Genomic DNA, 144,179 nt, shown 5'->3' with positions numbered 1-144,179 from the left:
AGGCCTGCGTACATAAGCTGCTTTGCCTGATTGCCTTGCTTTGCTGCTTCAATAAAAAAATAAAAGAACAAAGAAGGCCGACCCAATTTCCAACTGATGGCAACCCAGTTCGAAATTTTGTCTTTATTCTATTATTTTTATTACGTCAGAAATGAAGCAGGTAAGCAAGGCAATCAGGCAAAGCAGCTTATGTACGCAGGCCTTAAGTCCGAAGTCACACGTACACATTTTTCGGTAAAATAAAATGTATTTTTTAAATTTTTTTTATAAAATAAAAGCATTTGTTTATTCTCCTTTATGCGGGGCATACACTATACTGCCAAACTGCACTGCCAAATGAACCCTTGTGTACGTGTGTGATTGAATAGTGTGTGGCATTCCTTCAATCCATATTCCAAAAATGATGAATTTTCCTCCAAAACTCGATGTTGGGTTGAAGTTTTCCAATTTTTTTAATTTCCTCACAAATAATATTTGTTGTTTTCAAAAATTATTTGTTGGTTACTTGGAAAATAAACAAAATTCATCGGATTGATAGGGGTTCATTTACAAAATCAAAACTATTTTGATTTCAATCCTGCCAAAACGACTCCCAAATACATTGACAAAAACTTCAAAATTTACTAATACTATTACAAATGTTGTCGTGCATGCCCATAGTGTATGCCCCGCATTAGAGCTCTGTGAACTGCTTTTGCATAATTTCAAGAAAATAATTGACATTTCCGCCATTTTTATCTCCAAATTAATGGCGATGACAACTTAACGATAATATCGATAGCAATCGATATTTTAAAACATTATATCGAAAATATCTAATGTTGGGAATATCGATGGTTTGCCAGCTCTATGTGTCCCATCTGTCCATTACCCTGCGTTTACACATGACAGGACAGTTGAGTACATCCCAGCAAACAAGTTTGGAAGTAGTGCAATGCAGAGTTATGATTTCAATACATCTTTCGATGCACGGAGTTATGAAAAGTTATTTTAGAAGCACTAGCTTATAGATCCCTAGCCAAGCAAGTCAATTTTTTGATCCCTACAGTCGCAGTCTTTTTTTCTGAACACAAGAGTGTCTAAAATTATAAGAATTTGTTTAACACAAATAAAGAAACACAAACTAAAGATACGAACATTGCTGTAATTCACGAGACGCAAATTATTTTTGAAGTGGAGTTAGAGTTTTTTTGGAAATTTGAACTGGAGTTGGAGGAAAAATTAAAAACCTTTTGGATGATGAAGCAATATCAGTTGCGGTGTCACAAAAAGCAGAGCAGAGGAAGTAAACTCAGTTGTGATAAAATTTCATGGAGAGTTTTTATAATTTGTATTAGTGTAATAAAGTTAATATTCTTGTTTACACGAATAAGCAATGTATTTTATTTATTTTGGGATCTTTGCAATGGCTTGCATTTTATAGCATCTTTAGACTGCATTTAAATTCAATACAAAACACTACATCAAAGGCTGTGATTTGGATCGAAAATAGAGTGCATCCTAGCTGTGTGCCGTGGAAGCAAAATGGAGTGCATCCTAGATGCGCGCTCTCTTGTAAAATTCATAGGTGAATTCATAGGAAAAGATGTACTCCAGCGGCAATTGTTCTAGTGATTTAACTTCATCCGCGGATGCAAACTTTTTGCTGGGTAATTGACATTTAAAACCCAGTGGGTTTGTTAAATCCGGTTACATATATACGCACTATTATATAGAAATCAGTTCCGATTTGGATATAGCCCCCATATATATTTTCGACCGATTTGAGGTATTTGATGCACGAAACACGCTATATATGTCCGATTTCAATAAAATTTGAAATGTGTGACGGTGGTTAGTTTAGAAATAATTGTGCCAAATCATATCGAAATCGGTTCAGATTTGGATATAGCTCCCATATATATTTTCGACCGATTTGAGGTATTTGATGCACGAAACATGCTACATATGTCCAATGTTGATGAAATTCGGACTATGTGACGGAATTTGGTCTACAATAAATGTGAAAAATTATATCGAAATCTGTTCTAATTTGGATTTAGCTCCCATATATATTTTACATATTCACAGTGGTGTAGGGTATTATATAGTCGGCCCCGCCCGACTGATCCTTTTCTTACTGGTATGGAATATGATCTAGAAACGCATAATTTCGTGAAATTTTAATGAAATTCACGCAAGTGAGGACCAGATGCTCAATTCTGTTTCTATGAGAATGTGAAATGAAACATTTTATAAAGGAAATAAATGTCAAATGAAAAAAATTATAATGAACATATTTTTCATTTCGAATTTGCATATAACAAGAATCCAGCAGCAGGACTTGTGCTAGGTTTATATTTACGCAATCCACTCAATTTCAACTGAAAATGCCATTGCTTAAAATTCAAATGAAATCCAATTGATTCCAGATGAGATTCATTTGACGCATGCACAAAGGAACTGACAGTTGAAATCCATTCGATTTCGTATATGTAAACTTACTATTAAAGTTGAAACAGAATCAATCGTCGCATGCTTCCCAAATGTCAAATTATAAAGGATGTTACAAAACCCTGTAGGCGGCACTAAATGGGACCTTCCGGCTTGCTCTGCGGTCTCTGGGTCAGGTTCTCAACCGTCCACCATTTAGCCCATCTTCTTTACTTCTCTGTCGAAGTTTCATTATCCTTTCAAGTTTTTTTGGATTATGGTGTCTTTTTGGGACTACAATCTCTTCTGTTCCTTCTTCGTTATGGCATTTCATGTCTATACTATTATCTCCATCGCCAAATATCCTTTTCTTGACAATATCATAATTTACTTCTCTGATCTGTAATGGAAGATAGTGACGTATGGACGAGTAGTTGGTGTTGTCTACTTTTGTTGTGGTTGATTTGACATGGCGGGTGTGTTCATCGAACAAGACCTCCCCGCCGAAATCATGTTCCTTTTCGAGTTTCCCGAGTGGCACTTTGGACACAAGGGTGCCGTTGTATTTGGATATCCACATCGGTAACAAAATAGATTACGCTGTGTAGACAGACAGTCGATAAATCGATGGCCAGGCTTACGACAATTCCAACAAATTTGGGCTGCGTTGATCTCTGATACATCATTTATCGGGTCTATCTCTTGGTGATTTCCCTCATAAATTCCATCGTCTATCTCATGCACTCTCATATTATAGTTTTGGGGTTGTGGCATGTTTCTGGTGTCCCTTTTGGCACACGTCTTTTCCGCCATAATACATTCTATTCGTAATTCCTCCATAGAAGAGATCATCATCGGATAAATCATCCGGAACATTTCTCCTTTGAGGTTTCTCTTCACTATGTGTATGAGCTCTCTATCTGATATAGGCTGTGAAAGCTTAGACCTTAATACATTGATGCACTGAAAGTAGCTATCAATACTTTCCCCGGGTTTAAATTTGCGGTCTACTATCTCACTCATTACGTCATAGTTTGAACGAGTTGTGCTATACCTAAGATACAATGCGTCTCTCAGCGATGTCCAATCCTTAACCACTCCAGTCTTAATTTGGAGCCAAAACCATTCATAGGCCCCGCCTGCGAGTAATGTTTGGAACTCCGCGTATACTTCTTCCCATGATACATTATATTGCGTCTTCAGATATTCCAGCCTGAAAACAAAATCTTCCACTGACATGCCAGACACGCTACCATCAAACTTTAATTTGAACTTTTCTATTTTACTTGGTCTGTCACCATTGACACACGGTGTATTAGTCATTATATTTGGTGGTGGTGTATTGAAATTAAATGGGACATTGTTTTGTGCCGAACTTGTCGGATTTGTTGGGGGATTGCTAACTGATAGATTTTTCACTAGATTACCTAATTGGCCTATGGCTTCGTAAACCATCCTCATTTCTTCACTAATACATTCTTTTACCAGAGGCCTCAAATCTACTCGAACGTTCCCATTATTTTGATTTTGTGTGGTGGCGGTAATTGACTTGATTGTTGGTTGTTAGCCATAACATTTGGAAGGGAGTTACCATTTCCATTTATGGAGTGTGACATATCAATGATGGCAGGGTCCATCGCTGCGGGTGGGTTGACCATTCTCCCCTTTCCAGTTTTCTTCCGGTATTTAGGCAGACTTTGGACTGATATTCTACTTGCATCAAATGATACAGTGCGATTTCTCTTGCTTCTGCGTATATTTTCAGAGCAATTCTCTTCTGACATGGGCCTATTCTTTTGCCAAGTGAAATTAGCAATATCGATTTAGAAGCAATTCCAATCAAATTTACGTATGTATGTTAAAAAAATAGATTTTTACAACCAATATCGTTGAACTTCAAATTACGTAGACAATACTAAACATAAATTTCAAGACTTCACAAACAATTTTATAACGAGGTCTTCCTTTAGGTGGGTATATTGAGGTGTGTGTTTTTCTTTTAATTAATTTCATTATTATTATTATTTTTTGAAAAATGCCCTTTCGGTTATCATAGTCGGTATGAACGGAACACTAACACAAAAAAATTTGACATTAAACCTGAATTTTCGATTTTTGCTCTGTGGCAATTTTTCTTCGAACGTAAAAAAAATAGATCTCACAGATAAGGATATGCAACTAGCACCAGACTAACACAAACAGTGATGAATATTGCACTTTCCCTGACATCGAAAATATAACTATTGCAGGTACTTTAATTTTACACAAAACACATAAAGACTGGTCATTCACAATACATACTTTGTTACACACTAGACGAACAAGCTATTGTGAAATGACTATCCTAAATACCTAATCCTATCCTAAACTAATATTGCACGCAAACATGTTTTCAAAAGAAAACACGGACCAATATCAGTCAGGTTGAAAGGTATTGCGATAACATTTTATTTCTATTTTTTTCCTATGGTCTATGTTACTAAGTGCCTAGCTTTTATTGCACTTAAATTTTGGTTTTTCTTTAGTTTTATTATTTTCTTTGGGCGCCATTCTGTTACAAAACCCTGTAGGCGGCACTAAATGGGACCTTCCGGCTTGCTCTGCGGTCTCTGGGTCAGGTTCTCAACCGTCCACCATTTAGCCCATCAGGGCGAACACAAATTTGAACTCTATCACAACACTAAACATTCTACCAACACAACAAGTACCGACTTAGATAAAGGAGTATTGATGGTATTACTCCTGCACTTGCCCACCCTTCCATGGTTTCCTAGGTTCCTCTAGAATTTCGTAGAAAACCCCACATACACACAACTCACCTCTTCACCTGTTAGGAAGCCCCTCGTTTACCAACAATTAAAACATATTAAATTTCAATTTTCACAAAATCAACACATAATTACATTTATTGATAATTTTTAAAAGTAAAAAAAAGTTAAAGGTAAAATATATTCTTGGTCTTTTATCAAATTAAATTGGAGTATCTAACACCAGAATATGTAATTTAAAATATGATAATAAAAAAAAAAATCAAATTTCTCTTAAGAGAATCCTAGAGTTGTAGGCTTTCTAAATTCAAAGGCAAATTCCTATTATAAACACCTACTATAAAGGAGCTCGCTTATATAGGTTTAAATAGCCACAAAAGGGGCGTTACACTTCACTATATCTCACTCTAGCTTTTCCTTAGGAAATAGAAAAATTTAATCAAAAGAATTTACTGGCGTTAAAATTCCCTTACAATATCAATTTTATGGACAAATACAGACAACACAAAACATATAATATATAATTTGTCTTATTTTGTTTAATTTATAGTTTTCTTTTCTTGTTTAGAGGTTACTTATTTTCGGTCACAAGACCTACAGTCGCATCTTTATGACACGTAGATCAATTTATATTAATTTTAGTTTTAGTTGATAATTTCTTTTTTTGCTTCAAAATCAAATAATAATCTTTTTCTTTTTGCTTTTTTCCAGTTACCGCTTGGACTTTTTTCGAGGCAAATAAAATTCAATACATCTACAGGTTACCTTGCTGGGTTTATTTTATTGGGAGGCAAATGTGTGGCCACTTCTTGGCGTCATTACCAATCTGGATGCCATCCGCATATACCAACGTTTTAAAAGTAGCACGGAATGTTCCACGTCTTCCCACGGATCAAATTTTGCACACCCAAAACCACAACAAAATCTGCACTTATGATGGCTATAACCAAATAGATGCCACTCAACACAAAGGAATCCTGCTGACTGTGAATTATAAAGACTGGTGTCATCCAAAAAATATACTGGCCCCCTCAACTCTTCTGGAGGCCAGGAATGGTCGATAATTTGTGGAAACCCTAATATTAAAACATTTCATTAGACACCACTTTTGTTATTCACCAAAAACTTTACACTCACTTATTGTTTATGTTTCCTCCAATAAAGAAAACAACCAAAAGACGTTACACACTGTTATTTTATTTTCACAGTATTTTGGTATAAAGGAAAATAGCCTCTTTCGCCAAGGCGGTAATTGAACGACTATCATTCAGAAATTTCCCGTTTTCGTCTTTTATACCACTGGCAATTTCCCCCATTTTCCTAAATATTTCCAATATTTGCAAAAAAAAAAATCATTCAATGGCGCTGTGGTAATCATCAAATGGCCGTTCGCCCAGTGTTGATGTTTTTGGTAACTCTACACTCGCTAACCAACTCTACAATTTCCTACCAGGTGGCAAAGCTACCCGTTTCCTTCTGCTCAGTCTAAAAAAGATTCGCACGATGCGCTGTTACATCCAATTAATTCTATTCAAAAGGAATTAACAAAAAATATTTCGTTGGTTGGCGGTAACTACTTTTCCTTGTGTAGTTACAAGAAAAATGGTAAGTTTTGTTTCTCATACGGAATTGTAATCTCTGTGACAAAAATATAATTGATAAAACATTGCAGGTAGCAAGCCGCCATACCATTTAATAAAACCGCCGCCTACATTCATCTTGTTCTCTTAACCCACGCAACAAGGAATGCCTCTTTAAAATTCCGCCCGCGTTCCCCATATAATTTGACATTTAAAAGCAAGCAAAGCAAGCAACGAGCTGATTCTGTCACGGCCTTTAAGGGGTGTTTACACTTGGTTTGTTCCTTTACTTTTGAAAATGGTAAAACCTGCAAAAGTAGCAAAAGTTATAAATTGCTCCAATATGATTTGTATTGTGTCTGAAGTAAAAGAACGCTTTTCGAGTAAAAAGTGGTAAAACTTGAAGATTCTTGAACGTAAAGGAACAGAGCTACTATCTACCAATGTCTTAAGTGGGGTTCAGACGATCAGTTTTGACTGACAGCTTTTGGTCAAATATCGATTGCTTCAGTTTTGTTGTGCTGTTCGTAGGTCCCAATTTACATTAGGCGAGTTTACTTGCGGCAATTGTCAGTTTGATGGAGAGAGAGGTGTGGCATATGGTAACCCTTTGCCTCTCAGCCCCCTCTCTCACCTACAAACTGACAATTGCCGCAAGTAAACTCGCCTAATGTAAATTGGGACTAGCGGCCAAACAGTCATTCAAGTTGGATGACAAACCAACAGTCAAGTTGAAAAATTACTGTGTTCACATAGCTATAAAATCATATAAATAACAACTTTTATTAATAAATATGGATGACAAAAAGATTGGATGTGCATTTTTGATCATTTCGCTTTTAGAGGAAGAAAATAAAGTAACAAGAAAAAGGAAATGGGTAAAAAATGGATAGCCTCCCGAAAACAATATTCACATGTGAATATTTTAAAAGAACAAACGCTGTCCACTCCAGCTCCAGAAGATTCAGATTGCTTTATTTTTTCAATTCCCTTCTGTACGAAGAGCGGATTACGTTTATTTTCTTCTTGACGTCGTCAATAGAACAATCCTTCTTCATAACATTTAGTAGTTCTCCATATGCTTTTGTTTAAATGTCGCGCATCATATATTCTGGACTGGTTATGTCCTAGAGGCATCTTTGCATTTCGTAAAAATTCATTTTCGTTGTCCATGTTTGTCGTTTTGTTTGCAATTTTTTGCTTGGCCGATATTAAAATGAAGGAAAAGATTTTTGTCTGCTATTTTTATCTCTTACTTGCAATAATAATCAATCAACTTAATAAAAACACACGACTTTTTTAACTTTTATTTGATATTTACTCTGCTAATTTATTCCTTGACTGACGTTGTTTCGTTCACACGGTCAAACAAACAAACAAACAACAGCTGACTGTCCAACATCCACAAAAAATTTTGTGGTTGCCTGATGACTGACAAAAATGAACGACCACACTGGCAAGCAACCGATTATTTGAGCAAAGCTGTCAGTCAAAACTGATCGTCTGAACCCCACTTTATGAGATGTCAAATTTGCCACCTGTGGATGTTGTACACATATGCTATGTTTACATTTACGAAATCCACTCGATTTCATCTGTCAAATCCATAGGTTAAACGTCAAATGAAATCCAATGGATTTCAGATGAGATTTCATTTGACGTTTGAGCTATGGAATTGTGGCAGATGAAATCGAGTGGATTTCGTAAATGTGAACTTAGCAATAGTGTGACCGCTATTGGTCTGTTCCTTTACTTTTTAAAATGGTAAAACCGGCAAAAGTGGTAAAAGTTGTAAACTGCTCCCATATGAATTGTGTGGTGTCTGAAGTAAAGGAACGCTTTTCGAGTAAAAAGTGGTAAAACTTGAAGATTCTTGCACGTAAAGGAACAGAGCTTACAAAACAACAAACAAACAAACAAATAGTGTGGGAACTCATATGTAAAATGTTCATTTAGGGTGCGCTCTATTCGGCTATGTATTTTCGTATGCAGTTGAGAAATAAACTGTTGGAAGAAAACAATTTTATTAAAAACTTAAGAAAATAGACAAAGAAAACGAAAATGTGAGTGCGATTAAGGGTTTTAACAAAAAAATAAATTTTGTTTGTTGCGTGATTTATATTTTGTGGTCATACGAAATTGCATGCTAGTGTGAACGCAAAAACTAAAAGTGATATGTTATTTGACAAACATAAAGGATGTCCAATGGATTAAAGAAGTAACAGTTCATATGACATTGATAGATAGTGTAAACACCCCTTTAGATCGAATTCCTCATAACAGTAATGTCATGATTTTACTTTACTATGGAACTCGATCTAGAAACGCATAATTTCATGAATTCTTTCAATGAAATCACTCTAGTATGGATCAGGACCCCCACAAAAACCAAAAACTTCGGCTGATGTTGGTGTGGATGCGGATGGTACCCTCAGCCTTCACTTCTACAGAAAAGACAGAAAATACTATCGTTTTGCGATATCGTATTGCAAACGATTTGTCAATAAAGACCCCAAAGACATCACCGAAATGGAATTAAAATTAATTCGGAAGAACCTAAAGTTTGTGAGTAGGTTCGAAAGAAAATATCCTCACTTAACAATTAAGGATTTTCCAATTAATGAAATTCCCACGGAGGTGATGACAGAATGGCCCCCTGCTTTACCCGCTGCTGACCTGGCTAAACCACAGCCCGTGAAGAAGCCAAAAAGGTGAAGAAGCCAAAAGGTCAAAAACGAGGCACAAAAAACCAGATGCCTCCCCAAACCCTTGTGTTGCCCCTCCTTCAAAGCCTCTAAACAAGGTGATGGAGGTGGGTCAGCTGATGGGCAGAGGGAAGCAAGTCAAACGAGATGATGGGTCTGTGGCAGTGTCGGCATCTTCAAAGGCTGGCGGTTCCTCAGCGGCTAAATCAACTGCACCTACAGTGGTGAAGAGGATGAGGTCTTCTGAGGAGCAACCTCCAGCTGCGAAGAAATCAACGCTGTCACAACCGATCAACTCATCTATCTCTGCTGTAATGGCTAACGAGGTTAGTGCAGAAAATAGCAACTCTGGAACCAAGATCTCCACAGCAGCTGTCACTTCGCAGATAGCTTGCGAATCGGTGGGGATCAAGGATAGTGTGAATGACAACACAGGGAAGAACAATATTCCACAGTTGTTGTAGCTTCACAAAAACCTTGTGAACCAGATAGCAAGTCTCCTGACAAACCCTGCACATCCAGGCAAGGTTACAACGCTGTGCGACAGACAGTTCCGGATGACCTGAGAGTGGATATCATTGATAAGGCTGACCCCAATGGGCGGATCAGATGTGATGAGCATTTGCATCGCATCCAAGGATGATGTGGCCTATGCTCCCCATTTCGTTCATCAGAGTGCTTACGATGCCACCGGGTGGGTCGGGGTTTTCACAAGGCATGTAAACAGAGGCCGTTATAAATGGTTTCCTATGTCCTCTGTCCATCCTTATGGTGGTGATGTCTCCCCTGCTGAAATTGGAGAGAGGCATTAGTTTTAGGTTCTTTTTTGCAACTACACATGTTCTCACCTTGCCTCCGTTCGAGGCAGCGAGGACAGTGTAGTTGTTGTATTGCTCTGTCCAGCAACCTTATTATTGTATAAATAAGGCTCCTGAACCAGAGCAATATCAATGTTGGAAGTCGAGAGAGTTAAGGTAGAAACACAATGACTTTTGTTGCTTGCTTCTCGCTCAATTTCATGTAAATGAATAAAGGCCAGGCACTACCTAATTCAAATGCGATTTTGGATTTCTTTATTCTTTTACACAAATTCAGGCTTGGATAAGCATGAATTTCTCAATGTGTTCTAACCTTTAAGGTGTGAACAGAATGAAATACGCCGGTTTTTTCACGCTCAGTTTCATGTAAAAGATTAAAGGCCAGAACAGAATCAATCGTCGCTTGCTTTGCTTGCTTCCCAAATGTCAAATTATAAAGGAATGCCAGAGCCTCCTAAAGCAGAACGCAGGCGGATTTGCAAAGAGGCTCTGGCATTCTTTTATAATTTGACATTTGAGGAAGCAAGCGACGATTGATTCTGTTCTGGGCATTAGTCTTTTATATGAAACCGAGCGTGAAAAAGCGGCGTATTTCATTGTGTTTCTACTTTTAGAAGGAGTTCGGCGGCAGCAGCTCTATAATGATGCAGATTTATCTGCACCACACTGAGCTGCTGCCGCCTACCTCCTACTGGTGCTTTGGTGGAATTTTGAAGCATAACCTTCCTAATCCGAAGTTAAGCACCCCCTCTCGACTGCGCAGGTAGGATTCCCCGCTTACATCCATTGCGAAACGAATGACAAGACCGCCGTTCTTCGGATAGGAACCAAGAATTCTCCAGTTTTCCATCTGAAGACTGACGTTCTGCTTATCGACTAGCTTCAGTATTTTGTCCAGCTCCATGGATGGAGGAGGGACCCATACTGAAGTAATCATCCCACACGGAATCTCAGAATCTGTGGATTTAAAGAAATCGACAGACTCCTTATTCTCACAGTTGATAACCTTGACCCCCTTTTAGAGGGCCGACTGACCGAGTCTAACCTTGCCGCGATCCACCTCGTCTGAGATGAGGACGTCTCTAAGATGACCCTCGATTTGCAACCAGTGACTTGTGCTGATTCTTCCATTGGGATCAGCTTTGTCAATGATGGCCACTCTCAGTTCATCCGGAACTGTCCGTCGCAATGCACTGTCACCCTGCCTGTATGTGCAAGGTTTATCTTGAGGCTCGCTTGCTGGTTCACAAGGTTTTTGTGAAGGTACAGCGACTGGGGAAGTGTTGCTCTTCCATGTGTTGTCCTTCACACTATCCTTGATCACCCTTGGCTCACAAGGTTTCTGCAAGGATGCGGTAGCTGTGGAGTTCATAGCTCCACATTTACTAGCTTCTGCACTGGCAGCTGGTTTTCTGGACCTGGTTTTTGACCTTTTTGGCTTCTTCACAGCCTGAGGGTAGAGCAGGACCTCCTCACAGACTTTAGGTTCTTCCGAATTAATTTAAATTCTCTTTCGGTGATTGTACTGGGGTCTTTGTTGGCATAACGCCTGCAAAACGATAGTCTTTTCTGTCTATTGCCCCTTTATTTGCGCTTCTTGAGGTTGAAGGTTTTTGTGACTCATCCATGTCGTACATGATTGTGTCACACTCTCCGACAACTTCGTCCACCGCAGTTTGCCTAAGAAGCAATGGTAGTTTTTCTCCACCTGAACAGTTTGTAGGTGCGAATTTGTCAGGCAGAAGTGGCGACTCAGCTTGACCGGTGGAGGGAATAATGGTGGTTTCCGTTATTCCTTCCTCATTGGTTAATGTAGAGTCGTTCAAATCGTCGACCAGTTCGCCATCCAAATTTGCTAGTGGGAGAAAGTTTTCCTCAATTTTAGACAAAAGGGCCCTACATTGTCTGTTTAGACTATCGTTTATGATGTCTAAACTCGGGCTGTCGACCTCGCCCCTAGTTTGGGCACCATGCGAAATCGTCAACGAGAGGGAGGTATTTGCACTTGTGGAAGTGAAGACTGAGGGTGCCAAGGCATCCACACTATCAGTCGGAGTTTTTGGTTTTTGTTTTTTGGGGGTTTTTTTAACAGTTCATCCATATGTTACTTAGTTACTGGAAGGTCAGGAGGTCAACCGTGGCATTGCCTCCTTACCACGGCAAGGGCTTGAAAGAAAAACAAGTTCGTTACCCGTTGATTCGCCCATGTGTCAACGAGGCTCCGTTCAAATACAGTTTATAGGTACCCCACTGCAAACCTTGAGAACACCGATAGGCACGAGTATTACGCATAACACCCCGGTGTTGAGGGATCGCTAATGGGTAGGAGATCACTACCTGTATAACCTTTGGTCAGTCGCACTTTCCCGTTCTCAAAAGTCATGTAGAACGGAGCTCTGCTAGTCCGTTCAGGATAACATGTCGAATATCGAGAAATTGCGACCTAAGCCCCTGTATCGCGTCAAGATTTTTACCCCAGTATTGGCAAGACAATAGCAAAAATGCAAACCTTTTTCACAAATACATTTATAAATTTTTAAATATGTATAGAGAAAAGTATGAATGTATTGTGGTTTGTTCCTTTACTCTTGAAAATGGTAAAACCGGCAAAAGTATTAAAAGTTGTAAACTGCTCCCATATGAATTGTTTGGTGTCTGAAGTAAATGAACGCTTTTCGAGTAAAAAGTAGTAAAACTTGAAGATTCCTGCATGTAAAGGAACAGAGCTTTGGTGAAAATGGTTTGTAACTTTGCTATTGTCTTGCCAATACTGTCTGTGTGTAAAATCCTAGTAAACATGACACAATTACCAAGGTAGTGGTGTCACACCAGCTGTTCGAATATGAAATGTCAAATCCCTTTATAAAAAATTATTTTTGTTTTAATTTCCCCAACAACATAAAGAAAAATTTGACAAAACATATTCAAAATTTTACGATACCACTACCTGGGTAATTGTGCCATGATACTAAAGTAATTTTATCAAATTGCTGTAGTGCGGAACTCGATATAAGAACGGCAAATTTTATAAAATTATTTCATTAAAATCACTCTAGTGTGGCCCGGACCATGGTACAATCATTACAAGGTAGGACACAGCAAACATATGATTACAATTTTTTCCTGAGGTCCTCCTATTGTGTCAAAACTGTTTTGACAAATGACAAAATAAATTGATTGAAAATAAAATAATAAAATCAAAATATGTATGTATAAATAAAAACAAAAGACAATAATACATTATTCGAAAACAAATTATCGAGGAATGCTTTTAAGGAATTGTTCAATTCAGTGGAATATGTTGTGGCTATCTGTGGTGATTGCAATTTACCACATCTTTATTAATGGTGCCCTTATGAAAGTGAAGACACTTTAATCTGGTCTGCTGTTACCGTGTATTTTTTAGATGCGAAGTCTATCTTCCTCATCCTTAGTCAGATGTCATATGCACGATGCCGATCATTTGTTTTTGTTTTTGAGCACTCGTAGAATGTATCGCTGGTATGTTCTTCAATGTATTCGGTGGGAGCTTTCAAACTTCAAATAAAATTGATTTTGGAAAACAGCATCTATCCAATTGCAGCAAGTCTTTATTCGGGGTGAAGCTGGATACCAGATGTTTTAACCTCCGACCAGCTACAAACGACGGAACTCATGCTCTGTGTCATTGCACATAATACAGTGCGTCTCATCGGGTGTTTTTGTAACGCCTTTCCCTATCCATTTTATTTCCTGTATGCAGTAATATTGGCATCGTTCTTTATAAACAGTATATAAGGTCCACCTTCTCTATGAAGAGTCCAGAAATTCTGGTACAGATTCGCTAATCTTGCTCCCTAAAACGTTTCCGGGAGTAATAAACAGTTCATGTCGATTGTTTTTTCATAGTATGATGTTTTTATAGGGGTGGGTTAGTAGCCCAACGGCCAACCCAAGTGTTTATAGATGTTATGAATGAGATTGCGGCGGATGGGGGTATCAGGGTCCACTTGAGATAGAAGAGGCAGCATGATATGTCATGGGCATTATCATGTTAAAGCCGGTCAGAACCGTTGCTTTTTTTCTTTTGCTCTACGTCACCCTCTCCATAAAGAAGTAAACTAACGTTAAATTCGCCCGGGCCGAACTTTTAATAAGCTCCCCCATGACGTTGTTCACTACAACACATTTGACCAACATTTTATCAGTCACTTCAATCCGTTCGGACACTAGATTGATCTCTACAGGCAGACGGACGGATATGGCTATATATGTTTGTCTTAAATGATTATTTCATATGGATGCGTTAATAAATGAAAAAAAAAATAAATTGTATTTAAAATCAAATGTAAACAAAACAAACACTGACAATATTTCAAATAGAATACTTGTTGCTTTTGTTATTAGTAATTTTGAAGTTATAAGCAAACTGGCTTCAGAGTTGCTTTATTAAAATTTCATGAACCTGACCAACCTTCTAATAATTGAACCATGGCCCGGACTAAGTACGAATAAATTAACGCAATTTGTTTCACGAAACCACTCTAGTGTGACCTTCGACTTAGTCCCGGTCCACACTAGAGTGGATTTCATTAAACAATTTCATGAAATTAGGCGTTCTTAAATCGAATTCCCCACTACAACAATTTTATGATTTTACTCTACTATGGAAGTCTATCTAGAGACGCATAATTTCATGCAATTTTTTAATGAAATCACTCTAGTGTGGACCGGGAGTTATGAGAATTTATTTTGACGTATACGCATTAGAATTGGCAATAGCTTTGTTCCTTTACTTGTTTTATAGTAAAAGTAGCAAAAGAGAGAAATGTCAAAATTGCTCTCACGTAAAAAGTTTTGCACAAAAAAAGGAACGGAAAAATAGCAGACCTGCAGCAATGGAAAAACATGGCTGCCTAAAACAAACAAAACAAATTTCACTATTTGTTATTTTTTATTTCACTGCCTGGTTTAATAAGAAAGGTTAGCTAAAGCTTACTGTCACTTTAAATTTTTTCTTTCGACTGTTGCTAAAACGTCAAAACAATATACACAATAGCTTTGTTCCTTTACTTTTTTAATGGTAAGAGTGGTAAAAGAGAAAAGTGTCAAAATTGTTCAAAATTGCTCTCTCATGAACATTTTTACCAGAAAACTAAAGGAACGGAAAAACGAAAGCCATTTTCGCTATCTCTCCCCTCTCACTCTCTTAAAAATTGCTTTCAGTTTTGCCACTTTTCGGGGTTAAGGAACGCTTTGCAAGTTAAAAATGGTAACAAATGGTTAAAATGGTAACCTCAAGGCATATTTATATAAGGTAGAAGTGACAATCAGCTGTATTCTTACTTTTTTTGTAAATTTAGTTTTCAAAATGTAATAGGGTCTACTCATGAAATTTGAAATTTCGAAATTTGCTACCATAAAATACAAACGTGTAATAAAAATGCCCTACGACAGTTCTGAATGCTTTATATTAACATTTTGATTCAAATTTGTTCTATTTTAGAGGATTCTCAAAATGTATTTGTTTTTCCTGAGAAAATTTTTGGAACGACTCTATTATTCAATATTTTCATTGACAATTAATTTTCAATAACAACAATGTTGTTTTTGTAAATTTGTTAGTTGTTGTAATTCATGCATATACCTTATATGAATTTGCCTTGGGTAACCTCAGGTAAGTAAAGGAACACAGCTACTATTTGTATGTGTGTGTGTGCTGTTTGAATAATATGCCAAACAATTTTAAAAGCAATCGAATTCAATGGTTTTTAGAAAATTTGTATGGAAGAAATTTTCAGCTTTTCATTGAAACAAACGTTTTAACATATCCACAGCTCGATTACGTGGAGAAACCTTGGCCCTTCATTCATTTTTCGTGTTTTTTTATAAGTAATTAGTAAGTAAGTAAGTAATATTTTATTCGAGTCTTCTTCTTTTTCGTTGGTATAGATATACAAAGTAAGATGTTGACAATTTTTAATTCTTAGAACTATTGTTGTCTTGCTCTAATAACAATGAATGTAGATTATATGCTACATGCGAATTTTGTGAGAAAGCAAAATGAAAATAAAAACCAATGAAATGTCAATAAGGTATGCTCGAGGCCTAAGCTATGACGAACAGAGCTGCGTGTCTGAATATAATAAATAATAACATTTTAAAACTAAGTAACAACAAAGAGAGCTGTTTGCGATATGAAAAACAGCGAATATGTGTATAGATCACAGTTGGTAAGTAAATGTAAAAGTATAAACGAGCGCTCTTAAAATACTAGAGCTGTATAAATATACAAACAATTGTAAAGTAATATGCTTAAAAAGCAACATAGTATAACTAATATTTTTTTTTTTTTTTTTATATCACAGATTGTAGACTATTTATCCTCTATGGGAACCTGGAAGTGAGGTGGCGAAGAAAGGTGGCGTTGTATATTCATCATTATCGTCCTCTGGATTCTCATTCAGGATTCCTACCGATGAAAGATAAGGCAAGTCATTCCAGGAGGTATCTTTTTCCAAGTCATATATTGAGTTTAGTAGGGAGTTTTCATGTTCAGCCAGCGTTTCTATGAACCTTCTATGATGACGAATTGCGTACTTACAGAAAGGAACAATTCCGGCGGAATTGTATATGTAAGTATTTGAATATTTTTAATGTGGGGTTTCAAAATTTTTATCCACGCATTTTCTTAGAACTTTTCTCTCCAGTATTTCCAACTCTTTGGCCACTATTGGAGAAATAGAGAACCAGATTGGAAAACCATAAATAAGGATGGACCGTATCGCCACCTTATATAGCAAAAGCTTGGTATTTTGCGGTAAATATTTGCTATTAAGGATAAATGAAAATCTCCCTAACATTTTCTTTGTTTTTTCCATAATTGAGCGTACATGGACGTTGAATTTCAGCAAGTTATTGAATGTTATGCCTAAGTACTTCATGGATGTCTTGAAAGGAATATCTACGCCATCCAGTGAGAGCCTAAGCGTCTTACTTTCTGGCACCACATACCTGGGGCACTTCCCCGATGCATTACGAATGCAGATTGCGACAGACTTTTCAGCATTGATTCTTATACCCCAGCGCTTGTAAAAATCGTTGATTATGTTCAGGTGAGTAGACGCGAAGTTCAATGCACATGATGGAGACCTATCATGTGCGTATATTAGACAGTCATCTGCATATAGTATGGCTTTCGAATGCTGAGAGACATGTGGAAAATCGTGCAGAAAAATGTTGAACAAATATGGCGCTAAAATGCTGCCCTGAGGGACACCACTTTTCACATCACCGAGAGAGGAAACTGCGTCTTTAATTTGCACCATGAATTTGCGCGATGTGAAAAAACTCTGCATGATTTTGACAATGAATGGATCAACACCAAGTTCAATAAGCTTATATAAAACTCCAAGGTGACATACGGAATCAAAGGCTTTTTGTATATCCAGTGAAATGGCAACCGTACAATTTTGATCATTTAAGTTTGACGTGATGTCGTTATGGAATTTAAGCAGGGCATGTTGAGTAGAGTGGCCTCGCTTAAACCCAAATTGAAAATTAGGAATTGGGTCAAATGTAAATTCTTTTTCCAATTTCTCTTTCAGGACCAATTCAAACAATTTCCCAATATTTGACAGCAGAGAGATGGGGCGGAAATTATCTATACTGTCGGTGGTGGCTTTCTTTTTAATGGGAATTACTTTGGCGATTTTCCACTGCGAGGGGAAGTATCCGTTGTTTATGCAATTATTAAAGATACAGGTAAGTAAATTTATTGTGGAGTCAGGAAATCTTCTGATGATATAATTAGAGACTCCATCTGGGCCACAGGATCTTTTTGTATTTACATTCCCAATAATGCATCTTATCTTTTCAGGAGAAACGAAATGATATGAATCGGCATTTTCAAGTGCATTAAAAGATTCATCAAATGAATAAATGTGCGAAGATGTTGAATTTACACATGACCACACTCTATTATTAAGATCATCAACAGGAATTACAGGAACAGTTTCTTCAAAAATTGATGAATAAAAATTTTTGAAATTATGTGCAATATCAGATGAGTTTGTTATGATATTATCACCAAGCTTGATTTTATTACAGAATGGGGCCTTGAATTTTCCTGTGATCTTGGCAATTTCTTTAAATGCAGATGGACTTGGTTTGATTTTCTTCAATCTATTGTTGAATGTTTCTGATGTTTCAATATTTATGAGCTCCTTAATAATAGTTTTTAGTAGCTGGATTTGATTTGATAGAATGGAATACTCACGGCTGGTTCTGTTTCCATAGCGATGGAAGATTTTTTTAAGGTTTCTCTGCCACTGATGTTTTATTTTAAGGAAGTGTTTCACTCTGTCTGAAAGCGGTAATTTCCCCTCCTTCAATTCAATTTTTTGCGAGTGTATGTCATGAACTTGAGAAAAACCAACATTAAAGTTATTGATGACGCTATCAATTTCACCATTCTCTAGGTTTCTGTTGAATGACGGCATATATTGGCGTGACATTGTGTCCAAATCCTGACGGAATTCCTCCCAATTTGTTCTTTTGTAGGATGTAAAAAATTGAGGAGGATTTAAGGCGATATTAGCATATTCAAGTTTCAACTCCAACTTTACAGGAAAATGATCCGAAAACGTCGGTATGGTGGAAATGGCATAGTTTTGATTTATAGTATCAATTAAATGGGAACTGATTAAGAAATGGTCCAGGAAAGAAGAACCATTTGGGTAAGATGGATTCGAATCACATATCCTGATGACTTCCATCGAATTATCATCAAGCCAAGAAGACAGCAGTCTACCGTTTAGGTTTTCGTAGGTATCACCCCAGTATGGGCTTTTGGAGTTTAAGTCACCACCAATCACAAAACCATCGAAATTATTGGAGAGTTGCAATAGTTTGTTCAGATCCGATTCGAGCCTTTGTGTGGGAAAATTACATGGAATATAAGCTGATCCAACCAAATATTTCTTTGTTTGACTACTGGAACTCATTTCCAGTTGGACGAACGAGGTATTTATACTCATATCTTCAGTGGATACCCGTTGAAATTGAATAGACTTTTTTATGCATACTGCAACACCAAGAGGAGAATTGTCATATATAAAATTGTACCCATTAATCTTGATGAATTTGTTTCTCCTTAAATGACATTCTTGAATGAATGCGACATCTATATTGTTATGGTGAAGCATGTTGGCAAGTTCAACTTGTCGGCTTTTGTCCACAAGGGATCTAACGTTGAACGTCAGGAACTTAATAGATCTATGGTCCATAATTAGATCTAACCTTTGATAGAAGCAGCATAAATTGCTTTTTCGCTTCTTCCTTTGACATTTGTTTATACTTAGATAAGAACAATTGGATTTCCTCTTCTAAGGTAAGTTTTTCTGGTTCCATGAAAAACTTTGCAAGCTCCAGGAACTGTTCAATGATTTGTGGTTTTTTATTTGTTTCTTGAACAATACTATTGTCGGTTCTGAACATACTAGCAAATGATTTACCAGGGGAATACTTAGCCGGGTTGAGTATTTTAGATACATTTCTTTGAGCAGTTGCTTTATCTTCCTGTGCTTTAGCTATCTTATTTTTTCTGGATGCAACATATTTTTTGTAAAATGGACAGCCTCTAAAATTTGCGGGGTGCCCATGTTTCTCACAATTGATACAATATGGTTCTGTTGTATCAGAACTCGTCCTTTGGCATTCACCAGGAAGATGAATTTGGTTACACTTTACGCAATTGTACGATGAGTTACAATTACGTGAAACGTGTCCCCACTTTTGACATCTAAAGCATTGGAGATCGCCACTTTTCTTTTTTGGTTTCTCCCAGTAAATTTTTTGACTATAGATTTCGTCAATATGTGTAACTTCACCGAATTTCTTCCCCGGGTGAAGTGAAACCAATATGAGACCCGTGTCTCTATTATTTTTAACGGACGAAGGTGTTTTATATTTTGTTACCTTGTCCACTGTGTGTGGAATCAGTATATCCAGTTCTTGCTTAACTTGTTCGGGTGAAGCGTGATTATAAAGACCACGAAGTATTAAAGAAGTCTGTTTTAACTCCTTCGGCGTAAAAGAATAAGATTGCACATTTTTGTCTTTTAAAATGGCCATCATTGATGCATGAATTTTTGGATCATTGAAGTAAATTTTGCTTTTGTTTTTATTAACATTCTTGATTTGGAATGAAGACTCAGGAATTGATGATCTTAATGTCTCTATTAGTGCGTTAATATTGACATTAAACACGAAAATGGGCGGACACCAAGAAGTCTTGGGTTTAGTGTTCACATCCTTGGCTTTGGCTGGTATTGGGTTGCTGACAGGGGTTGGAACCTCAATGTCAATGTCGGCCAAAGCTCCTAGAATACCATATTTATTCTGATCTTGTGGGATAAAGTTCTTTATCCTTTCATTAAGATCAGAAATGTCAACATTGACGGGTGACAATGCACCTTCAATCCGTTGTCTTTTGCGTTCATTTTGTTTTATACATTTTGTTTGTGTTTTTAGCGCATTTGCTAGCGCCGGTACAGGAATATTTGATGTTGATGCAATTACTTCCGCGCAATCCAAATCCATGTCTGGAGGTATGGAATCAGGCTCCTCCATTGCAAATCAATGCAATAAGGAAGCCTTCGCTTTATTGTTGTTTGAAAACTCAATATATATTGGAAATAATTTGTGATTAAAAACAATACGTCTTGTATGTTCGAATGTTGCCACCTTTTTTTTCGTGTTTTTTTATAAAATGCTCAACATTGGTATTGTAAACAAACCACTTGTTGCATTGGTGTTTACTAATTTTGATGTTTTAGGTGCTCTGCTCCTTTACGTGCCTGAGGTTACCATTTCTTACCATTTTTAACCTGTAAAGTGTTCCCTTACTTTTAATAGCATACAATTTATATGATAGCAGTTTACCACTTTTACCATTTTCTGCCACTGTTACCATTTTTAAAAGTAAAGGAACAGACCAAGGAATTCAGGAAAAACAAGGGTTCTATAGATTTTTTCCATTTAAATCTACCTCTTTACTTATACCATGATTTCACTGTTTATTTATTTTATTTCTATTTATTTTGCTTTGACAGTTTGAGTTTCTTTCTTTTTTTCCTTAACTGTCAAATAAATGTCAAATCAACAGTGTGACAGATTTTCCACTTTTTACACCACGAAATTTGTCGAGCAAAAGTAGTAAAACAGAAAACCATTTTGGCATACTCTCTTACATTGTGATTCAAGTTTTACTACATTTTGGGGTTAAGCATCTACCTTCATTATTGTGCGATAATTCTCATTTGATTTTCGATTATCGATTTTTATATTGCTTCAATTTTTTCATTCTAAACACTTTTTGCGCAATATAACGGTATTGGTTGTAAATTTAATTTTCAAGTGGAAACAAACAACAAGAATTTATCACCACACGAAAAATTAAAGAAATCATTTCTTAAATAATGGATCAAGCAGGAGGAGAAGACCAAATGAACATTATGCGGAATCTGTGCGAAAAAGAATTACAGAAGTTGCTCGTAAATATGGAACGATTTATGGTTAACAGTGAACAAACCCAGAAGCTGCTCCTGACAAACGGAATGAATTTCGCTGGTGGTGTTAAGGGAAATATGTTTGCATATTTAGCCTTCGACAGATATATGGCACAGTTAACAACGGTTCTCAACTTAGCACGAAAATTCAACATGCACTTTCAATTTAACGATTTGCCGGAGTCTGTATTATTGGGAGAATTTGAAACAGCTCACGGTGGTGTCGGCTGCTGTACTAGAACACGAATATTTCAAGATTTCCTTCAATGGTCAAATCTGGGGCGGAAATATGGAGAAGAGAAAGCAGACGAGGCGGGATCTTTCGTTGCAGGTGGTCAAAAGGCTATAGAATCTAAAGCGAAAGATGGTGGTTTTGTTCTACATACAAGTCAGGTAACAGAATTGGACGATGATTCAAAGTTTTCTAGTGTAGATGAATATTTGCACACCTTTCTGCCCAAAAAGAGCCTAGAACATTTCAAAGATGGTTCCATTTTCACTGCATCTGTAACCCATATCAAGGAACGTAAAGAATTTATCTTTTACGTTTGCGAATCAATGGATTGTAAGACTTTGTTTGATATAAGCTGCAGTTCAGACTTGCAACCGATTCAAAACTTGTGTGGATTAAAAAAGTTATTCCTTGTATCACAAAAAATAGAGTGTGGGGAAATCAATAAGAAATGTTTATGGCGAGCTGCACGTTTGCCGCTTAAATTCTGTGAGGATCCCAATTCCGCTCTTCTCATAGATTTTGGAGAAATTATAATATTAACCGATGAATATCAATTGTTTGCCATACCTTCAAAGTTTGCAGAAATACCACCACTGGCAATTAAATGTATTTTGAACGGAGTCTATGACGTGGCTGAAGGATTAATTATAAAAGATCATGCCAAATGCAAAGAAGCACTGATAGCTAGTGAATACAAAATGGTAAATTTGAAAGTTGTTTCACAAAATGCATCAATACTGGAAGTTACTTTAATTCCTTCAAATAATATTGGTAATAATGACAAAGAGTACAAAATGAGTACTGAGCCGATTGAAACAACATCAACATCTTTAAAAAATAATTGTGGCATTATTCCTCAGGAGTCGCCATCAACATCTATGGAAAATAATGTTGGCACTAAACCAAAGGAAACATCATCAACATATTTGGAAAATAATTGTGGCAGTATTTCACAGGAGTACCCGCCATTAACAGAAAATGATTGCGACACTAACCCAAAGCAATCACCATCAACCTCCATGGAAAATAATGTTGGCACTGATCCAGAGGAATCAACATCAATGGGAAAAAATTGTGGCAGAAACCCGTTTCTTGATTCCATATTATTTGAAGACTATTTGGATGAAACGGAAAGCAATGGACCATGTCCTCTCCCAAAATCTGTTGTATGTAGCGGAATGAGCGCACACTCGAAGATAACGAATGGTTTGCAAATAGGCAATAATGCGAGAATAGCAGTAACACATGTTATGAGCCCCATACATTTTTATGGTGTTGTCGAGGATGCGTCAAGTAATGATAATAATAATGATGTTTTCTTTTGGAATGATATAGAAATTACCCCAGATCAAAGAAAAATCACCATTGAAATGCAACTGAATGATATTATTCTAGCACGTTATACCAAAGACAACCATTGGTATCGCGCAAAAATTATTGAAATCATCAAGTTTAAAGACCAAGAAGATCTCTATAAGGTATTATATATTGACTTTGGTAATACTGAAATTATATCATCTCAATTTATTGCAATCTGTGATTCTCAACAAAAGAAGAGTCCACCACAAGCACTGCTTTTTCGTTTAGCTGGTATTAGTTTGGTACATACAGCAGAACAGTATTTTAACAACAGTAGTATTGTTGAAGGCGAGTACACAAACAAAAGATTAAATCAAGCTCTGGAAACCGTTGTTGTTATTCTCTTGAATCAAACTATAAATGTTAAAATCGTCGATGAAAAAATTCGACAGTCAGATTGTGAAATAATTGTCGATCTTCCTGATGAACCATATTCGAAAATTCCAGCAATTCTTATGGATTTAGGCGTTGTCAAGGAAATTTAAGTTCTTGTTTTTAATGTATGTATTATGTCAGTATTTGCGTACCTTTCATCATCTTTACTTCTTTTTTTTGTATTATAACTATATAGACTAGAAGATAAGTTATTATCAATCTAATTACATCTCTTCTTTACAATTCAGTTTCATATACCTCTATGTATCATGCATTTTTATAACAACAAGAACCACATGCGTCTTGGCTGTTGTCTTCGCTACATAGTTTGAATTCAGCATTGTATTTCGTCTTTTATAAATTGAATATAAACACAGCAAACAGCCGCTGTTTTCAAACATCCTCAAAACAAAATCATTCCGGCTTTATGATGACTAATGATAATTGCTTTCCGTTTCCGATGATATTTCAAACTACTCTTAATACAATTTAGGTTTTGTTTTTTAAGTCTATAATATAATTCAATTAGCTTCTGACATAAAACGATGCCATATGTTTAATAACTGATTAAATTTTTAATATAACATAAATTGAATCATATCTTCTAAATTGTATTTCTCCTATATATAACAACTTCAATAAATTAATCATATTGAAAAACAATAAAAATCAAAGTCTACAAAATTAATTTGTTTTCACTGTAGTTGCAGCATAATGATAATTGCTTTCCGTTTCCGATGATATTACAAACTACTCTTAATACCATTTAGGTTTTGTTTTTTAAGTCTATAATATAATTCAATTAGCTTCTGACATAAAACTATGCCATATATTTAATAACTGTCTAAATTTTTAATTTAACATAAATTCAATCATATCTTCTAAATTGTATTTCTCTTATATAACAACTTTAATTTACCAACTACATTTGTATCTTTAGTTTTCATTGTAGTTGTATTGTATTTTTTTTTACTATAGGAACAACAATATAGCCCGGAATGTCTACTCCTAGCTATTTTTTAATTTATTTTCAATTCTCCTATGCCCAGTCTTTCGACCTTAAGGCTGTACACTACAATATACTGCCATTATAATTTAAAATTAAGTAATTTAAGGGAGGGATAACAATACTACTCGAAAACTCAATTACTATGTATAAAAATATATGTAGTAATTATAATTAATCTATATTGATCATAAAACATTTTGATTGATTGAATTATTATACTCCAGGAAATGAAAGGGATGAAAATTAGTAGATTCTTGCAGTTCTGGAACAGACCAGGTAATTACAATTCATATATCATATGCGGTAATTCGCTCTCTATTTGTTGCTCGAACCCAAATTACGATACAATTACTTTATTTCCAATACAAAGTTTTGAGAACGAACAATGATTTGTATACATTGTCCAATTTAAATTACTCTCAGAACGACGATAAAATGTGTCCCATCTCTAACAAATGAGAGAATTTATCGAAATAAATTAATTATAACAGGAAAACTAAAAAATTAAAAATGTATTCAAAATCCAAACCTTTTTAGCAAAACTGCAAAATATGAATGAAAAGTAAACGGTTTAACGACTAGTATATATTCAAATCATAGCAAATTTTGTATTCTCTTTCATCGCAGTTACATTTCTTGTCCATCGTTTCAAATTCGCGTACAAATTTAGAAACAAAAATGCCTGCCGGAAAGTCTGTATACCGAAAAGTTATTTTGGCAGGTCTCTCTCTCTCGTTAATTTTTAAAATAGAACAAGTTGAAAATATACTGAAAACACCAAATTTTTGAGAAAAAATAGAAAACATGAATGAAAATAATGTAATTTAATATTGAATAGATATCTGTAAGAAGGACAAATATTTTTTCAGTTCATATCAATTAATTTTACTCGTCTTTTGGCTAAAACTTTCTTTAGAATCAGTAAAAAAACCTATGAAAATATGAATCATGTTGCTATGTCGTATGAACGGGATAATTCGTGTACGTAATTATGTGAACGGACGGCGTGATTCAAATGCTGGTATGAACATGGCATTAGACATTAAAACTAGCAGGTGCATGCTAAAAATAATAGATACACCTTGTACATTTTTCCTGAAAGTTCAATAGAACGGTTATATTTGTTTAAAGAAAGTAACAATATGAGTTTTCTTATACCTCAATTTCAAAAAAATATAGAATTTAACATCCAGCATAATAGCCCGTTTCCACGGTACGTCGTTCGTTCTCTATTCGTTGTTCGACCCATAACTACGAATAAATTACTTATTTCTCCATACAAAATTCTGTGAGCGAACTACGTTTTCTACGTTGTTTGAGTAGAAATACTCCGAAAGACGAATAAATATGTCCCATCCCTAACAACTATGTTCAAACATATGTACGCACGACACAAAACACCTTTTCAACTGCCCAGCCAAACCTACTCATCTAACTCCAGTGGATCTGTGGTTACATCCCATCGACGCAGCCACTTTCCCAGAACTGGAGATAGACGCAGAGCCAGATTGAACAGAAGAACGAACATACAAACAAATGCTTTGTTCCAGACAAGAAGCTACTACTTTTTAATACGATAACATAAATTATGACATGTTTAAATTAAAAAATTTATTGAAAACAAAAAGTTTTCAGAAAAAAAGAAAAATATGAATGAAAAGTAATGAACTAAAACTGTTATATACATAGATGCAGAAGGAAGAAAAGGTGGTTTTATTCTTAATCCCACGCACATTTCTTGTCCATTAGTTCAAAATCGAGTAAAAAATTAAAAACAAAAACGAAACCAATAGCTGTATACACAAACATTATGCCAGTTCCAGAACCTGCAAAAAGCTACTATTTTTTACTACGATTACAATTTTTCCTTTATGATATCGGAAAAAATAGTAGTAGTAGTTAGTAGTTTCGTGCAGTACTGGGGTGGGAGAAATTCCAAATGGGGTTGATTGTGTACGCATAGTAGATCAAACCCCCAAAAGTATTATGGGTTGTCAGGCCGATCTTCTTTTAGAGCCTCTTATTTACAGTGCTGCTCAAAACATTTGCAACTGAGATTCATATTTAACATTTATTATTTGTTCTGTTCCAGAATCTATCTAAAAATGTTTGCTACGATAACAATCATGGTTTAATAAGAAAGGTTAGCCAAAGCTTTATGTCAATTTAAATTTTTTCATTCGAGTATTCCTAAAACTTCAAAACAATATACACAAACTGTGTATGTGTGTGTGGTCTTTAAATAATATGTCAAACAATTTTAAAAACAATCGAATTCAATGATTTTTAAAATTATTTTTGGAACATTTGTATGGAAATAATTCGTCAGGTTATCATTGAAACAAACATTTTATCATATCCACAACTTGATTATGCGGAGAAACATTGGTCCTTCATTAATTTTTCGCGATTTTTATTAAATGCTCAAAATTGCTGTTGTAAACAAACCCACTTGTTGCTTAATTTTGAAGTTTTAGGAATTCAGGCAAAACAAGGTTTCTATAGATTTTTTTCATTTAACAGCCTGTTCATGTATGTCGACCGAAAGGTTTCTTGCGCTTCGGAAGTGGAAAAAAATCATTTTCTGTTCATGTAAACACATTCGAAACGAAAATCTATGCGACCGACAAGCCATACGAAATAACACGTAAACGTACACTTTTCCATTAAACTTGGGTTTATGTATTTCGAAAGGACTGTCTCTTATAGAAAGAGAATGTCAAAATCACTCACTTGCTTTGTAGCTGCCGTTTAGAACGTAAACTCGCGAAAAACACCGAAAATCTTAAAACTAATTTATGCAACACATTCTTGAAACAAAATAAGAATTTTACAGACACGTTTCAATGGCGATTTTATTCATTATTTTGAAGAAATCAATTATACAATTATTACAATAATTCAAAATACCGACACATTTTATTTTTCAAACAAAACAAATCACACATATTCCAATACTTGTATGTATATGTATGTGGATTTTGTTTTCATTTCTCTTTTGGCTCTCATTTATGGAACATAGTTGTACAAATGTACATTCAAATTAGTAGTATTTCGCATAGGATACGTAACAGCAGTCGCACGATAGTTTGCGAAATACATGAACGCATTTTTAGACGGAAGCGAGTGACTGCTTTCCTTTCGTACAGGTTTCCGTGCGACATACATGAACAGGCGGTAAATCTACCTCTTTACTTATACCATGATAACAATTTTTCCTTTATTATATCAAAAAAATAGTGAAAATTTGTAGATTCTTGCAGGTTATGAAACAGGCATACATTATAAAATGGTTCACAGGACGATATTCACCGTCAACGCATATTCGCTCTTAGATCTTTCTAATAATTTTTCTCTCAAACACACCAAAGACTGCCTAACCTGCTTGGGCAAGTTCCTATGCTTCGGAACCATACATTAGCACAGTAGTAGTATCAGTGCTTTGTAAAGTTTTGTTTTTGTTTGACGAGATGGGACTTTGTTTTTAAACTGCTTACTTAAGCCATATTAGCTTCTGTTGGCCAATACGATTCTTCTTATATCACAACTGATGTTGCTTGTTGAGTTTATGACGGTGTCGAGGTAGACGAAGTTTCTAACTACCTAAAAATTGTAGGTATCAACTCAACAGTTTGTCCGAGATCTATGGACGCGTTGCTTGTCGACACCATTGACTTGGTCTTGTTGCCGTTTACTGCCAGACCCACTTTAGCAAATATTCCTCTTAAAGGCATCAGTTACTTATGTATTTTACTGATCAACCCATAAGCTAGTAACATGTGGCTGTTAGTGTATATCGTGACATTTGTTTTGACGTTTTCATCTCGTATAACCTCTTCCAGCAGGATGTTGAGGAGATCCCAGAAAGTATGTCGCTTTGTTGAAACCTCTTTTTGTACCGAACTGTTCGCAGAGGTTCTTTCCTATTCCGACTGAGGCGTATGGAGCTGTCGAATGCTGCTTTATAATCGACAGAAATATTATAAGTGTCCATCTGTGTCTTTTCCAGGATTTTCCGCATTGTAAATATCTGGTCAATGGTTTTTTAGTAGTTCACTCAATGTCCCTGACACTACATTATAAGTAATAGGGAGCAGACTAATAATTAGAGCACACCGTCTTATCACCCTTCTTATGGACGGGACTCAGGTTCCAATCGTCGGGTACGCGATCTTCTGCCAGATGGTGCTAAGTACCTGATGCATAACAGCCTTATTATTCTTCAGCCCAAGATCTTTTTACCAGGGGTGGGTTCTTGTTCTATGTGAAATGAAAAAAACAAAAAAAATTCTTTGTAATTTTTTTCGTTTGAAATTTATTTCCTTTATAAACTATTTCATTTCACATTTTCATATAAAGAGAATTGAGCCCCTGCACAGTGGTCCCACTTGTATGGAAAAGAGTGCCAAAAATAGTTCTAATCCAGCTACCGCCTCCAAATTTTAAACATAGGTTTACAACAAGCCAGAAAGATAGAAAACCATTTTTAGTGGATGTAGGTCCACATTTGGGTATAGCTCCCATAGAAAGGTACCGCCCGATTTGTGGTATTTTGACGATTCTGGCCAAATTAACCAACCGATTTGGATGTTATTTTGCATTTTGAGTTCTGAGAGAATAAACTACAACTCTGCAAAATATATTCAATGCAGGTCCACGTTTAGGTATAGCCGCCATATAAATGTACCCTCAGATTTTCGGTATTTTGAAAATTTTAGCGAAAATTTCCAACTGATTTAGCATTTTGAGTTATGAGTGAACCAAATACCTCTATGCAAAAAATGGTCAATATCGGTCTACGTTTAGGTATAACCTCCCGATTTTCGGAATTTTGACGATTTTACGGGCGTGGTATAAGAGGTTTAACATAGCGGGTGGCAGATGGGGGCAGCTGGACTTTTTTTAGTCGTAAACTAGAGACTTTTCCCTGCATTCTAAAAAAAATTTCGAAACTCACAAATGCTCACAACATTAGTAAAACTCAACCTAAATTAATAGTAATTATATTAAAAATAACAGAAAAAGTCATTTATTAAGAATTTATTTTTAATGAAGTTAGAAAACGAATTATGAATTTGTTTTTTCGTAAAAATATTGCCAATGCCATCGCCTATAAGTGTCATTTTGAAAATTGCACATTTACCTCTCCAATTTTTTATAATTTTACTCATAACCTACGAATGCTTTGCGGATGTATTTTTCGTTTTTAAGGGCTCACATACAAATCACAACTTCTTCGACTTAACTTGGCGTATAACCGCTGTTAGTTTACAAAAATAAGGCTGGATGTTAAAAATTTGATATGTTTAGAGAATATTTATTTCAATCGCAATAAAATTTGTCGCCATCACTTTTTCGATTTTTGTCCACGGGCGGAACCACTGTGCCCTGTAGTGGGATTCTCTACCGCATTTTTAGGTTACCGGCAAAAATCAGTCAAATTGAAATGCTTATAATTTCGGTAACTAACGAAAATTGTCGGTAAGTTAACAACCAAAATAAAGTTGTCGCTAAGCCCTACCGATAGCAATAGTGTTGACAACTTTTGTGGCTGTTTGTATGCAAAACACAAAAAAAAACTTTTCTATATTTCTACTTATACTTACATATAAGAGTAAAGGTAGAGTTACATTAGGCAAATATTTGCTCCAGCGTAATTCAATGTATTATTAACACTCACTTGATCTCAGTAAGCGCACAATGCCGGTCGCTGGAGCAAATATTTGCCTAATGTGACCTTACCTTGTTTGTGGAGTAGCTATGAAGTATTTGTAATTAAGTATGATTTGGCCATTGATTTAAAATATGTGGTCTATTTCAGTACTGCAATGGATTCAATTGCAAAGTAATAAAATAAATAAATAAGATAAGTCCTGGACTTTGTCATGTTAAATTCGGACAGGGCCGTTGCTTGGTATCTTTATATTTTATCCTCTACTAAATCCAGATGAGGTTTTATGCATAGATTAAATCAGCTATAATGTTTTGTTTACATTTACGAAATCCACTCGATTTCAACTGTCAATCCCTTTGCATATATGTCAAATGAAAACTCATCGGAAATCTATTGGATTTCATTTGACGTTTAAAGTACAGTACACATTGTCAGTTTTGAATGATGACTTTTTGCAATTATCGATAACCGTCCAGCAACCACAAAATATTTTGTGGTTGCATGATGAATGACAAAAATGAACGGCCACACTAGCAAGCAACAACAAAGCTGTCATTCAAAACTGACAATGTGTACCCAGCTTAAGCAACGATATTGACAGTTGAAATCGGGTGGATTTCGTAAATGTAAAATTACTATAAGTTTCTTTACTAAAATCCCCGAACCCAAGGGTGTGTGATGACTTGGTTCGTTTACTGCAAATTTATTCATTAATTTTAAAAATGAAACCGTCGTCCATTTTTTATTAGAGATGGCAAACAGATAGATAACAAGTGAATCGATTTTTCCGATAATGATAGAAATAGAGTTATCGATTTTTGTATTGGGTCGATATTTCTTGTTTGAACTTTTTGATCAGTACAAATTGTTACGTTTAACGGTATAGTTGGTGGATTTTGCGGACGGGAAATCGTGTAGATAAAATTTTCGTTACGGTATATAAACGAATGCGTTTTTCTTCAGTGCTAGCGGTTAATATCATTACGTGTACACACGGCTTTGTGGAAGAATAAAAGAAAGCAAAAGATTACTGAAAATTGCTTGTTAGCAACATTAGTAACTTGTTCGACGTATTGTCTGCGATAACCGGCTGTTAATTTAACGTCAAGCAATCAGTCCTTTTGTTAAGGTGTGTAGTGTTGTGTTTGTTTGTGTGCAATGAATTAACAAATTTGTTTTTGTTTCGTGGCCTATTTTTTCGGTCATCACGTTTTTAAGTCGTTTCGTTCGTATGATTTATTTATGTATACATAGTATGTGTGAATATTTATGTATATGTAAATCATTACAACAGAGTTTAGCGTAATTATGATGTCTCCTATCTTTCGTAATAACACGCTGAATAAGCATATGGTGGTATTCAAAAGAATAGAAAGAATGTCATTATGTTGTTTACATTCCATAATAATGATTGTAGAATGTAAACATTTTCAATTTCTCTTTTCGCACAGTGTACAACAACAATTACTAAATAGAATAGAACAGATAATAAATGTTGTGTGAAAACAGAAATAAAACAAAAATATTGACTTATTAAAGAAAAAGCTAAAAATTTGGAAAATTAAAAATAAATCGTATTTTTTTTAAAGTGCTGTTTGTGTGCCGACTAACGCAAACGAAGAAGAAGGGTCCAAATTTCATTCGTTCTGTTTGTTACGTGTTGTTTTATGCGCTGCCAATGTTATTCTCGTCAAAATATGTAATTGCGTGCATTTGTTCACCCCTATTATCATTTCCTATGTTGTTTTCGTTATAGACCAGACCAAAAACAGAAACAGCAATAATACAATCGTCAATTAGTGAGCGTTCAAAAGATCAATACCTTAAAGGAATACAAATTCTAACGGAAATACAAGGTAATATGAAGTTAACGTTTAATCATATGAATTCTGTTCTAAATCTTTCGCATTGAAATGAGTTTAACGGTTTCCATTACACCCACTAGGTATAACGAAAGCCTTAAAACTTTAAATACTATTGCCAATTTTTAAAAGGAGTTGTAAATCGGCCAACAATTATGTATACACGGCTTCAATCTGATCAATCCGACAAGAAGACGGCTACTTTTTTATCATTCACATTAGCTTCGTTCCAGAACTAAAAAGTTTTTACACATTTGACACATTTTGAACATTTTTCCCCAAATGCGTTCCCGTACACCAAAAAAGTTGCAAAATGTTTACTTCTCTTTGAACAAAAATGGCGCTGAATGGCTTTCTCTTTAGAAACTTTTTACACGACAAATTTGAGAGAGCAAAAATGTGCAACATGTTTGCCGGCTTCCGATTCGCTGACACGCCGACTTTGACATTTGTTCCAGATTTTTTCACGTTTCTGCCATTTTTCCGTTCCCGTACATTTTGGAAAAATGTGTGCGTTGAACTCATTTTTGACAGTTTTCTCTTTTGAACATTTTACCATTAAAAAAGTACTGGAACGAAGCTATTGTGTCTATGAACACAACATTAGGTTGATTTAAGGGCTGTTTACACCATCTATCAATGTCATATGAGCTGTCATTTCTTTCACCCATTCGACATTCTCTATGTTTGTCAAAATTGACGTCATCCATACAACTTTCAATTTGTGCGTTCATACCTGCAAGTGTTATTTTCGTATGACATAACCTATAAATATAAAAACAGCTGTTTTTGTCATTGTTTACATTTATTGTTGAGTTGCAAATTTGCGCAAATTTTAATTTTGGTTAAAGGAAAATGAATATCTAGCATGTTTGTTGTGGTAGAATAGGTTTTTGGGGTTATAGAGGCATTTATGTTTTTGCCACAAAGCAATCATTTCCAAGACTGCTTCTTTCGACCAATCGATCTGAAAATTAAATTATGAACGCCATTTATTTACTTTACTGAATATTTTAATATACATAACTTTCCATTTTCTTTTTTAAAAGATTTTGTTTTTCATTTTTTGTTTGAGAATGACAGAAAACAGCTGATAAATTTATGTTACATACGAGAATGCCGTATCAAATAGAGCGCTCCCTAAATGAAAAATTTACATATGAGTTGCCAAATCATTTTGATAGATGAAAATTTTCATAGTGGTCACACTATGTGTACAACATTCGCAGGTAGAAAATTTGACATCTCACACGACATTGATAGATGGTGTAAACAACCCTTTAAGGATGTGCAGCCAGTGAGATATTGACCTTAGAGCCATTACATCCAATAATAAAATTGTATGTACAGTGACACAGAAATGTATACATACACCCTACAAAAATGCAGTTTAGGCTAAATCGTTGGGTTTTTACAGCAACAACTGCACTGTGTGGCTCCTTGGTGATAAAATAACCATAATTACACAAATTTATTTGAATCTAATACGTATATTTAATACGATTAAAGAAATTCAATTTTCACAACACAGAAAAGTATACATACACCCCAAGGAAATACGAGTATTATTGCAAAATTTATGGAATTAGTAGCAACATTTATAATTTTTTTAGCTTTGGCGAATGTCTCTGGGTGTCTGAGATATATTTTAGAGAAAACAAATAATTTTTGTGGGTTTAATGCCGTTATTTAAGGTCGGACTTCTTGTATAGCTCATTAAATCCGACCCTTGCTTAATTCTTTGCGTTTTTTGGTATTGAACTTTATAAAAAGCACAAAATTAGTTTCAGATTGCAAATCTTGAGATCCTAGAAAGCTTTGGAGTTGTTACTGAGCAAAATATTCCTTCCTGGTAGTCGATTAATACACGTTTTTCCTTAAAATTTCTCAGGAAGTTAATATATTCCGCGAAATTCCTGGCCCAAATTACATGCAAAAGCCATTGAATTGCCTTGTAATATGGTCCGATACAATCCTTGGGCATCAATTGACTCATAAATGTACAATTATATGAAACGTTTCGCCCTATAGTGAGGGTAATGATCATAATACGAAAGCGACGTTGTTAACAGTACAAATTTCATGTTTTTTTGTTAGTGCTTATATTTTGTTGCTTTGGAAGATTTGGATACAGGGTTGTAACAAAATATTTCACATTTCTGATTCAATTAATGCCCAAGGATAGTATCGGACCATATTACAAGGCAATCCAATGCCTTTTGTATGCAATTTGCGCCAGGAATTCCGCGGAATATATTAACTTCCTGAGACATTTGAAGAAAAACGTGTATTAATCGACGTCCAGGAAGGAATGTTTTGCTCAATAACAACTCCAAAGGTTTTTAGGATCTCAAGATTTGCAATCTGAAACTAATTTTGTGCCTTTTATAAAGTACAATACCTAAAAACGCAAAGAATTAAGCAAGGGTCAGATTTAATGAGCTATACAAGAAGTCCGACCATAAATAACGGCATTAAACCCCCAAAAATTATTTGTTTTCTCTAAAATATATCTTAGACACCCAGAGACATTCGCCAAAGCTAAAAAATGTATAAATTTTGCTACTAATTCCATAAATTTTGCAATAATACTCGTATTTCCTCGGGGTGTATGTATACTTTTCTGTGTTGTGAAAATTGAATTTCATTAATCGTATTAAATATACGTATTAGACTCAAATAAATTTGTGTAGTTATGGTTATTTTATCACCAAGGAGCCACACAGTGCAGATGTTGCTATACAAAACCCAACGATTTAGCCTAAACTGCATTTTTGTAGGGTGTATGTATACTTTTCTGCGTCACTGTAGGTACATCAACCCAAGTTTGGCATAAGTTGAATATACGGACTGGATTCGCATCGATGATAAAAAAATTTAGATTTAAAGGAAAAATTTGTTCGCGTTAGCCGAGATTTGTTCCTGTCCATAGGAGAAAGTTCTAAATCCCCGGCCGAAGGCCGGCTATATATGAAAAATTTCGATTTAAACTAAACTTATCGTCAAAACCAAGGGAATTTTTGAACTTTCGGAGCCTATATCTCGGGAAGTATGGACTTCCTGCCCATGATATATACATTGGCGTGATCAGGACCGCAAGCCCTACCTGTGATAAAAATCAGATCGATCCGAATCCAGTCCAAACATTCATCCTGGTCCCCAAGTTTTTCTAAATTCAATACATGTCCGTCCGTTCGCAATGTACAGGTCGCACTTATTGTCTGATTTAGCTGAAAATTAGGGAATATCATTTTTAGCCGTAGGAAGAACGCTATTGCTTTTGGTGAAAATCGGTTCAGATTTGGATATAGGTCTCATATATATTTTCGGCCGATTTCACGTATTTATAGCACCACACACGATATATTCACGCGATATTGATGAAATTTGGAATGTGTGACTTAATTCGGTCTAGAAATAAATGTGCCAAGTTCTATTGAAATCGGTTTAGATTTGGATATAGACCCCATATATATTTTCGGACGATTTCACGTATTTGCTGCACCAAACACGCTATATATGTCCGATTTCGATGAAATTTGGAATGTGTGACTGAATTCGGTGGGATTGTGTGAAACGTTGCAATTTTTTTCGAAATTGGTTCAGATTTGGATAGTGCTCCCATATAGGTACATATATTTTACATATTCACAGTGTGGTGTAGGGTATCATATAGTCGGCCCCGCCCGACTTTGATCCTTTCCTTACTGATTATTATAAGGTACAAATTTGTACAATCTTTTACAAAATAATAACAAACTTGTTCAGTAAAAGAGAAATGAGAAGTACTTGCAAGTAGTTGGAAGAACATGCAAATACTTTTTACTTGCGAAGTTATCGAACAGGCCTATTATGTTTGTATGTTCGTTCTTCTGTTCAATCTGGCTATGGGTCTATCTCCAGTTCCAGGAAAGTAGCTTCTTCGATGGGATGTAGCCACAGAAAGGTTCTTTGTGTCGTGCGGGGCCATGCCGCATACTGGGCAGATGTCTTGCACGGCGCGATCAATTTCCGCCCAATAAGAATTTAGGCGACTGCAATATCCCTAGCGTAGTTGAGCCAAACAATTTTTAACAAAACTATATAAAGGGCCCATCGAAACTTTGAGACCCCAGTGACACGTTTTAACATATTCCGATTGGCAATCTTAATTTTTAATAAAACTAAACATTTTAGGAGGGTGCCGCATAAGAAAAATCCGACAAAAGCGTAATCGGCCTGTACGATTCACATTTGCTGGCATCCTTGCCTGACTAAAGGTGGCTAGCGACAGGTTGAGAACTTTAGTGAGATACTCCAATCCCGGCTCATCCAGCTGTTTCAACATTACCATGGAAATTCCGTCAGGCCCCAACGCTTTGAATGATTTAGCGTTCCTGATGGCATTCGCAACATCATCCATTGTAAACTGTGGTGGTTCATCCTCGGTTCTTTATACAATCGGAAAATTTGTATAGGCACTGCGAACAAATATCGAAAGGAAGACGCTCTTGATATGTTGTTTGAAATATGTACAGCAGCAAAAATAAATGTTAATAGAGTTATTGCCATTGGTAGTGTAAACGCTACAGAACATTTTTAAAAAATGTCGTAAAACTCGGCCAATGCATTTCCAGGCATTTGGCCTAAAAAGCAGACACTTTTTTGTTGTAATTTTCGGTTTTGTACGAAAAACTTGAATATATGATATAAATTTTATCATAAATGTTACATCCACATATTAATTTCTCATTGGAGTTGAGCTGAATGATCGAAGATTTTGTGCAAATGAAAAAGGAAAGACCGGTTTCGCTGTTAGTTATGCAGCTCATCAAACATATCGGTTGTGGAAGTGGTTTCTCTGGCAATGCTTCGAAACTCATACTTATACCAAGTTATTGTACTACTGCAATTGAGAGACTAACTTTGATTTTTCAAGTGCAATGTGTTTTTTTTTTTTGCAGCGATGAGTTTTTTTCCCATTCCAACTGCATGGCTTCAACGACAAAATGCTTTTTAGCGCCGACTTCGGAAGTTATGAGTTTGGCTTTGAACGCTAACACGATGTGATAACATTTTTCTGAAGAGCTGCGTAACTAACAGCGAAACAGGTCAGCTAATTTCATGGTTGTGTGGGTTCGAATTTTCGGCTTTCCCTTTTTCACTTGCAAACAATTTTTAATCATTCAGCTCAACTCCAACAAGAAATTAATAGAAAATGAAAAAAATATTTGTAAATGCCCGTTTTCGATGCCCAGGAAAACAAACAGTTTTCAACACTGACAAAAAGCTTTTAAGCTTTGGCTTACACTTCCTGAGTATTTTAAGCCTTCCCTACAATGGTGTTGTTATACACGCCGGTGTATGTTCTCATAGATATTTGGAAAGTCTCCCATTTATCCACATTAGTAGATGGTTGCGGGAAATAGTTTCTTTTAATGTAGTGTAAATGTATTTTGTAGCTTAACGAATAGGCTACAAGCATTATATAAAATAATTGAAATTAAAATGTGAAAAAGTTCCGCATGACTTTACCAATTTACATGTTTAGCATTAGAATAGTAATAACAAATTTAAAGCGTGTCAGCAGGTACTGGTGTGCGATAATGAAAATGCAATAAAACCATATTGTTTTGAAAACTTCGAAAGAATGAAATCTATCCAGTTATTTGTTTTGCTTAACTGTTAATACGTACGTACATACATATTGCACTTTAAATATTTTTAGAATGCATGTTTTTTGACACAAGTTATAAGAATTGTTGTTAAGGGTAATGTATGATTAAAAGAAATAAACATGGGTAAATAATAATCTGGTAGATTATGAAAAATATTGAATAGATGTATACCTACATATATGTACTTATACGAGTATTTGTATCTTTTCTGTTTTTTGATTCCCTGTATACCGATACCTGATTTAAACTGGTTCTGGTAATACGTCACTAAATGATGTCTTATACTTCTCAATAATTCAATGAGATTGACACCTAAAATGCTGTGTTTTACAAAAACCGTTTAAAATCAATCCGTATTGATTCAAAGTACTTGTATATGTAACTAGCGTTGCTTGAACTATGAATAGGGAAACAATTACAATTTGTTATAATTGTTTTATAGAACGATTCCAGACGTTAGTTTTTTGACACTGACTGACTGGGTCGTTTCGGATTTTATACTTGAATGTTGAAAATGATACATGATTTTAAAAACTCTGTCTGTAATTCTAGGTACATAATGAACTGGTGATTGTTACTTACAAAGTTAACATTTTGTTCGGTGACCCACTATAATGACTCCAGAATTCATTTCTGGCAACTATGAGTTATTCACGCTTATTACGGTTGTCGTAGTCGTTCAAGTGACGTAGACGTTGTCGTAGGCGTAGACGTTAGTTACTTTTTTATGTGATGAAAAATAATATACAACGACAATTTTTGACTTTTATAGCATGTTATATCCTTAACATATGGAAAGAAACACATTCGTAATTTCCAGAACGGATTTCTCATTTTTAAATATAACATTTATTTTTTTTTTTTTGATACGACAAATCTGTATTTCGTATGGCGTAATACGACAAATGGGTATTACGTATCGCGTTAAAATACGAGGAAAGAGTCCTGACCGATTTTATAAACGATAGCATATAAAAATAGAAAAAAATCAATATCAAAAGATTTTTTGGCAATGATTATTAAAAAAAAAAAATTGAAAAATAACTATAATAAATACAATCTTTTCTACTTTTATTCATTTGCATAAGATAAATTTCGTGTTTTTATCAGATGACAAACTTTCTATTGAAAATCTGTTAGAGTCCTCATATAACGATTCATGCAATGCAAATTTCTTAGTTTTTGTTCAAGAGATGATTTCAAACGAATTGTTTTACAATTAAAAAAAATAGGTAAAAAAACTTTTTAAGTTAAACGGTTTTATGTTAAACATACATTGCAATGTTTAAGATAAATGTACTAAAAACCAAAAAATAATAAAATAGATACAGTCGTGGGAATTATAAACATATGCATAGACTAAACTAAAATAAAACCGTGGGGCACGTCAATTGTCTACAATCGTTGATTAAAATGTTTGTTTTGTAATGTTACACTATAATTAGGCAGTTGTTCAACCGACAACGATGGACGTGTGATAAGTAGGGCTAGAATGTGGAAACAAGCTAGCAAGCTCGATTATAAGCGAGTTTCAGGGTTTCATAGTGGTGAGCGAGTAGTACTTTGTCGATTAAAGACAAACTACGAGCAGTGAAACGCTTCCTCGCCAGGCAGCAGTGTGAATGTCCAACGATAAACTAGTTGAAACATCTCTTTTATTTACATGGAGTGTATAACTATTGGAATTTCCATGAGCAAGAAATAGTAAGTAATTTCCTCACCGTCTGCGGGCCAACTGCCTAACGACGAATTAAACGATTCTTCTATCGCACATTAAGTCGATAATTTGTAGACAATTGACGTGCCCCACGGTTTTATTTTAGTCTAGTCTATGCATATGTTTATAATTCCCACGACTGTATCTATTTTATTATTTTTTGGTTTTTAGTACATTTATCTTAAACATTGCAATGTATGTTTAACATAAAACCGTTTAACTTAAAAAGTTTTTTTACCTATTTTTATTTTCTAGTTTTTAGTTTTTATTTCGCATTCTGTTTAATTCGTTTAGTGCTTCATTACTGCAAGGTTTCTTGCCCGTTAGTTTATTGCAGTCCAACTCCTCGATACGTAGTCCCTGCAAAGATCTTACTCTACTAAGAGCCACGTAGGCTTGACCTTCTTCAAACAGTTTCGCACCTAAGTATATGACTGCGTGATCCACAGTGCTGCCCTGCATTTTATGTATAGTAGAAGCCCATGATAGTATTAAAGGCAACATTCTTCTTTCAGCCGTCCCGTAATTGTACTTAGCTGGAAACTGTATGGCTTTCGGGTGTATAAGATGTACTGTATAGTGCACTGTATTCTTCTTGTCAAGCCCTTTTATTTGATACCCATATTGGTGGGATTGATAAAAAATTGTTATCAGCCATTTGGTAGCGGCGGCCATCTTAGATTTCAATTTTGCATAGTAAATTGTATTCTACTTGTTGAGACCTTTCATTTGATACCCATTTTGAGGGGGTTGATAAAACCTACGTTATCCGCCATTTTGTAGCGGCCGCTATCTTGGATTTCAATTTTTTATAGTATATTGTATTCTGCTTGTTGAGCCCTTTCATTTGATACCCATATTGATGGGATTGCTAAAAACTACGTTATCCGCCATTTTGTAGCGGCCGCCATCTTGGATTTAAATTTTTATAGTATATTGTATTCTGCTTGTTGAGCCCTTTCATTTGATACCCATATTGATGGGATTGATAAAACCTACGTTATCCGCCATCTTGGATTTCAATTTTTTATAGTATATTGTGTTCTGCTTGTTGAGCCCTTTCATTTGATACCCATATTGATGGGATTGATAAAACCTACGTTATCCGCCATCTTGGATTTCAATTTTTTATAGTATATTGTATTCTGCTTGTTGAGCCCTTTCATTTGATACCCATATTGATGGGATTGATAAAACCTACGTTATCCGCCATTTTGTAGCGGCCGCCATCTTGGATTTCAATTTTTTATAGTATATTGTATTCTGCTTGTTGAGCCCTTTCATTTGATACCCATATTGATGGGATTGATAAAACCTACGTTATCCGCCATTTTGTAGCGGCCGCCATCTTGAATTTATAATGATAATGAATAAATATAATTGTATTGTCACCAAAATCCAAAGTGTATACAAAATTTCAGATTAATCGGTTGACAGGAAGAGGGTGAAATTTGAATTACTAAATTTGACACAAGAATAAATAATAAATAAAAAAAAAACAAACGGGGTGAGCTAAATAAAACCATTTAAAAATATATATATTTTTTAATTTTGTATGAGAAAAAATTGTCGTTGTCGTAAATGTTACGTGGTACCAAAAAATATCCCTACGACAACGACTACGCCAACGACCACAAAAACGTCTACGCCGAACACTTATTTTGATTGTAAAAACTGTAGGGTTAGTTGTTCTTCTGAATTAATAATTTAAAAATGATCTACTAATAATTCTATTAATATTTGTTGTTAAAAGAATTCTTTAAAAATTTAAATTTTTGCTTTTTCGTACAAATATATGCATAATACCAATTAGACGTTACGACACGTCAGTTTGCAATTTTGGATACGACAACGCCAACCGTAATAAGGGTGATTATAAATGTACAAAGTTTGTGTCATATTAAATAAAAAAATGTAGATATAAGCAAAAGGTGAAATGTGCAGCGATATGCAACACATAACAATTTTTATTGAATATGTTAGGATTGCATTAATTTTTTTAAAACCGTACAAAAAATATTGGTATTGGCATACTAAATAACACAATAGCATACGTGGTAAAAATCGTACTCGGCAATGAAATTTATATTTGTCCATATGAAACCAGAATCGAGAATGGATTGACATTGTCTCTACATGCATCTAAGCGAAGAATAATACGTTAGTTCAAAGGTTAAATTTCGTGACATGTGTCTTAGCCCAATAATATTATTTTCCATTAACAATCACTGTATTGATACTTACAAAAACATATTCAGAATTTATGTCCAAAAATATTTATAACCTATTTTCATCAGATTGACAAAGGTTAGTGTATTATTTCTTTCGAAGTTCTGCCGGAGATAAGAATGAAGCAATAAGTTATAAAATGTGGCCTGATGCTGTTATTGAACTCGAAGTTGGACAATGACATTCAATGATTTTTTTTTATAGATAAAGTCTAGTGTGCCTATATACCTATATGTACATATATGTATACATAACATACCCATTGCTTTGATAAAGAAAGTCAATTAAAACTGTGGGCTATTAAACAAAAAATGACATGAGTTTATAAAATTTTTTTAATTAAATAATTGACTAGCAATAAATACAAAATTGTAAAATGTCTGTGAAAATAAATTCGTAAACAACTCCAGCGTCTCTGCCCATTTTGATTTAGACGCTTACCAACACTGAAAATATTTTTACGGTAAAAAACACGAATTTAAGTATAAAATCACATTAAATTATAATAAAAATTAAACAAATTTAATGCAAAAATGTTTAATTAATAATATTACATAAAATATGCCAACATTTTATTAATATTTAAGCAGATATTTGAGTGTGAATTATTATTCCGCCTCAAGTATCCACGTGCCATATAGCAACATACACCATACGATAGGTAATAAAAATACCTATCCGACAGTACCCGATATATATCCCAAAACGTTTTGGGACCCGAGATATCGGCTATTTTATATGTACCGAGGGCCCGTTTGGTAAATGGTCTATTTCTCCGGAACGGTTCCTACTGACCTATCCGACAGTACCCGATATATATCCCAAAACGTTTTGGAACCCGATATATCGGCCATTTTATATATATGCCTAAGGGCCCCATATAGTCAATGGCCTGTTTCTCAGGAACGGCTCCGCGTGCCATATAGCGACATATACCATACGATACAGACATAATTGTAAAGATATTGATTTTCAGTCAACTTATGACGATTTTTTGTATATTTAGCAAAATTGTTTTATGCACAAACTGACACTTTTATTTAATGAACCCCTAAAAGTATTTGTCAAAATATATTGTTCCAAATACATACATATGTGCAATTCTTCATTTTGTTACTTTTACATAATTGTTTTATTTGCTAAATATATGTATTTCTTGTTGTTTGTTTCCATTGTACATACATACATTCACTCATTGTTTGGTTTACATGCAATTGATACATTTATTGCCGTCCCTCGTGTTTTGTGTGGTATTGACTTCCATACTTGCATTAATTAAAGAACTACACTAAGACGGACTTTGTTCGTTTCGTTGTATTGGACTTTGCATTATCGGGAATTCACGTTGGAATTGAATTGTACAAATGTAAAAAATATTCAATTAAAGACAATGACAATAGGTTGATTGATACGTACCCACAAATGTATAACCTTTTTGTTTTCTCCTTGTTGTTGGCGTTTACAAGATAATATTACAATAATTATATTGGCATCTTTAATTGATATTAATAATAGCAGCTAGTAGTGTTAGAAATTGAGGTAGGTCAGTAAAAATTAGAAATTAAACCATTATTGTTGAAAGAGAAGTATGGGTAGACTTCACTGCACTGCTACAATAGTCCATAGGTTAGAATTCCAGGGCACTATCATATTCACTTTAGGATTGGGGAGCAAAATTGGCAAAAGGCTCGGAGATGTTCTTTCCTATTTTAAATACTGATGTCTTGTCAGTTAAAGTTAGCCTGCATAATCGTATAAATTTGGCAGGAATGCCAAACTCAGACATAGCTTGACACACCTGTGATCTTATTGGGCTGTCGAAAGCACCACATAGTCGACAAATAAGTGAAATATATCGATTTGTTTTTCTTGGGTCTTTTCTAGGATTCACCTGACATCAGGATAAGATCTGGTCTGTGGTGGAATTGTCAGGCGTAAAACCACATTTTTTGTTTAGCCGCTCACACAATACCCTCTACAGTACATTGTAGATGTGAAAGGAAGGATACTTATTCCTCTCTGGTTGCCAAATCTTTTCTTGCTCACAGGATTTAACAGACTGGGGTTCCAATCTCTGCGAATACTTTATGATTTTAGCATTAAAATCATCTAGAACAATCTTAATGCCATGGCCAGGACACCTGTTATACATACATTTGTTCTCTCTAAATCACCCTGCTCAAAACGGTGTAATTTTTAACCTTCAATTCTCTTTCGGTTTTTTGTTGAAACAGAAATAAGTGACTAAAGTCATATTCTTGTGATTCCTGCAAGGCGTTAATATTAGTGTTAAACTTTTCTAGTACATTCACCAGTGCGCGAACTGCAGCTTCTATATTTAGAGTCCTTAAAACGTTTGCGTTGGGATGTTAAAATTAGGGGGGTTCGTTTTTAATTTCATTCATTTTTCACATTTCGCAAATGTGTTCGTTCGTGTATTATTTCAGGTTCCGGTTCCTCCGTACCCATACTCAAAAATTCCGCAACGTGGACTGATTGCGTCCATAAAAAATCTGATGAGTCGTGTGGTCCCAATCTAAAGGGTGTTTTTTTTAAGCCCGATAGAACTTGAAATTTTAAAAATAACACAAAAAATTAAATTGTAATCAAATTTTTTTTATTCGAAAGATCAATACGTTACATTTACATTTGAAAATGATTTCGGGCATATGGGCACCGCGGCGAAGTGCATTCTGGACGTCCAATTTTTGGCCACTTTTTCGAGCACTGCTGGCCGTATGTCACGAATAACACGAACAATGCTGGCCTGCAAGGCATCAATTGTTGCTGGTTTATCAGCATAAACCAGTGACTTCACGTAGCCCCACAGGAAATAGTCGAGAGGGGTCAAATCGCACGACCTTGGAGGCCAATTGACAGGTCCACTTCTCGAAATCAACTTATCGCCAAATTTTGACTTCAATATGTCGATGGTTGCGTTCGCCGTGTGGCACGTAGCGCCATTTTCAAACAAAAAATCATTGATCATGGTGCGGTAACGATCTCCATTGACCGTAACGCAAGCTCCGGCCTCATTTTTGAAGAAATAAGGTCCGATGATGCCACCAGCGTGAAAACGCACCATACGGTGCATTTTTCTGGATGTAATGGAGTCTGTAGGGTCTCTTGTGGATTGGTCTCACTCCATATGCGGCAATTTTGCTTATTAACAAACCCGTTAAGCCAAAAATGCGCCTCATCGCTGAACGCCATACAAATGACGAAGTCGTCTATAAGTTGCGCGAATCGACGACTGATTTTCAAAGTAAATTTGGATAATTTCGTAGCGTTGTTCAAGCGTGAGTCTATTCATGATGATTTGTCAGAGTATACTGAAACAAATAAAGAAAGTTTCATCAAAATTTAATTTTTTGTGTTACTTTTTACAATTTAAAGTTCTATCTAGCTTAAAAAAAACACCCTTTACATGTGTTGGATATTGTAGCATCGGGTCCAATACTAATTGAGGCGACTGCATCGTCCGGATTTTAACTGGGCTAAAACCACTTGTGTTTGTCTTGGCAGCTGGCGTTCTTCTGCTGCGATGGATCCAAAGTACGGCATCACATTATATCCCTGTTCTGTCTGCGCGACTGCATCCGTGTGAATGCTATCCACACCTGCCTGATAGGCTAATTTATACCTTTGGACCTCTCTCTAGATCATGAAGATCTCTCCTGACCATTTATACCTTTGGACCTCTCTGAATCATGAAGTTCTCTCCTAACGTACCTGGTTGGGGGAAGCCCGTCCATTAAATCGTGACAGAGATGCTCACGGCGATAACACCCAGTAAGTCCTTCGTCTCCTCATGAAGATGGTCCACTAGTGTCATGAGAAGGCACCCTGTTCCAGTCCTCAAGGCGGCATTCTGTCCTCAAGGCGGCACTGGCGTCGCATAGCTTACCACAGATCGGCTTATTGCTTTGTAAGAGGTCAACAAGGTTTCTTTGTCACCACCCCAAGTGCTGCCGCCAGCGACTTGAGGACCGTGCAAGCCACAGTTATTTGCGACAAGATCAGAAGTAGGAACAATTCTGAAACATGCTATCGAACGTTACTCCCAATATTTTGGGTAGTTAGTGGGCGGAATCAGTAAACCATCGACCAATATGTTCTGTGGGAACCTCATTTCAGCCGTCCAAGTTATGAACAGTGTGGCAGTGGATTTAGCGGGATATTTCTATATACCTCAAATATTATGTGTTTGTATTCGTGTATGACTCATAACGATCTCATGAGTGATATCTGTAAAAATTGATTTAACTTAAAGATTAAAAATGTTTTATAAAATTAATTGACGCACAATAAAAACATTTATCAAAACATCAATATAGAATAGTTGAATTCAAAAATGCTATAAACAGCAAATGTAGTTTTTTTTATTACGAACCCAACAAATACAGTTTGAGTAAATTTTATAGTATTTGGAAATAAAATTGTCTTATCAGTCAAGATTTTAATTTGTAGTGTTTGAAACAAAGCCTTCAAATAACTGTAATAAGAATTTATTATCCAAATAGTATCACTAAATTTTATAATCAAACACGAAAATTAAATAAGCACAGATAAATATAGACGAAGGTGTGGCGAAAATATTTTGACAAAGGCAATTTTACAAGTAATTTTACAACTTTGCACTTTATGATGCAGAGTAATCAGTCGATGGTAATGGACAAGTACATGGTACATACACTATCCGAAGCCGGTGCGCTTCGCTACCACGCAGAACATTTACTTGTAGGCCAATTTCCGTCACACATTGCAAATTTCATTAAAATCGTGTATATATAGCGTTTTTGGCGCATCAAATCTTGAAATCGGACGGAAATATATATGGGAGCTATAACCAAATCTGAACCGTTTTCGATATATTTTGGTACATTTAGTTATAGGCCAAATTCCGTCACACATTTCAAATTTCATTGAAATCGGATATACAAGGTGGCGCAAAAGTAATCTTCCGAAGTTTTTTGGCTGTAATTAAAAAAAATGAAAAACTTTGATTTTTCTTTTGGATTATTTTTATTTGGTCTTTTAAGTTTTTTACATCAAGTCGAGAATATGATATCAGATAAATGGCCGCCACAGTTTATTGTCATTTGAGCCCTTTTTATGGCATTTTCCATCACTTTGGGCAAAACTTCCGGCGATATGTCCTCACATTCTTGACGGATATTGTCTTTAAGAGCTGAAAGAGTTTGAGGCTTGTTGACATAAACCCGCGACTTCAAAAAGCCCCACAAAAAGAAGTCTGGAGCGGTCAAATCAGGCGATCTTCATGAAATTCACGTTGTGCCAAAGTCACCGACCGAATATTGACCAAATAAATACATAGTCACCAATATTCCGCGTTCTGGAGCAGTGTAGCATAACATTGTTTATTAACGTGTATTTTACATGTGTTTACTACAAAAATGTCAAAACAGAGTGACATTAGGGGCCAATCGCAAAAATTATAGCATTTTCTGATAGGAAGATTACTTTTGCGCCACCTTGTATATAGGGAGTTTGGTACATCAAATACTTTAAATCGAACGAAGATATATATACCTTTATATGTAAGCCAAATACCGCCACACATGCTAAATTTGGAGACTGTATCTGTAATCGCTCATAGATATTTGCATACAAAGTTTACATTTTTTGGAGGTACCTCCGATTCTGATGCTATATCACCGGATCAGAGTGGAATTTCAAAACTTTTTATAGCCTATGTTACTTTTAGGCTATGTAGTAATATACCCTGAAAATTTCAGCAAGATCGGTTAATAAATTTCAAACAAACAAACAAACATTTTCCTCTTTTATAGATATTATTTTTTTAGGAATGTAGAACAAGTATTCCTCGCCTTACTCCATCGAACCTTTTAAGTACATGTACATAATAATTATAATGTTTAATGCATTTCATATCTTTCTTTCAGATGAGGGAATACCAAGACTTTGGTCAGTTTCATTTCCACTGGGCTGATTATGTTGTGTTCGTATTGATGATTGTTTTGTCGACTGGAACAGGTGTTTACTACGGATACTTCAGGTGGGTTCAATAATTGAAATTAATGAACATTCATGTAAACATTTATGAATTTATTCACAGAAAAGAAAAGACTGGCAAAAAGATACCACACATTGATGTGGAAGCAACTAAAGCAAAGAGAGCAACCGATTTTGGTTCTTCCAAGATGAATGAATATTTACTGGGATCACGAAAACTAAAAATATTTCCCGTTGCCATGAGTTTGGTTGGTAGGTAAGTTAAGAGCTATCACCTTTTCCATTTCATTCCAAGATTAATTTATGTTTCTAATTTGAGTTGTATAGTTATGTGTCAGGTGTTACCATACTTGGTACCGTATCGGAAATCTATAATTTTGGTACACAATATTGGCTAATTATTGTGTCAATTATATTTATGGCCATTGCTGTGTCAAAAGTATATTTGCCTGTATTTGCTGCCCTACGGGTTGGGTCCTCCTATGAGGTAAGTGTGATTTGTTTTTATTTTTATTTGATTTAATATCTTATCATAAATAGCACCTATTCAAGCAACAGGCTTTTTTGTTATTGTTACTCGTGGCTATGAATTGACTTTTTAACAATGAAAATTGGATGTCAACTCATATCGTAGTGACGTTCACACAATAATTTGCTAATCATTTGTTTAGTATAGACTTTGGGATTTGGGAGTTTTGTCTAGGGTAGCCAATTATCGATAAAAGTTGAAACAAAAAGTCACAAAAGATCGATGTTATTTAGAGATTTTATTAAAAATGTTTGTAGATTATCAGAAATGACGAAGCAATGGAGCTAATTGTGGGCTATCTAACTAGTAAGCCCAATAAAAGCAAAACTTTCTATTATCAAGGAAGTACGGAAACTTTTAATTTTCAGTATTTAAGGCTGCGAATTGTCAGATCTTTAACGATGTATACGTGACAGAAAAAGAAATATCTAATAAAAACACATTTAAAATATTTTTGAATGGCCAGTTTCTAAAATTCGAAAGCAAATTCGTTCGAATAACTACCAAATTTCTGTTTTTGGTCTGTTCCAGAACTGCAAGAATCCACTAATTTTTACTATTTTTTCGTTAACATAAAGAAATACTATCGTAGTATAAATTATTAGCTTCTTGCAGTTTCTGGAACTGTGCATTTGTAAATATTTGGTTTATTTTGTTTTCAAGCAAACAAAATTTCGTTTCGAATCGTCTTAGAGGCCTTAAGAACTACCGTTATGCCTTTTGTAAATCCATTTTACAATAGTTCAAATGATTTTCAAGTCTATTGAGTCTACGCATTAAAACAAGACAATTTGGCAACAATGACTGCTTATGGGAGGGAATATCTGTATATCGCACTCAAATAATCTACAATTGGACTTTGTTCTGTGAAAGTTTAAGATAGGGTATAACCATTATTCTAACCACTTAAAATAGTTTGCTTGTCTGTACAAAATGTTTAATTGAATATTTTTGTTTATCGTTTTGATGTTGATACAATTCATTTGCACTCACATGTCTCAAATTATTATGACTTGTTTCGTCGTTGTTGTTGTAGTGTGGAGAAAATGATCAATTAACAAAAATAGTAATGAAGAATTCATTAAATTTGGAACACATCGTAGTGTTGTTTTCTAAAAAAATATTATTTCTTCAACATGATATTGACATATTAAAAAACACGTGCACCCACAATAAAATGTTATGCTCGTACTTTTGAGAGTCGATGTTGTTAACAGATAACAAAGTACTGTTAAAAGATTTTTATATTTTTTTAAACCAAAATTGTTAAAATGTGCGTTGAAAATTGTCATGAAATTTTATTGAGTTTATGGGTAAAAAGTAAAAAAGTATCAGTCGACATATGCGTACAGAGATATACCCTCAGCATATGTGAATTGAAACTTTAATCTACGGAAAGATCGAATGTATTTAGGGTATTTTTAGAATTTTGTGGCCCTTTTTGGACATTTTAACTTGCCGAGGAGGTACTTACATTACAGCCTTTTGCAGGGTTAACCTTTTTAATGAGGATTTATTTGACGTAAACGCAAAGGAATTGGCATTCTAAATCCAGTGGGTATGTTAAATCCGGTTATATATAAACGTACTATTAGACGCAAATGTTGAACTTCTGTGGGGGAGGTACCCTAAGGAAAAGATCAATATCGGCCATTTAGAAATTAAACTAAATTTGAACAAAATATTAGGAGATCCAAAGTTTGGACCAAATTGGTTGACCCGTTCAAGAGATATCGTGCATACCATTTTAGTGACATTTTTAAATATTGGGGGAAAGTTGTTGACCATCTACGAACTGAAACTAAGTTTTAACAAAATATGACGAAGGTCAAATTTTGGATCAAATCGGTTGATCATTTCGTGCTCTCCAGCGACTCATGTGGTGCTCTAGGGATTTTACACCTTTCGGGCTGTTTTCTCATAAAATATGGACTTGCCCCTGAAACAACATTTACCGTCGTAATTGAGGCAGCGAATGCAAGTTGCTTCAACAAAAATCAAGGTTATTCGAGAGCAGGTCTTAAAGTGAACTTATCCGAAATTTTGTGTGGGAGGTACCTGAAGGAGTGGACAAATATAGTTCATATTCGAACCTGAGCTATATCTGATAGATATATTAGGATGTGTAAAGTATGGACAAAATCGGTCACTTCCTTCAAGACCGAACTATTTTGAACATTTGTGCGGGAGGTACATGAAGGAGTGGACCGATATAGCCAGACAGACGGCCGGACATGGCTAAATCAACTCCAAATTGTCTGAAACGGATTTCGTCCAAACATACTTGTGGTCCAAAATCATTATTTCGATGAGGCACATTTTGCCCGTTTAATAGTGTATATATAAAATAAAATAATTCATGTGATATTTTCAACGTCTGACAGTTCTGTGCGGAATATTGTCCTTATAACGAAAACTCGTGTTTTTGTTCTATTCGGTGAAAAAAGTTTCCGCACCGACTAAGATTTCTAAACGCCTTTTGAACATTTTTATAAAGAAAAATTTTGATTTTAGTTTTTTTGAACAAACATTTATTTGTATACATTAGACTGGGTGGCAGGCCCCAGTGGCACGTGTTAACATATTCCGATTGAGCTCAAACTTTGGCAATCTTAATTGTTAACAAAACTAAATATTTTAGGAGGGTGTCGCACAAAAAAATCCGACATCGATTTTTTCAAAACCACTCTAGTATACATATGATTTATTTATGTTAAAATAAATGCTTAAAATATCGCGATTTAACGAAATTTATCTATTGGACGTATGTAGACTTTTCCGATATTGAAGATTATATTTAATTTCAATAATAAATAGTTTATTTAATAATGATATGCTATTATTGATTTAATTAATCGAACTATATGACCTAAGGAGAAAAAATTATATCTAGCAAAGTCCTATAAATCAACCACAATGCAACGATCGTTTCGTTAACTGGTTAGGTTAACATCATCAGGCATATTAAATGTTGTTATTGCTAGACAAATTTCGTCATTTGCTATTATAATGGAAAACATATAAGAAAAAACTGCAATGAAAAACTTGTACGCAATCGGCACGGAAACTTTTTAATGGTAGGGGAAAAGTGATAATGCATTTCTTAATATTTTTCTATGCTCTATACGGCTATGTGGTGGTATTTTTGATATTTGCAAAAAATGCAGAAAGTTATAACCCTAATGTACATATGTATCTATTTTGCTGGTGATATTTAACATTTTTTAAATCTAGGAGCGCTAGGGAAATCATAATAAGTATCAAAAGAAAATATTCTTCTTAACAGACGAATTGAAATGACCTACCATTCGGCGATAACAAAAGTTAAAATAGACTTCCCGTTTTGACTAAAGAAACCCTTGCCAAGAACTGCAACTCTAGGTTTATCTCTTTTTTGCGGAAAGTAGGGTAAAAGTAAGCATACCAACTTCAGTAAAATCATGCAGAAATACAACTACTTCGAAAAATGTTTGAATCAATAAGAAATAACTTGAAATATTTTAGGCAACTCAAATAATAAACAAAATTTGTCTCGCAACTAATTGCACCTGAATATTTGTACCATTTAGCCCTGGTGGGTACAATTAAGTTTTCCTTCATTTGTTCATGTGATATACAAAAAATGCCATAAAAGCCATAATTATCAATCATTTTAATGATGGATATATTTCAAATATGTGCACAGTTTCATTTCCTTATCAGGCAGACAGTGATTTGCAAATTATATGGATTGTTAAATAAATTAATTTACAAGGTCTGCGTTAATAATTCTTTTTTAGATATTGCTGGCTCGGTTTATCTTTGCAAATATGCCTTTAAGGAAGTAATAGTTGGGACTCGGCGACAAAAAGTAGGGCATTGATATGAGAGATGTCTCCCTTGTCCCCTCTGGGGTGGAACCATACATATATATGTACGCACCGTTTCTACCGTTTGGTAGAAAAACACCCATTCAGGAGAAGAATCAGAGGTTTCGTCAATATAAATTGAGATATTGGACTAAAGCTTGACTTTTTTAAAGGTTTAAAGAATTTTTCATATTACCGAAAAGTGGAAATTGAAAAACCATCACTACCATCGTAAAAAACTGTGTGTCAAATTTGAGTGAGTCGAAGAATCGGCAATATATCTATATATATTTTTTTATCTACAAATTGTTTTTTTTTCGCCATTGCCCCAGAGGATATTTTCCTAATAACAAGAAAAAGTATCGAACTTGGTGTAGATTACAATGTGCAACAAAATCGGGAATCTAGATTTGGGATTGAAATCCCCGTTTAAAGCCCGTGGGAATATCGAAAACATCAATGAACAGATTCGCCGTGTGTTGAAGTCATCAGTTATGACCTTATAGTGGTTGACTAGATAAATTTAAATCTTTGTTTGCAGCATATTGTTGTGATATTTTTATGAAACTTCCGCCCTGACCTAAAACCGATTAAAAAAACAGAATAAGTTCTTATTCGAAACCTGAAATATTATCATGCATTATCCGCCCGTGTTATGCGATTTGGTCCAAAATTTGTTCCTCGTAATATTTCGCCGAAACTTAGTTCAAGTTCGAAGATGAGCCATATCTGCCAAAAGTTCAAAAATTGTAGCTAAAGTGGTGCGCACGATAACTCTGGAAGGGGATAGGTAACTGATTGGTAATATTTCTTCCAGACATGTCTGGCTTATTGGTGGTGCACTATAACTTTCGAACGGATCACCTGATTTGGTAAAAAATTTGGACCTCGTATTATTTGTCCAAACTAATATTAAGTTCGAATATGAACTATAATGGAACACTTCTTCGCTTTTCTTCCGTACAAAATTTCAAAAATTTATTGGCTTTTCTCGGATCGTTTTGAAATGTTTCACAGCTGGATTTCCTCGCGGTCCCTAATACGACGGTGAAATTTTTTTCGGGGCAAGCCCATACTTCGAATTGATTGTTCAACTTGGCCGAAACTTCGCACATTATGAAATGGCATCTCTCTCACAAAATTTCAAAAATTTTCGCTTAAGAGCAGTTTGAGGGCTGTTCGTGGATTGTTTTGAAATTTTTTACCGAAGGTAACCTTGCGGTCCTGTATACATATTTTTCGTAGGCACGATTTCTGACAAAAATATCAAAAAAAAAAAAAAAAAAAACAGATTTAAGTTCAACATTTACGCTTATGTGCAGTTAAATAATGGCTTTTCGAAGATTGTCTTGAAATTCCCATCTGTATAGTTTTGTTCATGCTTCTGGCACAATAAACCAGAAGATCTAAAAATGCTAAGGTGACAACACAAAAATGTTTGGTTGACACGACAACTACCGAATGAAATGACTACCAAAATAAGATGCAGCTCCAAGTTGGACTATGTTGGTCCATTCGTTTAGTCTTCTCTTCCTCCAAGTTCAAAGGCCACTTCTCGGATCGTTTGAAATTTTAATAGCAGGTACTTGTTTGTCATGATTACAGCCTTACATTTTTTGCTGGGGAAAGCCAATACTTCCTGAGATTTGGAAAGTGGTCAGTGGAATAATTTGGCCCACTATTTATGATACTCTTGTATAGTTGATATGGCAGCGCCTACAGCTAATCGTAATAATGTGTATGATCATTACGCATATCATATAATGCACAAAAGTGCATCCCTGTGATCTTAACAAAAAAATGCACATTAAGGAATCACATAAGGAATCCTTAAGTTAACCTTAATAAGGATATACGTTAAACAGATACGTACACCATATACGCAAAAAATATACGTTGAAAGCTTCCAAAAGATATTTGTCACAAAAATGCTATTTATATATTTGTAGAAAATATGGATCTGTTCATATATGTATTTACTTCTACAACTCCTGTTATTGCTCTTTCATACAGTCAAAAGGGTCTATACGAGTATTTGTGGACAAACTTTTGTTCGTTCGCATCCACGATCTTAGTCCTACCTTTTCCAAATTTACCTCCAAATTGAGCAATTCTTCATTGAATTTTATTTATGGGACCATGATAAAACTGACTTCGCAGATTTTTTTTATTGGCAAATGTTTAATAATTGTATTTTATTTCCATGATGGAATTATTATAGAAGTAACTACAGTTTTGTAATTAAATGTTTTTTCTTTGCAGTATTTAGAGATGCGTTTTAATTCAACAATTCGGAGTATTGCTTCCATAATGTTTGTAATGGATGAAGTAAGTAAAAAAACAGATCAATTCAAGAAATATCCAACAAATAATAATTTATTTAAAAATTGTGTTTTATTTTTGCAGATATTCTTTTTGCCAATTATTTTGTATGTTCCCGCAATAGCATTTAGTCAAGGTAAAATTCAAAATCTGATAGCAAATGTTGCAAAATTTCATTCACCAGATGTTTCTTTTCAGTTACCGGCGTCAATACACACATTGTAAGCGGTGTTATTTGTGTAATTTGTGTCTTCTATACTTTAATTGTATGTATATAAGGATATTTCCAAATGTTTACGTTACTAATTATGATTTCAAACAATTTCCAGGGTGGTATCAAAGCTGTTGTTCACACTGATGCCTGGCAAATCATTGTAATGTTCATATCGGTGGTTATTGTGGTGATTTTGGGAACAATTTATGCCGATGGCTTTACTGATATATTCAAAAGTGCTGCCGAGGGTGGTCGTATTATATTTGGAAAGTATGTCCTATTTTTTGCAATTGATTTGTTTCATTTATTAACTTTTTTCGTTGTGCAGCATTAACCCATCACCATATGAACGCCAGTCTTTGTGGGCTGTCTTAATTGGAGGCTTTTTCTATTGGACTTCTTTTAATTCGGTCAATCAAACAATGGTAAACCAAAAATAAGATTAATTCTTTTAAAACTTCAAGAAAAAAGAAATTTCTTTATCATTAATCCCCAAAATTAATATTTTATTTAAACAATTTCTTGATATTATTAAATGAATTTTTTATAACTCTTCTATTTATTTTTAATTTTATAAATATTAAACATCCACTAGCAATAGGTTTAACACTTTTAATCCAAACTATTTTAGTATCAATATTTTCAGCATTAATAACTAAAACATTTTGATTTTCATATATTTTATTTTTAGGTACAACGTTATATGTCATTGCCATCGCTGAAGAAAGCTCAATGGTCAGTGGCCATATTCACCATTGGCATTGTTCTGTTTATATCCGTGTGCTGCTTTGCTGGATTATTGGTCTATAATTTTTATAGAAATTGTGATCCCTTGACAGCTGGTTTAATAGCGGTAAGTAATATGTGTATGCTGTATATACGGGAATGTTGTAGCTGCAAACCGATCCTACATTTATGTTAGGACCGATTTGAAGATATATAGCCTAGGTTGGGCGATTATTATGGAAGGAAAAAATTTTCAATGGATGCTTCGGGTGTCTGATTTATGGGATTGTACTGAGCAAAAAAGCCAACTATTTGAAATTTTAACTTTGTAGTATTTTATGTCTCGGGCTACAACAATTCCTCTGAACATATTACTTAGTTTTCATGGCCGAAAATTCACAAATTTTGGCACGTTTTTTTATATTTTGGTCTATAACAGCCAAATTATTGGGATTTCCGATCCAATACTAAGACAAAAATTGTAGCCAAGACAATAGTTAAGAACGCTCTAGTACATTGCAAAAGCATAGGAACGATCTTCATGTAGTTTTGGCCTTGTGGAAGTGTATTTTTTTTTTTCGTCAAAATATTGATAAATTACCAAAATTTGTACTTTCACAAGTCCAAAACTGCCTGAAACATGAGCCCAAAAAATTTTGTAAATTTTCCAAAAAAAGAAAAAATGCAAGTCAAAATGTGGAAGCTCGATTTTCACCGTACTACAAATTGCTATAGCCTAGTTAACACAATCCAAATAGAGAGAGAGAGATTGAATTTTTAATTTGGACAGCATACCTAATTGAAAAACTTGAAAAGAAAATGTTACATATCTAAAAATTATAGTCCTACCGTAGCCTATCATGGTAAAAGAAAAAAGGTAGTGGGGTTACCTCTACATATCACTTTCAAAAAATCGAAAAAAATTATTGGCTTGTTTTAAAGTAAAGGTAGTATAGAGTATGCCGCAAAAAATTTCGATCGGACCAAAATTGGCTGAGATATGATCGTTCAAAGTGAAGAACCCGTTGTGTTTTGTGTGTAGAGGCGCAACGTAAAACCCGTTTTTTAATAGCCCCAAAGATAGCTCAAAAACGAATGGACCGATCTTCATATATTTTGGTGAGCTTATTAAATACATAAAAATCTTGTCTTTAAGTGAGACAGATTTGTTCTTAACGATCAAGTTTTTTTAATCGAAATTTTGACTTTGACAGTTCACATTTTTTAAAATCCTGTTTGGCTTAAAGACAAGATTATTAGGTTCTTAAAACGCCCATCCGCTCATTCGTTTTAGATCTATCATTGGCGACGCAAAAAGGTTTTCGCAGGTAGCCATTTACCACAAGACTATGCAATATTATACAACAACAAATATTCCAAAAGTAGTATAAGATGTACTCTTTCAGATGAAAGAAAAAACTACTTCAAAATATTGGTAGTTTATTTGCAAAAAATTCATAAAAATGAGGTTTTTGTACTGCACAACTAGTGATAACTCCTTATGTTGTTGGCGAAATTACAACAATAATATTTTACTACAAAGGGGTTTGACTTTTCATACACTGTGCAACATTTTTAAGGTGATCTTGTGCAAACAATTCGGACTGAGGATTTTTTGAAAGTACAGACCCAAATGACAAGAAGCCCTAGATGGGTTTTGTTGTGTCAAATCCAGCTCGGATTTTATGGCCCCATCTAAACATGGTTAAATATTGAGTTTTTAAAGAAATTAGGGGCTATATCTCTGAAACCAATGCGAATCTTCTTCTGACCTCTGAAGCAAATTTGTAGATAAGGACAAGAATAAAATATTTGGAGATATAATGAACTCGAAAAACTACATTCATTGCCTCAATATGCAAAAATTCCACAATTTTTATACATTTCGCACCGTATCTCCAAAGCCGCAAAATTTTTTCTGAATATTTCCTTTTGGAAAAATATTCCCTGGAATGTAATACACAACTCTTCAGAACATGTCATTGTTGTAAAATGCCTCTATCCCGCTGTTTTCAGTATATTTCTCTGTTATGTTCTTACGGAGGTGGTCGATTGAATGAAAGACGATGTTTAAACATAACAATCAATTCATTTATTGAATAAAACTTTAAGTTGTTTTATGAGTTGAAATAAAGTATTAATTATGAAGAACAATGAACTATAACGAAATATGTACAGATGAGATGTCTATTAATTGGTGGTTGCGAAGTAACTGACTGACTGTGTACTGACAATGAGTAGAGAGAGATAATAACTTAAAACTACTGATGCATGCAATACTGCTATGATGCTGCCAGATTGTTGCATTTTATGTGGTAGTACTAGGGTTACCCTAATATCTCCCCTTTTAAGTTTGAACCTGGGTTCTGGATATTACTTCAACTGGTTGTCTTCTGTGGATATTCTGGTTGATATGCTGTAGAATCTGTATACGGCAATTTAATGTTGAATTCTCGAAGTAATATGTCCAAAGGTGATAATTTGTTTGATGGAGCAGAAGTATCGCCTATTTTTGTTTGAAGTTGATCTGCATGTACCTTGATGCGACTTCCGTGTTTGAAATTATACTGACTTTCCTTTTTCTGATTTCTGTCCATGACTGATGAACATAGATTTTTATGAACGTTGAATACGTTGTGAGTTTTTCTTGAAGATGCTTTTGCGGTCGCTCCTTCCTCTTCCCTTTTTTTGAGTGCTGTTTTGACTTGTCTATTTGGGCTGGGATGAAAGTGAGCATTGAGTACTTGATAAACATTGTTAAATGACTTAGTTCCTGTGAACTTGATCTGATGACACCATTTCGCTATTGGAATATCCCATAGATTAAATTTCTCAATCCAATCTATGCCTAGGACATTTAATGATTCCAAATTTGAAATGTAACAATCCACAATTTTTGATTTTCCTGCAACTGACACTTCTATTGGAAAAAGTTTTGCAAAAAATGTAAGTTTATTGCCACCTGCATCTTCGGCGGTGTCTGTGGTTTCAAATGCATCCGGCATTCCGATTCTTTTCCACGTTGATTTAGAAATTATGGTAATGTCTGATGCCGTGTCCAACTGTAGTTTCACTTGCTTTGAATTAATACTGACTGTAGCATATTTTCTTGCCTGCTTGATTTTGACTGGATCTGTTGTAGATACTGTTTTTGTGCTGAATTTTGTTTTGTTGTTGTTAAAATTCTGATGACTCACATTGTTCTGTTCTGAGTTTTGATCATGGTTGGTTTTGCTCTGTTGATGTTTGTCGTTGTTGTGTTTTGATTTGCTCTGCCTGTGCATGCTGTTGCAAAAACCATCTTTGTGACCAATCTGTTGACACTTGGTACACTTGTGCTTGGAGTAGGGGCAATGTTTTGCATAATGCATATCTCCACAATACCAACATGCTGTTTTTGGTATCTTTTGTTTTTGTTGAGGCTTACCAATTTTGTTGCACTGTTTTTGGCTTCCCTCAATTAGTGCTGTGTCACTTTTCAAATCCAAAATGCTTTGTGTTTCATCAACAAGCTTTTCTAAGTTGACTACTTCCTTACTTTCATTAAGATGCCTTAATAAACGGATTCTGATGTCACTGTCTTGTGATGATTTAAGACCAAGTATGAAAATTAAACACTTGAACTGGTCTGTAGTTAAGTCATCCAGTTTAAAAAGTTCACACTGAAGATTGACACGACTGGCGTATTCTTTAAAATCTTCATTTTCCACCTTTGTGATTTGGAGACACTTATAACGTAGACTTACTTGTGTTTCTGTTCTGCCAAATAGTCTTGTAAGATGCTTGATTGTGTCTGCCAATGAAAGTTCTTGAGGTTGTTTTGGTAACACGAAATTCTTGAATCGTTCATGAATGTGATTGGACATTTTTCTCCACAAAAGTCCTACTTTGTCTGCATCGTCCAGTGCACTTGCTTCCCTTTCGAAGATGTGTTTAAAACGATTGTACCACGATTCAAATAATAAACCACTGTCAGGCTCATAGTGAAAATCCGTCATGGAATTAGCTAAAGATTCCATGAGGTGGGCTTTTGCCACTGATGATTCACCTGGAATTGATGATGAAACTGTGTTTGCACCTTGTTGTCCAGCGATGATTTGTTTGAGTTTGTTGAGCAAATCCTGTTGATTCGCAAGTATTTGTAAAATATTCGCTTGTTCCGACATGTCTAGATTGTTCTAGTGTCTGTGTGTTATCAGCCGTTACAATTTTGTTAGAGACGCTGCCGTTGTATGTCTGTATGTGTGAGCTGCAAAAATGATGAAATTCCAACGTTGTAGTGGTGTGTGTGTTGAGCTGAAAAAATTTCTGTATATGTGAGACTGCAAACTGTTTGTTTGTGTGAGTGTTGATCGCTGAAGATTTCTTGAAAATTCTTGTTAGAATATTCCTGATGAACTTGCGCCTGTGCGTTTTTATGTTTTCCTTGAAAATCTTCCTGCCACAACTTTTATTGTGTGCGATGTCTTGATCTTATTACGCAGCCTTGTTGAAACTTATATTTGTTCCAAAATCCTCGTCGCCAAATTGTTAGCGAGAATGATACATCTTTGTTCCAAAATCCTCGTCGCCAAATTGTTAGCGAGAATGATTAATCTTTGTTCCAAAATCCTCGTCGCCAAATTGTTATGTTCTTACGGAGGTGGTCGATTGAATGAAAGACGATGTTTAAACACAACAATCAATTCATTTATTGAATAAAACTTTAAGTTGTTTTATGAGTTGAAATAAAGTATTAATTATGAAGAACAATGAACTATAACGAAATATGTACAGATGAGATGTCTATTAATTGGTGGTTGCGAAGTAACTGACTGACTGTGTACTGACAATGAGTAGAGAGAGATAATAACTTAAAACTACTGATGCATGCAATACTGCTATGATGCTGCCAGATTGTTGCATTTTATGTGGTAGTACTAGGGTTACCCTAATATTCTCTACGACGATTTAATAAATATGTCAATAATGTGGTGAAATCCGAAATGCGAGAATAAACTGTTGTTGTTGTAGCAGCATAAAAACCTACGTAGAAGCATAGCTTTGAGATGCTGGGTTGGCAGCCGCTGGCCGAAACACTATGGTTCCGGGTCAATCCGGTACGAAAGAACCCGCTGCCGTGGGATAAACTGTTGGTGTGAACTGTGTTTGAAATACGTGTTGTAAAAGTTATGATGCAGAATACCCCTGAAACAACACGAAGTAAGCATTTTAGAGTTTCGGAATGTTCTGAAGAATTGTTGAGAACATTATTTGGAAGATTTTTGCAAAAGGTTACTTGGTTCAACTCCCAATAGTTTAGCCAATACTGATGTACAATGTACAATTTTCTATATTTTATAGATTTTGATGCCCTAGATGGAGTTTTTCTTATGTGTTTTTTTCAAAAGATAAGTTCTACTAGTCTAGGGCTACAATATTGCTAAAGACAGCAAGGCCAAATTCCAATTCGTTTCTGAGATAAAGGCCTGATAAATGCAAAAATTGTAGATTTAGCCCGGTTTAGATAAGGCCATAAAATCCGAACTGGATCTGACAGGACAAACCCCTACTGGGGTTTTTGTAGTCTAAATATGTACTTTCAAAAAATGCACACTAGAAGTTGTTTGCATTTTCAGTGTTGCATAGTGATATTCAACCAGCTGGCTTGATACCATTACCTTGTATATTTGCCTTGATAGTAATATTATAATCAGACCAATTAAAATATTCACTTGTGGGGAATTTACTATTTCTCCCACTTCGGAACAGAAACTACAAAAAAAAAAAAAAAAAAAAAAAAACAACACGCAGATTATGATTAATTTCCCATACTAAAACATATTCACGGACTATTGTCCCATATTTTATTTAAAAAGAACAAGGTTTTCTATTTCGTCTTCTTCCTATTCCGTTATAAATAGAGCAAGAGAGAAGTGCCGCACAAGTCGACTTTTAGAGTTGGGCTAAATGAATACATGTGTTATATATTCGAATTACATCTTCAAACTATTTTACTATTAATACTTTAATCAATTAACGTTTTTAGAACGACGATCAACTCCTTCCCGTCTATGTAATGCAAACAGTTGGAAACTTACATGGCATTCCTGGTCTGTTTATTGCTGGTGTATTTGGTGCTGCCCTAAGCTCCTTATCGGTTGTCTTAAACTCAACTGCCTTGGTTGTTTTAGAAGATATTGTTAAGGGATGTTTCCGGTTTAAGCTTTCAGAGAAATCATCATCTATTGTTGTGAAAACATGCATTGTTATATTGGGCATTATTGCCGTCTCATTGGTATTTGTGTTGGAAAAGTTAAGCGGTATTTTAAGTGTAGCAACATCGGTCACTGCTATCGCTGCTGGCACTACATGTGGACTCTTTACCCTGGGTATGCTTGTACCTTGGAGCAATCATAAAGGAGCTTTGGCTGGAGCAGTTGCTGGTGCCCTCATGTCTGGTTGGATATCATTTGGTTCACAAATATCCTTTGCAAAGGGAGATTTGGTATCACAAAAACTGCCAATATCTGTATCTGATTGTCCGGCCAACATGACTCTGCCCGATGATACATATTATGATGAATCTGATGTATTTCCATTGTACAGATTATCATTTCATTGGATAAATCCAATTGGTATAGCATCAACAGTTCTAGTGGGAACAATAGTATCATTTTTAACAGGACCAACAGTGGTGAAAAAGTTGGATGCAGATGTTTTGTCACCTGTTATTCACAAGTAAGTATTGTTTTTGGAATCTGTTTTCGCTATATTAAATAAAATTTAAATATTTTTAACAGATTTCTACCCAAAGAATGTTTTCCGCCCTCGGAATCAGACAGTGATTTAACCAGAGAGAATACCGCCCAAACATTAACCCACCTTTTAGGTAATTCCACAGCTGGTACAAATATGGGACCCGAAACTGAGTCCGGAGAGGATAATACAGAAAATAGTGCAAAATATTAAATATGAATATTCAAATTGTAAAATATAAGACAATCAATACCTTGCCAAAATTAGCGAATACAATATTTAATAAGACATACAACACATACACAGACATATCTACATTACAAAATAATGATAATGCAATTTCAAGTGCAGTACTCTTAGTAATGGTAAGATTTATTGGTGGAAGAGTAGTACCAATATAAATTGTGGGCACAGTAACCACCTGATGAAACTATTTCTAGATTATCTACAAATGTAAAACTATGATTCTATGAAGCTTTGCTTTTTAGGATGCAAAAGAGGCTCAGAATTCAATTGTCTCTCTTTACTCTTACTGTTGTACACAAAGCCACCTTTTTTGAATTTTCCTCTGTGTGATAAAGATTTAATGAACCAATATTTGTTGCACTGCGTCATTGCATCATTCTCGATAACATAAATAAGTATGTAGATATGAACCAGCAAATGTATGTATATGTATGTCTGGAATGTGGTTCCCAAACTACAAAAAATCTATTTTGTGGTTAAACTAATTATCTACATTTTTACTGTATATTCATAGCATTAGTTGTATTATTAGTGTATACATATTTATATTCAATTATTCGATATTTTATAAGTGCAATTTTTAAATTGTAATAGTTTATTTTATAACTTGTACTATAGAAAAATTTCAAATTCCTTTTGTTATCTAGTTTTATTTTTATGGTTTAGAATTAAAAGATATTTGTTGTCAAACATATTATGCTGCAAATCCATCCGATCTATAATTTTCGGGTATACATTTTATTAAAAATTTATTGCCATGGGGCTTTTTAAAATTTTTAAACTTCTTCATTGCATTTCTAAACACAATGTTAATAATACAGGCTGACTTCCGGATCGTCAGATGCTTTGTGGTTTTTAAACTTCGTCAAAATATTTCAGTTGCACACTTATGCATTGTTCTTCGAAAATGCAACTAAATGCATCAGAAAGAAAAATGATACATGTTTGCTTTATACCTGTGTCAAAAATGCGCAATTGTGACGTAAGTATTGCGGCGTTATGAAATACAATACTTAAGACATTATCTGTCATTTGCAAAGCATCTGACAATACGAAAGTCAGCCACACTTTTCTCCTATATCCGATGCTTATCGATAATTTAGAACATTAATAATGTCAGGCTATATTGGGCCCAAAAGTAAACCGTTGTGTAAAATTATGCCACTTAAAAAATTTTATTTGTTGGGCAAAAAATATACTTTTCGCTGAGTTTAACAAATTGTTTTAAAACTGTGTACTGTCTATTGTCAAATTTCACTTAAATCTACTTAAATAAAGTTATGGAATTAATAAATACTTAATATTCAGGCATCATACTTAATTTAAAATTTTACAAACATAAACAAAATATACATACATTTTAATTATATTATTAACAAATATAAATACATATTATTGTATTTAATACTATATAACGTACGCTAAAGACAAATTTTTTATTCACGAAAAAATGTCTGTGATAAAATTACTGGTATTTTTAATGTTAATATACAAATAAACTGAACATAATATATACATATGTATGTACATGAGTACAAGGAAAGCTAAAGCAGCATTCAATTTATAATAAATAAATTCATTATTTTATTGAATAAAGACTAAAATTAAAAAAAATCTTTTTAGTGACATGACTAACACTTTTTTGGACTCGGGTTAAAAATGACCATGAAACCATCAAGCATCATATTAGTTCAACAGGAAATCCAATCCAGTACACTCTGCAATAAAGCTATAGCGGCAAATAATAATAAAACGAAAGCAGAAATAATCTGCAACAGATGTAGACTTCCAGATGTTGACATTAACTGACTTCCGAAACGTGATATAACTGCTTTGTCGCAATTATTGTCCGTGCATTGTAAAAGTATTTTAAATATACACCGTTGCAAAATCTACCTGATGCTTATTTTGTGTGTATTCTGCGTTTCAAATGCACATCTGTGACGTTTTGTATTGCAATACTTCGCATTAATTCTGTATCACAGCGGTATGGAATAGGATGCTTAAGACATTTACATACATTAACAAAGCAACTGACGTTCCGGAAGTCGGACATGCTCCTTTTTGTTTACTTTAAAACTGATGACAATAAACAATGTTGCGTGAAAATCGCAACAGCAGTTACCTTAAAAGTCCCTACTGTAGTGATTTAACCTACATAAAGTCACTGGTCGTTTAAACCAGGGCTGCTCATTTCTTCACGGTAGCGTAAATTGAGAGTAAGCATCAGTCGTTGTTTGGCCTGCAACGGAGAAACACATATTCAATGTGAGCACCCCTGGTTTAAACGCCACAAAAAATGGTTGCAAAAATTGACAAAAAACTGTTTTTTCGAATATTTTATTGGTGTTTTTGCTTTTTATTATAGTATTGTCTGTTATCTGTCATTTCTGGCTAATAAAGCTTAATTTGACCTATACATTTCCACGCAATTGGCCTAAAACACAATCTATTAAAAAAATCGACTTTTGATGAAAAATTTAAATATGCGATCAAAATTCTATCATAAATGTTAGATTCATATAAAGTCAGGGATTTGTTAGGAATGTAATAAGAGTATTTTCTCAATCAAAAACCAAGGGATTGGCATATGAGAATACACCTAATTACACTCCAAAGTTTTTGGACTTTTAAAAGACGGGCCGATTGCAGGGAAACTATACGTTTTAGAGAAAAATTTTATTTATTAAAAAATACTTAAAAATTCTCAAAAAAATCATTTTCATATACTATTTTAAGTTTTCTCGCAAAAAAATCTCGGCGCTATGTGGGTTAAAATAAAAAAATCGCTACAACTCCTAAACATTGGTTTTTGTATGTCAAAAATCAACACAAATAGCGGGAAAAACAATGGCGTTTAATGAAGCTCTCTTTAAAATCTTTTTGCACTACAAATTTGATGTGTGTTCCCGTACTTTTTTAAAGGTAAAAGTAGTAAAAGGGGGAACTGTGAAAAATGAGATACACATACAACTTTATTTGAAAAGTACAGGAACGGAAAAAAGGGAACAAATGTCAAAGTCAGAAAGCGGCAACCATGTTACTATTTTTTACAAGCTCTAATTTGTCGTGTAAACCACTACTGCTCGCGCCTTTCAGCTACCGTAGATGTAAGATTCTCCTTAAGGCCTCGACACATAAGAAGCATGGCACTCTTGCTAAAGTCATATCTGATAAAGGACTAAAAACCAAGTTCGACCTAACTGTCCCTCCCTAACTATGCCCATGTTTCGTGAACTACGCATCTTTATTGTATTGTTTACAGTGACTTGAAAAATCTATTAAATAAAATGGAATTAACTGGGAACATTTTCGTGCGATCGTTTTTCACAACTTTCGACGTCGATTATCACAAACCGAGTACATCGTTCAACTCAAATCTTTGTATGGCGATAAAGCACCATCTATGGGATGTTATAATGAATTCAAACGTACCCCGCCTAAAGAAGATCCTAAAGATCAACCAAAAACCGCGTATTCAAAGAGAGGATTAAGATAAATCAGATGACAAGAAAATATCTTTAAGCCAATCAGTCTACCGCACCCCAATTTAATTTAATAAGAAATGAACAGTATTTGTATTACTTTTCATACAAAATTTATTGAATTTTTATATCTCCCTTTGGTCTACGGACTATGGAATAAATCCATTTAAATATGCCCAAAAATATTAATAACGTACATATACTAGCTGTAAATATGTATAATGTATAAACGGTTTGTTGCTCCAGCATATGGCATTTGTGCACAGCATGTTTTGAAGGATTTAGCGAAGCCTTTAATAAAAAAGAAACAAATATGTAAATAATACTTTAATATGGACAATTATTTTTCTGTATACCATTAAAAAGCTGGGATTAACTTTATTGCGCCAACTAAATGAAGCCACCGTATACTCTTCAATTCCCCATCTGTTAATGGAGTAGCAGTAATGATGTGAATGACCAGCAAATGCTAAACGTGGTCGTAAAAGTTTGCCTGTAATAAAGAAAAATATATGACACATATTTTGTTTTTAATTTTAATGCAAACGGCTTTCTCTTACCAAGCCAATCGGTAACATTTTTTGAAAGAACTTCCCATCGTTCTCGATATTCTTCAATATTTGGTGAATCGTGTTCTCTACATGACTGATCCGATCTGCGGTATGTGGGAAAATGTTGTAATATTATGGGGCGACTATAATTTATGCGCTCTTCTACTGTTTTCAAATCTTGGCAAGTGTTGAGATTTTTAAGGCAGTTTAATTTATCTATAAAATGTTAAGGAACATTTGATAAATCTTTTTATTTTAGAAATATCTTAGATTACCTGCAACATTGTGCAATTCCCCTATGGCGGCTTCACAAAACTCACAACCATCATTTTCCATGGCCATTGAGTTGATAAACACAAAGTGATTACCGCGTAATGTATACATTTTCACACCCGTATTATTGAAATGTTTCTCAAAGCGATTTACAAAATAGGGATGCATTCTGGAAATAGAAAGTGTTATTTTCTATGTATTCAATATTATTACAGCTGAATCCTTACTTGTAATGAAATCCAATATCGTGATTACCCACTGCGCTTATGATCGGGATGTTGGCTTGAAAGTGACTGTAAAATCTAGAAACATAGACGCCAAAGTCATTATGATCGACCATTTCACCCTCATCAAATAAATCTCCAAGCACAAAAACAACATCAGGCTTATGGAGAAATAATGCCGCTTGAAATGCTCTACGCATATGCCATTCACGATATAATTTATCCAGCCAATGTCCTCGAAAAGGTCCCAATAAATGAGTATCGGCAATAATCATAACATGGAGTTCCTCCTCTGTTTCAAGCGTTGGCCATGAACAAGATCTTAATTTTATAAAATCCCCCAAAAATTCGCAATAAATTACAGAAGACAAAATTATGAAAAGACAACGACGCCAATACATTTCAACAAAATCTGGTAAAAATGGAGTATATTAATTAGTGTTGTAAGTAAAGTATTTTATATTCATAATCACATCACACTTTGTCATTTGTCCTAATTTTCCATTCTCTGATTATGGTACAATTTAACGACAAATTAAGTATGGAACTCCTTTCCTTTACCGACCCACCGCTGAAAATTATGAAAAAATTATTACAGATAGCGCTTTTTATCCCGATTTCAACCATGTACTGCTTTTGTTGCGGAAATGCATACTTCCCGAGATATGGGCTTCCAAAGATCCACAAAGGTCCTAACCTATAACTTTGGCAAAACATAGCAGAAAATTATGAAAACAATTACTACAGATAGTGCTTTTTATCCCGATTCCAACGTTGTATTGCTTTTGTTGCGGAAATGTATACTTCCCGAGATATGGGCCTTCAAAGTTCCACAATAGCCCTAACCTATAACTTTGGCAAAACATCGCAGAAAATTATGAAAACAATTACCACAGACAATGCTTTCCCGATTCCAACGTTGTATTGCTTTTGTTGCGGAAACGTATACTTCCCGAGATATGGGCCTTTAAAGTTCCACAATAGCCCTAGTCTAAAATGTTGGCAAACCACCGCAGAAAATTATTAAAAAATTACCACAAATAGTGATGTTTATACTGATTTCAACGATGCATTATTTTGTTGAAGGGTATGTATACTTCCCGAGATATGGGCCTTTAAAGTTCCACAATAGCCCTAACCTATAACTTTGGCAAAACATAGCAGAAAATTATGAAAACAATTACCACAGATAGTGCTTTTTATCCCGATTCCAACGTTGTATTGCTTTTGTTGCGGAAATGTATACTTCCCTAGATATGGGCCTTTAAAGTTCCACCGCAGAAAACTACGAAAAAATTACCAGAGATAGTGCTTTTACACCGACTTTAAGACTTTCTCCTATGGACAGGTACAAATCTCGGGAATGGGAACATTTTCTTTTAAATTAGATAGTTTTCTTTAAAAAGCCGGCCTTTGGCCGGGATTTAAGACTTTCTCCTATAGACAGGTGCAAATCTCGGGAACGGGAACAACATTTTCTTTTAAATTAAATATCTTCATTGGATTCGGTGTAAAAAGTACTATCTGTGGTAATTTTTTAATAATTTTCTGCGGTGGTTTGCCAACATTTTAGACTAGGGCTGTTGTGGAACTTTAAAGGCCCATATCTCGGGAAGTATACGTTTCCGCAACAAAAGCAATACAACGTTGGAATCGGGAAAGCATTGTCTGTGGTAATTGTTTTCATAATTTTCTGCGATGTTTTGCCAAAGTTATAGGTTAGGGCTATTGTGGAACTTTGAAGGCCCATATCTCGGGAAGTATACATTTCCGCAACAACAGCAATACATGGTTGGAATCGGGATAAAAAGCACTATCTGTGGCAATTTTTTCATAATTTTCTGAGGTGGGTCGGTAAAGGAAAGATAAGCCTTAAGTATTTATGGTTCGAGCTTATAAGTTTTGCAATTTACCAAAATAATTAATGTAAATCCTTCACATAATTTTCTATTTGTTTATTTACATATGTATGTATTTTTGTATAAAAAAACAAAAACCCGACCGTCGTAAACAAGAATGGAAAATAAAGAACAAAACAAAAACACCGATTTTGGTGGGTTCACAAGGTTGTTCTGCCGCGAACACAGCTGATGGTGATGGATGTATAGATCGAAACATGCATTGACGCAGATGGATCTATAGATCGAAACATGAATGCACAGATGGATCTACGTCATATGCCAGACTATAGCTACCATGTAGGAAATGTCAGTAGGGAATCTATTGGTCTGTTCCATGGTATAAGTAAAGAGGTAGATTTAAATGGAAATCATCTATAGAACCCTTGTTTTTCCTGAATTCCTAAAACATCAAAATTAGTAAACACAAAAGCAACAAGTGGGTTTGTTTATAATACCAATGTTGAGCATTTTATAAAAAACACGAAAAATGAATGAAGGGCCAAGGTTTCTCCACATAATCGAGTTGTGGATATGATAAAATGTTTGTTTCAATGAAAAGCTGACAAATTTCTTCCATACAAATGTTCTAAAAACTATTTTAAAAACCATTGAATTCGATTGCTTTTAAAATTTTTTGGCATATTATTCAAACAGCACACACATATACAAAGATTGTGTATATTGTGTTGACGTTTTGGGAACAGTCGAAAGAAAAAAATTAATTTGACAGGAAGCTTTAGCTAACCTTTCTTATTAAACCATGGTCTGTTCCTTTACTTTTGAAAGTTGTAAAACCGGCAAAAGTAGTATAAGGCCGCCATCAGACCATCTGCTTTTTTACATGTATGTTGTCACTTTGGGTATACTAATATACAGAACAGCTGATGTCATACATGTGAAAAATCAGATGGTCTGATGGCGGCCTAAGTTGTAAACTGCACGCATATGAATTGTATGGTGTCTGAAGTAAAGGAACGCTTTTCGAGTAAAAAGTGGTAAAACTTGAAGAATCTTGCACGTAAAGGAACAGAGCTTATACTACTGACCATGACACACTAATAGGTGTGTCTTTTTACTTACTAAATAGCTGTGTCTGTTTACGTGATAATTTTTAATAATTATTACTAATGTTGCAGATTTTGACAGTTGTATAAAGGAAAAGTTGCTGAAAAAAATGTTTCAGCTACATTTAGTAAGTAAAAAGACACACCTAATGTTGCTGAAAATTTTTTTCAGCAACTTTTCCTTTATACAACTGTCAAAATCTGCAACATTAGTAATAATTATTACTAATTATCACGTAAAAAGACACAGCTAATGTATAATAGCTCATTTAGACTAGCCATAATCCTCGACTGGATTTATTAAATCCAGTACAAATCTCATTGCATTTAGATATACCCATGGTATAATAATTCTTAGGTAGGCCACAGCTAACAGCTGATTACAATTTTTTTTGTTATGGCTTAATCTGTCAAAACCGTGTTGACACGCAGAGTTGATATTTATTATTGATCAAAAAATTCAACTCTGTTTTGTTTTCATTTCAACATTTCGTTCTTCTTCTTTGTTTACTCATCCGTTATCATTTTTGCGTTTTAGTTATTTCATTAGAAAAACTAATTTGTTTGATAACGTCTTAATTGGAAAAGTGTTTATTGCAAAATAAAAATGAGGTATTGTGTTTTATGTAAAAGAACTGTTTGTATTCAAAAACGTTTCTTCAGAGTTCCAGCGGACAAAGAAAAAAAGGTTACGGTGGTCTGCAGCTAGTGGTGTTTCATTTGGGTTGAAAGATCGCGTTTGTGAAGACCATTTTCTTCCAGGGGATATAATTCTTCGGAACAAAAGATGCTCGTTGATGCCGAATGCTGTTCCAATTGTTGCTGCAAAAAACATTCCGGAGTAAGTATGCAGTATATGTATTGTGTTTAGATAAATATTAACGACGTGTTTCCAGAATGATTGGCCAGCACTTTTCGCAGGACGAAAACAATATGGAAGACTTCACGGAGTAAGCTTTCGTTCGTTTAAATTTGAATATGTAAGAAACCCAAATGTTCACTACTTTTACCGTTATAAAAAAATAAAACGAAGTGATACAAACGAACTAAAGGCATTGTCGTTGTCCATGGATCCCAACACGATATAATTTTGCATCAGAACGCTTGAATATTTTTCTGGTCAACTTTTGTAGCACAGAGCCATTTATCGACATTTTTCGAAAAGTTTTCACCTTCTAACGGTTAAAACTGCCAGAAGGAGCGTTCCAATGCTTTTGCGATGTATTAGAGAGTTCTTAACTACTGTCTTGGCTACAATTGTTGTCCTTGTGTTCGATCAGAATGTCCAAAAAAAAAAAAAACGTGGATAAAACACTTAAAGTCAAAATCGGGAGGCTCGATTTTCACGATAGACCTATGGTCTAGTAGATTTTTTTGCTCAGTTCAATCCCAGGAATAAGAAACGCGAAGGGCCCATTAAGGTTTTCAAATCGCCCCGGCTTAATGTACACATACAAAAACTCTTAAGCCGTGTAAAAAATTATTCTTTTCACAAAAAATCAACACAATTTTCCCAATCTACATTTATATACACTCAGCCTCTAGGCACACTTTCATACGACAAAATGTGTCTCATCCAAATAAATTTCTTTGTCCCCAAGTGTGTTTTTAATCAGATTCAGATAATTTCGAGTCCGGATCGGATCAACCGATTGGTTCCAAAATTTGGCCGTCCAAACTTTTTCGCTAAAATGGTAGGCACGATATTTCTTGAACGGAGCAACAGATTTGGTCCAAGCTTTGGATTTAGTAATATCGTTTCAAGCTCGCCATATGGGGCGCTCCTTAGGGTACCTCCCCCACTAAAGTTCAACATATTTTTTAAGTGCAGTCTGTCCGAGGATCCTTTAGAATTTTTTACAGAAGGTACTCCCTGTTTAGGGCGATACAACCTTACCCGGCTCGGCAAACCCGACTGATATTTTGTACCTGTAGAGATTTTGAGGAACAAGTATCGGTATATGATCAGTTTTTTTGTTTTGTCTTCCCAAAGTCGAAGAAGAAATAGGAAAATTCCTAGACATATTAAGCATCCATTGAAGGTACTTATCATGGTTTAATAAGAAAGGTTAGCCAAAGCTTTATGTCAATTTAAATTTTTTTCATTCGAGTATGCCTAAAACTTCAAAACAATATAAACAAACTGTGTATGTGTGTGTGGTGTTTGAATAATATACCAAAGAATTTTAAAAACAATCAAATTCAATGATTTTTAAAATTGTTTTTAGACCATTTGTATGGAAGAAATTGGTGAGATTTGCATTGAAACAATCAGTTTATGATATTCACAACTCGATTATGTGGAGAAAACTTAACTATTCATTCATTTTTCGCGTTTTTTATAAAATGCTCAAAAATGCATTGTAAACAAACCCACTTGTTGCTTTTATTTTGAAGTTTTAGGAATTCAATAAAAACAAGGGTTCTATAGATTTTTTTCATTTAAATCTACCTCTTTACTTATACCATGGTACTTATTTTTTCCATAGCGTCCAATTTTACCCAAAATACAATTATTTTGGTTTTCTATGCTAGATGTAGTCGGTTTAAATCAACTCTTCCTTCTTCGTTCAATAGACATTTTCTAACGTACGCTGTATCTCTGAAACTTATTCGAAGTGAAACGAAGAGACCAGTTTAACATAATCTTAACAAACATCACTGCGGTGGAACAAAAATTGTATCATGAAAAATGGTTGATATATATATTTTGTTGCAAATTTTAAGCACAATAAAGAGTTTGTAATTTTTACTATTATCAGAATAGCTCATTTCAAAAACGAGTTCATTTATTGCTGAGTTAATGTTATCAAAAATTCGAACTTTGTGGGGGAGGTACCGGAAGGAGTGGACCGATATAGCCCATCTTCTAACTTAAACTAAGTTTGGGCAAAATATTACGAAAGCCGAAATTTGAACCGAATCGGTTCATCCGTTCTAGAGTTATCGTGCGCTCCAGCCAGCCAGAGAGACCGACAGACGGACGGACATTGCTCAATTGACTCCAAATTGTCTGAAACACATTTCGTCCAAACATACTTGTGGTCTAAAACCATTATTTCGATGAGGCACATTTTGCCCGTATGAAAGTGTATATACCCTCGTTAGCATAAATGCTGAGGGTATAAAAAATTATGAAAATGTTTGATGTTTTGCATTCAATTCATCAAATGAAGACCATGTGAAAAGCAATACACAATACATCAAAAAATGCACTCCGAAGACTTGTGAAAACGATGTTCATGGCCTCTAGCGAACACTAATAGTTTTGAAACATTTTCCTTTTGTTTGGGACCGCTGTTCACTTCTTCATATGCATTAGTGTTACTAGAGGTTTCCAACTCCTGCTTCGATTCGAATTAAATATTTTGTTGGCCATTGAGTTGTTGTTGTAGCAACGTAAATATGTTTGTTCGTGTATTATTTCAGTTATCAGCCTCTTCTGTATCCAGACTCAAACATTCTGCAACTTGGACTGTTTGCGTCCATAAAGAATAAGGAGACAGGCGAGTGCGGTTATTTGGACAGCTAAACAAATGCAGCGATGAATATGGGTGGTCTCTACATTCATATTGAATGTCTGTTCTGCCTGCGTGACTGCATCAGCCTTGAAAATGCCACTGAACCAGTGAAGAAGAACCAAGACAAAAACATTGTTGTGGGACCGACGGTGGTTCCTTCCATTACTTCGTAGTCACGTATTCCGACGCATTTCTTCCGAGCAATCTGCTTAGAACCATCAATTTCAATTTTTTGTAGGCCACGGAGTTAAAGTTGTGGATATAGCCATATGGGAATTGTAGAGATGTTGAATCAAGGCAGACACATTGAGCGCAACTATTTCCAAAATATTGTTGTTACAACTTTTTCATGTTTTTTCGCTTTTATTATTTTTTCACTTTCATTCTTTTTATTTTTTTCGCTTTCATTTTTGTTTTTTTCTTTTCCACGCTAAAAAACAATGTGAAAACAAAAACAAACAAACAATAAACAAGTTTGACAAGACATTTGTCATCAAAACAATTTTGACGTTTTAATCCATGGCTGCAGGGTTGTATTTGTTGGCGATTCTCATACCTGGCCTACCTAAGAATTATTGTATGAATGTAGAGACCACCCATATTCATCGCAGGGGAAGAACGCCAACGACACGCTGCATTTGTTTAGCTGTCCAACTAACCGCACTCGCCTGTCTCCTTATTCTTTATGGACGCAACCAGTCCAAGTTGCAGAATGTTTGAGTCTGGATACAGAAGAAGCTGATAACTGAAATAATACACGAACAAACATATTTACGTTGCTACAACAACAACTCAATGGCCAACAAAATATTTAATTCGAATCGAAGCAGGAGTTGGAAACCTCTAGTAACACTAATGCATATGAAGAAGTGAACAGCGGTCCCAAACAAAAGGAAAATGTTTCAAAACTATTAGTGTTCGCTAGAGGCCATGAACATCGTTTTCACAAGTCTTCGGAGTGCATTTTTTGATGTATTGTGTATTGCTTTTCACATGGTCTTCATTTGATGAATTGAATGCAAAACATCAAACATTTTCATAATTTTTTATACCCTCAGCATTTATGCTAACGAGGGTATATACACTTTCATACGGGCAAAATGTGCCTCATCGAAATAATGGTTTTAGACCACAAGTATGTTTGGACGAAATGTGTTTCAGACAATTTGGAGTCAATTGAGCAATGTCCGTCCGTCTGTCGGTCTGTCTGGCTGGAGCGCACGATAACTATAGAACGGATGAACCGATTCGGTTCAAATTTCGGCTTTCGTAATATTTTGCCCAAACTTAGTTTAAGTTAGAAGATGGGCGATATCGGTCCACTCCTACCGGTACCTCCCCCACAAAAGTTCAAAAATGTTCGGTGACTCTTGAAGGGAGTGGCCGAATTGGTCCATACTTTACACATCCTAATATATCCACTAGATATAGATCAGGTTCAAATATGGACTATATTTGTCCACTCCATCCGGTACCTCCCACACAAAATTTCGGATAAATTGACTTTAAGACCTGCTATCGAGTCACTTAGGTTTTTGTTGAAGCAGCTTGCATTCGCTGCCTCAATTACGATGGTAAACGTTTTTTCAGGGGCAAGTCCATATTTCTTGAGCAAACACCCCGAAGGGTGTAAAAACCCCATATTGCATCATATGTAGCGGCTGGACATGCACTTCCATAATGGTCAATGTAGATCTATTCCTTTTAGTATCTCCTCCGCAAAACTTTTGATCTCTAATCCTAATGAACATTTTTGTCGGTTCAAATTCCCAAAAATTTTGAAAACCCCCTAAATACACACGTTTTTTTGGGAAAAAATTGTTTCAATCAAATTTGTTTAGCAAATATCCGGATTTGGACGAATTTGCATCGTCACCATCGGTTATCGGGCAGAAACGCAAAAGGTCGACGAAAAAGAGTACAGGTAAAACTGTTTCTAGTCGTAAACCTAGTGTTTCTCGGGATACTGTAGTACAATCGGATCCAGTTATTATTTCTGATACAACTGAATCTGGTCGTGCTCAGTTATACGCCAATGTTGTGATGGATAAGCCTTTGGAAGTAAGCAAGCAGTTAAAGGAGGTTGTAGCATCTCCTGAGTTAATGAGTACTGGTGGTGCTAGTCTTGAAAAGACCTCACAATCTGCTCAAGGTATTCAGGAGTTGGCAACATCCTTGCCTGTTGTCTCTTCAAGGGGCTCATCTGCCAATGTAGGCCATACCCAACAACCTGTGCAAAGATCATTATCTATGCCTCCAGCTATGAAAATGGTATTTGCGTCAAGGTTCCCTCCCGAAACGACGGCTGACGAAATTTATGATTATATAAGATCAAGTATTCAAGGAGATTACTTTCTTAAATGTTACAAGCTTCGTTCAGCATTTTCGGAAAGTAGATCTTCTTTCAGGATTGTTACTAATCAGTCAATATTTAATCAAATTATATCGAGAGAATTTTGGCTGTAAATGCTTTTATAAAAGAATTTGTGGAAAGAAACTACAAGTTAGCACATTTGCCTCCGCGAACAGCTACAGTTTCAAAAAACTAAAAAATTCTATTTCTATATGCTATCAGAATGTAAGGGGTTTAAATACAAAATTAACTCGCTTATATACTGATAGCTTCGGTTTTAATTATGATGTAATTGTTTTATCTGAAACTTGGTTAAAAAAAGCTGTATTAAATAGTGAAGTTTTATGTCCGAAATATCAAATATTCAGAAATGATCGTGTTGCTAAAAAAGGTGGTGGAGTCCTTATTGCAGTTGACTCCTCTTATTCCACTAATTTAATTGAAATAAATAATATTCCTGATATTGAATTTTTAAGTATATCCATTGAACTAGGCAATTTTAAATTATTTATAACTTGTTCCTATATTCCTCCTTCTTCTCAACTTGACATATATAAAAAACATATATCCGCAATCAGTTCAATCGTTGGAAATATGAATGAAACCGATCGAATTTTGGTTCTGGGCGATTTTAATATGCCCTCTGTTAAATGGCTCTTATTACCAGATTCTGAAGCTCTAACACCACTAACATCCCGGGCGAATGCTAATCAAGATACATTCGAAATTGTTAGTCGATTTTGTGACCTCAATCTTCATCACATAAACGATATACTGAATAGTTACGATAGAATCCTTGATTTAGCATTTGTAAATGTTACTCAATATTTTGAAATAATTAGAATTCCACCAATTTCTATTCCTGAAGATATTCATCATCCCTCATTATGTATAACCATGACCCATAATCATTCCTTTGGGGAAAATCAGTCCAAAGTGTTAAAAACTGTCCTTAATTATAAAAAAACAGATTTTCGGAAACTCAATTCTCTTATTTCTTCTGTTAACTGGACATCGGTATGTCTTTGCAGCAGTGATATTGATCTTGATATTAAAATTAACAAATTCTATGAGATCATAAATAAATTTATGCTTGAATGTATTCCAACTATTAAAGTCACAAATTCTTATAAATTTCCATGGATTACTCCTGAGTTATCAACTATAAAAAATTCCAAAAATAAACTTTTTCGTAAATATAAAAAGTCAGGTTCTTCAATTGACTACGCCAATTATTCTTTAGCTAGGTCTAAGTATACGCTAGAATCTCGTAGATCATATAATGAGTACCTTAACAAGATTAAAGAAAATTTTAAGTCCAATCCTAAGTCCTTCTATGACTTTGTTAATTTAAAAAGAAAAACACCTTCTAAGCCCTCTTTATTGAAATTCAATAATCAAGAATTTACTAAAACACAGATATTGCTGAATGTTTTGCAGAATTTTTTGCTACAACTTATTCAAGTGCATCTTGCCAAATTAGAGATACATATCCTTATAAATTATCTCAGATTGATGAAATTTACATGCCTTTCTTACAATACCAAGACGTTTCCAAAAGTCTGCGATGTTTAAAACCCATTAAAAGTCCAGGTCCCGATGGAATACCTAGTTTAATTCTGAAGCATTGTTCAGTTGCATTGTCAACCCCTTTAACTCTATTGTTTAACTATTCCCTTAAATTCGGTGATTTCCCCGCAATATGGAAAAAGTCTTATATTGTACCTTTACATAAGTCAGGCAGTCTGACTAATGTATCCAATTATAGAGGAATTGCAAAATTAAGTGCAATTCCTAAATTGTTCGAAAAATTAATTACTTCTGTAATTTCCCATAAAATTCAACCCATGCTAAGTCCATATCAGCATGGTTTTCGTAGTGGTCTTTCGACCATAACAAACCTTATAGAATTCACATCGAATGTAATAAAAGGATTTGTTCGGCATAATCAAACTGACACAATATATACAGATTTCAGCAAAGCATTTGATAGGGTTAACCATAGGCTTTTGTTGTATAAATTAGATTATATGGGCTTTAATACTAATTTAGTAAGATGGATATCTTCTTATTTACAAAATAGATCACAAACAGTTTTGTTTGATGGATGTGTCTCAAAATCGATTGACGTGCCATCGGGTGTTCCGCAAGGAAGTCACCTCGGACCGGTTCTCTTTCTTTTATTTATAAATGACTTGCCAAACTCAATAATGCATTCTAGATTGCTAATGTACGCTGATGATGTCAAGCTATTCATTACTCATAAATCGGAAAAGCAAGCTGATCTTCTCCAGAGTGATTTAAATAGCCTTTTTCAATGGTGTAAAATCAACTGTATGGACTTAAACTTAAAAAAATGTAAACATATGTGTTTTTCCAGATCTTCTTCTTTAATAAGGCAATACAATATTAACGGTTCTCAATTATTAACTGTAGCATCATTTGTTGATCTTGGCCTTTTGATGGATCGAAAATTAAAATTTAATAATCATGTAATTTCTATTGTTAATAAAGCGCATGGAGTTTTAGGATTTATAAAAAGATGGGCCAAAGAATTTTCAGATCCCTATATAACAAAACAACTATTTACGTCACTTGTAAGACCTATATTAGAATATGGTTCTGTTGTATGGGACCCTCAATACGCAATGTATTCTGATAAAATTGAATCAGTACAGAAACAATTTTTGCTTTTTGCACTGAGAGGTTTACATTGGAATAGCGATTTTGTCTTGCCTTCATATACAAGCAGGTTAAAATTAATTCGATTACCTACATTAAAAAGTAGACGCACAATGTTAAACACTATGATGGTGCATAAAATTTTAATGGGTAATATTCCCTCGGATTTCTTAATATCATCTATTAGAATAAATGTTCCTTGTAGAACAATTAGAAACTATCAACCCTTATTTAGAGATTTCCACCGCACGAATTACTCTATGGGAGATCCTATTAACAAAATGTGTGTAGATTTTAATTCCATGTATTGTAATGTAGACTTTGGCATGAGCCTTGACCTTATAAAATCTAACATAATTTTATTTTTAAATGAATAGTATATAAAAATGTATTAGTAAGTAACTAACTAGCTGATGAAGTAAATTCTGTAGCTGGTTTTCAATTTCCCTCTCATACCCCATCATGATGCGGATCATGGTGTGTACGCGATCCCTACGTAAAAGGGAGGTCGCCCCCTCGGTCGGCAGGGGTGGGAAAGTGAGGCAAGGGAACGTTCGAAGAAAAAAAAATATATACAGGCTGAGGGTATATCTCTGTCGGCAAAGCCGACTGATACTTTTTTACTTGTTTAAAAATTAAAACATCCGGCTTGGACACAGAAAGTCTTCTTCCTGATTAGAACTTAAAAAAAATTCGGCTGTGACAAATTCCCTCAGTCCACATTTCCTGAGTATTGCAGCCATGTAAAACTTTTCTACTCGTGGTGTCCAATGAATCGGAGTGCATTCATTGATATGAGAAAAGTGTCCCTTGTCTCTTCTTGCATGTTGTGGGAACATATGTATGCAATTTCCATTATATCTGAAGTTTCTTACTCATGTTCATGCTTCTGCCATGTAACCGGCCACCACACTGATTAAGTTCGTATGACTGATATGATTTTTAAACTTTTGTTCAACTTTAAACTTTCCAAATGAAAAACAAATGATAATTAAAATGATTTTTACCAAATGTTCAACATTTTTACCTTTATTAGCCCTAGCAATATGAAAACATCACCGACGTAGTCAGGGGGGGTGTGGCCCAATTTTTAATAACATTAACTCAGCAATAAATGAACTCGTTTTTGAAATGAGCTATTCTGATAATAGTAAAAATTACAAACTCTTTATTGTGCTTAAAATTTGCAACAAAATATATATATCAACCATTTTTCATGATACAATTTTTGTTCCACCGCAGTGATGTTTGTTAAGATTATGTTAAACTGGTCTCTTCGTTTCACTTCGAATAAGTTTCAGAGATACAGCGTACGTTAGAAAATGTCTATTGAACGAAGAAGGAAGAGTTGATTTAAACCGACTACATCTAGCATAGAAAACCAAAATAATTGTATTTTGGGTAAAATTGGACGCTATGGAAAAAATAAGTACCTTCAATGGATGCTTAATATGTCTAGGAATTTTCCTATTTCTTCTTCGACTTTGGGAAGACAAAACAAAAAAACTGATCATATACCGATACTTGTTCCTCAAAATCTCTACAGGTACAAAATATCAGTCGGGTTTGCCGAGCCGAGTAAGGTTGTATCGCCCTAAACAGGGAGTACCTTCTGTAAAAAATTCTAAAGGATCCTCGGACAGACTGCACTTAAAAAATATGTTGAACTTTAGTGGGGGAGGTACCCTAAGGAGCGCCCGATATGGCGAGCTTGAAACGATATTACTAAATCCAAAGCTTGGACCAAATCTGTTGCTCCGTTCAAGAAATATCGTGCCTACCATTTTAGCGAAAAAGTTTGAACGGCCAAATTTTGGAACAAATCGGTTGATCCGATCCGGACTCGAAATTATCTGAATCTGATTAAAAACACACTTGGGGACAACGAAATTTATTTGGATGAGACACATTTTGTCGTATGAAAGTGTGCCTAGGGGCTGAGGGTATATAAATGTAGATTGGGAAAATTGTGTTGATTTTTTGTGAAAAGAATAATTTTTTACACGGCTTAAGAGTTTTTGTATGTGTACATTAAGCCGGGGCGATTTGAAAACCTTAATGGGCCCTTCGCGTTTCTTATTCCTGGGATTGAACTGAGCAAAAAAATCTACTAGACCATAGGTCTATCGTGAAAATCGAGCCTCCCGATTTTGACTTTAAGTGTTTTATCCACGTTTTTTTTTTTTTACATTCTGGCATATAGCAGCCAAACTATTGACACTTTCGATCGAACACAAGGACAACAATTGTAGCCAAGATAGTAGTTAAGAACTCTCTAATACATCGCAAAAGCATTGGAACGCTCCTTCTGGCAGCTTTAACCGTTAGAAGGTGAAAACTTTTCGAAAAATGTCGATAAATGTCGATATTTTTTTATAACGGTAAAAGTAGTGAACATTTGGGTTTCTTACATATTCAAATTTAAACGAACGAAAGCTTACTCCGTGAAGTCTTCCATATTGTTTTCGTCCTGCGAAAAGTGCTGGCCAATCATTCTGGAAACACGTCGTTAATATTTATCTAAACACAATACATATACTGCATACTTACTCCGGAATGTTTTTTGCAGCAACAATTGGAACAGCCTTCGGCATCAACGAGCATCTTTTGTTCCGAAGAATTATATCCCCTGGAAGAAAATGGTCTTCACAAACGCGATCTTTCAACCCAAATGAAACACCACTAGCTGCAGACCACCGTAACCTTTTTTTCTTTGTCCGCTGGAACTCTGAAGAAACGTTTTTGAATACAAACAGTTCTTTTACATAAAACACAATACCTCATTTTTATTTTGCAATAAACACTTTTCCAATTAAGACGTTATCAAACAAATTAGTTTTTCTAATGAAATAACTAAAACTTTTTTTTTTTTTTTGGATTATGAAGCGAACTCTTCACATCGAAGAGAGAATGCAATGGTGATCCTCAGGATACAAAACACCAGGTTATGACTCCAGTATGATGACAAGAAGTAACGTAAGACACCAAGGGACTGCTCCAGCAGTTGTTGAAGGTCCAATAAAAAACAAAATAAAAACGAAAGCTGCATATGAAGCAGCAAATACAGACATTAAGTAATTGACGAATGTATAAAGACATTAAACATTTAAAACAGTTAAAATTATAACTCACGAACACCTGGTTGAGATGTAGCTTCACGTGTATAATTCGTAGTATGGACAAACCAGCATCCAGAAAATCACAATAGTTGTTGAAATCGATCAGTCAACCATCCAAAGGCCAGGATACCGCAGCGCCTAGACCAAGATGAGACTGTAGTACAACACAGGAACAAAAATTGGCTGTGAAAATATAAAAGGCCAAATTAGGGATGGGGATGGGAGATTACAGGTTAGTAGTCATCGATAAAAAATGAGAGAGCTTAAAACTAATATCACAGTGTTGAGAATCACAGATTTGAAAGTGTGTGGGATCACAAGGAGATCTTCGCCTCCTTGATAAAGTCAAGTAGGAGTCTGAAAGTATTTTCATCATGAGATTGGAGAAGAGGAACGAGTTCATGGTGTAGGGAAAAAAGGGATTGATAGTGGGTTCTAATAGATGAGTATTTGGAGCAATCAAATAATACATGTTGAGCATTTTCTGGTACATTGCATACCTCACACCGGAACGTCTCAGCAGATCCAATACGATGTAGAAAAACTTTATCGTAAGTATGGCCAATCATCAATCTGTTTAATAGCTTGGTTTCTTTAGGGTCAAACCTACATCGTACAAACCAATGTTTTTGATAGACGTTGTTACAAATTTGAAAGAAGTGTCGTCCTTTTACTTGAGATAATTCCACGAATTCGTTATTCCAATATGTTAGTAAGGAGTCTTTAATTTTCGACATTGCCTCGTCAGGAGTCAGATCAGCAACCACCGGAGCGCCTGCTACTACCGCCTGCCTTGCTAGATAATCTACTTCTTCATTAATTTTAATGCCCCTGTGCCCAGGAGTCCAAACCACATGACAATTGCTGTTACTGCGCTGTAACTGGATTTTACAGGAGGATTATTCACAAAATGTCATAAAGATATTCATTCCTTTGAATGTTCTTGATTATTTCTCTAGCAGTCAACAGCTTTGCCCTATATTTCGGTGGTAGTTCTCCTGCTAAAGCATAGACAGCATGCGTCGGCGACGATCTGGAGACTCCCAGGGATCTTTTGATCATGTTATTCTGCATTATTTCAATTTTGTTGTTTATGTATGCCGGCGAATTTGCCGTAGTTGTCCTGCCATATTCAACTTTGGACCTAATAATGCTTTTATATACATTTAACGAGATGACGGGGTGCAGCCCACCATTAATTGAGTTCAGACATTTTAATAAACAGGTTCTATTGCCAACGGCCTCATTGATATAGGAATAGTGATCATACACTGTTAAGGAGTTTGAAACAATCCTTCCAAGAAATTTCAATTTCTTTGAAGGTGGTTCAAGGCAATGTCAAAATCCCTATCATAGACCATCATAACAAAATCGTCAGCATATTGAAAAATCATCGTTCTGCCATCTTCAATCTTATGAAGTTCAGCTGTGTATAGATTAAAGAGGAGTGGAGGCCATCTACCACCTCTACCTCTTTATCTCCCAGTCTGAGAATACGTTTGGATAGGAAGTTAATAATCCAGTTAGAAATGTAGGGGTTAAAACCATAATCCTTGAGCTTCTTGGCTAATACGTCGACACGGACGCAGTTGTACGCATTACTTATATCCAAAGACCATATAAGGACCTTGTAATTATTGGCCTTTAGAAGGGCCACCCTATGAAGGAGCTCATTCAAGCATGTTGACGTAGACATTCCGCTACGATACGCAAATGTACGCACAGGTAGTATTTCGTTGTTTTCCAAATATTTAAGCATGTGATCCTTCAACATTATATTGATACATTTGATGAAGACAGGTATCAGCGGGATAGGTCTGAAATTGACGATTTGAGCAAGATCTTTATTTGGTTTTGGGATCGGGACGATCTTAACAATCCTCCAACTGTCCCTGATCACATTATCATGACAGGCATTCGACATTGCTGTTAATACAGCCCTTTTGGAGAGACCCGGTAGAGCCCTTATCATCTCGTATGTTATCTTGTCATGTCCGGCAGCAGATCCTTTCTTCTTTTTTCCTAAGATTTTCTCGAAGTGATCAAAATCGAAATCAATCGGAGCAACATTCCAAGTATCCTCAGGGGTCATCAAGCCCCTATTATCAACCTGCGGTACCTGATTCTTTAACAGTTCAAGATAGCTTTCATTATTTTCATCATTCCATGTACTTGGAACCACATTAGACCTATTGCGTACATTATTGATGAACTTCCAGGCAGCACGAGTATTAGATTCTTTGTTAATGTCGTCAATCTTCGCCACGAAACTATCCCTCTTAGCCTTGAGGACCATCTCCTTCCATTTCTCTTTCTCCTCGGTAGCCTTCATGAGGTTTATATAGGAAGAGCACTTCCTTGCTTTTTTAACAGCCGTCAATTGAATTCTATATTGGACTGCAAGCTGCTCATTCCACCAATATTTTGGGGTTCTCTTCGAGTTTGGCCTAGATGTTGCAGCACGTATCTCTTCATACATTTCACCTTCAATGATAGAAAAGTCAGGCTCTAAGTCAAGATCCGCAAGTGATTTCATTAGCTTTTTTTATGAAAAAAAGTATTTGGAGAAGTTCCGAATCCATCAACTTCCAAGGATATGACCACTGCCACCCCAGTAACCATCTAGAACATTCCATTTAGTTTGCATACAACCACTGATAAACGTAAGGTCCAAAACAGATCCCTGGGAGCTCGAATTCCTCCTAAAGGTGCTGCTTCCATCGTTGACACACAGCAGCCCCGCTTCAGCAGCAGCCAGCTCCAGTTCTTTGCCCTTGCGGGAGGTGAGATGATCACCCCAACAAGAATTCCTGGCATTGAAGTCTCCGCACAAAATTACCTCATTGAATCTTTCCAAAAACTGGAATAACTTAGACAGCTCCTCTTTAAAGGCATCGCCGGTGGAAAATATGCCGAAACTATAACCACATTACGAGGGAGATTTGTCGTTTTGATTACGATGATGTCTTGATCTGTTTCATATGAGATTCTGGCGAATTTGATCTGCTTTTTAGCGCCGATGGCTACTCCACCATAGCCATCCGCCCGAAACTTTTGTATAAGGTTGAAATTTATAAGTTTGTTTTTATTTCTGAAATCCTCTGAAAAGATTTCAGAAAGAACAACTATGTCATAACGATATTTATTAAGGTAGAATTCAATGTAATTTTTGTTGGTACGAAAAGATTGAATATTGAATTGAAAAATCTTAATCTTGTCCATCATGATTACGTGTGATTCCGGTGTTTTGTTGGCAATCAATTTGGACTCCACATTTCTGAATCCTGTTTTGGAAGTGACTCATGGCCGTAGAAGCCATGGTGTTGTTGGTAGAATGCAAGAAAGGAGACACTTCTTCGAACATTCTCTTGTGCATTTGTACACCAGGCCTGTGTACATAGGCCTTCTTCGGTTTTTTGGCAACTGAACTGTATGTAAATGGGGTAAGAATTTTGTTGACATCCTTGTCAACATCATCAACATTGTCCCGCTTAGATCCACCATTCTTTTTGTTGTTGCCTGTGGGAAGAGAGGGAAAGTTATTTTCGTCCCATAGGATATCGAAACGATTTTGGCTATATGAATTTAGGACCTCCCTCTTTGACATCTTCTTCAGAGTCATAATTTTATTAGTTTCTATCTCCTGAGCCCATTTAGGACATTTGTTCTTTTCATTGCATAAATGGTCTTTAGCATTACATAATAAACAAGATTTAACCCCACAGTTTTTGTCACACTCACTTTCACCACATTTCAAGCATCTGGCTTTTGATCTACAACCCAGCTTCGTATGCCCCAATCTGCCACAATTAAAGCATTGCCTGACAGCTGGGAAGAAAGTATCAACCACCAACACCGTGCGATTAAACAATACCCACGCCGGGTGGCTATCACCACAAAAGCCAATTTTTATGGTTTCCGTGGGTATTGGGTTGCCATCTTCTCCTTTCCTTATAAAACGCTTAACAGATGAGACCTTTCTATCAGCCGTGATACCTTGCATTAATTCTTCTTCAGAATAACAAATTGGAATATTTCTTAAAACACCGTAAGTCTCAACAAAATTCTTTGGAACAAATGCCCTTAAGTTCCTGTTCTTCAGCTCCTCGTTATTCAAAAAAGAATTCGCAGAGACAGCATCGTCAAAGGTGACTCTGAATAATGTCACGCCAATAGCTTCAACCCTGTTGATTTTCTCTAATTCATTAGAGTTAATTCCCTTCCTCTTTTCCATGAGGTATAAACCGTTCTTTATGCGTTTATTCCTCACCATGTCTGCTTCGCAAGTGTCCACTAACACCATGAACTTACCTTTGTGTTCGGCACTGTAAAAAACAGGCTCGTTGTTGTATCTCTTCTTTTTGATTTCTTGTCTCACACCTTCCACATCATTAGTTGCGCCATTTTGTCCGCACACACTTTCGTCACGTAGTCCACTTTCCAGAATTCTTTTGCTCCTTGTACACACTCCTTCTCTAACTGTTCCTTTCGCGCTCACACACACTCTCTCACCTTGAGGTACAGATGCCATGTCAGCATCCATAACCTCAACCTCTTCAGCCAAATTATTGGCCAGCTTAAAACAATTTGCTACTTCCAGCAAAATTACAGGCCCCAACGAATAAGAATTAAATTTTAATAATCACCAAAATCACGTTTGCTGCACAGAAACAGCCACCGCTGCTAACACAATTCACTTGGCTTCACAGCAATCCACACTTGAGTAAATTGTTTGTTCCACTTATACACAGCTAAGACGTCCGCTTGCTTCACAATCTCAACCAACAATGACTAAAACGCAAAAATGATAACGGATGAGTAAACAAAGAAGAAGAACGAAATGTTGAAATGAAAACAAAACAGAGTTGAATTTTTTGATCAATAATAAATATCAACTCTGCGTGTCAACACGGTTTTGACAGATTAAGCCATAACAAAAAAAAAATTGTAATCAGCTGTTAGCTGTGGCCTACCTAAGAATTATTGTACCATGGAACAGACCATATGCTACTCAAGGCAAATTTATAGAAGGTATATGCATGAACTACAACAACTAAATAATTTACAAAAACAACATTGTTGTTATTGAAAATTAATTGTCAAAGATAAATATTGAGTAATAGGGTCGCTCCAAAATTTTTTTCAGGAAAAACATAAATACGTTTTGTAAATCGTCTAAAATAGAAAAAATTTTAATCAAAATGTAAATTAACGCATTCAGAACTCTCGTAGGTAATTTTTATTACACGTTTATGATGAAAAGAAGTATTTTTTGGTAGCAAATTTCGAAGTCTCAAATTTCATGAGTACACCCTATTACATTTTGAAAACCAAATTTACAAAAAAAGTAAAAATACAGCTGATTGTCACTTCTACCTTCTATAAATGTGCCTTGATGCTACTAATCATGGTACAATAAGAAAGGTAGATGCATCGGCGAATTGCTACAACAAAGCAACTTTTTTTGTAATGTAAACTGTCAAAATTTTCGCCAAATGGTCTCTTGTTGTCTCTTTTTATCGCTTGTGTTTGTCTATAAAGTGTAGACATGCTATCTCTTACTTACCGAATCATATGGTTTTTTGACGTTTTAGATTCGATCAGCTGGGCTGAGGCATCTACCTTTCTAATTGTACCATGCTACTAATGCTATCCAAAGACATAAATACAACTAAGACTAGACAAAATGCATGCAACAAAAAAATGTTTACGAAACTTTGTATAGAAACATTACCCTTAACAGGTTGCAGTTAATTCAAAATCGCAACCAAGGAGCAACATTTCATGTAATGGTATCAGAAACGAAGTTTATAAATTCAAGGATCTATTCAAGAATAATTCTATGTCAATTGGATCTTTAAATTCGGTTAAATACGTAAAAATGTATAAAAGAAAAAAATGTTATATCACCATATCGTAATATAACATTATGTTAAATTCAAAAGCCATTCACTGAAGAATGATAGCAAAAAAATGTCTTATCTTGTTGTATTTATGTCCTTGTGCTATCTAACCAGGAAGCACTCCATTTTGTTTCCGCAGCATGCAGCTAAAGGGTTGTTTACACTATCTATGAATGTCATATGAGATGCCAAATTTGCTACCTGTGAATGTTGTACACATAGTGTGACCACTATGAAAATTTCCATCTATCAAAATGATGTGGCAACTCATATGTACATTTTTCATTTAGGGAGCGCTCTATTCGGCCATGTATTTTCGTATGCAGTTGAGAAATTAATTGTTAGAAGAAAACAATTTTACCAAAAAATTAAGGAAATAGGTAAAGAAAACGAAAATGTGAGTGCGATTAAAGCTTTTAAGAATATTAATTGTGTTATTTGCGTGATTTATATTTTTGGTCATGAAATTGTATGCTAGTGTGAACGCAAAAACTAAAAGTGGTATGGACTTTGACAAACATAAAGGATGTCGAATGGATAAAAGAAGTAATATGCCATTTAGATATGACACCATTAGCCGGATTTAGCGCATTATCAGGTTTTATTTGCTAAATCCAGCCAAAATCTACTAGATTTCCCATACAAAAATAAATCCTGCTATTGAGTGGATTTGTTTTAAATCTGGCATAAATCCTCGTATACAACTCTGTTTTTTGCAACATGTTGCTAGAAAATACAAATGGCCCCGGCACATACGGCGCGTTAACCGTTGTGTTACAACAACCACATGAAAACTTCAAGAACAAACTTGGCATCACTTACACATTTTTCATGTGGTTGTTGTTTTCAACGCGCAACGCGTCACACAACGGACCGTATGTGCCGCGGCCTAAAAAGTTGCAAGCTGGTACAAGAAACAAGGTAGATGCATCGGTGAATTGCTACACTAAAAATAATTTAAAATGTAAAAATTTGTATACAAGGCGGAAAAATTAAATTTGTTTTGATGTACAAAGTTGATTTTAATCAACCAAGACTAATATTTACGATGTCTAAACGATAAAACAATTCGTGCAAACTGCGATAAAATAATTCTTTATTTGCTCTTTAGTTAGCATTAGTAGCATAATGTGCTAACATTTTCAGTATTAAACAATACATTTGTAATTTGACGTATGTTTTTTGAGGCGAATTCAATTTACCAAAAAATTCTTTTCACGTTTCACATTCGTTCAGATGGGCTGATGCATCTACCTTGGTAATTGTGCTATGAACAAAAATCAGCTGACTGCCATTTAAATCCTCCAAAATGTATATCTAAATGCAATGAGATTTGTACTGGATTTATTAAATCCAGTCGAGGATTTATGGCTAGTCTAAATGAGCTATAACAGCTCATATGACATTGATAGGTAGTGTAAACACCCCTTAAGAGCTCATTTATAGTACGTTTATATATTAGAGTTGTACATACACCAAATAGAAACAAAAAATAGCAAAAATCTTATGTTGTGTGTATGTAGAAACTGTCAACGCGAAAAAGCTTTGTGTGTTTATTCTAATTTTTCTATCCAGAACAAGGCACATTCAATATGTGGAATTTGTTGTGTTTTTGAAGAAATTTTCACTTTCGAAAAACTATTCATTGTACCTTGATCCAAAACGTAAACAGACTTATCACATTACGAAGACATCACTTAACACTGACGACGGCGTAACTTTATGCATATGTGAACGACATGTTGAACTAGATTGTGAATCGTTCGTTCGTTGATCGTACGGTCGCCGACTGATTATAGTTCAGTGAACTATTGAACTATATTGACTGATCTAGTTCATACGCTCTATTCAATGAATCGTTCAATTGAACTAGTTCGTTCATGAACTATACAACTCTATTATATATAACCGGATTTATCAAACCCACTGGATTTCAAATGTCAATTCCTTTGCGTATACGTCAAATAAATCCTCATTATAGCCCATTTAGATATGACGTCATTAGCCGGATTTAGCACATTATCAGGTTTTATTTACTAAATCCAACCAAAATCTACCAGATTTCCCATCCAAATATTGAGTGGATTTGTTTTAAATCTGCCATTAGTCCTCGTGTTGCTACACTAAAAATAATTTAAAATGTAAAAAATTGTAAACATGGTATAAGTAAAGAGGTAGATTTAAATGGAAAACATCTATAGAACCCCTGTTTTTCCTGAATTCCTAAAACATCAAAATTAGTAAACACAAAAGCAACAAGTGGATTTGTTTACAATACCAATGTTGAGCATTTTATAAAAATCACGAAAAATGAATGAAAGGCCAAGGTTTCTCCACATAATCGAGTTGTGCATATGATAAAATGTTTTTTTCAATGAAAAGCTGACAAATTTCTTCCATACAAATGTTCTAAAAACTAATTTAAAAACTAATTTAATTCGATTGCTTTTTAAATAGTTTGGCATATTATTGAAACAGCACACACACATACAAAGATTGTGTATATTGTGTTGACGTTTTAGGAACAGTCGAAAGAAAAAAATTAAATTGACAGGAAGCTTTAGCTAACCTTTCTTATTAAACCATGATTGTAAACAAGGCGGAAAAATTAAAATTGTTTTGATGTACAAAGTTGATTTTAATCAACCAAGACTAATATTTACGATGTCTAAACGATTAAATAATTCGTTTATTTATTTTAGATGGGCAAACTGCGATAAAATAATTCTTTATTTGCTCTTTAGCCAAGACAGTGAATGGCTTTTGAATTTAACATAATGTTATATTACGATATGGTGATATAACATTTTTTCTTTTATAAATTTTTACGTATTTAACCGAATTTACCGATCCAATTGACATAGAATTATTCTTGAATAGATCCTTGAATTCATAAATTTCGTTGCTGATACCATTACATGAAATGTTCCTCCTTGGTTGCGATTTTAAATTAACTGCAACCTGTTAAGGGAAATGTTTCTATACAAAGTTTCGTAAACATTTTTTTGTTGCATGCATTTTGTCTAGTCTTAGTTGTATTTATGTCTTTGTCTTTAGTTAGTATTGGTAGCATAATGTGCTAACATTTTCAGTATTAAACAATAAATTTGTAATTAGACGTATGTTTTTGAGACGAAAGAAGAAGTTGTTGTAAATTGAACTCGTCTCAAAAAATATACGGCAAATTACAAATTTATTGTTTAATATTGAAAATTTTAGCACATTCTGCTACTAATGCTAAATGAGCAAATAAAGAAATATTTTATCGATTAAACATCGCAAATATTTGTCTAGGTTAATTAAAATCATCTTTGTATATCAAATCAAATTTATTTTTTTCGCAAATTTTGACATTTTAAATTATTTTTGTAATAGCTATTCACCCATGCATCTACCTTGTTTCTTGTGTCAGCTTGCAACTTTTTATATTTTCTAGCAACATGTTGCAAAAAACAGAGTTGTATACGAGGATTTATGCCGGATTTAAAACAAATCCACCCAATAAGAGGATTTATTTTTGTATGGGAAATCTGGTAGATTTTGACCGGATTTAGCAAATAAAACCTGATAATGCACTAAATCCGGCTAATGAAGTCATATCTAAATGACATATTAGATAGCCATAAATCCTCAACTGGATTTAATAAATCCAGTAGAAATCTCATTTCATTTATACCCCAGTTACACTTAACCGGATTAAATAAACCCACTGGGTTTCAAATGTCAATTCCATAGTCCCGGTCCACACTAGAGAGATTTCATTGAAAAAATTTCATAAAATTATGCGTCTCTAGATCGACCTCCATGGTAGAGTAAAATCATAAAATTGCTGTAGTGGGGAATTCGATTTAAGAACACCTAATTTCATACATTTTTTTAATGAAATTCACGCTAGTGTGGACCGGGACATAGCGCAAACGTCAAATGAATCCTCATGAAGTGGGTTAACCCGGTAAAAACTCTAATGTAATCGTGCTATTAGGTATACCATTGGAGGAATTAAATGGCTGTCGGCTGATTTTTGTTCACAGCGAAGTTATGCCAAGTTTACACTTGCGCTCTAAAATCCAGTGGATTTCACGAAATCCTGAAATACATCCCGGTGCTTGCACTTATTTTTTTTGTTGATTTCAAACATATCACAATGATCAAGGTAGATGCATATGCGCAGCTGATCGATCATGAATTTTCAAAACAAGTTGTTGTAAATTGAATTATTCATCAAAAATATACGACAATAGAACTTTACAACTTTAGCTTTGTTCCTTTACTTTTTTAATGGTAAGAGTGGTAAAAGAGAAAAGTGTCAAAATTGTTCAAAATTGCTCTCTCATGAACATTTTTACCAGAAAAGTAAAGGAACGGAAAAATGGTAGATCCGGCAGCAATGTCAGAAAAAACATAAAAAATCAATTTTCGTCTTTTATTTCACAGTTTTTAATTTAGTGTTGTCAGTGTTCGGCTTTTTCTTCGGTTTTTCGTCCATTTTGTGAAATAATCGTCAAACAAAAGTCGAAAAATCAGTTCTGCCATTTTCTACCTGCAGAAATTTTGCTGGTAGCCTGTGGTAGAAGAGAAAGCCATTTTCGCTCTATCTCCCCTCTCACTCTCTTAAAAATTGCTTCCAGTTTTGCCACTTTTCGGGGTTAAGGAACGCTTTGCAGGTTAAAAATGGTAACAAATGGTTAAAATGGTAACCTCAGGTAAGTAAAGGAACACAGATTTTATTTCGAAAATTATCGTAAAATTATCTGTATATCGTATTAATTGTGTATAGTACTAACAAATGAAAAATAATAAATGATTTTATCGTTTAGGCATCCTAATCATAAATTTTGATAGATAAAAGTTGTGTTCAAAACTTGCAGCAGTTTTCCCGTTTAGTGCTAAAAATGCGTTCCCGTACTCCGAAGTCTAGCAAGACATGCACTTATCTTTAAACAAAAATAGCGCCGAATAACACCCTATTCTCCTGTTTTCTGCCATACAATTTTGGCATAGTAGAAACTACCCTGCCAGCATTTGGAAGTGAGTTTCTCACTTCCTCTATCAGAAGTAATCGCATTCTGAACTTATATTCTAGAAAATAGCGGTCCTTTATCATTTTACAATAACAATTGCATTGCTGTCCCTTTTTGAACTTCTTGAATAACTACCTAGTGTCAGAAAAGGAGATCGAAATTCTATTATTGCTTTTTTACACTAACAATGCTACTACTTACGACTATCGCGTGGGCAGACACATTCTCTGGTCAATGCAGACACTTCGATTGTTTACGTTCGTTTGAGGCGTGTACAACCTTGAACTAATATAAGAAATTAGTCTATCCGATGTTTATATGGTGCGGTGGTGCAGTGGTTAGCATGTTTGCTTTGCATTCTTAACGTCATGGGTTTGATTCCCAGGCCAGGCAATATCACATTTTTAAAATTACAACATTAATGTAGACGACAATTTCAACTAAGAATAGTTCTTTAAAACATTGGGTACTTTGGAAAAATAATTCGAATAATAAAAAAGTAAAAAGAGAAAAAAAAAAGAAAAATAAAAAACAAAATAAATAAATTTTTTTTTCGTCACAAAAAATTTTATCGCTAAAAGTACTTCTAGGAAGTCTCGAAAGCGGCATTTACAAGTAGTGTCGTGGACGTGGTTCACTTCTTCCCGAACGGTGTGTCTGCTTCAATTAGAATGCGAGATCGCGGATGTGCATTTCTATCGCCTGGGAGTGACTGCTTCGGCTAATGGGCGATAAAAAATGCTTGCTGGGTAGCAACAAGTTCATTATCATCTAAATACGATAGCTGATACGTTGATTTGCTGCAGTTTTTGCAATTTCCGTCATTTTTTCGTTCCCGTATTTGACAATTCGCTCTTTTTTCTAACATTACCATTAAAAAAGTTCGAGAAAACAATGAAAAATAGCATTGTAACAAAGTAATTTAATATTTTTTTCACATTGTTTAAAAATTTTGATACTAATGTCCAATTTACATTATCAACTTTTTCGTCATTTAGAGCTGTTTCGTCATTTATTTGCTAAAGTCCAATTTAGATATGCATATTAAATGATTTCGTTTTACGAAATCCTAGAATCAAATGAAGTGTATTTACATCTGTTTTTTTTTGCGTCATTTGCTTACGCACACAATCGCACATACACACTTATACAATAACACAAACACACGCACACAATATATTTATTCTGAAAAATAGGAATTTCACAACACAAATGTGTATCAAATAACTTAAATTAATTCCAAAAACAAAAAAACATAATTTTTGCAAGTTTTTTAACCATTTATTTTCACTTTTGTCATCGTTTGAGTATTTTTGTTTTTCTACAACACACACAAACAAACAAAGACATCATAAAACAGTTGCATTTTTTGGTAGTTTATGACGAAAAAGCAGGGTTGCGTATAAAAGTATGGTGTTTTCGTGCGTTGTTTAGAATAAATGACGTAGCTATCGTCATTTATTTTTGTATGGTAAATGACGCAAAATTTTGCCTGTTTTAGCAAATAAATGAAGAAACAGCTCCAAATGACGAACAAGTTGCTAATGTAAATTGGACATAAAACAGGCAACATTTTGCGTCATTTACCATACAAAAATAAATGACGATAGCTACGTCATTTATTCTAAACAACGCACGAAAACACCATACTTTTATACGCAACCCTGCTTTTTCGTCATAAACTACCAAAAAATGCAACTGTTTTATGATGTCTTTGTTTGTTTGTGTGTGTTGTAGAAAAACAAAAATACTCAAACGATGACAAAAGTGAAAATAAATGGTTAAAAAACTTGCAAAAATTATGTTTTTTTTGTTTTTGGAATTAATTTAAGTTATTTGAATAAATATATTGTGTGCGTGTGTTTGTGTTATTGTATAAGTGTGTATGTGCGATTGTGTGCGTAAGCAAATGACGCAAAAAACAGATGTAAATACACTTCATTTGATTCTAGGATTTCGTAAAACGAAATCATTTAATATGCATATGTAAAATTGTTTGTTGCAGCAATTGACCATCTACCTTGTTTATTATGATACGTGAAAAGTGTTGCAACTTTTGGTACTTTTTCAGGCAAAAACAGGGTTGTATATCATGTGTACCGTGATTTCGATGTTTATTTCGCTGAAATCACGAAATGGGATGATTTCATTTTTGTATGCGAAATCATGATAATTTTTGCTTGATTCCGCGCGAAATCACGAAAAGACGCCGAATGTATACCAAACATTAGCAAGGTAGATGCATCAGCCCATCTGAACGAATTTGAAACGTTAATGCCAAGTTTACACTTGCGCTCCAAAATCCACTGTATTTCACGAAATCCTAATATACACCCCGGTGTTTACACTTATTTTTTGTTGATTTCAATAATCAAGGTAAATGCATATGCACAGCTGATCGAACATGAATTTTCAAAACAAGTTGTTGTAAATTGAATTAGTCAGCAAAAAAAAAAAAAAAAAAAAAAAAACGGCAATATAGAACTTTACAACTTTATTTTGGCATCTAAATACAATAGCTGATACGTTGATTTTGGCATTTCTGCTGGAGTTTCTGCAATTTCCGTCATTTTTCCGTTCCCTTATTTTTTAGGAATTTGTATGGGGAAACAATTTTTATACAAAAATGTATTTTGACAGCAAAAGAAGACATCGATCAGCTGAGCTTACCGGGTCACCTTCTTATTGCATCATGGTTGTGGTGTTTCTTTTATGACATATGTTGCCATGGAAACCACAGTTTATGAGAAACTAGTGTATGTACAACAAAATTAAACACAACATTCAGAATAAAACCTCATTCTTGAAAAATGGATATAATTAAAGAGATAAACGATAAATTTATGGCGCTGGAAGCTGAAGTTGACACAAAACTTGATGCGGTGTAAGTTCAGTTTACGAAGAAAATCATCTTTGCCAAAGTTAAATCAGACTGCTGGTAAAATAGTGCCGCTTTCAGTGTTAATATAGGGTGATACCTAAATATCTAAACAACTACAACTCTTAAAAATATGCTATATTTTTAGAAAACGCGAAGAAGAGAAAATCGAGAAGGATGCCATATCTATTGAAAGGAAATTACAAAATCAAGAGCCCAAAATATTAACATACGAAGAGGCTATGGTTAGAAATACAAATTTAATAAAGGTACGTAACGTTGGAAATTACGTAAAATACAGTTATTAATTTATTTATTCCTTGTTTTCTACTTCACCAGTCCCTCGAGATGACCAAAGCTCGCTTGCGTTCACGATCTACCTTTTCACCTGTTGAACAAATTTTGGAAAAAGCTTTGTCTAATTATAAAATGGATTTATTAAGGTCATATCAAAAAGAGACCCATAATCATAACACCACAGAAAATATATATGATACGGTTGGAATATAATTTATTTACATACATTGTATTTTTTCTTTAAACCATAGTTAGAGATGGTATTTACCCGGTAAATACCCACACGGTGGGTAAATACCCATTTGTGGGTATTTATATGGATATTTACTATATTGAATCGCCAAAACAACATCTAAGTCCATGTTTATATTATAGTCATTTGCAGGGTTAACCTTCTTAATGAGGATTTATTTGACGTATACTCAAAGGAATTGACATTTGAAACCTAGTGGGTTTGATAAATCTGGTTATATATAAACGTACTATTACACCCAATTCTTGGGTATAGGCTGTGAAATCGTTTCAAAATGAACAGTTTTACAATACTTTAAACAAGTGGGTAAATACTTGGGTAAATACCTGTAGACCTATGTTAACAAATATTTGCAAGGATATTTTCTACATATTGAGAACTCACTGCGCCAAATTTCAGCCATTATGATTGTAAAATGTGGCTAATTGGTAAAAAATACCTTAAATCGGGAGGTACGGCTATATGGGGGCTATATGAAAACATGGACCCAGAGACCATTTTCAATACCAGATGTTCTCTTGATGTAAGTAAGATTTCAGCCAAATTTCGTCAGCCTACGTCAAGTGGTTCGGCAGTTAAAGACTTTTTACCCAAGGTTTGCGTAAATACTCGAAATCGGGCTACCCTTATAAGGGGGCTATTAGAAAACGTGGACCTATGTTGACTAATTATTGCAAGGATATTTTCTACATATTGAGAACTCACTGCGCCAAATTTCAGCCATTATGATTGTAAAATGTGGCTAATTGGTAAAAAATACCTTAAATCGGGAGGTACGGCTATATGGGGGCTATATGAAAACATGGACCCAGAGACCCCATTTTCAATACCAGATGTTCTCTTGTAAGATTTGAGCCAAATTTCGCCAGGCTACGTCAAGTGGTTCGGCAGTTAAAGAGTTTTTACCCAATATTTGGGTATTTACCCAAGTATTTACCCACTTGTTTAAAGTATTGTAAAACTATCCATTTTGAAACGATTTCACAACCTAAACCCAGAAATAGGGTTCCACTGTTCCACTGTTATTGTAGTTACGTCATATGCTGCTGAGTATTCCTAAGTTCGGAAAACAAGTAAGAGAAAGATTAGCTCAAGCAAATGAGGAATGCCTAAGAAAGGAGGATACAAACAGAAATGGAAACAAATTATCCGAGGCACTAGTAAGGTCGTTCAAAGAAAGTTGTCCCCTACGAGACTGGAAGTTCCTATGAAAAACCCTGGATGACAGGGGAAATTCGAAACAAGGACACAGAGGTCCGAAGACTTCACAATAGGGCAAAAATCAGCTACATACATCCTGGACAACTACTGAGGAAACCCTAAGCATTCTGATGAAAACACACTTGCTGAAGAGTACTACGACTAACACAGTGTCATTGACAGAGCATGTTTATGCATCAGAAGAAGTACCAAAAATCGACAAACTAGCCATCATGAGTTTCTCGTTTCTCACCATACAAAGCAGCGAGAAATGGACTATATTTTGTCCAAGTTGGTGGTAATCTTCAACGCTTGCTTGAAAATTGCGTATGCCTTCCCAGCATTCCCCACTATGAGATCCCAACTCCTCGAAAACAACACAATACATAACTCAACCAAAATAGGGCAAACGAGTTCAAAAACTTGAGAGATTATGTCAATGGCACAGAATTTCTGAATGGAAAACTTTAATAATAGGTCTGTACCATGGCACAATTATGTCGCATAATTTTTTAAAAAGGGATTTGACATTTCATATTCAAGCAGCTGGTGTGACACCACTACCTTGGTAATTGGGCCATGGTCTGTACGATAAACCAAAAATTTGTACAAATTCGTACCAATTTTTGCTGTTGGATAACCAAATTGTTCAGTAAAAGAGAGCGAGTTACAAATTTCAAATGTTTGTTGGGAAATTTGTCCCGTAAAAATATTTAAGTTTGGCCAGTTGACTTTTAATCAGCTGCTTAATGTAAACAACTTGAAATATTAACAGGTTTGACCCATGGTAGAACAAAGAAGGGAGAGTAAATACTACAACAAATACAACTCAACAACAACCACATAGGAATTAGTTTTTATTTGTAATGTTGGTATCACCGGTACATGTAAACAAAACAAGGAAATGTCTATAAATTATTGGAATTTATAAAACTAATATTTGTTCACATTTGATTGAATATTTTAAAAAACATGAAAGAAAATTCGTTGCATTTTCAATTTGAAAGTATCCATATCATTCCACTAAATGGATAATTTCTTACAGAAAGCATAATTCTTGTCAAAATGTTTGGGGTCGCTAAAAATTCATTAAAAAAGAAAAGCTGTTTCAAACTTTGGTTTTTGAAATCAAAAAACACATGTTTATTAGGGCTTTATTTTTGTTTAAATTTATCAAAATACGACGCACTTCAACAAATGTTGTACCGCCTCTATAAGCGGTGTTATAGTGTGCGGTACGTCTTTTGGACTTGGAGGAGGTTACATGTCATTGTTATGAAGAAGACTTTATGGGAAATAGTTTATATATAATAGTTTATATATAATAGTTTATATATAATAGTTTATATACAGTGGTGGCCAATACATTTGCAACAAAAAAATGTCTGTAAAATATTTTTTGAAAGACAGTTCAAGTATTTTTTTGCAATTATTTATAGCTCAATGCTTCAAGTATAAGAAAATAAAATGTTTTGACACAATATCCAACAAGAATTATGAAAAAAATTAAAATACATAAAACGCCTTAAAAGTTAATGTCAAAACATATGCAACTGAGCCAAATCTCATGTAACAATCTTCAATACTTTTTAAAATACCGTTTTTAATATGATTCAAATTATTTTTGTTTTGGGAAGTTTAAAAGTTTTTAAAATTTTAAACCAGATATCAGTCATACGTACTTCGTCGGGGGAGTGGCGAGTCTTGGGGAGGGGCATGAGCATGGGTGCTAAGGTCAGAAACTTAGGAAATAATGAAATTTTCTTGACATTTAAGTTTTGGATTTAATGAAATTCAGTGTTCAGAGTGCAAGTTATATCGTTTATTAGCAAAAGTCAGAAGTCTGGGTGTCGAAAAACATATGAGCGTAGGGATCGGACCCGTATACGAGATTCTAAAGAGGCAAAAAGTTTTAGAAAGCCCCTCAGATGATAATTTACCGCACACTTTTTGTGTATAGACATTTCGGGTCTGTCTTCTGTCTGTCTGGCTGGTGCGCACGGAACTCTCGAATCGATTTGGTCCAAAATTTGGCGTTAGTAATAATAATAGTCCGAAAGGTGCAAAAAACCCCTATTGCATTATGTAAAGTGGCTGGTGCGCACGAACGGGTCAGCCGAATCGGTCTAAAATTTGGATTTCGAATCCCTTTGGTTTTTGTTGTAACAACTTTTATTCGCTTTCTCCATTACGAAGGTATATGTTTTTCAGTGGCAAGACCTTACTTCTTGAGATAATGGCCCAGAAGCTACAAAAAAGCCTTCCGGCACCAACAAAACTGGGTTGTGCGTAAGATAACCCTCGAAGGGTGAAACCAATTTGGTCCAAATGTTGTAAATCGTATTATACAGACGTCAGAAGTATTGTGTGTTATCTCTTTTCTAAAGGTCCGCGGCTGAGGGTATATCTCTGTCGGCCGAGCCCACTGTTTTACTTGTTTAGATTCTAAATCGTTGCGGATAGGACTAATGCTTTAAATAAGTAAAATGCAATTTTTAACAGAAACTAAAATAATTTTCATACATTTTCGGAAACAGCTGACTTTCTTGCAAGTTCTTACAAAATGTTGGTTGAGAGAGTAAAATTCACTGAGAGGAGTTGCTGGAACTTGCTGAGTAATTATTGCTGGAAAAGTTATCGTACATACCTAATATAAACCAGACTAGGACATGTGGCGATTTTGAGTCGCCTCAATCGAACCTATCCTTCAGTCGTTCACACAATATCCCAGACACTATTTCATATGTTTGGTCGGTGCTGTTATATGGAACAGAAGTTTGGACGCTCAAATCCTTTGATGAAAGAAAATTCGAATCCTTTGAAATATGGATTTAACGGCGAGTACTGAAAATACTATGGACCGCGAAAATTTCTAATGACGAAGTACTAAGAAGGATGAATATAAGCTGGCAATTAATAACAACTATAAAAAGGCGCAAAATACCGTATCTGGGACATGTATTAAGGAACGACAAATACATATCATTGGAAATTCAAGATTCTAAAAAGGCAAATAGTTTTAGAAAGCCCGTCAAATGATAATTTACCGCACACTTTTTGTATATAGACATTTTCGGGAAGAGCACAGGCTTCCCAAAAAAGAAATGGCGTTTATTATTGAATTACATGTCAAAAAACATTATTTATTGTACAAAAAACAGGAATACTATCAAAAATTCAGTCAGAAGATTATAAAACACGGTATTTATAATATAATGTTAATGGGCTTTAGCGAGTACTAAATGTTTTTCAAACCTTTTCTTGGGAAGCCTGTGCTCTTCCCGGAAATGTCTATATACAAAATGTGTGCGGCAAATTATCATCTGACGGGCTTACTAAAACTAGTTGCCTTTATAGAATCCCGAATTTCCTATAATATCGCCCGTTATAACGCCAATAGATCAGTAGTAACCACACAATATCCCAGACACTATTTCATATGTTTGGTCGGTGCTGTTATATGGAACAGAAGTTTGGACGCTCAAATCCTTTGATGAAAGAAAATTCGAATCCTTTGAAATATGGATTTAACGGCGAGTACTGAAAATACTATGGACCGCGAAAATTTCTAATGACGAAGTACTAAGAAGGATGAATATAAGCCGGCAATTAATAACAACTATAAAAAGGCGCAAATAGCGTATCTGGGACATGTATTAAGGAACGACAAATACATAGTTTTACAAGCAATTCTTAAGGGAAAAATTTAAGGAAGGAAAGTGGCATCCTGGCTCAAAAACATCATGGACTGGACAGTTTATACCAATGACACTGATCTGCTGAATGCTGCAAGACACAGAGAGCTGACAACCATTATACAATAAGATAATAACTAAAATGAAATAAATATTAAAAAAGATGAATCGTACGATCACTTATATCCGGATAACGGATGAGTAAATAAGGAAGAAGATAGGGCGCGTATAACATACGTCCCCATATATTATCACGTTTCAATCTGTGGTGTCATCGTCGTCTTCGTTTATCGATATCAACAGTTTGAAAAAGGCTCTTTCCATAACCTAAGTACACTATCTGTATCTGTTACCTTGATAGTGTCTGAATCAAAGCGATCAATTTGATGTTTCACTCTTTGCTATAATTTAGGTATTTTATTCTGGATCCTGTACATCTCGAGTATTTTCGTTTTCCAGCGGAAAAGACGATTCCCCTCTCTCCTTTTCTCCCGATACTTCTTTCGTTCGCTACGCGTTGTTACTGATTGTAGAGTATCTCCATAAGTAACATTCTTCGGTAGTAGCAATACACTCCTGGTCAAAGCATGGATTCTACCAAGGAACCTGCGGTATCCACTACCGTTAAATGCCGTGAGCAAACTAGTGCTGCGCGTTTACCGATAAGAACGGGGCGTTTGGTTAGTAACCCGCCAACAATAACATCCTACTATAAACAAGTAAAAAAGCGTAAAGTTCGGACGGGCCGAACTTTTTATACCATCAACCATAAAATATTTAGTCTGAACTTATATGGAATAATTAGTTATCTTTCTGTTACGAAAGTGCCAATTTTTTTTATCGAATTCGATCAGCTATAACCTTGAAAATAACTGAAATCAGGCTGTACCATTATATGGGTCTATACAAAAATGTGCACCTATGTTCGCAATATTTGGTGGAACAGTTTTTTGACTATTTTGTACCCTAAATGTCAAATTGCACCTAAATAAATTGGGTGGTTTCGTTTTAAGAGAGTTATTCCAAAATTTTTGACGCAGGCAACCAATTTATACCGAAAAGTAGGTAAAAAAACCTCTAAAATACTAGAAATCGGGCAGTACCAGTATATGGGGTCTGGACTTAAAATGTGGACCTATGTCCAAAATTGTTAATGGAAAAGTTTTTTGGCCCCTGTGAACCCTTAATGCCAAATCCCAGCCAATTTAGACCGAAAATTTGGGTAATAACTTCCAAATATCTGATATCGGGCGGTACCGTTATATGGGGGTGTGGTGGAACAACACTTTGTTTTTAAATTTCAAAATATTTTTATCAAATTACATTACCCATGATTTTTATTTTGTTTTTAAATTTTAAACAGAAAATTTTTAGTGCTAAAAAGTTAAATGAAGAGAGCGGTTGTGACAATAAAGAATAATTATGTATTATATTTTCAAAGGCTAACCTTTGGAAATAGAATATAAGTTCTAAGGGGAAGCACAGCTGAATGCTATGGGGCGCCTCCACGGGTTGCGGATATTGGGATAATGGCGGACAATCAGCGAATTCAGAGCCTAGGGTCTCAATAAGATACTTTTGGCAGAGTATCCCAATGAAATATTGAGTGCCGTTTGAAGCTCGAATTGACCAATTGCCATAACTGTAGCGTCTGTTCCCACATTGGGCGGCTGCAAACAGCGTCTGTTCTCCTGTGGAGGGCTGAAATCTAGAAGGAAAACTACAAACCCTTCAGAAGGCAACGGGAAACCACTGAAGTAATTTCCCTTGAAAATTATGCAATATGAACAACACAAATCAAAACACACGGCCCTCAGTCTACGGCCAAACGAGGGTGCTAAGAATCCCCGGAGGTAAAAATAACCAAAAATTAAAAATTGGGACCTGGAATGTCCAAAGCCTATATGAAGTTGGCAAATTTAATAACACCATCAATGAAATGAATCGACTCAAAATTGATATACTAGGTGTCAGTGAAACTTATATACCATTCTGGAAATATGGAGGGAATACACAGAAGAGGGGTTGGCATTATTGTCAATAAAAACATTGCAGATTGTGTAGTTGGATATGTTCCGATGTCAGAGAGAACTATGATGATTAAAATCTCAGCAAAACCCATAAATTTAAACATTATACAGGTATGTATATACCCCTACATGTGATGGAAACAACGACGAGATTGAAATTTTTTATGAAGAAATTAGTGAACTACTAAAAATGACGAAATCACATGAAATAACAATAATTCAAGGAGATTTCAACGCCAAAGTGGGAAATGAAGAAATAAACGGAGTAACGGGAGGATATGGACTTGGTGAAAGAAATTAAAGAGGAGACAGGTTAATCCAATTCTGCCAAGAATTTAAAATGACAATAACCAACACAATATTCCGGCTACATCCTAGACTACTATACACATGGAAGTCACCGTTAGATAACGAAAGAAATGTCGTACGAAATCAAATAGACTATATAATGATCAACAACAGATTTAGGACCTGTGTAACCAAATGTTCGACATATCCAGGAGCTGATGTGCCGTCAGATCATAATCTTTTGATGTGCAATATTCGAATTAAACTAGCTCGGATTCAAAAAAGAAAGAATAAATCCCATAAAATAAATATTGAAATACTTGTAGTTAGTTGGAGGTTGAAACATGTGGTCTACAGTTTTATCCCGGTGGATGAAATGATTGCTACAATTCAGACAAAGATAAATCGGGAAATTCAGTCTCCACAATGCCACATCTGACAACAGATTGAGGCTGATAGACTTCGCAGCGGCAAAAGGACAGATTTAAGCATTTTGACATTCATAAGGCCACGTGGTTGTCACAAAACCATAAAAATAACCATATTGATCACGTTGTGATAGATGTGACTATAGGTCTGAACGATAATTACTCAGCAAGCTCCAGCAACATCTCTTTGTGAATTTTACACTCTCAATAAATAAAATGTACAAAGTTATCGAACAACATCTTGCAAAAACTTGCAGCAAAGTCCACTTGCAACAAAGTCCACCATTCCATGGGCCTGTTTCACTATGTCGAAGGAAAATGATTGCGAACGAAAAACACCTAAACTTTGGTTTTCATGGCAATATTGACTTGGTGTTTGCTTTAAAACAACTACAAAATTTAAAAATTATACACGAGTTTAGTTTTTTTTTTCATTCGTTTTCATTTTCGTTCGACATAGTGAAACAGGCTGTAAACTCTTGTGTGGACAAATTGAATCACAGTTTTTAATAGGCAAAATAAAATTTAATGTACATACCTTCACGTAGTACTCGAAACTACATACCACTGAAATTAACGTTAGCGAAATCTAATTATGAAATAAGTAATCCACTCCGGTCTTTATGTGATGAATATAACAAGTTATATAATAGGATGTCTTTATCCGAACCTCTGCATGTCATAAAAAACTTTATCTTACGTTCTTAGTATGTTGTAACAGTTGCCAGGCAATATGTTAGATTATAAAATTTGTTCCACAAACATCCCAAGGGACAAGGGAGACTTCTCTCATATAAATGAGTGCACCCCGATTCATATTAGCTCAATGATATGGGACCTACAATTTATCGCCGAGTCCGCAACGGCGTGTCTAAGACACCACTTTTGTAGAGAAGTTTTACATGGTTGAAATACTCAGCAAATGTCGCCAACATTACTGTGGGGTATTTTGCCACCGTAGAAAAGTGTTTTGATGTTGCCTGGCCGGGGAATCAAACCCACGACCTTATGTGTGCAAGGCGGGTGTGCATACCATTGCACCACGGTGGCACCCAATATATTAGATTATACCTATTTATTACTTGATGTGTTTGTGTCAGCCGGTTAGGCTGATGTTTTGCTGTAGCTGGTATTCCGGAATATGAGGTGTACGAGCTCCCTACGTAAAGGGGATGTGGCCCTCTCGGTCGGCAGGAGCGGGAAAATGTGGCGTTGGGAACGAACGAAAAAAGTCAACAGTTTCCAAAAATGTATGAACAATTTGTTTGTTGCTTTTAATTTTTGAAATAAAATGGCACAAAAACATTAATTTTAAAATTGCATTTTAGCTATTTAAATCTTTAATACTATGCACAATGTTTTTTAAATTCTAGAAGAATTAAAATTGCGAAATTTTTTTAAATTTTTTGATCGAAAATTTAAACATTTTAAAGTTGTGTTCCTTTACTTACCTCATGTTACCATTTGTTACCATTTTTAACCTGCAAAGCGTTCCTTAACCCCAAAAAGTGGTAAAACTGGAAGCAAATTTTAGGAGAGAGCAAAAATGCCTTTCTCTTCGGGTAAAAAATGGTATAACTGATTTTTCGACATATCGTCGGTGTCATAATCGCATTTTATTGTTTTGCGTCACAACTGTGTGGAGCTGGCTTTTGCAAATATTTATATTTTTAACTTGAAATATTAATAATAGTATATAGAACATATTTGCAAAAATTTAGAGGAATATGTATTGAAATATAAAAGTTGCAGCGATTTTTTTAAAAAAAGAATTTTTGTCGATTTGTTCCATATCCGCACTTATGACACAAATGTGAAATATTGTAAATCACATGGAACAAAGTGACAAAAAAATTTTCCATCTTTGCCGCAATAAATCAAATACTTCTAAATCAAAAATTAAAATTCTGATTTTTGAAATGTGTTTAACCCCCAGTTTTTGTAACTTATTTTTGTTCGTTCGTCTATATTCGTAATAATTTAGGCATTCATAGCTCAGCCCCCAGATGACATACACATCTAATTTTTCGTACACCCGTTCCATATATTGTTAAGGATTCCTCAATTAAAAATCAGAGCTCTACATTTGCGCTAAAGCGAGTAAATCGATCTACAAATTTTGACAATTCGTGTGAGAAGAATAAAAGTTTTTACAAAAACTGGGGGTTAAACTTGTAAGTTTTTAAAATATTCATTTCATAACTGAAAAAAGTTTATGCTTTCCCGTCGAGGCGTGGATATCTCGGAAGCTAGAGCAGATAGGAGAAAGCCGACTAGAAATTCAGAAAGAGCATACCGGAAAACCCTAGAAACGACCTGTATCTCAAAAAGTCAATAATGGCGTATGGAACACTTAAGCATGACACCGACGATATGTTTGTCGATTATTTGACAATGAAGAAAAAAGTGAACAAAAACAGAAGAAAGAAGCGAATGCTGACAAAAAATTTCAACCAAAACAAAACAAATAAAATTAAAACAACAACAATGGGATTAAGCCAGACTATTTTGAAAAAACAAAATTGCAAACGCTATCCCAATAAAAAAAGGCCACAATGCTTCAAATTGAAGACACTGGCACGACGTGTGTTGTTTTTGCTGTAAAGCAGACCAACCAAATTTTGGTGTGTGCATTCGTCAAAATTCGACGACACATACAAGTGGAAGAGGTTTGAATTGTTTTCGCAGACACTTTCGTCGGAGTTGTATGAGGTTGCCAAGGAAAAACTTCTCATTGAACTTTTTTCTTTGCTTACCTTTATACTTCGAGCTGACGATTGATGTTTGGGCATAAAAAGTTTCTTGTTGAAGAAGTTATTGAAAAATAACTTCGGTGGAGAATATCCACAAACAAGAAACAAGGGAACTGATGAGATCCAGTGGCGTGGATCGAAACTATAGTATTCCCTGCCTTACCCCTTTGCGAACAATGCCAAATCTTTTCCACTAATAAAATAGTTGTTTTAAAATATTAAAACAACAACAATGGGATTAAGCCAGACTATTTTGAAAAAACAAAATTAAAATTAAAAACTGTAAAATAAAAGAAGAAAAATTAATTTTTATGTTTCTTTTTGACATTGCTACCAGATCTAGCATTTTTTCGTTTCTTTACTTTTCTGGAAAAAACTGATCATAAGAGAGCAATTTTGATAGTTTTCTCTTTTACCACTTTTACCTTTAAAAAAGTAAAGGAACAAAGCTTAAGTTGTTTACATTGAACAGCTGGCCAAACTTACAAATTTTTAAGGGACAAATTTTCTCAGCAAAAATTTGCAAATTCTCAGTCGCAGAACTGTCAAAAAATATCTCTCAACGCGCTCTCATCCCCTGAACAATTTTGTTATCGAACAGCATTCAGTAAAAAATTGTACGAATTTTAACAAATTTTTGGGTTATCGTACAGACCTTGCATATCCTATCCGCAAAATGTGCATACAACCCGTAGTATTCAGCTATGCTTCGTCGAAGAGCGCAACTATTTTTGTTATCTATTTTTAAACCTTCACAAAACAAACCAAAAACTTGATTTTAAAATTGTTGTATTGATATTTCTTAACATTTCATGTTCTTTCAACATCCCTATTATACTGTGTATTGGAGGAAAATAAGTTCCATTCGAATAATTTATACCCATACTCGTACATTCCCTACTTATAGACAATTTTTTAATAAACTTGTACAAATAGAATCGAATTTATGTGCAAATATTTATCTATAAAAAATAACAAGAACAGGCTTCACTCATTTCATTGAATATTGAATTCTTTTGGCAAAATAATATTGCTTTTGTACTTTGATAAACTATGCAGTATACGTACATATGACATCACACACGTGTTATGGATATCATAATTTTGTCCTGAAAAAAGGAGCGGAAGAATTGATTTTAAAAATGTATAATAATGTACGAATGCAGATCCAGTATAAAGTCAAACTCTCACGTTACAATCTAATAATTTTATATATTCAAAATATTTTTTTGTTGAAAAATACATTAATTAATGTTTTTATCTACGACACTTCAAACATCTCCACTGCAGATGTGAATGCATTTCCACCATTATAGTTATCATTGATCCACTTTTTATGTTGTCATCAGTGTCGTTACAAATGTTATTTGAAAGATCGGTAAAACAAAAGAAATAAAAGTAAAAAAAAGGAATTGACATCACCGCCGTCATTGGCAAGCAATTGGACCGAACTACCAATCTATCATTCAAAAATGTTTTCTATGTTCACTTCAATGAAAAGTAAACACCTATCTGAAAAACACAACAACATTTCAATAACGTTATCGTCAGTCAGTCAGACACATTCATGGTTAAAAATATATTGTATAACTGTTCCATCGTTATCAACCATGGCTTATATGGGAGGATGATGGTGTTTTGTGACACGTTTAGTTTCATCAGTATCTTGTCAACATTCTTAAGATATCAAAATCCATAATTGAAATTGTTTCAAAGCTATTAATGGGTGTTTTTTTGTTGTTTTTGTACCTAAACATCAATTAAAAAATGTACATTTAATGGTGTTACATATCGTATGTATGTATTAGAAGAAGTCGTTTTAATATTTTTTGTCAATAAACGATTAAATAGATTTAATATCACACCTTTTAACATAATTTATATTTTAACTTAAAACTGTGGGACCTTCCTAGCCTGTGGGACCTTCCCAACCTGGACTGGCAGTGTCCATAAAGAATCAGGAGACATGTGAGTGGGTTTTGGTGGGCAGTAACAAATGTCAGGCCATGTGTTGGGTATCGTGCCATCAAATTGACCCAGTATGAATTAAGGCGGATGCATTATCCGGATCTTAACTGGGCTAAAACCACTCTTGTTTGCATTGACTGCTACGTTCTTCTGCTGCGGTGGATGGAAGTGGTCGCCGAGTAAGGCATTCACGCTGCAGATGCAGTGCTATTCAGGTCTGTTTGATATGCTCATTGATCCGGAGGTTTTCACATGTACCTTTGGAGAGACAGATCTCTCTCTCTCTTCCTGGGTAGGGGAAGCCTAATGTTGCTGTTGTTGTTGTAACAGTGTTTATTATTATGTTTGTATGTTCGTTCTTCTGTTCAATCTGGCTCTGGGTCTATCTCCAGTTCCAGGAAAGTGTCTGCTTCGATGGGATGTAACCACAGATCCACTGGAGTTAGATTAGTAGGTCTGGCGGGGCATTTAAAAAGGTGTTTTGTATGGTGCGGGCACATACCGCATACTGAGCAAATATCTTGCACGGCGCGGTCTATTTCCGCCCAATAAGAATTTAGGCGACTGCAATATCCCGAGCGTAGTTCAGCCAAAACTACTCTGGTTTGTCGTGGCAGCTGACGCTCCTCAGCTGCGATAGATGGGGAATGTACTCCGAGGACTTTTTCACATTATATTTGCTTATAGCCTTAGCAACTGCATCCGTGGGAATACTATTAAAACCTGCTTGATATGCCTGTTGATCTACGGGTTTCTCCTATATTGTTGAACTTCCCTCTCTAGAGCATGAATATCCTTCCTGATATGCCTGAATGTGTCGGACCTAGCCAGCAGATGGTGATTGGGATGGCTCTCACGGTAACACCCAAGCAAGTACTGGAACGAATACATCTAATTGTGTTGCTTTACTGGAAGAATCTTTGCCTCCTCATGTAGATGGTCCGCTGAAGACTTGCGGAAGCACCCTGTTGCTGTTCTCAGGGCGGCATTCTGACAATGTGACCCCTAAAATTTTGGGCAGTTTGCTACCGTTAACCACGACATTCAATTCTCTTTCAAACTGCGCTGTCCATGTGGTGAACAGAGTGGCTGTAGATTTTGTGGCGGAATTCTGCATATTTCTCGCGTGGAAAAAGGTGGTAAGATCGGTTAAATAGGAGTTCAGTCTCACACAGATGTCAGCAGGGAAGGTATCTGAGGAAAGGTACCAGGATCGTGCAATCATCCGCATACGTTACGATCTCGATGCGGTCTGGTGGGGGGCGGAATACAGGAGAGATAGAGGTTAAACAGTTCCGGAGATATCACCCCACCTTGGGGCACTTCCTGTTTCACTATACAGGGGTTGGACTTCTTGTTCCTAAATTCCACGTACGACTGACGTTCAAACATATACATGACTATCCAACGCTTCAAGCTTGGCCGGAGGGTTGTCTGCTCAATGTCCTCAAACAGAGTGGAGTGCTTGGCAGTATCAAAGGCTTTTGATAAGTCAAGCGCCACCATTATGAGAAATATATGTAGAGATGGCGTGCAGCGTTGTTGTCGTGCTGTGCTGCTTACGGAATCCATGCTGATGATCGGTAACTTTATAGATATTCCTGATACTACTACTGGGAGGACTAAGGCCTCAAGGGTCTTCGCTACGGGCGACAAAAGCGAAATCGGCCTGTACGATTCACTTTTGCTGGCATCCTTGCCTGGCTACCGTAGCGGGACCACCGTGCCCATTTTCCAGACTTCGGAAACAATGAGGGTGGCTAGCGACAAGTTGAGATCTTTAGTGATGTACTCCACTCCCGGCTCATCGAGCTGCTTCAGCATTACCCTAAAGATTCCATCAGGGCCCACCGCTTTGGATGATTTAGCGTTCCTGATGGCATTCGCAACATCAACCATTGTAAACTGTGGTGATTCATCCTCGGCAGGAAGAGAATTAATGTGACGTAGTAATACTCTCCTCTTCGCCCTGTCACTCTCTGGGTGCTCGACAAACTTTCGATTGAAATAACTTGCGCACCTCTTCGGGTCAGTCAACGTAACGTCGCCAAACGTGACTGAGGTCCTATCTTCCATCCTTCCAGGGTTCGAGAGTGACTTAACCGTTGCCCACAATTCACTTATACCCGCTCCAATGTTGCAACTCTTCAGATGATTTCCGCTTGTTCCACTTGTTCCACTTGTTCCGCTTATGTTCGCCGACCAGCCTGTTAACTTCCAGTATCAGCTCCCTGACTCTGGGGTCATTGGGGTTGGCTCGACGAAGCCCATCAAGCTCATTTGCTAATCCCGTCGCCTATACTGGGAGGTTTGGTCTTACTTCGGGTATTCGACCAGCAGGAATATGACGAGCTCTTCGCTACCCGAACATCAGAAGGGTTGGGTAGTTCTCCGAAGCGGTGATTGGTAAACTCTCTGAAACCCGGCCAATCAGCTTTCCTATGATTGACGTGATGAAATCGGATGGTCTGCTAATGGAGACAATTATGGGGAGATGGTCTGATCCAAGGGAAACGACGGGTTGGCAGGTGTCGTCATTTGTCAGACCAGGTGACAAGATGGTAATGTCTGGCGAACTGTGACACTCTCCTCGAATTCTGGTAGGGGCGTCCTCATTAACCGCGCAAAACGTAGAGCTATCAGTCTGCTTAGCCAGCGTTGTACCCCTCTGGTCGTTTACGAGGGCCGAATGCCACATCTCATGATGCGCATTAAAGTCCCCCAGGACCAGACGATTATGACCTTCCAACAGCGGGTTAATGTCAGGCTCGTAATCTGAGATACGGCTATGTTTCGGCGGGATGTATACGTTCAGCAACTCTATCCCAGCAGTTCCACACCTGACTGCTACCCCCATACATTCCATGCACGGGTCTTTAGAAACAGGTTCAAGCGAGATAGGTCTGTATTGGACAGACTGGATCCTTAAGGATCCTTCCTTAATACATCGTAACCATCACAACGTTTTAAGCTACAGTTGTTGTTATTGAGCTTGGTTTCTTGTAACACCGCGACCTTCATGTTCTTCATCCTCGATCTTACCTCTGAGTCCATTGCTGGTGTTAAATGTTGCGTGCGCTGTTGCTGTCGAGGGGACTGCGAGGGCATTTCGCAATCGGACGACGAGGGAGTTTCGTAATCTGACGACGACTCACTGGGGACTGTATTCACGCGGCATGTAGCAACATAGATGCACCCACTCCTGACATCTATTGCATCTCACCGAAGGTTGGATATGGATGAAGATGCGGATGTGACAAACTGAGCACAAATAAATTGGTTCTGGATTTTCCTCCGTCCCGGCAGGGACCAAAATAATTCGGAGCAGGCACTCCGGGATATGCTGCTCCGGAGCTAGTTGATTTGAGCCGCTCTGCTAAATTTTTTTCTTTAAATTGTACATTTTTTTAAATAGCTGGCCTTCGGCCATGGATTTAAGACTTTCTCCCATGGACAGGAACAAATCTAGGGCAAGGGAACAACATTTTTTTAATTTAAAATTTTTTTCTTAGTAGCTGGTCTTTAACCGAAGTAATTTTTGAACTTCAAAGGACCATATCTCGGGAAGTATGGATTTCCCAAAAAGAAATTATATATTATCGTGATCAGGAAAGTGAGATCTACCTATAAAAAAAAATCATCACGATCGGAGCTGAGCGGCTCAACTCATCTTATGCCGCTGCTCCCAACACAGAAAAAAAAAAAACAAATACAAACATATGTACACTGAGGTGACAGCCGCTGGCCGGAACGCTGATGATGTGTGGTTCCGGGTCAATCCGGTACGAAAGAACCCGCTGCCGTGGGATTGAGGGGAAGCCTAATAGACAGGGATGCTCACGGCGGTAACACCTAAGTAGGTGCTGCATCGACAATATCTTGTTGTGTTGATGCACCGTTAAGGTGGACATATCCTGTTGCAGCTAACAGGGCGTCATTTTGGTGCATTTGCATTTTCATATTGCCTATTGCCTTGTAAGAGGTGAACCAGTTTCTTTGTCTGCACTCCAAGTGCTGCAGGACAGCGTCTTGAGGACCTTGCTTTTACTTCCGATCGCAAATGCTATCGAACGCTACAACAATATCATGAGGTAGTTAGTGGTTGAAATTAGGACACCATCGACCAATGTGTGCTGGGGGAGACTCATATCAACCGGCAGTGGATTTAGCGGCAGATATTTCATATTCCTCAGATGCAAGAACTGCATTAGGTCTATGTAGCTATGTAGCTATTTAACTTCTCAGATATGTCAACGACGCCAAAATCTGTTTGGAGGGTGTTCCCGCTTTGGAAAATTTCCTGTTTTACTCTATGGGCCTAAGACTTCTTATTTCTGAATTTCACAAACAACTGGCGTCCACACATACATATGGTTGATTCTCCGACGTTTCAAACGCGGCTTGTTCTCAAACAACTTGGCATGGTTGAAGGAATCGAAGGCCTCCGATAGGTCAAGAGCCACCATGACAATTCAGTTGCACGGCCTTTTTTGGTTCAGTTCTCGACTGATATATGTAAGTGGAGAAAAATAGAAGGCGTTGACCGAGGTTGATGAAATTTTGGACAAGTACTTATAAGGGCACATGAATGAAAAATATCAACTTTGGTCCATATCGGTTCTGATTTGGATATAGCCCCCATATATCTTTTCCCAATTTTGCTACAACTCAATTCAATTTCAATTCTGATCGAATAGCTTTCAAATTTAATATGTGCTATTTTCTTAGGCCCCAGAGTGGCTACACCAATTTTTACAAAAATCGGTTCAGATTTGGATATAGCCCCCATACACATATATCTTTTCGTTCAATTTTGATCGAATAGCCTTCAAATTTAATATGTGTTATTTTCTTAGGCCCCTGATATCTTTCATTATGGGGAGAAGTAGTACCTCTAGAATCATCGCTACTGGCGACAGGAGAAAGATCGCCTCTGGTGGGATTCTTGCCTGGAATCAGTAGCCAGACTTTGGAGGCTTCTATACGATAGATTGAGGACACTTGTAAAGTACTCCACTCCGGGTTCATCCAGTTGCTTAGGCATTACCATTGAGATTCCACGTGGGCCCAATGCTTCGGATGATTTCGGGTTACGGATTACATCTGTGCAATATCGTTTATCGTAAATTGTGGTGATACATTCTCGTCTGAGAAGGCTCTTAACCCTTGGTAAAAATAACGCACGCAACTCTTCGGATCTGTCACTATCACGCCGTTGAAAGAAAAAACATTTTTTACGGGATTCGAGAGTGATTTAACAGTTGCCCATGATATGCTTAAACCCATACCAATTTGGCATTGCTGCAGTTGGTCTAACCACTTTTTCCGCTTAAGTTCGCCTACTAGCCTGTTGACTTCAAGAGTAAGTTCCCTAACTCTTGGATCTTCAGGGTTCGTACAACGAAGCTCATCACGCTCAGTTGCTACTCCCGTAGCCTCTGCTGGGAAATTTGGTCTAATTTCTGGTATTCGACCAGCAGGTACATATGTAGCGAGCGGGGCAGCTGTGATGATTTCCCGGAAAATTCTCTCAGCCATCCTCATCTGAGGGAATGGGAAAAATGAAACTGTGGTTGATAAACTCTCTAAATCCTTGCCAATAAGCTTTTCAATGGTTCAAAAAAGTATGGTGGTCAGAGGTTATGAAGTCGGTGGTAATGGAGACTGTTATTGGAAGATGGTCTGAGCCAAAAGAAGTGACGGGCTGCCCAGACACGTCATTTATCAAACCTGATGTGAGGCGTGCTGTTGTAATCCCCTCTTATTCCGGATAGGAGAGTTTTCGTTCACCACGCAAAATGTGAAGTTATCAATTTGCTCGGTCAGTAATGTACCCCCTAGGACGGAATGCCAAACCTCATGATTACGGTTATTGCCCTCCAAAAAGGAAGCTCCCGCGAAATCTCCCCAAGAGCAATACCAGCCGCAGTGACCCGCGTTATTCGCCTGAAATCAGGCCACTGTTGGAAGGAGATAACCGGCTGGTCCTAGGAGATTTCGTGCGCATCATGAGTTATGGCATTTAACCCTAGGAATGACGTGACTTGGCAATCCGTCGGGCATTGTTCCTATCCTCATCTACATACATCAATATACACCCCGACTTCATAACCTCTGAAAGCTGTACTTTCCTTAACCATGAGGAAGCCAGTTGGCGAGGATTTAGAGAATTCGCCAACGCTTCAAAAAACTGCTCAATCGCTCTGATGTTCGGGTAGCAAAAAGGAATTTCCGAGACATCATCACTGCTGCAGCCACTAGCCACTATTCCTGACAGTCGATTACATGAAATAATACCTAATTTTTCAGCAGAGAAGCCGGATGAGCTTCTCCGTACGAGCTCTAGCAACCCCAGAGTCAGAGAACTGGCAATGGAAGTCAATAGATCAGTCTGAAGTGCTGCTACAGTGGTAGTAGTTAATTGTGGACAACTGGGTTATCGAACCCTTGTAAAATGCATAATCGAACATCTATCATGTTTAACGGCGTAGTTGAGACAGATCCAAAGGAGTGCGCGAGTTATTTTAGCCGACAATTTATTGAGCAGCCCGATAGCGAACGGACGAAGAGAAGTGTTTACGTCGTTTGCGGAGGAACCACTACATTTTACAATGGATGATGTTGCAGTTGTTATCCGAGGCGCAAAATTATCCAAAGCGCTTAGACCTAGGTTCTCAAACTATCGTTAGCCACAATAATAATCCTCAAGGTCCTCAAGTTCCTAGCCGGCAGCACTTGGGGTGCAGATAAAGAAACCTTGTTTACCACATATAACGCGATAGGTCGGTCAGTAGTAAGCAATGCGGCGCCAGTTTGTTCCCCGCATTTAGTTGATACGTTGTTAGAAAGAGATTCAAACGTGTCAGAATACCGTCCTGGGAACAGCAAGAGGGTGCCTTTTCAAGTTTTCAGTGGACCATCTACATGAGGAGACAAAGATTCTTCCAGTACAGCAACACAATGAGATGGTTTCGTTGCAGTACTTACTAGGGTGTTAGCGTGAGAGCCATCCCAATTACCATTTGCTGGCTAGGCATATCAGGAAGGATATTCATGTTCTAGAGAGGGAGGTCCAACAATATAGGAGAGAACCCCTAGATCAACAGGCATATCGGGCAGGTCTAAATAGCATTCACACGGACGCAGTAACTAAGGCCATATGCAAATACCGTGTGAATAAAGTCCTCGGAGTACATCCCACATCTATCGCAGCTGAGTATCTGAGCATCCCATCGATGCAGGCACTTTCCTGGGACTGGAGATAGATCCAGGGCCATGGGCGTAGCCAGGAATAGCTAGGGTGGGGCAGTTGCCCCCCTAGATCCTACAAAACAGTTCATTTGTATGTAAAAAATTATGAATATTTCGAAAAAAACAAGCATTTGATCTCCCCTAGAACGACCAAAAAGCATTCCTGGCTACGCCCATGCCCAGAGCCAGATTGAGCAGAAGAACGAACACGAAAACAAACAATAATAAACACTGTTACAACAACAACCCTAATAGTTCCTGAAGCCTAAAAATGGACCGGGTGGTTCCGTTATTGAAACTTGGCACGAGAACTGACCGTACCACAGAACAATGATGATAGCATTGGAACTGAGTAAAGCTTTTGATACGGTAAACAATGCTAACTTGTTCGAGGATGTCGATAATACTACTCTCCGGCATTATTTGAAACGTTGGGTCATGTGTGGTCGCCAGTCGTACGTGGAATTCAGAAACAACAAGTCTAAACCAGGGCTTCGGAGTCGGATTCATGTCTTCAGTCCCTGCTAGCATTTAGAAGTGAGTTTCTCACTCCCTCGCCTAAGATGTCACTCCGGAGACACGCCAAGGAGGATAAAAGACGATCGTTCTTGAATTGCACAAACAATGTCGATAGCATTATTATGATTACCTCTTATCGCGTATGGTGACACTTCAGAGTGACTCGGAGTGACTTCCAAGGCGATTGTTTACATTTATTTAATAATTCAACACATTGAACAAATATGGGACATTTTTCTATCTGATGATTATATGAGTCGGTGGTCCGGGTTCGATTCCCAAGCCAGACAACAAAACAAAATCACATTTTTAAGATGACAAAATTAATATAGGCAGAAATTTATAATTCTCTAAAAGCGTACTTTGAAAAGAAGTAAATAAAAATGAATTAAAATAATTTAAAAAAAAAAAATAAATAAAAAATAAATAAAAAAATAAAAAAAAATATTTTTTTATTAATTCCAAGAACTATCGCGGAAATGATATTCCAGAAGTGTCGCCGAAGTGACTTCTAAGTAGTGACCCGGGCGAGGTTCATTTCCTCACAACGGAGGTCACTTCAGGGTGACTTCCGTGACTATCGCCGCGGACGACACGCCTAAGTCACTTCCGCGATAGTTTTTGCTTGCAGGGGTGGACCATTTACATGCGCCGACGTAACAGGATGTTGTCGATGCAACATCTGTTTGGATGCTAAAGGCAAAAAAATCAAAATGTAGGGATACACTGCACCTTTTACGCTGCCCAGGAAAATTTTTATTGTCTCTCGATGGCTTTTTAATTGTTTCGGGGACTTCATTTAATTAAGAATTAGCCGATACTCTATATATGTATGTGGATTTTTACGCTGTTTTTCTGTTAAATGATATAAAGTCAATTCTAGTAATAAAAAATTGATATTCATCAAGAAGCCTTAATGAAAACTCACGCGACATAAAAGAGTATGTACTTTAAAACAAATATTTCTCAAGGAACCTAGAACTTTACATCATCTCTTCCATTTATGTATGTATCTGAGTTTTGGAAACATTTTGGTGTATAATAAAAAATTACATTCATACATATGTATGTATTTTGAAATTTTTTATATCAGGATATTATTAATTTGAATGATATTGTTGTCATGCCAAGTCATTGGAAGAAGTATTTCGGAAAAATATAAAGTAATTTGTTAGGCAATCAATTGATTTGGAAACGTTTTCTGAGAATCCTAAAATAACACAACTGAATATACATACATACCAACAATGTATCAATGTACAATATTTGTATGTATTTTATTTGTACTTTTTCTAAATATTTCATAGATAAGTTAAATTGTTTCAATTGCTTGTACCAACTGTTGTTTTATTTGTTGTTTTGTTAGAAGTGAGTTTGATTTGGTTTGATGGATGGGTGTAAACACACACCTATAAAGAAGACCATTGATGCACACAATCATTTACCTGTGGCCTGGCTGTCTGTCTGTCCGACTGTGACATCTATTATTCGGTTGATATTCTTCTATTGGTGATTGGTGTCATTGCTGTTAATTACACTATAATAGATTCCAATTCGTCTTCTTTTTCTTTCTAACGTGACGTGTCAGCAAACAAAACCATCAAATTCAACACTAAAATGAAATTTTCTGATAACAAAATTGAAAAATTAGTTATTGTGTATCGCCTTCACACCTACTACCACTTTTTTCCACCGTCATCAAGATAATTTTTAATAGGGAGACTCAGTTTATGTGGAAGTTGTAATTTTCTCTGTAGGTATGTGTTTCGTTATCAGTTCTGTTTTTGTGGTTCCGAATAAAATTAGAACTTATTCACTATTTTTCAACAACGATTTTCCGAAGATTTTCCAGTGAATACCCCTAATATTGATTTTGAAGTGTGAAGTTTTATTACCCTGAAAAATCAAAATTACTTCATAGTTAATATTTTGCTATGTAACAAAATGAGCAGAAAATATGCACAGCAAATATTGAAGCTCCGCCGAAGTCTGACTAAAGATAACAATTGCAATATATTACGAGTATTATTATTATTGTTGTTTCTGCTGACATGTACTTTAAAAGTATTTAAATTAAATTTATAGATCCATATAATAGCCGATAATGATCGCACTCTAATATGCCTACTGTCATAATCAGAAATGTGTATCTTTGAATAAATGGATTTCGTTTCAGACAATTTAGATTTGATCTAGCCATGTCCGTCCGTAAGCCAGTCTGTCGTCTGGCTGGGTAACCGATTTGGTCCAAACGTTTTGCATCGTAATAATTTCTCCAAACTTATATTAGTTAGAAGATAAACCAACGTTCAAACATTTTTTGATAAAGTGCATTACGAGAATCGTTTGGAAATTATCCTTTCAGTTTATATGTTTACTATGATACTCGTATAATGTTTTTTTGTGGCAAGTCTATACTTTCTGACATATTGGCCCAATAGCTCTAAAAATAATAAGGCGACCAACTAATATTACACAAATATTAATAAAGCTAAGTCGTTAGGATAGGTTAGGTTTAAGGGCGCGTAGATGTCGTAGTAGACGGTTACTTCACTCGAGGACCTTAAGGCCCATTATGTTTATCCAATATAGTGCTGAAAAAAGAAAGTTATAAAAAATATATGTATTGCAGATAGAACGAAACTATAGCTTCGATTTTGAGAAGGATAATGCAGATTTTAGGTGTTAAGAAGAGAGAGATTTTGCAATGGTTTATGGTGTGGTAGTTCATTTTCGCTGCAGCCACTTCAGACCAGGGATGCCAACTGTTCCGAGGTAAAAATCGCTACAGCCACATACGCACCATAGGTCTGTAGCTATTTTCACCTTAAAACAGTTGACATTCCTGCTTAAACAGTGTTTTTTTTACGTCAAAAATCACCACAAGTAGCGGGAAAACTACCAACTTGGCACCCGTGCTTCAGACCCTTGTTGATACAGCATTGGATAGCGACATAATAAGTGCTCGATTGTCCCTGTTTTTATACCTTCCACCATACTATGGGGATATATTAAGTTTGTCATTCCGTTTGTAACTACTCGAAATAATAATTTTAGACCCTACGAACTATATATATTCTTGATCAGCGTGCAATTATATATCGATATAGCCACGCCGTCCGTCTGCCCGTCTGTGGAAATCACTCTAGCTTCCGAAGGGATTGAAGTAGGTGGATGAAATTTTGCTAAAATCTATTGTATGTACGTAGGATTATCGGTATTGAAAACGGGCTATGTACGTCTATGATTTCGTATAGCCCCCATATATAGTACGCGTCACTTTAAACTATTTTGAATGTATTAGTCCCATTTGGCCACAGAATCGGTTGTATTTTAGTATTTTGTGTTTCCAGAGGCTAAGAAATATTTCTACCAAAAATGTTTATATAGGTCCACGTTTTTATATAGCCCCCATACGACGATATATCCCGATTTTCGGTATTTTGAAGGGGTTTGCCTCATTATAACACTGAAATGACTGTAAGTTGGTACTTAGTCTTCGTTGAGGGTATACAACTTTATACCTGAAAATTGTCAATATAGGTCCAAGTCTTCATATCGGTATTTCGAAGGTTTTTAGGCTCATTATCACAACGGAGTGGGATTTAGCCTTTTTCGGGGCTACAAATTTATCGGTATCGGCCCACGTTTTGATGTACCCCCCATAGAACGTTACAACCGGATTTTCGGTATTTGGAAGGTATTTGTGTCATTATAACAAAGTTCACATTTTCAGGTTTATTTTAGATTTTCAGGACTTTGCTTGGAAGCGGAAAGTCGTTTCGAAATGGGACTAAAGAAAATGTTGTAGCAGTGAAAATCCTGTACAATATTTTCTTTAGTCCTATTTCGACAGGACTTGCCGTTTCCAAACTTTCCAGGTGTAAGCGGTTTTCATTTAAAGTTAGTTAAGGCGCACTCTTCATGACATTGTTTTATAAGGAGACAATACATTGTCCCAATTTTAACCTCTATATCTCAAAAATGGTAAATCCTATGAATAAATCTTAATACTCAATCTTATAGAGAATTTTCACTGCTATAACATTTCTCTAATCCCATTCCGATAGGGCTTGCGGTTTACGATCAAAATCGTGAAAACCCAATAAAGCCCTAAAATTTTGAACTTTGACCGCAATTTTTTTTGTTTTTGAATTTTTCTCATCTATGAACATTGTAGTTTCAGAATCCGCAAAAAATTCCCAGGTGTAAGCACATTTCATCTAAAATTAGTTAAGGCGCACGGTACGTTAAGTTCGAATAATTATTTTGTGACCACGTATATCCCAAAATGTCTAAACTAGGTCAGAAAATGTATTTAAAAATATCTTCAATGGGCGGCATCATTATATGGGGGCTATATCAAAGTGTGGACCCATGTTGACAATTTTTGTTGGAGAACTTTTGTGACCACTGAGAACCTCAAATGTCAAATTGCAGAAAGTTAGGTCAGCAAATATAGCTAAACTCCTGAAAATACCTAAAATCGGGAGGTACCGTCATATGGGGGTTATACCAAAACATGGACCTATCCTGAAAATTTTTGGTGGAGAAGCTTTGTGACCACTGGGGACTTGAAGTGTTGAATTACAGATGGTTCGGTTAAAACACCTAAAATCAGGGATTGCCGTTATATGGGGTCTACGCCAAAACATGGACCTATGTTGACAATATTTGGCGAAGATGTCAAATTACAGGTAGTTCGGTCAAAAAGGTAGCCAAAATCATCCAAACACTGAAAATCGGGAGATGAAAAACTTGGGCCGATATAGCCCACCTTCGAATTGACATGTCTATGGAAAAAATATACTCGAGTGCAAAAATATAGCGTTCTAGCTAAATTATTTCGGACATTAGAGTCATTACAACGGACGGACAGGGCTATATCGACTCAGAATTTTATCCTGATCAAGAATATATACACTCCTTATGGTCGAAAATGAATATTTCAATACGTTACAAACAGAAAAACAAACTTATTATACCCTCCATACTATGGTGGAGGGTTTAAAATAAGTACATCATAGCCAATACAGATCGGACTATATGCAACATTTGCCTTCAAATGTATTTTAAAGAAAAAATTCTGCCTGCAGAACGGGCATATATGTATACCCTAAGCATTTATGCTAACGACGGTATACATATATACTTTCATACGGGCAAAATGTGGCTCATCGAAAAAATGTTTTTAGACCCCAAGTATGTTGGACGAAATTCGTTTCAGACAATTTGGAATCGATTTAGCAATGTCCGTCCGTCTGTCTGGCAGGCTGGAGCGGATTTTTTCGCTAAAAAATTGCGCTCTATAACGTTCGAAGGGAATAACCGATTTGGTCCATACATCGTAATATTTTTTCCAGGAATAGATCAAGTTCGAATATGGACTATATCGGTCCACTCCTTCGGGCACCAGCCACACAAAAATTTCGGAAAAGTGCAGTTTAAGACCTCCTCTCGTCTTGATTCTGTTGTAACAAGTTGCATTCGCTGCCCCCATTCCGGCGGTACAAGTTTTTTAGGGGCGAGTTCATACGTCTTGAGAGAATGGCCCGAAAGCTGTTAAAGCCCGCTATGGCACCATGTGTTGTGGATGGAGCTCACGATAACTCTCGAACAGTTTCCAAAATTTGGCTGTCGTAATATTTTGCGCAAATTTAAATCAAGTTTTATGATGGGCCTTATCGGTCCCCGCCTTTGGATACCTCCCCCATGAAAGTTCAAAACTTCTTGTTAAAATAGTGCGCACGATGACCCTCGAAGACAGTAACCGATTTTGTCCATACTATGTACATTGTAATATTTCTACGATACATATATCAGGATAGAATATGGACTATATGTGTCAACTCCTTCGGATACCTCCCACACCAAATTTCGGAAAAGTGCAGGTTAGGACCTCCTCTCGAATCGTTTTGATTTTTCTTGCAAAAGGTTGCACTCAATGTCCCTATTACGATGATACACGTTTTTGAGTGGCAAGTTTATACTTCTTGAAAAATTACCCGAAACTGTAAAAAACGCTGACGGCCAGCATGTGTAGCGGCTGGAGCACACGATAACTCCAGAACCGAAAACTGCGTTGGTCCACACTTCTTAGAATATTAGATGAAATTCGAAGATGGTGCTTATAGGTCCACTCCTTACCAATGGTTCTTCCATCCTAATCCATATCTTTGTAGGCAAGTTCATACGCCAATCTGAAGATGTCCGAAATACATAGGGTTTTTTGGGAAAAAGGTGTTTCAATTCACACAGGCTGAGGGTATACCTCTGTCGGCAATGCCTTCTGATACTTTTTTACTTGTTTCCTGAGTATTTCAGACATGTAAAACTTCTCTACAAGTGGTGTCTTAAGACATGCCGTTCGGACTCGGCAATAAACAGAAGGTCCCACATCATTGAGCAAATATGAGAGAAGTATCCGTTGTCCCTTCTGGGAATGGTACAATTATTATTACATTAGGTGCTGTTTAAGGAAGGTTTCCAGGGTAAGGCAACAGTTTATGGGTTCCGAAATGTTCTACTAGTTTCGACTCTTAAGCCTATGTTTTTACTAAAGATAGTCTTTGTGGACTTTAACTAGCGTTGAAAGCTGTGTTGATTGGATTTGTTAGTGGAAGACAGTGGGTCTACTATTTGTGATACGACTTAAAATTTACGCAGGATGTTCATTAAAATTTCCATGGGCATTCTTAATGACATAGCCAGGACAGCGGTACTGATAATTTCGGGGACATTGGAACAAAAGGTAAAAGATAGATTCTACAGGGAGATTAATATCTTTGATATTTTTCAAAGGCATAATAAATGACAGCTCTTCACACGTATTTGATCGAGGTTTTTTAAACAAAACATTGCACCAATTGATCGAGACCCAGTGTGCGACACTGGTAATAATATCCCCTTGACATAACTTAAGGGTACACAGGTGTATGTGCGTATATGTGTTACTATGTCAACTTCGTCGTCACTTTTTTATTGTATACGCTCTTCTTCAACTGCTCACACTTTGTTTAAATTTGTCGCTTATTTATTTTGTCTATTGTTGACATTTCATTTTTTTGTGTTTTTGATATTTCCAATATAGAACACCTAACGCCGCCAAGTAACAACTCAATAGCTAACTGAACTATATCGAGGGTTCCTTATAGTCAGCCGCTAGCAAAACGCCGCACACACACACACCCTCATACATTGATTGATATGCAGGTAAATATCAGTGATCGCGTACGTATGAACATGTAGGAAAATTGTTGATTGTTGTTCGAAGCGATATTGCCCTGCCGCGCCGCAGAATGATATGTATGAGCGAGTGAGAACATTTTACACGCATACACCGGCATATATGTGCCGCCCTACTACTGATATTGGTCTTGAAGCAGTTTAAACTTCACCGAAAACGAAAGCATTTAGTTACAAAAACGCTTCGAGACGCGACAGGTGTCTGGGTGATGGGATATTTTGTGTTCCAATCGATAAGTGTTGTGACAATTATAGAAAACAGTTGTGGTTCACCGATCGTGGGTGTAAGTTCACCTCGAAGAAAAAAGTTGCCGTCGTCAGTCGTATTCTAACGATCCGATTACAGTTGATCGTCGTCGACCAAGTCCACATTGTAGAGTGTATTGGAAAAAAGTGCCACGAAGTCATTGTTATGATAAGTTGCGAGACGAGTGTGATATACAACCAACCGCTGACATTAGTGGCTGGTGGCCAGGGGGAGTTCAGTTTTCAAGTGCGGCGTTTCTTCAACCATAAAGCGGAGTTGTTTTTGTTGAAGTGTCATAAAAGTGTATGGTCGTGACGAGGATTATATTTTGGCGAAAATAAGCAGCAGATTACTTGAGCCAAGTGAATACAAACATAATAAAATGCATTTAAATAAGTTTGTTCGTTTGGCTTAAGTTATTTACGAGCTTAAAGTATCAGCAGCAGCAGCAGCAGCGTCACCAACGAATGTTATGGAGACATTTGGAACTTCATAAAAATGACGTCAAACAACAGGCCGATCGATCGAGCACTAGTATAAAACATCTGTCAATTGGCATATACGAGTACATAAGTGGAATTTTAACAAAAAATACCCCGCATGGACTTTATTTTTAAAATTCTTAAAAACAACAATTGAAATCGTGAATTCTGAAAGTTCTAGAAGAGTACTACATATTTTAAAAGATTACCGATTTTATTGTGTGAGGATTAACTTATCCTGCGACATGTTTTAAATATCTACAATCTTTTAGAGTTGTATAATTAATGTAAATTAATGTGTAAAACAATATTCTTGCTTTTTGCAAAATGTTGCTAGTATTGAATGCAATCTTGCCACGTGCCATTTTTAAAGTAAGAAGCGAGAAATGTTGGTCGCTTTGCTACAGTATTTAAAATAATCTCCATATTTTAACAAAATCTTAAATAAGTTGATAATTATTCTAGAATTCAGTGAAATATTAATTTATTATCTTCTGATAATCTAGAAATTGGAGGTGAAGCTAAAAAAGATAAGGGAAATAGAGGATTTCGTAGGAAGTGGCTATGTTTCGGTCAGCTTTTAGTGATTTTGACATGATATTTCTTGATGATAATTACATTTTTAAAAGCTGCCGTGCTAACCTCTGTATTAAGGAAATATCCATTTATCATGCTAATATTTTGGGGACATATTTATACCCTACACCACTATGTGGAGAGGGTATTACAAGTTGGTTTTGGCCAAAAAGTTTGTAACGCATCGAAATAATGGTCGTAGACCCATACATATATATACCAAAATGAATGTCTTGACGAGCTGAGTCGATTTGGCTATGTGTGTCCGTCCGTCCGTCTGTACATCTAAATCTTGTAACAAGTGAGCGAAGGCTATAGTCGGGACGGGGCCGACCATGTTATACCCTACACCACTATCCCTGCGCATAAGCTTTTCACTGGAAAACATTTCTTTTGGGGAATATAATACGACTACCACCAAACATATTATGCCTCTTTCTCTCTGGGACCTCCATAAGCAACCAAAATTTCGTGACCATCCAATCAAAATTACGACCTATAGCGTGATTGCAAAAATTGAAGAATTGAATGCATTACCGACTATTGTGGTAGCTCCCTTGTTTGACCACCTTCGCCAACCTACTTTACACCAATGTAAAGGTAATATTTTCTTCTTCCATTGACAGGCTTTGTCGTTGAAATACCCCTACTAGAAGCCGATATATTCACAAAGAATACAACTTTGAATTTGTCTCCACATGAGTTTTTCCCCATCCCGAACCCTAAATATTATCCGACTATCACCAACATCAATAGGCTTCTTCCTCTGTGGGACCCCCATCTACCCCCAAAATTCCGTGACTATACGATCAAAATTTCAACCTATAGCGTGATTACAAAAAATGGAAAAATTGTTGTTTGCCCACTTACGCCAACATACCTTGCATCAATATAAAGAAGATCTTTTCTTCTTCTATTTCTTCCTTCCTTTTGGAATACTCATACCAGAAGCGGAGATATTCGCTTAAGAAAAAACCTTAACTTTTCTCCACATAAGCTTTTTGCTTATTCCGACTCCTGAATATTATCCGACTATCACCAAACAATATGCTTCTTCCTCTGAGGGACCCACATCAACTCCCAAAAAATGCATGACGATCCGATCAAAATTGCAACCTATAGCGTGATTACAAAAAAAATCGGAAAATGGGATGCATTATCGACTATTGCGATATCTCTGTTGTTTGACCACCTACGATATGGTCCATACTTTGCACATCGTGAAATTTCTACCAGACTTAGATGAGGTTTCAATATGGACTCAATCGGTCCACTCCTTCGGGTACCTCCCACACAAAATTTTGGAAAGTTCATTTTAGGACCTGTTCCAAAATAGATTTGATTTTTATTGTAGCAACTTGTATTTACTGCCCCCCATACGATGCTATAAGTTTCATCAGGGGCAAGTCCATACTTCCTGAGAAAATAGCATGAAAGAACCAAAAACCCCTATGATACCGTGAGTAGTGGTTGGGGCGCAAGATAATCTCGAACGGATCTGCCGATTCGGTCCAAAATGTGGCCTTCGTAATATTTTGTGCAAACTTAGTTTAAGTTCGAAGATAAGTCATATCGGTCTACTCCTTCAGGTACCTCGGAAAAATTGCGCGCACGATAACTCTTGATGGAAGTGACCGATTTGGTCCATACTTTACACATCCTAATATATCTAATATAGATTAGGTTCGAATATGGACAATATTTGTCCACGCCTTTGGGTACCTCCCACACAAAATAAGTTCACTCTAAGACCTGCTCTCGAATCACTTTGATTTTTGTTGAAGCAACTTGTATTCGCTGCCTCAGTAAAAGTTTTTTAAGGGGCATGTCCATACTTCTTGAGAAAACATCCCGAAAATTGTTAAAACCCCCTATGGCACCATATGGAGTGGCTGGAGAGGTGGACCCGAATAGTGCGTTCGTCCAAACTTTGGATATTATAATATTTCTTCGAATATTAGATGAAATTCGAAGGTGGTGCTTATAGGTAGTGCTTATAAGTTCGAAAATATTCTCCAAAATGGTACGCGCGATTTCTCATAGACGTTGCAACCGATTCGGTCTAAACTTTGGATCTCTAAATATTGTCGAAACTTAGTTTATGTTCAAATTTGGGCCCTATCTGTCCAATCCTTGTGGTACCACCCATACAAATGTTCAACACTTTTGTGTGGTTAAGGGACTGTTCGAGGATCCTTTGTACATTTTTACCAAAGGTTTTCCTAGTGGCCCTGTGATAAAAAATACCTATCTATCGATATTCCCGCAAATTTTTGAGCTTTAATCCTATCCATACGTTCATACGCCCAAAATTTTGAAAAGGCTGAGGGTGTATCACTGTCGGCAAAGCCGACGGAAACTTTTTTACTTGTTTTATTTGAGTTGTACTAATGATGCACTTAAATGCGTTGCAACAAAATTGACCTGTATTAATGAAGACATTCAGAGCAAAGGCGCTAAGCTATCCCAATTTTAATATTTTGAATTTTACCAGTCAAAAGCTTATGCACAGGAGTAGTGGTGTAGGGTATCACATAGTCGGCCCTGATCCGACTATAGCCTTGGCTCACTTGTTTCAATATAGAGAACATTTCAGAGACAGAACATTTTTGGAACAGTCAGTTAAATTACAAAATTGCTGTGCAGATTCAATTTTCGTCGTAAAATTAATTGTTTATAGAATGCAAAATTTATGGCACTTCTTCTAATGGTCTTTTTATACCCTCCACCATAGTATGGAGGGTATATTAAGTTTGTCATTCTGTTTGTAACACATCGAACTAATCATTTGCGACCCTATAAAGTATATATATTCTTGATCAGGATAAAATTCTAAGACGATCTAGCCATGTCCGTCTGTCCGTCTGTTGTAATCACTCTAGCGTCCGCAATAATTGAGATAGAGTGCTGAAATTTTGCACCCGAGGGTCTTTTTTCCATAGGCAGGTCAAGTTCGAAGATGGGCTATATCGGTCCACTCTTTGGTATATTCCCCATATAACGGTACCTCCAGATTTGAGGTATTTTGACGTTCTTCGCCACATTTGCAGACCGAATTAGCTATAATTTGGCACTTAGGGTTCCTAGTGATCAGCAAACTTATATCCCAAAGGATATGGGCATAGGTCCATGTTTTGGTATAAACCCCATATAACGGTACCTCCCGATTTTCGGTATTTTGAGAATTTTAGCCACAATTTTTAACCGAACTATTTGTAATTTGACATTTGAGGTTCTCAGTGGTCATAAAACATCTCCACGAAACATCGTCAACATAGGTCCATGTTTTGGTATAGGCCCCATATATCGGTTCCTCCCGATTTTCGGTATTTTGAGAATTTTAGCTACAAATTTTAACCGAACTAGCTGTAATTTGCCATTTGAGGTTCTCAGTGATCATGAAATATCTCCACCAAGCATCGTCAACATAGGTCCACGTTTTGGTATAGCCCCCATATAACGGTAACTCCCGATTTTCGGTATTTAGAGCATTTTAGTTACAATTTTTAACCGAACTAGCTGTAATTTGCCCTTTGAGGTTCTCATTGGTCATTAAACATCCCCACCAAACATCGTCAACATAGGTCCATGTTTTGGTATAGCCCCCATATAACGGTACCTCCCAATTTTCGGTATTTTGAGAATTTTAGCTACAGTTTTTAACCGAAATAGCTGTAATTTGACATTTGAAGTTCTCAGTGGTCATAAAACATCTCCAACGAAACATCGTCAACATAGGTCCATGTTATGGTATGGCCCCCATATAACGGTTACTCCCGATTTTCGGTATTTTGAGAATTTTAGCTGCAATTTTTAACGGAACTAGCTGTAATGATCGGTATTTTGAGAATTTTAGCTCCAATTTTGTCTATTCAAAAATAATCGTCAATATAGGTTCATGTTTTGGTATATCCCCCATATAACTGTACCTCCCGTTTTCGGGAATTTTCAGTGGTCACGAAATTTCTTCACTAAAATTCGACAACATGGGTCCATTTTTGAGGGTCTACATTGTTTTGATGAAACTACCCTCAATTTGACTCTTGATGTTCCCTGCAGCTATAAAACTTTTCCGTCAAAAATTTAAAAATAGGTTGACTCTTTGATATAGCCCCTTATGTAATACCTTTCACGTCGCTGTACACATTTTTTTAGATTAGATAACACTGTGCAACAAAATGGAGGTGAAAGTCTGGGGCACGGAAAATTCCTCTTGGGGAAGAAAGGCCTTGGTGGGTATATTATGAACCCCGAAGGACAGATCCGCCGTGAGTCGAACTTCCGTGTTATGGCGTGATGAAATTTTTGTTAGAGACCCTGTGGGCCATCAGGAATTAGCGCTATATCTTTGTTCACTGTTTCTTAAGTGCTCTACAAAAACAACAAACAAAGATATAATGCTAATTGATGATGGCTTACAGGGTCTCTTGCAAAAACTTCATCACGCCATAACGCTGAAGTTCGACTCACGGCGCATCTGTCCTTCGGGGTTTTTAATATACACACACCAAGGGCTTTCATCTCCAAAAGGAATTAGCTCTGCCCCAACATTTGTGTTCACAGTGTAATTCAAGCAATAGTGGGAGGCAGTAGGAGTCTATCCATTGTCGAAAAGTTGTTCCACCTAAAATTGTAAAAGGACCCTAATTATTCCATTTTAATTAAGACTATTTAATGGTGGAGGGTATAAAAAATTCGGCCCGGGCGAACTTAACGACTTTTTACTTGTTCAAAATAGGTCTTCTAATCAATCGGCACGTACAATACAAATTGTGTGGATATCCTATTTACCAAGACGTAAATAGGGTATTTGGTGGGAAAGATTTATATTTAATGATAACATGTCCTGCTATGGAACTACAAAGATGGGAATTAAAAATTTGTATACTCTCCGCTAATTAAAAAAACGACTAAAAAAGCATAACGTAATATTGATAACATTTTGAAAAGAATTTTCCTAATCACTTCGATATATAGGATTCCTAATAGTACGTTCATATATAACCGGATTTAACTCAAATGTTAATTCCAAATTTTTCAAATTGAAATACATGTATTTTGTTTTTTTTTTTTTTTTTGAACGCACACGCAATTATATAGGTAAAGCCATGTAAGTGAAAAATATTCAGAGTGTCACAACAAATTCTGGCAGAATAAGTAACACACCCAAGCCATATTTTTCCTATTTTTTCGGTGCTGCCCTACTTTCTAGATTATTGTACCATGGAGCCACCCTATTTCCTCTTCTAAATCGTTTTCATTATAGTACTATGTTCAGGTACCTTGAGAGCCGAATATCGACATATATAGTCAAGGTTTCTTTGAGACTGGGTTCAAGTAATCTAACCAACACTGCTGATTTCCTGATAGCAAGAATCTTTGCTTGAAAGACGCTACAGCTATCGTTATGATTATATGAGTGTTTTATTAGTGAATTTTCGCAGTAGACTACAGCATCAGTTTCAGCCGGGCCGAACTTTTATACCCTCCACCATAAAATATTCTGACCTCTCCACAATTTTAGGCGGAGATATTTTGTGACCACTGATACCTAAATAAGTTAAGAAAACATAAAAATGTATTCAATTAGTCGAGAACCTTATATGGGGATATATCAAAGTGTGGAGAAGTTTTTTGACCACTGGGAACCTCAAATGTCGAATTGCAGATACTTGGGTCAAAAACTGTAGGTAAAATCAAAAAACCGAAAATCGGGAGGTACAGATGGACCTATGTTGACAGTTGTTCGAATTACAGATAGTTCGGTCAAAAATACCGAAAATGGGTAGGAACCGTTTTATAAGGGTATACAAAAACATGGGCCTATGTTTACAATTTATATAAGGCGCTATACAAAAACATGGACATATGTTGATTGTTTTTGGTGAAGATGTTGTGTGACCACTGGGAACCTCAAATGTCGACTTACAAATAGTTCTGTCGAAAATTTTAGCTAAAACCTTCAAAATACCGAAAATCGAGAGGTACCAAAACATGGACTTATATTAACAGTTTTTTGCGGAGATGTTTTGTAACCACAGAGAAGCTCAAACATCAAATTACAAGTAGTTTGGCCGCGAAATGTAGCTACAATCCTCTAAATACCGAAAATCGGGAGGTACCGTTATATGGGGCCTGTTCCAAGGCATGGACCTATGTTTAAAGTTTTTGGAGGAGATATTTTGTGACTACTGGAAACCTCAAATAAATTGCTTTACTCCGGTTAAAAATTGTAGCTAAAATCCTCAAACTACCGAAAATCGGGAGGTACCGCTATATGGGGCTATACCAAAACATGGACCTATGTTGACAGTTTTAGAGCAGATGTTTTGTGATCACTAGGGTTCCCAGTGATCAAAACACTTCTCCACCAAAAATTTTGGACATATGCAGATGATCCACGTTTTGATATACATATGTATATGTAGGGCTATAACAAAAAAATATTGTATAATTATAATTTTATTGTTTTAAACAAAAATGTCTATGAGAACATTATTACTTTATTTAAGTTATCACAAACACTTCAATAGCGGGGGGATTGGCGAAAATTATGTATTCGAATTATTCAGAATGGTGCAATATTGAAGATTACATTCAATTTCAATAAAAATAGCTTATAGTACTAGAAAATTAAAATTAATCTTTCGTAATATTTTGTCCAAACTTTGGAATTATTTGGCATGCGACATAATTATATCAGTTTTTTACAACTTACTTGTATAAAAACCCGTTAAAACCAGTTAATCCGTAAAACAGGCATTCAGAGTTTCACTTATGTTAAAGTATATTCCAATTTCAGATAAGATGGCAGATGTCACTGCTGTTTTGACATTGATCACACTGAAATGAACTCAATACTGTTTTAAAAGTAACTATGGACATACAAGTGTACTTGCTTTGTGTTCTTTCGGAATGGTTTGCTTTCAATTGAATTGGAAAGTCCACTACATATCAATTGAAACGATAAGATTGTTCATAAATCAAAATTTCCCCCATTAATTTAGTAAGATATACCGTTTGCGCTATCTATGCCTTGGGCCGTTTCGTGATATCTGAAATCATAATCATGCATTAAAGTGATTTTACATTATTATCGTCGGTCGGGGTGTACGCTGAAAGAAAAAGGTGTATTGTATCCAAGACTATTGTTAGCTAAAACGTTGTTTGATCCAAATATGTTCACTTTCCGAAGAGAGGTCGAGGCGCGAGTCTATGGATATTTAAATCCGAATTTTATTATTACAAATACAGCAGAAGGAAATACTGCTTGTCATAATTATGTGGATTCACCTTAAACTGCAGCATATACATACATGTACATACATGGATACCAAAAAAAAAATTAATAAATTTATCAAGAACCAGAAGCGAGTCCATATGCAAAAAGCCGACTTTCAAAGGCAAATCCGATCAAAGGAGTCATGCGTTAGGTATTCAGACATAATGGCTTGCAGCATAAGCATAAAAAATAGAAACTCAGCAGTTAAGAACACTGTGCAACATTTTTAAGGTGATCTTATGCAAACAATTCGAACTGAGGATTTTTTGAAAGTACAGACCCAAACGACAAGAAACCCTAGTTGGGTTTTGTTGTGTCAGATTCAGCTCGGATTTTATGGCCCCATCTAAAACTGGTTAAATATTGAGTTATTAAAGAAATTCGGGGCTATATCTCTGAAACCAATGTGAATTTTCTTCTGACCTCTGAGGCAAATTTGTAGATAAGGTCAAGAATAAAATATTTGGAGATATAATGAACTCGAAAAACTACATTTATTGCCTCAAATTTCAAAATATATGCAAAAATTCCACAATTTTTAAACATTTCGCACCGTATCTCCAAAACCGTTAATTTTTTCTGAATTTTCCCTGGAATGTAATACACAACTCTTCAGAACATGTCATTGTTGTAAAATGCCTCTATGCCGTTGTTTTCAGTACATTTTTCAATGACCATTTAATAAAAATCTCAATAATGTAGTGAAATCCGAAATGCGAGAATAAACTGTTGGTGTAAACTGTGTTTGAAATACGTGTTGTAAAAGATATGATACAAAACACCGCTGAAACAACATGAAGTAAGCATTTTAGAGTTTCAGAATGTTCTAAAGAATTGTTGAGAACATTATTTGGAAGATTTTTGCATAAGGTTACTTGGTTCAACTCCCAATAGTTTAGCCGATACTGACCAGAATTTCAGCAATTATGTAAAATTTTCTATATTTTATAGATTATGATGCCCTAGATGGAGTTTTTCTTATGCGGTCTGTTCAAAAGATAAGTTGTACTAGTTCAGGGCTACAATATTGCCTAAGACAGCAAGGCCAAATTCCTAATCGTTTCTGAGATAAATGTCCGATAAATGCAAAGAAGTGTAGTTTTAGCCCGGTTTAGATGCGGTCATAAAATACGAATTGGATCTGACAGGACAAAGCCCTACTAGGGTCTTTGTAGTCTAAATATGTTCTTTCAAAAAATGCATACTAGATGTTGTTTGCATTTTCAGTGTTGCATAGTGGAATTAAAAAACCTATACGATGCTTTCAATACGAAACAAGTTTTCAATCCAGCGTGGCTCCTCTTCTTCGACATCCGGCTTATGTTTAAACGATTCTGTCTAATAATATGAAAGGTTTTTCTACATTTTATGACAGCATCAGACGATTTGTTAAGCTTTTAAGGGGTTTTCTAAAAATGTATGTAATTTGCCAATCTTACAAATTTTTTAGCCATTTGAAATTGGAAGAATTTTTATATCCTCAACATTTATGCTAACGAGTGTATATACACTTTCATACGGGCAAAATGTGCCTCATCGAAATAATGTTTTTAGACCCCAAGTATGTTTGGACGAAATCCATTCCAGACAATTTGGAGTCGATTTAGAACTGTCCGCCCGTCTGTCTGGCTGGCTGGATGTTGCGCACGATAACTCTCGAACGGATGAACCGATTTGGTCCAAAACTTGGCTTTCGTAATATTTTGTCCACACTTAGTTTAAGTTCGAAGATGGGTTGTATCGGTCCATTTGTGCGCACGATAACTATTGAAGGGAGTAACCGATTTGGTCCTTGGTTGCCCAACGTGGTGCAAAGGTATGCACAGCCGCCTTGCACACTGAAGGTCGTGGGTTCGATACCCCGGCCAAGCAACATCAAACAATTTTCAACGGTGGCAAAATACCAGTCAGTAATGTTGGCGACATTTTTTGAGTATTTCAGCCATGTAAAACTTCTCTACAAGTGGTGTCTTAAGACAAGCCGTTCGAACTCGGCGATAAACTGTAGGTCCCTAGGCTAATATGAATCGGGGCGCACTCATTGATATGGGAGAAGTCTCCCTTGTCCCATGTGGGATGTTTGTGAATCAATTATATTATTATATATTGTTACCGATTTGGTCCATACCTTGCACATCGTGAAATTTCTACCAGACATAGTTAAAGTTCCAATGTAGATTATATCGATCCACATAAGTTCACATAAGTTCACTTTAAGACCTGCTATCGAATCACTTTGATTTTTGTTGTAACAACTTGCATTCACTGCCCCCCATTCGATGGCACAAGTTTCATCAGGACAAGTCCATACTTCCTGAGAATATAGACTGAAAGGTGCAAAAAAACCCTATGACACCGTTTGTAGTGGCTGGAGCGCAAGATAACTCCCGAAGGGATCTGCCGATTCGGTCCAAAATTTGGCCTTCGTAATATTTTGTTGAAACTTAGTTATGTTGGAAGATAAACCATATAGGTCCACTCCTTCAGGTACCTCCCTCATAAAAGTTTAAAAATGTTCGGAAAAACTCTTGAAGGGAGTAATCGATTTGGTCCATGCTTTGCACATCGTAAGATTTCTACCAGATATAGTTCAAGTTCCAATATGGACTATACCGATTCACACCTTCGGGTACCTCCCACACAAAATTTCGGATAAGATCACTGTCTCAATAACGACGGTAGAAGATTTTTCAGGAGCAAGTCCATACTTCTTGAGAAAACAGTCCTTTCCTGAAAAAAACCCTATTGCACCATTTGTAGTGGCTGGAGAGCACGATAATTCTCGAACTGATCAACCGCTTTGGTCCAAAATTTGGCCTTCGTCATAATTTGTCCAAACTTAGTTTTAGTGGCATACTGGTCCAAAAGTCATACGATCTATCGAAGAGATAAGATCCAAAATAAGATCCATTTCTTAGACGACTATGTCGGTCCATTAGTTCAAGCACCTTCTCTGCAACACTTTTGAACTTTAATCCAAATCCAATTTTTTACTTTTTTGTCGGCAAGTTGAAATGTCCAAAAAGGGCCACAAAATTCTGAAAAGAATCTGTCCATAGATGAAAGTTCCAATTCACATAGGCTGAGGGTATATCTCTGTCGGCAAAGCCGACTGATACTTTTTTACTTGTTTCTATTTTTTATTATTACATTAGAGGTTTGTTGCTGTCTCAGTCCACTGTTCTTAGGCGCGATTAACTATCGGGAATGATATTTCTTCAATTTATAATGAATCGCTTATCAGTTTTTCGTAACAGGTTCACAAATAAATACGGCCACATATCTTAATGTTCACACACAACATGTCATAACCACCTTCTCGGTCACTTATATTGTTTTGTATTTTTATTCTGGACAATAAAGGTAACTGGCTTCTGTATTTTTTCTTTTTATCGACAACAAAATCATAAAAACTTCAATCGAAATGAACTAAACACTGATAAGGGGCATTGATTTCAATTTTTTAGTTTTATATATTTTTGTTCGTTAAGGAGACAGAGAGCGAGCGAGAGTGATTGTATGTAAAGTAAAAGTTCGATTTCATAAAAGATAAGACAATGCTTGAACTGGGGTGGTTAGTAAATTATAATGAAGGAAAAGATAAAACCATCGTTAAAGATTCGCAAAATAAGTAAGGTCAACAATTGTTATATGTTTTTGTAGTTACTTCTACAGTTAAGTTGAATCTATGCAAGGAATCAGTGAACACGGATAACTAATTCCAACTAAAAATCTGTTATGATACTTGGGCTCTAGCATTACCAATCCAATGAAAATACACATCCATTCATACATATGTACATACATACATACACTCCGGTTCATCTGAATAGAACCAACCACTATTTGTCACAAATACCGTTATATCTGACGAAAGGAGAGGAATTGTAAATTATAATTTTGTGGACATGTAGAGTGTGTAGTGGCCGATATTTTCAATACCTAACATGTTTCACATATGCGTTATAACGGTACTTTTTACTCGCTTTATGAAAAAATGTCAAAATATTAGCATGTTTTAATGGTTCACCAGGATAGAACCAACCTAAGAATTTACACAAATCCTTTGTTAGATGTGGTAAACTTTTACAAAAAACTATTTATAATTATAAATAAAGGCAGTGAGTGTTGATTGCCAACAAATATTGTGCAAAAATGTGTATTAGGGTCTTGAAATTTGATGAAAATCGATGCTTAGAGCTCCAAAAAATATTATTATGAAGAAATCGGTAGAAACAATTTATAAAGTCAAAATGTTATACTGAATTATGTCCAAAATTTTCTATACGACAATAAAATTACAAAAAAGTCACATTTGATAGGTTTATGAGTCCGAAAGAGAGGAAATATGGTAAAGATGACTCAAATTTCTACCTTTCCAATCCAATAATTGATATTTTATCTCAGGAAAGTGAACGCAAATCGATAGGTTTCACCCAGTTTGGTTGGCTGTGGACATCTATAGGTCCAACAAATAAAGAAAATCATACCGCCGAACGCTTCATGTCAACATCAAGGGATTTGATTTAGAAGATATCGCATGACATGAAAAGCACAGAAACATAGGCGCTCTTTTTTGTGTAATAACGAATCAGAAATATTTGTTCGGTACTTATACTAGGAGTAAAAGATGTGTGAACATCATAACCATCTAAATAAAACCCTTTCCTTTCGAAAACATTAACGTCTGCCTTCCCTTATCGCTAAGTTGTTTCTTCACATCAAATGTCTTAGAACCTTTTGAATTTCCAAGGACTTAATGGTGACATGGATCGTTCGGCGGTGGGATTTTCTTTATTTTTTGGACCTATAGATGTCTACAGCCAATGAAACTGGGTAGAACCCATCGATTTGCTTTCACTTTCTTGAGATAAAATATCAATTTTTGGATTGGAAAGGTAGAAATTTGAGTTATCTTTACCATATTTCCTCTCTTTCGGACTCATAAACCTATCAAATGTGACTTTTTTGTAAATTTATTGTAGTATAGAAAATTTTGGACATAATTCAGTATAACATTTTGACTTAATAAATTGTTTCTACCGAATTCTTCATAAAAATATTTTTTGGAGCTCTAAGCATCGATTTTCATCAAATTTCAAGACCCTAATGCACATTTTTGCACAATATTTGTTGGCAATCAACACTCACGGCCTTTATTTATAATTATAAATAGTTTTTTGTAAAAGTTTACCACATCTAACAAAGGATTTGTGTAAATTCTTAGGGTGGTTCTATCCTGGTGAACCATTAAAACATGCTAATATTTTGACATTTTTTCATAAAGCGAGTAAAAAGTACCGTTATAACGCATATGTGAAACATGTTAGGTATTGAAAATATCGGCTACTATATACTCTACATGTCCACAAAATTATAATTTACAATTCCTCTCCTTTCGTCAGATATAATGGTAGTTGTAGACAAATATTGGTTGGTTCTATTCAGATGAAGCGGAGTGTATGTATTTATTCCAAGGCAATATCCGAAGATAGTTGACAACGTTGTCATTCATTCGTTTTCAGGAATTGTTCACCTTGGTATTCTTGAAAATCTTATCATTTTTTTATTATCAATAAACATGAGACAAAAATTGAGAAATTGTGTTGAAGGTAGATATAGTATAGAATCGAATATTTTTATTTTCCACTACTACTGTTTGTGCGGTTACTGCTTCTTCTGTAGACGGTTTGACGCTTAATATACATTTAAAAGAAGTAAAAATGGCCGTAATTTTTATACCTTCCAAAATGAGGATAAAAATTCGTAAGAGAAGTACAAAATATGTATGTATGATCGTTTCACGATGATACTGATACATCTCAAGTTAAATTTAGAGCGCAGACTGCGTTGTGGAAATATGTGTTTTATTAGACATTTATTCAAGGGAATTGACAATTTTGCTAAATGTATTAATACAATGTTAGTAGTACTAGTAGTGTGACGATCGTGACGCTAAACAACAACAACTAATGTGCTTAGTACTTAGTCGCTACTAAAGTGCTTAGGGGTAGTTTACACTATATGTAAATGTCATATGACATGAAATTTTCCATCGTTATATATTCGCTAATATGTGTAATATTGGAGATTTTCCTTACGACATTTACTCTGTGAGTCCACACCAGCAAAAATGTAAAAAAACTACGTCTCCTCATTGCCTCCGTGGGTAAATATGGAATGTTTTTATTTCGTGTCATATGACATTGATAGATAGTGTAAACTACCTCATAGTTGTTGTTTAGTGGCACGATCGTGACATGGGCCCTTTATTCTACTGTCAACCGAAGATAACTTTTATAAGCCCCCTGAAAATTGTTTTGATGAGTGTTTACTTAAGATTAGTTAAAATATTACATATAAGGTGATTCGATAAAAAAATCCCAGCCCGAAAACTTCGTGGTGTCTTTCATGAGATTGCAGACCAAAAAAGGCAAGCGGAAAGATATCCAAGGCAATCTGTCCCATTAAACCTCAACGTCGAACCAGTTTCTTGTTTTCACTAAATAAGTTAGGTATTGAAACCAGGGACGTACGCAGGATTTCATTTCGGGGGGGGGCCCAACTTGACCAAAAATCATGAAAATTACAAATGTTGTGTATCGTTACGTAAAGCTATTTTAAAGGGGTTTTAATTGATTTTATATATATTCAATATTGCCACAAAGTATATACATTCAAAAGAGAGAGATCACAATATTTTAGATACAAGATTGAAATTTGGAACTGATTATAATATATATGAACCATATCAGACCACGTTCGGCATAGTCTCCTTACAAAAGTTTTTAACCAAATTCTCCAACAGAAATGAAGCAATAACTAAAAAAATCTTTCAAATTAATATTACCCATATAGATGTACGTTTTGGTGTATCCCAGAATTTTCAACCACATTAGCTCTTATTTGGCATTTTGGGTTCTAAATCCCGCAGCGAATAGCTTTCGAAACATTTTCTATATTCGAGGCTATTAGCATAGTTTTTAAAAATATCGTCAGTAATATGGATTTTGGAAATCATTTTGTTGGGAAAACTTCCATGCAAAAAGTGGTGAAAATAGATCCACGTTCGAACGCAGGGATTGCATTCGCGAATATTTCGAATAGATATATACATAGTTTGGAGGATATAAACAGTTCGATCTGAACATAACGCGGTTTCTTCTTTATCACACACTAAGTTCAGTGCCATTAAAAAAGTTTTGTATTATTGTAAGAAAATAATATTCTTTAGTGCATAAAAACACCAAAACTTTACTATTTTACCAGAAGTGATAGAGTCCGTAAAAGCCAACTAATAATTCAGAAAATTACATTAAAAAAAGAAAAAAAAATATCAATATCAGATTGCATCGCCCGGCTATCTACGACTCATAAACTCCGAATCCAACTCGCAGTACTGTTTGAGACTACGCTAACACATGGTCGAAAAAATATCTCTAAAAACGCTCGGCAACATTTTACCTAAATCCTGAAAAAAATAGTTTAAGACGAAAAACTCCATCTGATACATCAATGGTTGTTGTTCCCGCTTATTTCTATCTTAATTGTAAGACTAGATGTTTATGGACTCGATGACCTTAAAAACTTTCCAACGACCAATCACTCCTGTCGGCACAGCGGAGACAAACTTATGAAAATGCATAACTTTTGTTTTCTGGAAAACAAGTAAAAAGTTACAGTCGGGTTTGCCTACAGAGATATACCCTCAGCCTGTGTGAGTTGAGACTTTTATATATAAACAGATCGAATACGGGCTACATAGCCAATTTTTTTCTATAAATTGTATAGCCAAGAAATTTCAGAATTTGATATGTACGTAATTTTAGGATGTTTCCGTCAAATCGGGTAATTGAAATTTTGTGTTGAAGGTATTTGAAGGAGTGAATCGATATAATCCATATTCGAACCTACTCTAGGTCTCGAAAAAATAGGATTGGACTTTGCTCAAGATTTGCCCCATACGACGGTACAAGTTTCATCAGGGGCATGTCCATACTTCTTGAGAAAATAGCCTGAAAGGTGCAAAAAAACACCTATGACACCGTGTGTAGTGGTTGGAGCGCAAGATCACTCTCGAACGGATCTGCCGATTTGGTCCAAAATTTGGCTTTCGTAATATTTTGTCCAAAGTTAGTTTAAGTTCGAAGATGGACCATATCGGTCCACTCCTTCAGGTACCTCCCCCACAAAAGTTCAAAAATTTTCGGAAAAATTGTGCGCACGATAATTCTTGAAGGGAGTAACCGAATAAGTCCATGCTTTGCACATCGTAAAATTTCTAACCGACTTAAATGAGGTTCCAATATGGACTCAATTGGTCCACTCCTTCGGGTACATCCCACACAAAATTTCGGATAAGTTCACGTTAAGACCTGCTCTCGAATCACTTTGATTTCTTTTGAAGCAACTTGCATTCGCTGCCTCAATTACGACGGTAAAATATTGTTCAGGGGCAAGTCCATACTTTTTGAGAAATAAGTCCGAAATGTGTAAAAAATCCATATGTGGTGGCTGGAGAACAGGATAGCTCTCGAACTGATCTGCCGATTTGGTCAAAAATTTGGCATTCGTCATATTTTGTCCAAGCTTAGTTTCAGTTCGAAGATGGGCAATACCGGTCCACAACTTCCGGTACTTCCCCCCAATATTTATAGAATGTCACTAAAATGGTATGCACGATATCCCTTTAACGGGGCCATAAAATTCAGAAAACACCTTAAATACATTGCAGCTGTCAGTAGATGCAATTTTCAATTCACATAGGCTGAGGGTATATCTCTGTCGGCCAAGCCGACTGATACTTTTTTACTTGTTGAGATATAGAAGTTCAGGTCACATTTTTAGCTTTTTTTGTTAGGTTTTCACGATTTGCTTCAAAACAGTAAGTCTTGTCGAAATGGGACTACAGAAAATCGTGTAGCTGTGAAAAATCTTTACAAGATTGGGATTCGTAATTTTTTTACTCGGTTGTACCATTTTTGAGATATATAAGTTTAAGTTGGGAAATTGTAGTCCTGACATTGTTTTAAAGGGCGACGATACAGTGAGTTGTCCAAATTTGAACTTTAATATCTCAGAAATGATAAAAACTACGAAAATATAGTATGAGAACAATATTGTAGATAATTTTCACTGCTACAACATTTTCTTTAGTTCCATTTTGATGGGGCTTGTGGTTTCCCAGCAAAACCGTCAAAAACTAAAAAACAATAAAAATGCAATTTTTTGTTTTTCGATTTTCTCATCTAAGCTTCTTTCATTTAAAGCTGGTTCAAGAGCACCGTAATATACAATAGTTTAGCAACAAGTTAATATAAACTAGGAATACAAAATTTTGATTAAGGCAGTAAAACAATTTTCTAACTGCTTTTTGAGATATACTCCACGGAAAACCCTTGATATGTCGTACATATTGTCCACTAGACATTTCATTTTATGTACTTCTAATCCGCACAATACTGAATTTGTAAATGTTTTGAATACAAAATGAGTTTAAAGCCTCAAGACCTTTAAATTCATTACAGAATTCCAAAACACTGGCATGGCACAAAGAAGGAATTCAGTTTTACTGGAAGTTTCTCTAAAAAGAGTATTCAAACAAAAAAAAATTAAATATTTCTTAGACAACTTGATGACAAAGTACATTTTCAGTACAGAACCTTTAGAACAATATCAGTTTTCATTTGAAATTTTAAAAACAAAAATTATTTTAGAGAAAAAATCGTAATAATTTGTTCAAGTAGCTCAAAAAATTGTAGTCGACCAAACCATTTCGGGGGGGGGCACGGGCCCCTAGTGCCCCCCCCTACGTACGTCCCTGATTGAAACCACTGTGGGACTTATTACAGGTCACAGCTTGGTCAGATCCCTAACTTCAAGATGGGACAACAGTAGCGTCGATTACTGTAGACTATGTGAAGATCCAGAAGAGACAGAGACGATCGAACATCTACTGTGCATGTGCCTCTCGCTATACACGAGGAGATACCGATTCTCTGGTAGATATGTGTAGACATCGGATTTTGCATATTTGCATATTTTTTATTAATAAAGATACGAAAATTCTGATTGGACCAAAATTCGTTTTGAAGAAAACTGAATGCAATGACAGGCTCATATTTTTTATTTTTTTGCATATTTGCATATTTTGCATATGCACAAAATATGCAAAAATTATGCAAAATATGCAAAAAATATGCAAAATATGCAAAAAATATGCAAAATATGCAACTAATTTTTTTGACGAAAATCGTCAAATTAAATTTGGAAAGTCATCAAAACGTGTTCTAAATTAAGTTTATTGTCGTTAAACGTCGATTTCTTAACAGATTATTATGTTATTAATTATTATTCCGCCACAGCAATAAATCTGGACTAAAAGACTTAGAAAATTTCCTATAACCCAGCCTTCTTATTACAACATAAGTTGCTTTCTAATACAAATTTGTTCAAAAACTCAATCAGAAATGTCAAAATGAACGTAACCAAATATTTTGATAGTTTCTGCTCGGCCAAATTGTGTGACAGAATAACAAATGAGCTAGAAATTAAGACTAAGACAATATTGAATATTACATATGTATAACATATAAAAACATATACAGGGCAATCATGAATATTTCCGTCCGAATTTTCCGCACGGAAAATAGTTTTAGAAAGTGAAACTCTTTTAAAATCAATATTTGTTAAAAGTTGAAAGCTACTACATTCGCTTCATGAAGGCATTTTCTAGTCGAATCGTCAAAAATATTCCCTTTTTGGGTATAAATATGGAAAAAAAATTGTGAAATTTGGGAAAGGAAACAAATTATGCAAGGAGTTTTTATTCATGATTGCACTTATAACTATATTTTAATACCCTAAGGGTACTTTGTCTTAGTGAATGAGTTTGCCACATGCAAAAGGAAACGAAATAGACCAACAGTTCCTTTTGATGGTCTGCATAGATTCGCACTTATCCATCTGGTCAGGTCTTTTTGAAAACAAAGTACAGGTCACATTTATAGACCAATTCGCATAAAAATTGGAGTTTTTTGGCCCTAGGGCGATCCCGTTTTATTTTGGTAAGAATCGATTCAGATTTGGATATTGCACCCATATATACAGTATAATCTCGATAATCCCTACACCACAGGTTTTGGCGGTGTCCGAATTATCAAATTGTCCGGATTAACGAATAGTAAAGAAAATAAATTATTTTCTATGATTAAATAAAACGTGGTAGTTCTATAATACTTTACGTGCTCTAAGTGTTAAAAATAGTGAGATTTTTCTATACGACAATCCGGATATTTTTATTGGCATTGCCCGTATTTGTTCCTTTCCTTACTTTTTACCAATTTACCATGCAACAAGACTCAATTTCCCAAATTACAGAAAACGCCAATCAGATTGTGAAAGTAGAGCTAGAAATATGACGTTTTTAAAGTATACATCAGGATGTAAGCAAAACACGGACAAGTGTGAAATTTCATTTTTCTTGAAAATTAAGATTCCTTGAAACCTTTGCCTTTTAGGTGTATAGTGCCTTTGGTAACTTTAATGACTATATTGCGGCGAACATTTTTCTTAATATATTTATTTATATCCAAGACAACAAGACTAATGTGTTATAAAAGGTGTTATATCCTTGTACTCGATAATTTTTTCTAAATGTTTCTGAAACAATTTTTACAGCAACTCCTCCATTAAACAACTGTCCAAATTCGAAACATTTGTAATAATTAGTTCAAATTATCGAGTACACGGTCAGGTATAGGTTAATTAATTGTATATTTTCTTTTCGACTGTGTTATCAAAATTGTTTTCCTGTAGCAGGAATGAAAAAACTATATTTTTTAGCATTCCAAATGCTTTTCTAGCAGAAATATGTGAGTGGTTTTGCCATGTTAAAGATAATTCCAAGGGTTTGACTTATTTTACCACTACCACGCTATTGTGTGGTTTTTCTGAGTAATGTCATTTTGCACTAATCATTTGGTGTTCTTCGCATCAATTTTAACTATATCCCACTTAAATAAAACTTGTTGTTTTTAAAAATTTGAAAACAACAAAACCCGAGATTAAGCTGAAATTATTTTACAACAATAATAAATACACATCTCAACAAAACTGGCAA

The 144,179-nt window shown here is 35.6% G+C and overlaps 4 protein-coding genes and 1 long non-coding RNA gene across 17 annotated transcripts; 3 read left to right on the top strand and 2 right to left on the bottom strand.

The window, feature by feature from the left end:
* Positions 1–5,283: 5,283 nt before the first annotated feature.
* On the bottom strand, positions 5,284–6,453 carry LOC141393050 (uncharacterized). Its single transcript, XR_012409986.1, has 2 exons — positions 6,318–6,453; positions 5,284–6,256 (listed from the first exon to the last, which is right to left on the bottom strand). It is a non-coding gene; the product is annotated as an uncharacterized lncRNA (long non-coding RNA).
* Positions 6,454–21,325: 14,872 nt separating this feature from the next.
* LOC141394517 (uncharacterized) lies at positions 21,326–24,485 on the top strand. Its single transcript, XM_073969067.1, has one exon. It carries the CDS (start codon positions 21,743–21,745, stop codon positions 23,909–23,911), a length of 2,169 nt encoding a protein of 722 aa, XP_073825168.1. The 5' UTR covers positions 21,326–21,742; the 3' UTR covers positions 23,912–24,485.
* Positions 24,486–31,337: 6,852 nt separating this feature from the next.
* On the top strand, positions 31,338–64,183 carry SLC5A11 (Sodium/solute co-transporter-like 5A11). 8 transcript variants are annotated; one of them, XM_073969060.1, is made up of 13 exons: positions 31,338–31,613; positions 31,936–32,340; positions 47,877–47,989; positions 48,050–48,202; positions 48,274–48,433; positions 54,586–54,651; positions 54,730–54,781; positions 54,844–54,911; positions 54,975–55,129; positions 55,188–55,284; positions 55,551–55,712; positions 61,614–62,305; positions 62,368–64,183. In XM_073969060.1, exons 3-13 carry the CDS (start codon positions 47,877–47,879, stop codon positions 62,534–62,536), a joined length of 1,887 nt encoding a protein of 628 aa, XP_073825161.1. In that variant the 5' UTR covers positions 31,338–31,613; positions 31,936–32,340; the 3' UTR covers positions 62,537–64,183. The 8 variants fall into 8 exon arrangements, with proteins under 8 accessions (XP_073825161.1, XP_073825162.1, XP_073825159.1 ...); XM_073969061.1 differs by having other exon boundaries at positions 31,341–31,613; positions 32,074–32,340; XM_073969064.1 differs by lacking the exon at positions 31,936–32,340 and having other exon boundaries at positions 31,342–31,455; positions 31,533–31,613.
* Positions 64,184–66,150: 1,967 nt separating this feature from the next.
* Positions 66,151–117,943, bottom strand: PGAP5 (Per1-like protein PGAP5). Of its 6 annotated transcripts, none has more exons than XM_073969056.1 (7): positions 117,900–117,943; positions 117,672–117,838; positions 67,106–67,514; positions 66,881–67,047; positions 66,615–66,821; positions 66,411–66,547; positions 66,151–66,345 (listed from the first exon to the last, which is right to left on the bottom strand). In XM_073969056.1, the coding sequence occupies exons 3-7, from the start codon at positions 67,501–67,503 to the stop codon at positions 66,169–66,171; spliced, it is 1,086 nt and encodes a 361-aa protein (XP_073825157.1). In that variant the 5' UTR covers positions 67,504–67,514; positions 117,672–117,838; positions 117,900–117,943; the 3' UTR covers positions 66,151–66,168. The 6 variants fall into 6 exon arrangements, with proteins under 6 accessions (XP_073825157.1, XP_073825153.1, XP_073825155.1 ...); XM_073969052.1 differs by lacking the exons at positions 117,672–117,838; positions 117,900–117,943 and adding exons at positions 81,756–81,925; positions 86,389–86,533; XM_073969054.1 differs by lacking the exons at positions 117,672–117,838; positions 117,900–117,943 and adding exons at positions 81,760–81,925; positions 86,389–86,533.
* On the top strand, positions 95,402–96,058 carry LOC141393049 (uncharacterized). The gene is made up of 3 exons (XM_073965995.1): positions 95,402–95,550; positions 95,693–95,813; positions 95,884–96,058. Exons 1-3 carry the CDS (start codon positions 95,477–95,479, stop codon positions 96,052–96,054), a joined length of 366 nt encoding a protein of 121 aa, XP_073822096.1. The 5' UTR covers positions 95,402–95,476; the 3' UTR covers positions 96,055–96,058.
* Positions 117,944–144,179: the final 26,236 nt, after the last annotated feature.

Source organism: Musca autumnalis, unplaced genomic scaffold, assembly GCF_047663935.1.
Source record: "Musca autumnalis isolate F117 unplaced genomic scaffold, ASM4766393v1 scaffold_2, whole genome shotgun sequence".
NCBI classification, from domain to species: domain Eukaryota; kingdom Metazoa; phylum Arthropoda; class Insecta; order Diptera; family Muscidae; genus Musca; species Musca autumnalis.
Note: the sequence above shows the minus strand (reverse complement) of the source record. Positions and strands in the feature narration are given on the sequence as shown.

Coding starts and splice junctions, on each gene's coding strand:
- PGAP5 (XM_073969056.1), bottom strand. CDS start 67,503: ATGTATTGGCGTCGTTGTCTTTTCATAATTTTGTCTTCTGTAATTTAT. Junction 66,822..66,880: donor GGAATTGCACAATGTTGCAG/GTAATCTAAGAT, acceptor AACATTTTATAG/ATAAATTAAACTGCCTTAAA. Junction 66,346..66,410: donor TTAATCCCAGCTTTTTAATG/GTATACAGAAAA, acceptor TTTTTATTAAAG/GCTTCGCTAAATCCTTCAAA.
- LOC141394517 (XM_073969067.1), top strand. CDS start 21,743: ATGGATCAAGCAGGAGGAGAAGACCAAATGAACATTATGCGGAATCTG.
- SLC5A11 (XM_073969060.1), top strand. CDS start 47,877: ATGAGGGAATACCAAGACTTTGGTCAGTTTCATTTCCACTGGGCTGAT. Junction 47,990..48,049: donor GTTTACTACGGATACTTCAG/GTGGGTTCAATA, acceptor ATTTATTCACAG/AAAAGAAAAGACTGGCAAAA. Junction 54,782..54,843: donor CGCAATAGCATTTAGTCAAG/GTAAAATTCAAA, acceptor GTTTCTTTTCAG/TTACCGGCGTCAATACACAC.
- LOC141393049 (XM_073965995.1), top strand. CDS start 95,477: ATGGATATAATTAAAGAGATAAACGATAAATTTATGGCGCTGGAAGCT. Junction 95,551..95,692: donor GACACAAAACTTGATGCGGT/GTAAGTTCAGTT, acceptor CTATATTTTTAG/AAAACGCGAAGAAGAGAAAA. Junction 95,814..95,883: donor GAAATACAAATTTAATAAAG/GTACGTAACGTT, acceptor CTACTTCACCAG/TCCCTCGAGATGACCAAAGC.